The sequence below is a fragment of the Peromyscus maniculatus genome, chromosome 8, assembly GCF_049852395.1.
Source record: "Peromyscus maniculatus bairdii isolate BWxNUB_F1_BW_parent chromosome 8, HU_Pman_BW_mat_3.1, whole genome shotgun sequence".
Lineage (NCBI taxonomy): Eukaryota > Metazoa > Chordata > Mammalia > Rodentia > Cricetidae > Peromyscus > Peromyscus maniculatus.
Window position 1 is genome coordinate 5,000,660 of NC_134859.1, and position 142,367 is coordinate 5,143,026.

A 142,367-nucleotide genomic window follows, 5' to 3' on the forward strand; every position below is an offset into this window, starting at 1 on the left:
CCGGGGGGTCTCCAGAGCCCAGTGGCCACACAGCCTGCAGACCCTCCAGGGGCTGTTCAGCCTCCAAGGCTCGGCTACAGGACCAGGGAGAAGACTGAATCCTGGCGTTCTGCTCCCTGCCCCTGGTAGGCTAAGAGGAGCAGGGAGCATGGAAAAAAGGGGGAGCATTACCCACAAGTCTCTGCTCTAACATTCCCTGTATTCCAAATACTCCCAGCATTTCCCTTATGGAAAGTAGGTTTCCAAACCCCTCCCTGGAGATTCCAACGGCCTGGAACAGACTCCTCAAACCTACCTACTAACAGGTGACTCCTCACTAACTAAAAGCAGGGGAAAGCCTGGCATCTCTCCCTCCATTTTGGGTCTCTCCTAGTGTTTGCTTTGGACTCCTGTCTGATTCTGTGTGGACATGGGAATTACGAAGACCTGTCTGTCTACCTTCATTCCCCCTCAAGACTGAAGAGAGACAGGTCAGTATGCAGTACCTGCCATCGCCCAAGACTCCAGATCAGGTGGCTTCCCCGGCAGGCCAGCTGCGATGACGTCAGTTATCCCTGGTGGTGAAGCTGCATCCTGGAGCAGATCACCTTGGAAGAACCAGGTTAGTTCCCCGTTCATATCAGTGTGAAGAGATTAACAGTATTTAAGATCAACTGGCACAACTGAGCTGAACAGTGAGGGGCGGGACCATATCTCAGCTAGGACCACTTCATTGGGCAGAACACCTCTTGCCCTGTCTCAGTACTAAACTTAAAGCTCGTATCTGTGCCCTGAAGATGAGCTCAGGCCCCATCATCTGATTCTTCCCAGTGTGCTGACTGAGTCTCTTCTGTTTTCACTCTTCCTCACCTCTCCTGTTGGTGTATGGACAGGTAGCTGAGCCAGCTTCAAGGCAGATGATAAATTCCCTGCACAGTTCTTGGTCTTTGCCCTCCCGTCCTCTGCCCTGTGAGGACAGGCCAGGGCAGGTGGAGAGCAAAGTCACCTGGTGTTCATGGGGTGACCTTCGTGGCAGTAGCAGTGGTTGTTCCTGAGGCTCCCCACCCCGAGAGTGTCAGTTAGCCCTAATGGGGCTTCCAAAGGGGTTTTCCCAACTGTCCCCAACTCAACAAACACCAGCAGCTACTGGTGCTCAGGGTCAGAGGAAAAGCCCCTAAATGCACTACAACGGCCTCTCACCTCCACCTGGCCCCCACTGCGGACACTTTCCCCAGTCCACTCCTGGTGGCTTCTCCATGTCACATCTGTGCCTGGAGCCAGCTGTGGTTGGGGAAGAGCCAACAGCACTTTCCAGAAAGCCCAGCCTCGGTGATGTAGATCCTGATGCCTGGAAGGCAATCCCGACCTTGGTCTCACATGGGAGTCATAAGAGACCTGGACTCTCTGCTGCCCAGATAGCACAGCCAGGCTCCATTCCAGGAGCGCCCCGGCCCTTCCACAGACACCACCAGGTGGAGGCCCAAGAGAAGGCACTGGATCTGACCCCTGCGAGCTTTGGCAGTTCTGTTGGACTGATTCCAGTGGACTATGGTGGCAGTTGGATGGTAGAGGTTTTAGAAGCTACTAGAACTGACGCTGGGCTTGGGAATACATATGTGACACTGGAGATTGAGGCAAGCGCCTCTTGTATGCAAGGCAAACAATCTAGAACTCTTTCAAAAGCACCGCTCCCACGTGCACTCCAATAAACGTTCTGAGACAGGGTCTTGCTAAGTTGCCCAGGCTGGCCTTGAACTTGTTCTGTATTTCAGGCTAGCCTAAAACTTGTGATCTTCCTGCCTCAGCCTTCCTAAGTACTTCGATTTCAGGCCAACTTTACCATGTCAGGCATGGTCTGAAAAATACTTGGAAAGGCTCAGCCCCCGAGGATGGCCTCCACCCTCCCTTCAGACAGCATCTCTGTGGCCTAAAAAATGGAGCACACAGCTGGCGGCCTCTGGCGCAGCCAGAGGATCAGACATGCGGCAGCTCCTCACTGCACCCCAACCAGGGCCGCAGGGTGGGAGCTGCCGCGGAGCTTGTGGCCCAGTGCCCCCCACGGGGTCACCAGGAGTCCTGCTAACATCTGCTTGGGGGCGGGGAGAAACTCGAACCAGCAAAGGAGAACCAACAGCCTTGGCTTCCTGGCACTGAGCTCTCTACCCCAGGGCAGTAGAGCAGGGATGTGGGGCTGAGGAAGATGGTGGAGGGGGTGGGGTAGGAACTGGGAAATGGGGGGGGGGCACAGAGGAGGTGGAGTGACTCTGTCCTGGGCCAGGGAAGGCCAGTAAGGCCTTCCCACGTCAATAGCTGCTCTCCTCAGTGTGCCCATTTCTATAACAATGCCACAGTCCCCGAGCCAAGCAACATGATCCTGATCACACCTGGTTTGTTTGTTTGCTTTTCTATGCAGTCAGGCAATCTTCTGCCTCAGATTTCCAGGTGTTGGGGTCACAGGTCTGTGCTACTATACCTGTCCCAGAAAAATCTGCTTTTCATAGAACTTGAAAACTTTCCTTCCAACCTGAGTGTGGCTTCTGGATACTGACGTACATTCATTCATTCATCCCTTCTGGAATCTCCACAACATTCTCTCTCTCTCTCTCTCTCTCTCTCTCTCTCACACACACACACACACACACACACACACACACACACACACACACACACACACACACCTGCCACCATCCCTCACTGTCCTCTCTTTGCCTCAGCTCCCTGCTCTCAGCTTCTGCTAGTTGCCACAGCTTCCCTGGGGATCCTCTCTGGTCCAGCCCCAGCCCGAGACTGCGCACTGCGCAGAGCCCCTCCCCCCACAGACAACCAAAGCAAAGCTGCGGAGCCTCAGCTCCTGGCGTCCCTCCCGGCTGCTTGCTGGGCATCCTAAACCTTGGGCGGTGAAGGGCGGAGCTGGAGCCTGCGCTGTAGGGTCCAGTGGTACCCAGGAGAATGAAGCAGGTAGGCCTGTGGGGATGCCCGGCCGTGAGGATGATGATGGCAAAGAGCCCGAGAGAGGAAGATAAATGCACTGGCCTTGGAGCCTAAGGCTGAACGAGGCCCAGTGTAAAGAGGGAGGGGAAAGCCTGGAGTGGTGAGGGAATAACGCTAGGAGAAGCAGAGGTGTGCCCAGAAAGAGAGGGCCCTTAGGAGTGGAGGCCGGGTGTGCGTCGGTGGGGCCTGCATTCTGTACCTGGTGTCCCCCAGGCCCTCGTGGATGATACCGAGGATGTGTCCCTGGACTTCGGCAATGAAGAGGAGCTGGCGTTTAGGAAGGCCAAGATCAGGTATGTTGAGACCAGACCTTGGACCAGTGGTCCCAAACTGCAAATTCATTCATTTAAAATACACAGAGCAACTACTGTGTGCAGTCATACAGACCCTGCCCCCTTGGAGCCTGCAGTTGGCCAGGGAGACTGCTAACTTATGAGGCAAATATGTTAACAGGGTTAGGAAGAAACCAGCATGGTGAGGCAAGAGACATTTCCAAGAGGTGCTCTCACGCTGTAGCACAACCAGGGGGTGTTTCTCTGACTTCTAAGCTGAGAATGAAGGATGAGAAGCAGGCGGCCATAGGGGACTCTGGAGGAAGAGTTCCCAGCTGAAGGAAGAGCACGTGCTGGGGTCCTGCAGCCTTGTTGGAAGGTCAGCGAAGGTGGCTGTGTGGCAGTGTAGGAGGGAGTCGGTGGGCAGCTGGGCAGATGAGAAAGTGCTTGCCACTCTAACCAGCCAGACTGATCCTTGGCGGGTCCCAGACATGCTTGGCACCTGAAGGTGCTGAAGCAGCCAGGAGGCAGCAGGACCAGGGTGAAGAAGTGACTTGGAAGCATGCTGGCCAGTGGCCAGAGAATCCGATCCTCTAGAAACATTCCCAGCTCAGCCACAGCCCCTTGTCCATTTTGCTCATCTCTTCTTCCAACTGGCATAGTTGGCAACCGGTCCCTGGTACCTTCCTTTATTTTTTCTGGTGCTGGGGATGGAACTGAGGGCCTTGTGCACCCTGTTAAGAGCGCTACCACTCTGATGAATCCTCAGCCAGTCCTCTTATCGCCCCCTCCCATCAGCTCTTCCTTAGAATGGAACACACTGCATTCTCTCCCTATGGTCTCTGTAACAAATTATCATAAACACGCTGGTCTCATGTAACTAACTCAGTTGGTGGAGTTCCTGCCTATCATGCACAGAGCTGTGGGTTCCTTCCTAAACATAGCATAAGTGAGGCATGGTGGTGCATGCGTGCATGCGTCTACACATGCACACTCGCACATGTGTGTGCATACTCCTTGTACTTTTCACTAACAAAGGTATTTGTGACAACATCTCAAGCCTGCTCAGCAATCTCAGGTAATTTTCACTTCAGGATCCTTTACTGTGTGAGGTCTGGGGATGTAGCTCAGTTGGCATAGAGTGCTTGCCTAGCATGCAGGAAGCCCTGGGTTCCAGTCCATACCTAGCACTAAATAAACTGGGCATAGTGGCACACACCCATAATCCCAGTGCAAGGGACGTAGAGGCATCTTGGTCATCCTCAGCTACATGGTGAGTTCAGGACCAGCTTGGGCTGCATGAGCCTTTCTGTTTCTGTTTGTCTCTCTTAGATCCTTTACTAAATGAAGATGCCAAGTCTAAAAAATGTGACATCCACAGGTACCAGAGACAGGTTCCAGATATTGAAGGCACATTATTTATCCTTCTGTACTGTGGGAACTGGAGTCCTAAGTGGAGGAGTTCATAGATCATGCAGACAATCATGTGTTCAGTACCTGATGAATATCACCTGTGGGCCTGACCCTGGGCTGGTACATCAGGTTATGCAGTGTGCAGGACCCAGCCCCTGCCTATGGAGTTGCCCAGGCTAGAGTATAAGGACACCTCTGCCATGTAAGGGTCAGGTCCTGCTTTGCTGGGCGCTGTCCTATGCAGCCCTTGCTTGCTTGCTAGCTCTCAGCTAGCTTTCTTCTCCCGTGTGCTGCTCAGCAGCCCCTGCCTAGGGAATGGTGCCACCCACAATGACTGGGTCTCTGACATTAACAATGAAGACAGTCCCCCACAAACATGCCCGCAGGCCACCCTGATCTGGATAATTCCACGTTGAGACTCTTCTCAAGTGATTCTAGGTTGTATCAAGTTGACAGTAAAACCAGCCAACCCAGATGTATTCACCAGCTATATTGTGGTGGTTACTAGCTACCTGTGGCTGTTGGGCATTGGAACTGTGGCTAGTGATATGGAATTTGATTCTGTTTTCGTATAAATCTAAACAGCTACATGTAGCTGCTGTCCTGGATGAATCAGATCTAGAGCTCTTTTTCCCTAGAAGTATTTTGTCGGGGGCAGTGTTGGGGTCAGAACTGCAGGATGAAGACTGCCTTAGCTTCTTTCCTGTTGCTGTGGTAACCCTGACAACTTAAAAAAGGAAGCAGTGTAAGGAAGGAAGGGTTTTGTGTGGCTCACAGTTCAAGAGCCAAGTACAGCATGGTGGGAGTCGCCATGGCAGGGGCTGGTGCAGCTGGTCAGAGTGCATCTCTAGTCAGGAAGTGGAGTGGAATGCTTGTGCTCAGGTCTGTTTCCCTTTTTATATGATGTAGGATCCAAGCCCGGGGGATGTTGCTGCCAATGGTGGGCAGGTCTTCCTACTTCCATCAGTTTACTCAAGATAATCCACCTGGGTGTGCTGAGAGGCCTGTGTCTCAGATAGTTCTAGATCTCCTCAAGTTGGCAATTGAGATTACACATCATAGACTGATTTAGGAGCAGAAGAAAGCAGAGTCTATGGAAGGTACAGTCTACCTTGACTGTGTGGTAGTTGAGATGTGAGTGATGGACAGGAAACTGGGGAGATGGATTAGTGGACAAAGCACTTGCTATGCAAACCTGGGAACCCGAGTCAGATTCCAGCACTCACATAAAATGGTGAATGGCTGTGTGTGTCTATAACCCCAGTGCTTCGGCATTGGAGACAAGATTAGGGTTTCTGTCCACTAGCTTAGCCAAAAAAAAAGGTGAGGTCCAGGCTCAGCAAGAGGCTGTGTCTCAAGGTTAATGCCCTTTTCTGGCAACACGCGCGCGCGCACACACACACACACACACACACACACAAACTACACAGGTAGTCAGGGATGATGTTCATGCTTGTGGTCTGGGGCCCAAAGTTAAAGGAACGCATGTAGAGCAAATATGTTTGAGTGGTCCTTGATGGACTGCCATGGAACATTTAGTTCAGTGGGCAGCAGGGACAGGTACCTCGGAGCTGGAGGAATTACACTCACTGTAGATCTGGAGGCAGCTACTCACCAATCTCAGAGCTGCCGATCCCAGAATCCTCTGATGTGCCGATGCTGATTTATCAGCCTGCCCAGGGATTAGTGGATTCACCAGGCATGTGATGTGTAGGCAATCTGGAGAATGAGCACCCTCAGCAGTGTGGAGAATTAGGTTCTTTATTTTGTTTTGGTTTTAGTGTGGTTTATTGAGACAGGATCTTACTATATAACCCAACTCTAGGATCCTCCTGCCTCCACCCAGGCTGGTCTCGCTATGAGCTTGAACTGGTTCTTCTGCCTTTTCCTCCCAAGTGCTGAGATTACAGGTGTGTGTCACCACACTTGTTCACGTGGTTCTAGAATGTCTTGATTACAGTTTCTATTGCTGTGATAAAGCACCGTGACCAAAGGCAACTTGGGGAGGAAAGGGTTTATTGGACTTAAAACTCTCAGGTCACAGCCCATCACTGAGGAGTTAGGGCAGACCTCAAGGCAGGAACCTGGAGGCAGAAACTGAAGCAGAGGCTGTAGAGGGGTGCTGTTTACTGGCTTTCTCTCCATGGTTTGCTCAGCCGACATTCTTATAACATCCAGGACCACCCGTCCAGGGGTGGTACCATCTCCATTGAGCTGGGCCCTTCCCTACAGATCATCAATCAACAAAATCCTGTATGAACTTGCCTATAGGCCAACCTTATGGAAGCATTTTCTCATTTGAGTGTCCTGCTTGCCAAGTGACTCTAGCTTGTGTCAGGTTGACATAAAACTAACCACACAGAGCTCAAACTCAGTACCTACTTAAGCATTCAAGGGGATTCTTAACTGGGGTGTCCGAGTGGGTTTTTGGGGGGTGCTCCAGGAACCTTTGAAAACTCTTATCTGAGTTTCACATAGGTCATTCTGAGTTATCAAAGAGGCCAAAGTTCTGAATCACTGGTATAGCATGAAGACCATTGTTGGGGAGTTTCTTGTTTACTTGGCATTTTGCAGTAGGGCATTCCTAATCCCGTGTTGATTGCCTGTTGATTGCACGTTGACTTTAAAGTCAGATGCTATCATAGAAGGAGGCTGTAGCCATCGTCCACTTCTTCCCTTATCATTCAGTGGTCTTGGGTCACCATGCCTTGCCTCCACTGACCTGTCTGTAACATGCACAGGTTTGACCAGCTTAGTCTTGACGTGTGGCTGCTAAGCAGCTACCGGGTGCCTGATGTGTGCCCTGTAGTTACTGTCCTACAGGTCGGGGAGGTACAGTGCTGAGGCTGGGTTCCTTAGGCACCATGGAGGGTGTCATTCCACAGCATAGCTGGAGAGGACATACCTGCCATCCTGTGTGTGTGTGTGTGTGTGTGTGTGTGTGTGTGTGTGTGTGTGCATGCGAGTGTGTGTGTGAGAGGGGGGGTGGGGGGGTGCATGCACACGCACATGCTAGTGTGTATGTTCCCTGGGTTGTTCTGCATTTTTCTTTTTGGTTAGTTTTTTGAGGCAGGGTCCCCATATGTAGCCCAGGCTGACATTACAGGGCTGTGCTACCACACCCAGTCTGCTTAATTTATTTTACTGTGATTTTTAAAAAAAAGACAACAATGTATCCGAGCTCTGTCTTTCCCTTTGTACAGGACAGTGGTGCTTGGGTAAGTTCACATCACTGCAAACTGGAACTTTTTAATCCCGCAGAAGTGAAACTCTGCGCCCATTACACCTTTCTGCATTCCCATTAACTACCTAACCACCATTCTGCTTCCTGTCTTCTCAAATCTGAATCACAGCGTTTGCCCTTTATGGCCACTTCTTTTACTGACTACAATGTTCTCAAGGTTTATCCCTGAATTTTCTCCTCCCTTAAAGCTGAATATTAACCCATGTTGTGAGTCTGCCACGCTCACAGACAGTTGTTGACTTCTACCTCTCGACCCTTGTGGCTAATACTGTCCTGCCAATGGGTTTGCACACCCCACCTTAGAGACCATACCCCCAGTTCTTTTACGTATAGTGACAGCAGCAGGTCTGTGGGCTGTGTGGAAGTTCTCTTTTTATGTTTTGAGGAACTTGTGAACTGTTTCCCAGAGCAGCCGCACCATTTTACAGTCAATGGACTCTCCACACCCTTGCTAACACAGCGTTTTCTGTAGGGCTTTTTGTTTGTTTGGGGTTGCTGTTCTGAGGCAGGGTGTCATGTAGCCCAGGCTGGCCTCAAGCTCCCTATGTAGTCAAGGAGGACATTGGGTTTCTAGGTTTCCTGCCTAGTGCTAGGACTTCAGGACCATGCCTCCATATCCAGTGTGTGCAGTGCTGGGAATCCAGGACCATGCCTCCATATCCAGTGTGTGCAGTGCTGGGAATCCAGAACCAAGCCTCCATATCCAGTGTGTGCAGTGCTGGGAATCCAGGACCATGCCTCCATATCCAGTGTGTGCAGTGCTGGGACTGAGCCTAAGGTTTCAGGCTAGGCCAGCACTCTCCCAACTGAGCTACATCCCCAGCCCAAGAGATGTTTTCTTGTCCTGAGACAGGTTCTCATTGTAGACCACACGGGTCTCATATATCACTCATGTGTCATGTCATGTGTATGTTCAATCAAAATGCAGCTGGCATGCCATCAACTCAGACAGTCTGAGGCTCAGTGTGGCTTTGGTCACCGTGACCTCATTCCATAATTATTTCACCATCCCAGATGGAAACCCTGTACTTATTAGACAGTCACTTCCCATTTCTCCTTCCCACAAGCTCCCAGCTGCCACCAATATACTTAGTAAATTGCTTATTCTGGATGTTTGTTATAAATGGCATGTGTCAGGATATTCTAGAAATACAGAAATAGTATGCATGTGTACATGTGTATTTGTGCATATGTAGGAATGTTATGGGTATTTGTGAGTGTATGTGTGTATATGTGTATGCGTGTGTAGGTGTGTTATGTGTGTGTGTTCATCTGTGTGTATATATAGAATGAAAAATTGTACATTATAGATATTTGGTTATATATATATATATATATATATATATATATATATATATATATATGTATATATAATGGTAGCTTGGTTCACATTATTTTGTGGCCTGAGAAATCCCAGGATCTATTAACAAACTGGAGCTCCCATGAAGTTGGTGAGGGCCCCAGTTCAGTCTTTGAAGAGCTGGGGCCAGTGACATGAGGCCCGGTCTGAATCCCAGGGCTCCACTCTGCACATTTCTGTCTGTGTTGAATGTCTAGGCTGGGTGCTCTGATGTCTGAGGGTGGAGGAGATTAGTGTCCCGCTCAGCCTGAGAGTGAACCCCTCTTCCTCTTCCCTGTTGCTCTGTGCTCAGGCCCTGGTAGAGGTCTGAGCCCCACTTGCGGGTGTGTGTGTGTGTGTGTGCTCCTTTTCATGGTCCTCCATTCAAATTCCAGCTCCTTCTGGAAACATTCTCAGAGACATACCCACAAATAGTGTCTTACCAGCCAGCTAGGCATCCCTTAGGCCAGTGAAATTCACGTATGAAATTATACACTGTCTGGGTCCCCCCCCCCTCGTGTGTGTGCAGGTATATGTGCATGTGTGGAGGCCAGAAATCAACCTTAGCTCTCATTCTTCGGGACCCACCCACCCACCCACTTGGTTTTTTGAGATAGGGTCTCTCACAGGGACCTGGGACCTGTGTCTTAGGCTAGGCTAGCTGGCCAGTGAACCGGGAGCTGCCTGTCTGTTTCTCACGCACTGCTGTTATGAACAGAGACTGCCACATGGTTGCATGGTTGCATGGTTGGTATGGTTGTATGGTTGCTGGGGTGAACTCGGGTCAGTAATGCTTGATCAGCAAGTACTTTCTGACTGAGCCCTCATGGATTCCAGGTTTGTCTCTGTCTGGGTGTTTAGCCACATTTAATTCCTCTTTATGACCAAATACCATTGTGTGAATGTACCACATTTTGTTTATCCATTCATAAGTTGATAGGTATTTGAGCTATTTTTGCTTTTCAGTTCTCATTAATAATGTTACTATGAGCATTTGTGTCTATGTTTGGGGGTAGGGCATATGTTTTGGTTCTCTTAGGTACTCACCTAGAAGGGAAACCCCAGAGCGCTGTGGAAGCTCCGCTATACTGCCAGTGGGGAGACTTTTAGCCACCTTGAAGAACGCATGGGGTCCTGGGCTTCTGGTCAGGGAGACCTAGATTTGGACCTCAATTCAGCATCCCCACGCCAAGCACCTGCACCCCAGAGTTTGAGTCTCAGATGCCTTTGGAGGCATGAATGGCTTTTGTGTAACGTTGCCTCCTGAGCTCCATGGAAGGACACAGGGCCATGCCCCTGCATCTCATCAGGAGACACAGCCCCGCTCCCCCTGGAGTACCTTTGCCTCTGCCATTCATCTGGGGTGTGTTTTGCTGCCAGGGGTGGTAGACTAACTTAAATCAGCAGATTGTCTTTTTTCCCACCAACATTTCCTCATGGTTCCATCCTCCTGGGCCCAAGGTCTTCCTGCCCTCTTCCCAGGGCAAGTAGTGGGTTCAATAATTTCAGGGATCCCTGGGACTTTGGGAGACCCAAATCCTTCCAAGACAGGCCTGTGTCAGCCCAGGTCTTTACTCACAGTGATCCTGAACTCAAACAGGGACCACAACACTTTTTAAGATCCTCAGTTTTCTAATCTGTAAGATGGGGTGGTGGCAACTTCATGGTACTGTCCTATGAGGACCACAAGAGGCAGCCATGAGTGTGTGATGTATGTAAAGAGGCATTGGGTTCCGAGGCACCACTCAAGACTGCATAAAGATGTTTATTACTTTATTGATCTTGTGGCTTCTGGGCCTAGCCTCTTTGTACAGGCCTGGGGTGCGCACAGTCCTGGGGTGCACACAGGCCCTTAGTGGGATGGGATGCTGCACTGAGGGTCTTCCTGAAGCCGGCTGCTGCCTCTCCATGGAAAGCTATGCTCACTCTTTCACATTTCCTTTCTTTTAAATGTTCTGTGTTTTCAGACATTTCTTTTTATTTTTTTAAGGTGTGCATGTGTGCTCAAGCGTGCACATGCGCATGTACCCAGCATGCTCATGCTTTCAAGGCACTGTCTGCATGAAGTCCCAGCGAATCCAAGTGCCGTGGGTCTCAAGTGTTGTCCCTCGGTGTAACAGTGTTCTCCTTCCCCACACTGATTTGGGGGGTTGATCTTTGTCTCAGATGTCAAAATTAGTTTGCTTGCAGGGTTTGATTAGAGCTTCTCAGTAAGGTCAGTCTGGGGAAGTGTGTGTAAAAATTTTTTAAAGATTTATTTATTTTATTTTATGTGTATGATTGTTTTACCTGCATGTATGTATGTATGTATGTATGTATGTATGTATGTATGTATGTATGTATGTGCACCATGTTTGTGCCTGGTACCCCTGAAGGTCAGAGGAGGGCATGAGACCCCCTGTAGCTGGAGTTACAGATGGTTCTGAGCAGCCATGTGGGTGCTGGGAACCGAACCCAGGTCCTCTGCAAGAGCAACAAGTACTTCAAGGCCTGAGCCAGCTCTCCAGTCCAAAGTGATTTTATTTTTTATGGATCCCAAGCTGGTCTTAACTCCTCATGCAGCCAACAGTACCCTTGAAATTTTGATCCTCTTGCCCTCCACCTCTTGAGAGCTGGTATTCCAGAAGTGTGCCACCACATCCAGTTTATGTTGTGCTAGGGATCAAACCCAAAGTTTTGTGCATGAGATGCAAGCAATCTGTAGACTGAGAGACATGCCCATCTCATGAATATGAAATTGAGAACTCTGTCCTCTGCTCTTAGACCCACAGCAAGCCACATGTTAGTGGGCTGCAGATATGCAGGCAAGCATCACATGAATGAAAACTATCCACAGTGGATTGAGCTCCCCATGTTGCATACAGAAACTGTTCTCACAGTGAGACTTGGATGATACTGGCTGCTTTCAGAATGAAGTCATGTGGAATGCCCAAGAACCAGGAACAGGTTATCCAGCACTTTCCACATGCAGACACCACTCTGTGGTCTGTGTATAAAGGTTCATTGCCTTTGCATGGTCAGCCTGTGGTATGGCTACTAATAATATGGTCAGATCAAGATTAGGGAAACTGAGGCAGAGAGGTGAGTGAGTTGCTCAACATCACAGTGGCATTAGGTCAAGGATCTTAACCTGACCAGCTCTGAAGCCCATGTTTTATGTTATATTGTATTTCATTAGTGGGGGTATGGGGATGAATTGACTTGTGGGGGGACACTGGGTTAGGAGCATCTGTCTTTGTTCCCTGGGGAAGACTTCTACGTTCTATGTCAATATAGATATTATGGAATCGCCTCTGCTAGCTATTCACAGTTTCTCCTTCTGGCCAGTCTTTTTTCTTTTCTTCTTCTCCTCCTCCTCTCCTCCTCCTTCTTTTTTTCTTTTGAACTGGCCTGGAACTCTCATTGTAGCCAATGACAACTTTGAACTCCTGATCCTCTGATTTCTACCTCTCTAGTGGGGTCACGAGTATTACCCCACCATTGCTGTGACCAGATCACCGTGTTTGGTGGGGTGACCTGTGCACAGCTGGTCATTAGCAGCATCTCTGTGCTCTGCCCTCTAGGCACCAGGAGCATCCAAACCATCACTTGGTGGCAACTGAAAACGTCTTCAGATACTGTACATGTCCCCTGTAGACAAAATCACCAGTTTGGGATTTAGAATATTCTCTGTTGGGAGCTGAGTTTGTTCCTCAGTTAGTTGGTCCGGCTTTTTGAGGCCTAGGCTGGTCTCACTTCTCTATTTAGCCAAAATGGCGTTGTCCTCCTGATTCCCTTGGACAGCTCCCGAGGGCTGAGATTACAGACGGGGTCCACTAAGCCCAGCTTCTCCCTAGAGTCTGGGTCTAGATAAGTTAAGACTTGTGTTTAAGGGAACTTGTAGCTGTTTCATTACTTCTGTGTGTGACATTGATACACAAGAAGCTGGAGATAGAGGAAAGGGAAGCAAAGGGGTGGGTGACAGCACTTGAGATGGCTTGGTAGCAGTCACTCTTGTAAAACCGTGTAAACACACTTGGTTTGCTACACACACACACACACACACACACACACACACACACACACACACGCAGCACACACAGCACACACACACGCAGCACACACAAGCACAAGCACTCATATACACATACAGGCACACACACACACACACACACACACACACACACACACACACACCATGCTCCAGAATACTAAGGAAACAATAATTTTCATTTTCTTATTAACCCAAAATGTCTGTCTATTCAGCTGATGAGGACCCTCACCAAGACTCCCACGTACCTTTGGAGAACAAGTTATATTGTCCCTAGCTCTCTAAAATAAATTTAGAAAAATATAGAAATAAGGCACATAAATAAAAAAATTTAAACGCTGGCATCACAGAGTGCACCTTTCATCCCAGCACTCAAGAGACAGAGGCAGAGGGCTCTCTTAAGTTTGAGGCAAACCTGGGCAGCAGAGCAAATTTGTAAATGTGAAGCCAGCCTCAGCTACAGACTCTATCTACCCCCTCAAACAGCAAACGAACAAACAAACAAACAAACAAAAACCCAGACACATAAGCCAGTTCCATCCAGAGTGGGTTGTTTAATTTTGAGGAAGGTTCCGGAACACCAAGGAAAATAACCCTCAAAATGGAGGAACTAGTGAGATTTCAGTTCTCTTTGATCAGGCACATCATTGCTTATTTTGAAATTAATTCCTCACATCTCTAACAGCTCCACTTCCCCTTACATGTGTATTTCTTGTTCACATGGACTTGCCTGTGTGAGCTGGGTCAGCAGGAAAGCCATTGAAGGATAACTGCACTGAACTTTAACCACCACGTCTGGAAAGTGTTTGGAGATGAGGGATGGGCATCAGTCGAGGTCCAAGGGGCTTCGTTTGGATTGGGAGGAGTAAATGTTGAAAAACTGGTACAAAGCTCATTCATGTGTGCTGGCGACATTGTCTTGGGAACTTGTGGTTGATACCCAGATTCCTTAGAGCCCCCTGTCTGATCCTGGCCCACTGGCCAGAAGCTGTGTCCACAGCTTGGGCCCCTACAGTTATTAAAATGTCACTGAGCATTGTCTGCCCTGGGACAGGCCTCTGTGACTAAAGGGGTCAGTGCTCTGAAGTCAGGGCTAGCTGGTGACGCTGTGCACCGTTGTCTGCTCTGATGGACGGTAGTGCTGCGATATTCTAACGGCTCTGTTGGCCCATCCACATTATGGAGAAGTCCCACATATGACTCCCTGTAGAAGGGTGTGGCACTCCATTTCATTCAGGGCACTCTGGCCCAGCCTATGCCTGGCAAACAGTAGGCACCCAGTCAATGGGCTATTGTTTGAAGCTCAGTTTATTTAGTTATATTTCTGGAATGGTGTTGAAGATAAATTGAAAAATATTTTGTTATAAAATTAATTCTATGTCTCTAAGCAATTTAAACAAGGTCAAATTAGGATCAGTGATTTTTTTTGCATTTCTTAAAAACAGATGTGTGTGTAGAGGTGGGTGCATGTGTGTCGTGGCAGTTGTGGAGGTCGGAGGACAACTTGGAGGAGTCTCTCTTTCCATCATGTAGGCCCCAGGGGCTGAACTCAGGTCATCAGGCTTGGCAGCAGGTGCCATTACCTGCCAGCGACATGCTGGCCTATCTGTGGTTACTTTGAATGCCAAATTCACCTGCAAACAAAAATACACATAGACCTCAAATACAAAGTGTACTATTTTCAGTATGGTGGGACATTTAAATGCTCAATGAAACTCCAAATAAAGGCCCTGTAAAATATAGCCACTAGATACGTTAACTTGAAAAATAATGCTTTGAGTTAATATCCATAAAAGAATTTTAAAATATCTTTTAAAAAAGATTTTCTTTCAGAGATGTAAATTTTGAATGTGTAAAAGTGTTTCGGCTTAAGCCGGGCGTGGTGGCGCACGCCTTTAATCCCAGCACTCGGGAGGCAGAGCCAGGCGGATCTTTGTGAGTTCGAGGCCAGCCTGGGCTACCAAGTGAGCTCCAGGAAAGGCGCAAAGCTACACAGAGAAACCCTGTCTCGAAAAAACCAAAAAAAAAAAAAAAAAAGTGTTTCGGCTGCGTGTGTGTGTGTGTGTGTGTGTGTGTGTGTGTGTGGTATATATATATATATATACCATGTGTGTGCCCGATACTCATGGAGTTTAGAAGAGGGCATCAGATCCCCTGGGACTGGGGTTACAGACCATTCGGAGCTGGGAAATGACCCCAGTCCCCTGGAGAGTCCTCTTGTGCACAAGCCTTCTCTCCAGCCCTGTAGAAGCATTTTGAAAGTGTTGTTTTTTAGAACAGCACGACGAAGCCAGGCATGAAGGTACACTCCTGCGATCCCAGCACGTGGGAGGCAGAGGCAGGTGGATCGGAGGTCCAGGGTCCTTCTCATCTATATAGGGAGTTCAAGGCTAGCCTGGGCTACATGAGACTCTATCTCAGAGTAAATCCATCAGGCAATCCATCAACAAAAGAGAGGCACAAATAGCTGACATATGCCCTTACTGTGCTCACTCATCCCAGAGTACTTCACTGTACGTTAAGAACAGGACATTCTTCCAGAAGCAGAGCACAGGACGAGAACCCTGGGCTTTATCTAAGTACACTTTGTTTCCTCAGGTCCTTTGCAGCTTGTGTGCCCTCGGGGGTCAGTCCTGGCAATGTCGCCTGGCAGAGACACCACTCAGTGTTATCTCTAAAAGTGTGTTCTATTCTTGAACCCGGTCACCACCACAGATGCCCTTTCTTCCCCTCTGATCCTGTTTACCTGTAATCCCAGTTTTGGTTTTGGTTTTGCAAAACTAAGTCTTGCTGTGTAGCCCAGGCTGGTCTGGAACTCACAATCCCCGTGCCTCAGCCTCCCAGATAGGAATTCTTAATTATCTCTATCACTCAAAGGACCCAGGATTCTTTCAAGAGAGGGAAGTAGATTCAAATCTTTGCTTTCCCCTCTGGACTGGTGCTTGCCCACCAGACCTTGTGTGTGCTGGATAAACTGTTCTCTATCCCCAGCTCTCTTTTTCTACTTTGTATTTTCAGACACAGACTTACCAAGTTGCCTGGATGGCCTTGAACTCAGTCAAGAAATGAAAGCAATGAACTTTTGATTTTCCTTAGACCTTTGGAGATTTCAGGCCTGCTTCCCGGTGGTGTGTCTAGGAGGACTTCAAAACTTGGGGCAGAAACCAGTCCGACTGGCTCGGAAATAGCCTTCAATGCCAGGAAGGAGGGACACTTTGAAAACCACATGTGGTTGTAGAACAATTAAAAAAGCCAGCCTGGCCGGGCGGTGGTGGCGCACGCCTTTAATCCTAGCACTCGGGAGGCAGAGCCAGTCGGATCTCTGTGAGTTCGAGGCCAGCCTGGGCTACCAAGTGAGTTCCAGGAGAGGCACAAAGCTACACAGAGAAACCCTGTCTTGAAAAACCAAAAAAAAAAAAAAAAAGCCAGCCTGTGGGCCTCCCACACCCGGTAGAGGTGAGGAGTCCATGCTGGCTGATTGGACAGGGTGTCACTCAATTCTCCCATCATGTAACCTCCTGCCCAGAGATGGCCTTTGTCTCTGGTCCCCACACAGGGAGCTGTGCCAATAATTTTGTTTTGGGGAGACAGAGCTGAGGACTGAACATGAGGCGGAAGACTTGTAGCATTCAGAGAAGTGTTCTGATTACAGAAACACTGAAGTGGCTGAAGTGGGCTGGAGAGACGGCTCCAGCAAACAGCGGCGACTCCTGCAGACACCCTGAGTTTGGCTCCCCAGTCTTTTCCTGGTCTGCCGTGAACAGTCTCCATTCACGTGCCCCGGCCATATGCCCTGTCCACAAAGATGGACTGAAACCCTCTAAAACCATGAGCCAGAATGTGCCTCTGTCTTTATGAGTTTATTCTCACGGTGTAGCAGTTTCGCTATTCTCTAGAATATCCCAAATGCCAGCCTCATCATATCCTTGTCTCCACCTCTTCCTGGAATTTGGAGACCATGTGTGATGCATTTACCTGTGCTGTTAGCTCCGGCCTGCAGGTTAAGCCTGATGCTCTGGGAACATGGAGGCAGACGCAATGCTCAGGGCTCTCAGGGTGGGCCACTGTTCCTACAGCTCAGGCAACTGCCAGCCTATGGCACCATCTGTCAACAAAGCAAAGGACAGCTCAGAAGACATGGAGGCCTACCCAGCGTGGAGTGGATTTGTCACCGCCCCCCCCCCCCAGCCCTCTGCAGTAGGTCGCCTGGGAACACAATTGCTCTTTCGCTTTGAGTCTAGGCAGTTCACCCCTCTGAGCATCAGGGGCCTTGTCTATGAAAAGACTCACTGTTCCCTCTTCACCTATTTTCTCTGGGTTCAAGATAAGTGTTGTGGGCTGAATGAAGTCTGTGCTGAAAGCAATGTTGGGAATCCCTCACCCCCAAGTCTGACTGAAGTGTCTTGCCAGCTGAGAACCAAGAATTACAGCACAGTTGACAGAATTTACTGTGCAGGTTGTCTACCCAAGACACAGTCTTCCTTCTCTATAATGTTACGAGGGTTGGGGCCGGCTCAGTGGGTGAAGGCTGCTGTGTAAACATGAGGATTTGAGTTCAATCCCCAGCACCACATAAAAGCCAGGCATAGTGGCCCACTTCTGTGACCCCATTGCCAGGCAGCAGAAGACAGGTATGGTGAGGCGGTGTAGGGAACGGGTGGGTGATAGAGGCAAGAAGATCCCAGCGGGCTCTCTTGATAGCTAGTCTATGTAAAATAGAACATTTCTGGTTTGGTGAGAGGCCTTGTCTCAAAAATAAGGTGCAGAAATAAGGAAGAACCAGATGTTGACCTCTGGCCTACACACACACACACACACACACACACACACACACACACACACACAGAGAGAGAGAGAGAGAGAGAGAGAGAGAGAGGGAGGGAGGGAGGGAGGGAGGGAGGGAGGGAGGGAGGGAGGGAGGGAGGGAGGGAGGGAGGGATGGATGTTAAAACAGCAATGCCATGTTTTAAAAATACATGTGTGGGGCCGGGCGGTGGTGGCGCACGCCTTTAATCCCAGCACTCGGGAGGCAGAGCCAGGCGGATTTCTGTGAGTTCGAGGCCACCCTGGGCTACCAAGTGAGTCCCAGGAAAGGCGCAAAGCTACACAGAGAAACCCTGTCTCGAAAAACAAAAAAAACAAAAAAAAAAAAAAAAAAAAAAAAAAAAAAAAAAAAAAACCATGTGTGGGAACACATTCCTTTACCAGACGCAAAAGGAGGAGGGAGGACGTTACAAACCCTTTAACAAGTTCTTTCAGAGGCCACCAAAATTGCATACCTGGCTTCTATGCTAAAACCTGAGGGTATGGCTTTCTCTTGGAGCCCACATGTACGATTGAGTATGGACCCTCTTTTCCCAGAGCCCCCTTCTTCCTAAGACCATCCATTCTTCAGTCTGTTTTTAAAATTTCTTCTTAATGAACATCAGCTCTGGTGCTGGGGTGGAGTGCAGTTGTACAGTGCTGGCTCAGCATGCCTGACGCCCTGGGCCCATCCCCAGCATGCCTGATGCTGCCCTGGGCCCATCCCCAGCATGCACTTGGGAGATGGAGGCAGCAGGGCCAGAAGTTCAGAGTTCCTCAGGCTGCTGAGGCAGTATTGTGGAACTGTGTCTCTGGCCCACACCCCTCAGCCACAATCACGACTCTGCTCCTTCCTACCTGGAGAAGCTCTGAGCTCAGCAAAGGGAGATGGCAGAGCAGTCTCTCTGTGCTGCCCAGTACCAATGTGTCGTTATCCCTGGTCACCGCCCACCGGGCCCTTTAGTGTGTCACATTTCCCATGTGATTGTCCCAGCAACTCCATGCAGTCGGTGCTGCTGTGGCTGCACTCACTCACCCTCCACGACTGCCAGTGTGCAGCTTCCACACTGTGGCTGAACAGTGCCCCCTGGAGATGTGCATCATGGCAGCTCTGATTCACCCCATTTCACAGATAGGACCCTGGTCCATTCTTCTGTCCAAGATCACACAAGTCCTCAGTGGAGGAGCTGGGACTTGAACCAGGGCAACCGCCAAGTTCAGAGTCTGAGCTTGTACTGAGGACCCTCTCATGGCTGCTCACTCTGCTGCCTTCTTTCTGAAGGAGAGTCAGTGACATCAGGGCCCTCCCTCCCTCCCTCCTTTTAGCAGCACTTAGTACATTCACAGTGCCATGCACCCTTCCCACTAATTCCAGAATGTTTTCATCACCCCAAGGGAAACCCCACCACAGACACCCTGAGTCCCCTTCTGGTAGCCTCTGGCAACCACTGACACACCCTTGTGTCATCTGCCCATTCTAGAAAGCCCATAGAAGTTAAATCATCACATGTGACCCTTTGTGTCTAGCTTCTTCCACTTAACATGGTGTTTTCAAGGCTCATCCACTTGGTTGGATAGTTGCCCTTCAGCACCCAAGGTGGCTGGCGTCAGGACTCTTCTCGGGTACCAAAATCTGAGGATGGTCACATCCCCATATAAAATAGACATAATTTGACATGCAGCTTATGAACATCTTCCCATATACCGTCAGCCACATCTAGAGGACTTGCAACATCTGATAGAATGACAGAGTCACCTACACAGGTATTTGACCATGTTGCTTAGAAGATGATGATTTTAAAGTCATGTTCAATAGAGTAGCAGAGGGTTTTTTTTTCCCCTCAAATATTTTGGCATGTAAGTTTGGGGTGGGACTGGGGATGTGAATTCATGTGGACAATCATCCTCCAACTTATTTTTTGAGATGGGGTCTTTCAGTGAACCTGGAGCTGATTGTGTTAGGCTGGCTGGCTAGCAAACCCCTGAGGAATGCCCCTGTCTCCACCTCAGTAGCTCTGGGATTCTAGGTGCAAACCACCATGCCCAGCTTTTTATTTGGACCCTGAGGGTCTGAACTTGGGCCCTCATGCTTGAATGTGCTTGGTTTGCAGTCGAGGTGGACACAGACACTTACACAAAGGTACTTCATTATTTTTCTTCATGTTTTAATTGGGATAAATTGACCATTTTAACCATTTTCTCTTTTTTACGATTTTTAAAATTATATTTATTGAGCTAGCAAGGTGGCTTAGTGGGTTATGGCCTCTGCTGCCCGGCCTGACCACCAGAGACCCTGGGACCCCTCATAGCGGAAGGCAAGGGCTCCTGAGAGTTGCCTTCCACTGTGTGGCACACACACACACACACACACACACACACACACACACACATACACTGAATAAATAATGTCAACAGTCGGTTCTTTCCTTCTATCACGTAGGTCCCAGGGATTGAACACGGGTTGTGAGGCGTGACAGGAGGCACCTTTACCTACTGAATGGTCTGGCTGATCATTTTAATTTTTTTCACGTGCATAGCTTTGTGGTAGTAACAACATTCATTTTGTGCGACACCACCACCACCCGTCTCCATGAATTCTCTCATCTTCCCAACTGTACTCAGAAAACAGTCCCCACTGTCCCTACTCCAACACTCAGGAACCCCTATCCTTTTCTTTTCTTAGTGTGCGTGCATGTGCGCGTGCGTGCGTGCGTGCGTGCGTGCGTGCGTGCGTGTGCCACGTGTGCTGGTGTTCTCAGATGCCAGAAGAGGGTGTCCACTCGCTGGTGCTGTGTTAGGCAATTGTGAGCCTCCTGTCATGGATGCTGGGAACCAAAGGTGGATCCCCTGTAAGAGCAGGAAGCACTCTTAACCATTGAGCTGCCCAGCCCCAGTCCTACTTTCCATCTCTGTCTCTGGCTGTTCCGGGCCCCACATACAGCGGAATTGTGGGACACCTCTCCTTTTGTGCTGGCTTCTTCACTGAGCATCAGGTTCTCAAGAGTGGTCCACCTAGAGCAAGTGCCACACGTTAGTGTAGCTGATGACACTCCACTGTGTGGTGACAGCACATTTTGCTTATCAAATGACCTATTGGTAGACATCTGGGTATTTCCTTATTGGTCCATTGTGATTAACACTGTTGTGGATAGCTGTATATAGTACATAGTTTTGTTTGAATCTCTGATATCCATTCTTTGGTGTCTATGTTTTTAGAAAACTCCAGAGCCTTGGCTAAAGGATGGGTCCAGGGCTCTAGCAGCATCAGAGAGTAGATCAGGCCTAACTCAGACTGGTTGGTGCCTGGTGACTCCCTGCAGCCTGGGCTGAGCAAACAGGGCCTGCTGAGTCATCCCCACGAGCTTCCCTCTATTTGATACTGAGCCAACTGGCTTCTAAAGTTGGTCTATGACTTTAAGAAAAAATAAAGAACAGAAACAAGAGGAGAAAACTGCGGTGGCCAGAGGGAAGTTGCTGTACTTCACTTCCGCACACAAACCTCGGCTGCGCAGACTTTTAGTGGGAACTGTGAGTGCTTGGCAACCAGCATCCACTCCAACATCCTGATGGCCCCAGAATCTGCCCGTCCAGGTTCTGATGGGTGCAGGAGGCCATGTTGTCATCCGTCATGATGGAGATGGCTTTGCACCTGAAGCATTCTACAGAAGAATGAGATACAGGAGCCTTGGTGGCAAGTCCTGAGTATGCACAGCCCCCGGGCTCCTGGGGTGAGATAAATTCCTGCTTCCTCAGTCTTGGGTGCCTTCTGTGTCCTGCCCCCCGTTTTATCTTGGCCCCAGTTGACATTGGAGACAATGTAGAAGAGGGCTGTTGATGACAAGCTGAGGTACTGCAGTCCAGCAGGCTCCCAGGAGACCAGGAGACCAGGTGGAAAGATGACTGAGCCCAGGACCAGAGAGAGTACTCCATCTACAAAGTGCTTGTCTTGCAAGTGTAACAGCTAAGTTCAACCCCGGAACCCATGGGAAAACCTGGGCATGGTGGTGCACACTTATAAGCCCTGCACTGGGAAGACAGATAGGTCCTTGGAGCTTGCTGGCCAGCCAGGCTCCTCAGTGGTCCCAGGTCCCAGCGAAAGACCTTGTCTCATACAAATGAGGTACTGGCTTCTGAAGAATGGCAGCTGAGGTTGTCCTCTGTCTCTGCTCACAGAAAAAGAAAGAAAGGAAGGAAGGAAGGAAGGAAGGAAGGAAGGAAGGAAGGAAGGAAGGAAGGAAGGAAGGAAGGACATAAAACTTTAAAGGAAATAGGGAGTTGGTTGGTTGACAGCTCGGTCAGAAAAGCCTTATGAGCAAGTCCGATCTCAGAACCCACAGGAAAAAGCCAGGCATGGCTGCACACATGTGGGTTCCCAATACTGGGAGGTGGAGATGGAGGATCCAGGGGCTCTGGTCAGCCTAGCCGGAGAACTCCAGGTTTAGTGAGTAGCTCTGTCTCTCAAAAACTAAGGTAGATGCTACTGAGCTTTTCCTCTGTACCCCCAACATCCTCAAGCTCATACACATGCCTGCTCACACGAGAGTGCATATGCACACATCACACACACACACACACACACACACACACACACACACACACACACACACACGAGTCTTGTGTTTCCTCCAGGGCAGGATTGAGCGTCTGAACTCTGGCTGTCACTGTGCCACTATCATTAGGAGGGTGACATTTGTGCCTCACCCCATCCCACTCCCCTCTTTTAAAGAGGAACTGATGAACACAGAAAAAAAGGACTTGTTTTCTGGAGTTTTCCTCAGGCATCCAGCTGCAATGACCAAGTATAGTTGGGGATTTTTAGGTGTGATTTTTTTAAACCACAGACAGGCCACCCAAGGCACCAGAACATCACCCTGTGAGTCGGTCTGCCCTGGAAGGCACTTGTGTCTCCGTGCAAAATCCAGACCAGCTTCCTGTGGTCTTTCTTGGTCTCCTGTTTCATTCAGATTTTACACAGGATGGAGAGGAGTGGAGCTTGCGCCCTCCTCACTGGGGTCCTTGTCCGTGTGGCGAGCTGTCTTGTCCCCCAGCCCCTGCTCCTGGGCTGATTTGAGACAGATTCCTGCATCCTCTCAAGGGTGCTTAGCAGGAAGGTGACTGAGAAAGGAAGATAACAATGTCTCAGCCAGCTGAGCTGGGCCACCTGTCCCCACACGCCAACTAAAAGAGATAAGAAAGAGAGATGTGTTCAGTGTGGCCACACTGGGAAAAGGACCAGATTGGTGGGTCCAGGGCCCCCAAGTCTGTCTTCAGGGTTTTAGCAGTTCGTTGGGTTTAACTGGAGAAAGGGTGGAGACAGAGCAGGCAAGAGTTTGACGTGGTTAAGCAGTTCTGATGAGGGTGTCGTCGTCTGAGAGCACTGTTTTATCTCCTTCTGGAAGGTGGGCCTGAAGAAGCCACTACCAGCATGGCCACGCAAGGAGCAGTCGGGGCTAAGTCTCTCTGCTCCAGCGTGTGGCCCCTCAAGGGCAGGTGGATGTGGACATGGCCTGTTGCACAGACTCACCTTAGCTGGGCGGAGTTTTGAGTCACTTGCCACCAAGGTCAGTCCCTGAAGTCCTAGGTGACTGGAGAAGAAAGGTAGAGGGAGACACAGGGCTGGGAAGGGACAAGGTGGACTTATGTCAGGAGCAGTGCCCTTCTTCATTCATGTCTGTGCTACACTGACGAGAACATTCCGGAATGCCTAAGGGCCAACAGAAACTGAAATAGGATGTGTGGTGTGGAATTCATGCCAGAGAGCCCACGTGCAGGTCTGGGGAGCGGTGAAAAAGCCCGGCCTTCCTGGTGAATGCTGTGCAGGCGGCTAGGCCAGCCAACCTAGCTCAGTGGCTTACCTCAGGCCAGTGAGAGACCTTTTCTCTGAAAACAAGGTGGACAGATTCTCAGGAACAACATCGGAAGTTGAGATCTGGCCTGCACACTCACGTGCACACGCATGTGCACACATATAGACACACTCACACTCCATAGTGCAGGTTGGGTATGGTGCTTCACAGCTGTAATCACAGAACTTGGAGATTGAGTCAGGAGGATTACAAGTTCTAAGCCAACTTGGGCTATTGGGGCAGAGGTGATGGCTCAGTGAATAAAGTGATTGCTGTGCAGGCAGGAGTAACTGAGCTCTGATCCCCAGCACCCATGGGAAAGACTGGCATGGTGGCCCATGCCTCTAATGTCAATGCTGGCTCACAGAGGCAGGCTCGCCAGCTGGCCAGCCTAGCCACAGCTGCCAGTTCCAGGGTCCGTGAGAGACCTTGTCTCCAAAGTAGGGGAGTGAGGCTGAGTGTGGCGGCGCATACCTTTCATCCTAGAATTTAGGAAGCAGGAGCAGACAGATCTCTGTTAATTCCAGGCCAGCCAAGGCTAGATAAGACCTTGTCTATAAATGAATAAACACGTTTTAAAAATCGTAAAAAGGGATAGAGAGTGATTGAAGAAGGAACTTGACACTGACCTCTCACCCAGGTGAATGCACCTGTGCACACATCTGCATATGCCCAGGTGAGTGCAGCTGCGCACACATCTCCATATGCACAAAGAAAACTAAGCATAAACCCTGAGCACAATTTTGGAAGTAAACAAATGAAGAATAGCCTTTTCTTTCTTTCTTTCCTTCCTTCCTTCCTTCCTTCCTTCCTTCCTTCCTTCCTTCCTTCTCTCTCTCTCTCTCTCTCTCTCTCTCTCTCTCTCTCTCTCTCTCTCCCTCCCTCCCTCCCTCCCTCCCTCCCTCCCTCCCTCCCTCTCTCCCTCCCTCCCTCCCTTCCTACCTTCTTTTATGTGTGCAAATAAGGGTGCAGACATGTGTGGAGGTTGGAAGACAACTTGGAAGAGATGGTTCTCTTTTTACAATGTGGGTCCTGGGAATTGAACTCAGATCATCACCTGAGCCATCTTGCCAGCCCAAGAACAGTTTGTAAAGACACATGTTGGATCCCTGTTACATTTAGGGCAGTGGCCCTTTCCTCCTGTTCAGAGCTGCTGTGAAAGGTGGTGCGAAGGGGTTGTGTGTGCCTAGCTGAAAATGGTCCAGTTGCCTTCTGCACCTTGGCTCATTTGAGTAGTGCTCGGGCCGCCGCTCGGCCCTGGTTACCGGCGGCTGCTTCCTGTGTGTACACACAGAGCCCACACCCAGGTGCCCATCCCCCTTATTACATAACCTGTGCTAAGGGGTTTTAGGTCTACAGAAAAACAGAGCAGAGGGCTGGGGGTGTGGCTCAGCTGGCTCAGTGCTTACCAAGCATGTGCAAAGCCCTGGGTTTGGTTCCAGCACTCCGTAAGCCGGAAATGACGGTGGGTTCCTGCAACCCCAAAACACAGGAGGATCGGGTTATCCTTGGCTACATAGTGAATGGAGGCCAGTCTGGGATACAAAACCCTGTCTCAAAAAAGAAAAACGGCGCAGAAGCTGCAGTGCCCACACTTCCCCCTGGATTCCCATCCCACAACTGTGGCACACTTGTTACAGCTACTGAACAACACCTTACTAACCACAGTCCAGCCTTCCCACAGGGCCCTCTCTCTTCTGGCCATACATTCCGTGGGGTCTGATAAATGTGTGTGGTGACTTGCACCCTCCACTATAGCACTGAGAGAACAGCTTCGCTGATCCAAAGCCCCCGTGCACCTGTACCCCTCCTCCGCTCTCAGAACCCCCGCAGAATGGCCTCTTCACCATCTCTCTGGTTCTGTGATTCGCTGACACAGCCTCTTCCCACAGCGGAATTCACGTGGTGTGCTTCTCATGCCTCCCGTCTCCTGGCGTTGGAGCAGTGCACTTCTGTGGTGGGACCGACCTCCCAGCCTGTGCGTTCCTCTACCAGGCACAGGTTAAGACCTCCAGTGAGACCCACACACACTTCAAGTTGTGAACCTACCTTGTGTTCCCCAGGAAATGGGTGTCCACTTCAAGATAGGGGCCAGCCACCCAGCCAGCCGCGGAGTAAGAAGGAAAGAAAGATATATAGAATAAAGACAGGTAAAAAGCCCAGAGACAAAATATAGTTTAAAGAGAAACAGGATATTTTAAGTTAGGAAAGCTGGCTAGAAACAAGCCAACCTAATGCCGGGCATTCATAAGTAAGAATAAGTCTCTGTGTATTTATTTGGGAGCTGGATGGTGGGCCCCCAAGGGTTAAAAAAACCAACAACAACCACACTTGCCCTTGAGATAGGAAGCTTCTAGGTGTCTCTTTGAGGGGAGGGTTGGATACTGAGTAGAAAATACTATCAGTTGAGCATGAAGAGGGACCTTTTGGGGGTTGTGGGGGGATTAGGAATCCTGGAAGATCCCTTGAAAATGCCCCCCCCCACAGCATGACAAAAAGATTGAGGTCAGGGGGGAATTTCCTTGTGGCTCCTTGGTGGTGGGGACCAGTCTGAGTGACATTGGGCTGAGGTAACAGCTGTTCTCAATCACAGAGCAGTGTGTGTTGCGGAACACTGTGATGCCACCACCACACCACTTCTTCAGAGTCCTAGAAAGGGACACTGTGCCTGTTTATAGAGGAGAAGTGAGGCCTTTCTGTGTGAATGGACGTGTTCCTGTGTCAGAGTGCTTGTGTGGTCGAGAACACATGGGGGCTGATCTTCAGTGCCCATCCTGTTTTGAGAGTCTCTCTGTTTTCCCTCTATACAGGCCAGCCTAAGCAGGCCTGAGAGCTTCTGGGAATCCCAGCGTCTCTGCCTCCCCTTATCCATAAGAATGCCTGGAGCTCAGACGTTCCTGGCTTGTGTCCTGCTCTACTTGGGCTCCGGGAAATCAAATTCAGGCCCTTACCTTTGCACAGCAAGTACTTTTACCCCTGAGCCGTCTCCCCAGCCTGAGGCCGTGGGAAGTTGCACAGCATTGGAAAGGCAATGGAGCTACTAAGAAAGGGACCTGGAAGGCTGACCCCCAGCCAGCCCAGAATCATCCTGCCACTTGCCTCTCAAGGGATGCATCGGGAAGCCTGCTGCCCTTAGTACCCTATATGTGTTCAGGGCTGGAGCCACAGCCTTCAAAGCTTAGAAGCTAGTCTCTGGCCACCTGAGTATTAGCCTGGCATTGACAAGCTGGGCCAACTCCACTTGTAGACTCAAGAGGCGCTGAAAGAGCAGAATAGGACTCGAGCCATGGTTTGACGTGCATCAGGCTCTGCTTGAATAATAGTAATCAAAACACCTCCTGATAAGAATAAAGGAAGCAGGTGGACAAGACTGTCCAGAGTAAAAGCGCAGGCCTGACCACCTGAGTTTTAACCCTAGAACCCCTGGTGGGAGGAGGGAGCTGATTCTGAAAAGTTGTCCTCAGACCTCCACTTGCGTGTGTTCCCAGTGATTAAAAAAAAAAAAAAAAAGAGTTCATAATCATCCAGAATAATTGTCATCCGAGAGGCTTCAGCCAGCAACTGATGGGATCAGATGCAGAGACTCACAGACAAATGTTAGTCCAAGTTCAGGAAATCCTTTGGAAGTGGGGGAGAAAGGATTGTAGGAGCCAGAGGACGAAAACCCACAGAATCAACTAAACAGGACTCATAGGGGCTTGCCGAGATTCAACGGACAATGAGCGTGGGTCTCTGCTAGGTCCTCTGCATATATGTTATGGTTGTGTAGCTTGGTGTTCTTGTGAGACTCCTAACAGTGGGAGCAGGGGCTGCCTCTGACTCTTTTGCCTGCTTTTGGGACTTTGGGACCCTTTTCCTCCTACTGGGTTGCCTCATCCAGGTTTGATATGAGGGTTTGTGCCTAGTCTTATTGTAACTTGTCATGCCATGTTTGGTTGATATCCCTGGGAGGCCTGCCCTTTTCTGAAGGGAAGACAGAGGAGGAGTGGATGGGATTGGGGGCAGAGGGGAGGTAGGGAGGAGGGGCTGGGAGGAGAGGAGGGAGAGGAAACTGCAGTCAGGATGTAATATATGATAGAAGAATAAAATAATAATAATAATAAATTAAAAAAAAGATTTCATCTATTTCACATGTATAGGTCTTTGCCTGCATGTATGTCTATACATCACATGCAGTTCCTGAAGAGGCCAGAAGAGGTCACTGAATTCCCGGAACAGGAGTTATAGGTGGTTGTGAGCCGCCATATGGGTGCTGAGAATCAAACCCAGGTCCTCTGAAGGAGCAGCCAGTGCTTTTGACCACTGAGTCATCTCTGCAGCCCTTCCCAGTGATCTCAATCGACTCAATCACAATATTTAACACAACAAATACATTAAATTTTAGGAATTATTTCAGGGACTAATAAAATATTTTTTGCATGTGTATGTGTGTGTACATTAAAGAACTGGCTAGCTGCCGGGTGGTTGTGGCGCATGCCTTTAATCCCAGCACTCAGGAGGCAGAGGCAGGCAGATCTCTGTGAGTTCAAGGCCACCCTGGTCTGCAGAGTGAGTTCTAGGACAGGCTCCAAAGCTACACAAAGAAATCCTGTCTCAGGGGAAAAAATAATAAAAAAAAAAAAAAAAAAAAAAAAAAAAAAGACTGGCTAGCCAGCTTGCCCAGGGATCTTGTCTCTGCCTTTCCAGAGCTGGGATTAGAAGCAGGCAACCACACCCACCCTTTTCTGTGGATTTATGGGATCTAAATTCCAGTACTCACACTTGCATGGCAAACATTTCTCCACTGAGACATCTTTCCAGATCTATTTAAAATGTCTTGGATGTGACCTTAGCCTGGAAGAATGTCCAGGGTGAGTCTGTCTCTAGCATTACCTGGGTGAAGAGGCAAACTGTGCTGCTACAGCTAGCTGAAAATCACTAACCAGGTTCAGGAGGGTAAAGGAGTGTGAGCCCCCACAAATGTTATCTTCTGGAATATTCTAGGAAGTTTTGAAGTGCCACATAATCATGTCCAATATGAAATGGCAGGGCCATCTCCCGGCACAGAACAAGCCCTCACCTTGTCAGAGGAGAGTGTTCTGGCACACAGCTGCTCCTCTGCACCGACCGGCCTCGCCTTGCAGAACACCAAGCATGGGTGATTCGATCCTGTTTCTGGATCTCATTGAACATCCCGCTGTGAGCCAGACACGACTCTATAGGCGCCTCCGGTTTGCTCCCTGACCGCCTTCCCAGTGGTCATCGGCCTCCCCTGCAGTTCTGCTGAGGTCTCTTTCACCACCCCCTTTACCTGCCATTTTAAAAAGACATTTTGTGTGTGTGTGCGTGTGAGTGTGAGCAAGTGCACATACATGAGGTCAGTGCCGTTGGAGGCAGAAAAAGTATCGGGTCCCCTGTAGCTGGAGCTGCGGAGGGTGGTGAGCCGCCAGACATGGGTACTGGGAATAGAGCGCTGGTCTTCTGGAGGAGCAGCAAGCGTTTTAACCTCCAAGACATCTCTCTAGCCCCTGCCTGCCATTTTTTTTTAAATCCATGTTTTATAACTAATCCAGAAGTGTCATGTGGACAGACCACAGGCTAGTTAGGAACATAGTCTGTGATATTTTATTTAAAGAATTAGCTTTTTTTTTTTTTTTTTTTTTTTTTTTTTTTTTTTTTTAAGACAAGGTCTCATATATCTCAGGCTAGCCTCCCATCTCCATGTGGCTGATGAACTCGAATCCTCCTGCTTTTACCTCCCAAGTGTGGGTATTCCAGGTGTGCTCCACCACACCTGGTCTGTGAAGTGCTGGGATCACACCCAGCGCCTTGTGCAGGCCAGGTGACCACTGTCACCCAAGCCACACTCCAGCCACTCAGAGTGCTGTCCTCATTGTCGTTGTCTCGTAGCTGCTGCTGCGGTCTTTGCTCCATCTCACGTATCTGCACTCTACCTGTGTGCTGTCTGGAACTGGGACACCACAGCAAGAATCTGAAAGCCACATCCTCTCAGTGTCACCCACTGCCATCAGTATGTCCTCGGTGGCCATTGCTGTCTGCTCCAGACGGGTTAGTGATCCTTTTGGCAGTCAGCCCAGCTCTAGTTCTCTGAGTTCTCTAAAAGCCGCTGCTGCAGGCGGAGGGCCTCACACGGCTCAGGCTCTTCTGAGGCAGGCTGGCATCTGACAGCATAGTGCTCAGGGACCAATGTCTGAGGAGACCCCAGCATCTAGTTACCACTCGTTGCCAAGCAACTGGCATGAGCTGGATACCCATTCGTTTCATCACTATTTCCACTCTCCAGGAAGATACTTTGCCCGGTGGCCTGTGAGCTCTGCCCTGTGAGCTCTGCCCTGTGAGCTCACCTCACATGTGCTGGTGCCCTGTGAGCTCTGCCCTGTGAGCTCACGTGTGCTGGTGGAATGACCCAAACTTTACTTTTAGGGAACTGTTGTCACCACTGGTGGGAAGACAGAAATCAATCTCACTTCACTTCAGAGGTGACCTTGTTTCCAAGAGGGCAAATGATGTTTGGAGTCACATTAGGGGAAAGTCCTGGGTTCTTCGAGGGAGAAAACAGAGTAGTGTCCTAACACGTTTCAGAGGCTGGGGTGTAGCTCAGGTGTACAGTGCTTGCATAACATGCACAAGGTCCCAAGTGTGATCCCCAGCACCACATAGACCAGGTGTGCACATCTGTAATCTAGCACACAGGCAGTGTAGGGAGGAGAATCTGAAATTCGGGGACATCACTGGTCATCATTGAGGCCAGCCTAGGATGCGTGAGACTTTGTCATTTTGGGGAATGCTGAAGTGTGTGAACAGTGCTGAGTTTTGAGCTGAACCACGCAGAGACAAATGCCCCTCTGGTGATGCCAAAGTGAATTTAATGACCTTGCTCCTGGCTTCTCCCCAGGCACCCCCTGGCCACCTTCTTCCACCTGTTCTTCCGCGTGAGCGCCATCGTCACCTATGTGTGCTGTGACTGGTTCAGCAGGAGCTTCGTGGGCTGCTTCGTCACGGTGCTCCTCCTTCTGGCCTTTGACTTCTGGTCTGTGAAGGTGAGGCTCCCTCTCCAGGGACCTGTGGGCTTTGCTCCCGGGTGGTGCTGTGGGATCCAGGGCTGCTTGGTTTAAACTGTTTAAACACCGAGGGGCCAGCAAGAGAGCACAGCAGGTGAAGGGTGCTTGTCAAGCGTGGACCTCAGTACGATTCTTGGAATCTACATGGTGCAAGGAGAGAACCAAACCCCACAACTTGTCCCTTGACCCCCACAAGTATGCTGTGGCACATGAGTGGCCTTCTCCTCCACACAAAATTAATGTTTAAAAACTTGAAGGATTACGGGGCCCAGGGCACTTATCATTAGAGAGCAAAACCGCTTCTGTAAGTGACTTCCAGGGTCAGTTGTCACAGGTGCACAGATGCGTCACGGGGGGACGACCCCACATGGCTTTGGACTTTGCACAATTTTCATGACGCACACACACACACACACACACACACACACACACACACACACACACACACATACTATGACCGTCTGTTTTATTTTGAGACAGCATCTCACTATGTAACCCTGGCTAACTCCAGCTCACAGAGATCTGCCTGAGGACTGGGGTTCAAGGTGTGCACTGCCCATGACACCTGGCCAGAATTCCACTTTTTAAAATGGTAAGGGCCAGTATAGTGGCACACCTCTTTAATATCAGCACTCAGGGGGTGGGAGGAAAGGGGGTAGGTGGACAGAGGCAGGTGGATCTCTGAATTTGAGGTCAGCCTGGTATATATAGTAAGTTCTGGGCCAACCAAGTGAGACCCTGACTTGAAAAAATACAACAAAACAAAAAAAGTAAGCTTGTTAACGACGAGAAGCCTGGAAAGCTCACTTGAGGAACAGTTACAACTCAACATCCTTTCCCCTTTTTCTTTTGTGTGTGAGCATGCGCACGTGTGCTGCGATGTACATGTGGTCAGAGGACAGGTTGCAGAGTCAGTTCTCCTTTCACCATATGGGTCCTGGGGAATTGAACTCGGGTCAGCAGGCTTGGCAGCAGCATCCCCACCCACCGTCACCTTACAGCCCACACCCTCTCTTGATGTCCTCTGCAGTTCACAGCAAACACTAGTCAGTGCATTGGCACACACCCAGTGCTCACCACTTAGGAAGCTGAGGCAGGAGGCTTGAGAACTCCAGGCTAGCCTGGGCTACATAGGAAGACCATTACAGAAACAATTAGCCATTTTGTTCCTTGTGTGCTCACAGCCCTTTTGCCCACTTTCCTCAGAATGTAACTGGAAGACTCATGGTGGGTCTTCGATGGTGGAACCAGATAGACGAAGACGGAAAAAGCCACTGGATATTTGAAGCCAGAAAGGTACTCTGTGAGACAAGACAAACTATTAAGAACCTGGACAAGGCTGTGTGCAGCTTACACAGGTTCCCTGAGCACTGTGTGTGCCAGACCAGACCCTGCCCTACACAAATCCTCTGTGAAACCCACACAGCAACAGTGCACACTAAACAAGCAAAAACAAGAGTAACTTGTGGTGATATTTTATTTGTGCACCCCAATAAATCTTGCCTGGGGAACAGAGGAAAAGCCAGCCACTATAGTAAACATAGAGATCAGGCAGTGGTAGCTCACGCCTTTAATCCTAGTATTCGGGAGGCAGAGATTCATCTGGATCTCTGTGAGTTCAAGGCCACACTGGGAACAGAGCCAGGTATGGTGGCACACGCCTTTAATTCCAGCACTAACCATAGAGGTCTGGAGGTCTGTACAGACAGACAGGAAGTGATGTAGCTGGACAGAGAGAAGTAAGATGGCCGGGCACAGAAAGGATACAGGCGTGAGTAAACAGGAAGTAACTGTCTCTGAAGGCTGAGGGTTGGTAAGGTGAGCTTGGCTGTGGCTTGTTCTATTCCTCTGATCTCTCAGTTTTCACCCCAATATCTGGCTCCCGGTTTTTTATTAATAAGATGGTTTAGCAATTCATCTTACAGTCACTGCTTGAAAAAGGACAGTGGCTGTTCCCCAACAGGTCTCTCCAAGCCACATGGCCGCCACTGAGGCAGAGGCGCGCATCTTCTGGCTTGGCCTCATCATCTGCCCAGTGATCTGGATCGTGTTCTTCTTCAGCACCTTGTTCTCCTTGAAGCTGAAGTGGCTGGTAAGATACCCTGATCCCCCTGCTGCTGTGACAGACAGGGGCTGGAAGTGTCCTGACCCGGTGGTCACCCTAACAGTTTGGTGGAGATGGCCACATAGTGGATACATTCACCATTTGGAGGGTATCTTCGGGGCTTCCGTCATTTTTGCAGTTATATAACTATCACAGCCAATCTTAGGGTTTTCAAAAGATTTTATTATAAGTGTGTGTGTGTGTGTGTGTGTGTGTGTGTGTACCTGCGTGTGGTGTGCGGCAAGTGTGGGTGCCCTCAGGGCCCCGAAGAGTGCATGGGTTCCCCTGGAATTGCAACTACAAGCCTTTTTGTAAGCTGCTGACAGGAGTGTTGGGCACCAAACTCAGGTCCTCTGAGAACAGCAAGCTCTCCAGCCCATCTTAGAATTATTTTCATCACCCCCACCCAAAGAAAATCTATACTTTGTAGACCTTGCCCTCTATGCCATTTTCCTGCCCCCTGGCACTCACCTTCCTAGATAGACTTGCCTGTGAAATAATATATTTGTTCTTCTCTAAGAGGCTTCTTTCACTTAGCACATGTTCAGGTCCAACCAAAATATAGCATGTATCAGCACACTGTTTCTTTGCATGGTTAGTATCCACAGTATGAGTATACCACATTCTGTTTCATTCATTAGTGGATAGGGAATAATGCTGATATGAAATTGTTGTTTCTGAGGTACCGGGGAAGGAACCCAGGGCTGTGTGAATGCTAGGCAAGTACTCCAATGAGCTACTTCCTCAGCCCCCAGGAAGGAGTTTCTATTAAAAAGTACAGTATCCATTAACAGACCACCTTTCTTGGGTGGGAAGGCTGACAGTACTCAGGTTTTATTTGGGAGGGCTGTCCATTCACTGGGGACACAGAACACAGGTCACAGTAGCAGCAGCACCATGATGGTAAGTGGGCTGCACGGTTTGGCTTCCACACTGCCCCCCCGCAACTCCCCACCTCCATGGCTTTGGGCAGCTTCTCTCAGCTTGTCTCCTCCGTTTGCTTAGGCTACCCCTTCCCATGCAGTCCGCATGCTCAGCAGGCTTCCCTTTGCTTTGCCCAATGCAGGCTCTTGTGATCGCTGGGATTTCCCTCCAAGCTGCCAACCTCTATGGCTACATCCTCTGTAAGATGGGGGGCGAGGGTGACATCGGTACAGTTGCGGCCAGCTTTCTGTCCCAGACGGTGTTCCAGATGGTGAGTGACAAAGTGAAGGGCATCTGTCTGTTGGCAACTGCCATTCCTAACAGTCTTCCTACCAGCTGGCTAACCATGGTTTTTACTGTGTATATGTAAAATCTACCATGTTGACTATTTCCAATGTATAGTTCGAGCTCGGCATGATGGTATACACTTTTAATCTTAGTACTCTGGAGCAGAGGCAGGTGGATTTATGAGTTTGAGACCAGCCTGGTCTAAATGAGTTCCAGCCCAGCCAGGGCTACATAGTAAGATCCTGTCTCAATAAATAAGCAAATAAATAAAAAGCATAATAGGTAACTTAGTTCTAGGGACAGCACTGCAGATGCCATGGTCTAGCTCCAAAACCTTCTCACCTCCAACCAGAGCCTTCAGACGCTAGCTCCCCATTGTCCTTAGCTGCTGGCACCCACCATCCTGTCTGTAAGGGACTGACAGCTCCTATCAGCACAGTCAGAATCTGACATTTGTGACTACTGTTTTGTTTTGTTAAAGATTTTTTTATTTTGTATATGAATGCTCTACCTGCATGTCCACCTTTATGTCAGAAGAGGACACCAGATCTCATTACAGATGGTTGTGAGCCACCATGTGGTTGCTGGGAATTGAACTCAGGACCTCTGGGGGAGCAGCCAGTGCTCTTAACCTCTGAACCATCTCTCCAGTCCTACTGTTTAGTTTTAAGTGATATTTAAAACTATAGAATTGGAGGCTGGAGAGATGGCTCAGCGGCTTAGAGAACAAAGCTTTTGCAGAGGAGCCAGATTGGGTTTCCAGCACCCACATGGTGGCTCAGTCATCTGTAACTCCAGTTCCAGTGGATCTGACACCCTCTTGTGATTTCCACAGGCACCAAGCACACACATTAATACATGCATACATTCACTCAGGCAAAACACTCACACCCATCAAATTAAATAAAACAAAAACCTACAGAATTGGCCAGGGAGATGGCTCAGTAGGTAAAAGTACTGGATGTGTAAGCCTGACTGCCCTGGCCAGCGGGGTCTTCAACAGGGACTTAAAGGGAGGGCTGGGGAATAAGAGGGACAAGAGACACAAAGAATGAGAGCAAGACAGGACGTCTGATCAAGCTCCAAAATTTTATTTTTCTCACAAGGCTTATATAGGTAGGCAAAGGGGTTTGCAAGCCGGAAGCAACTTAATTATGGGCTGTTCGGCCAGCAGGGAATATTGCTCTGGGGTTTATCTATCTACTCTTACCTAATTGCCTAATTGTCTAACTACAGCTTGGTCACCTGATTTCTGAGAAGAGGTTCTGGTATTTGTGAGAAGACGTTCTGGTGCTATGAAGATTTAAGCAAGGCCTAGCTAGATCTAAGAAAAGAGGAGAGAAACCCAAATATGGCAGCATGTGTGTCAAGGGTCGCTTAGGCTTATGGCTCCCATCACCTGACAACCTAAATTCAATCCCAAGAATCCACAAAAGCCAGATGTGGTGGCATACATCTATAATCATGGTAGTTCTGGGGTAAAATGAAAGGGAGATATAGAAGTTCATGGGCAACTAGCATGGAGTACACAGTACAGAGACAGGGTAGAGACCCTGCCTCAAAAACAGGGTGGAAAGAGAAAACTAATCCCCCAAAAGTTGTCCTGATTCCCATAGGTGCATGCACAAACCTGCACATACCTACATAAACACACACACACACACACACACACACACACACACACACACACACACACACACACAAAACCGCCCCGCAGAATTAAGGAAAGGAGTGACAAAGCCTTCTGTTTTGTTCTGAAGCCAGGAAACAGTTTTTAAATAATTTATTTTCATTTTATGTGCACTGGTGTTTCACCTGCATGCAGGTCTGTGTGTGTGGGGGGTGTCAGACAGTTGTGAGCTGCCATGTGGGTTCTGGGAACTGAACCCAGGTCTTCTGGAAGAGCAGCCAGTGCTCCTAACTGCTGAGCCATCTCTCCAGCCCCAGGAGTATTTCTGGAAGGGAGGGACGGAGGAGTTTTTGGTCTGACAAGTTCAGTGTGCAGTGGTCTCAATGCTGCTGCTTGTGGCAATGTCTCTGTCAGTCATGGCTCTTCACTGGGGCAGTCATGGCTCTTCACTGGGGCAGTCATGGCTCTTCACTGGGGCAGTCATGGCTCTTCTTGCCTTGCAGGCATCCCCAAGTGACGTTCAGAAGCCCAGGATTGAAGGACTGGACATCCACCAGCATTAGGTAAGCAATGGATGCAGACCTGAGGCCTGGGCACTCATGGGACATGCAGCCCTGGGCAGCTCTGCCCGAGGTCTAGGGGGACTCTCCTCAGTGCTCCAAGCTGACCTGGAGCAAGTCCAAGCTGGAGCCCCGAAGTTTAGGCCTGTCCAGAACCACTGACCTTCAGGAAGGTCACATCTTGCCCACAGAGACCCCAGCACATTCCAATAGTACGTGTGTGAAGGGGAAGAGGAGGACAGGGAGGGGCTGCCCACCTTCTCCTGCCACAGCACAGTGGTGTGGGGATCTGAAAGGACTTCCCTCAGCAGCTCAGCCCCTGTCTCACTCAGTCTCAGGTCAGGAGAGTTAACACCAGGAAAGAGTTTGCCTGGAACCCTGAGAATTACTGGATGTCCTGAGGGTACCTACTACCCTGTGGGCGCCTTCTGGGCCTTTCTGAGGGAGGGGGTTGATGGCCCTTCGCCAAAGCGTGATCCCAGAGCTGGAGAAGCGTGATCCCAGAGCTGGAGACCCAGTGTGGGCCGGGGCCGCTGTCACTTCCGTCCGAAGCCACAGTCCTCCTCTGTCCCTCCCTAGGTTTACACTTGAGGCAGAAAGAGCTCCTGGGAGTCTTTGGACTCCAGAAAGCAGCCCCTCAGGGACGGGTTCAAGGAGACAGTTTTATTTTACGATGAATGGCACCTGTATGCAGAGTACCTATACCTTTGATCTGGAGGAAGCAGGCAGATAGGTGATTAAAGTCTTAAGGAAGTGACTTCAAATCCTGTCCCGGCTGACCACCTGGGCCTACAGGTCCTGTCCCCTGATGAGGTCCGCATTATGTGACTGACGAGACCCACAAAACTCTCGGATTCCTAGAAAATAAGTGAGGGGTGAGCTCTCGCCTGTCCCTCCGCAGGACCCAGGCCCACAGCTGCCATGGCCCGCTCTGGCCCTCCACAGCTAGGATTTCCATCAGTGTCACTGGCCTTTACGGCTTGTATCTCCCACGCTTCAACTTCACCCTCCCTGTTTCTCAAACTAAGAATTAGGTCACAACACGGACACATGGGGAGAAGACTCCCGAGGAGCCAGGTGATCACCCTTCTGTTTCTGCCCACGCCACCCCTCCAGGGACTTCCTGCCAGTAGCCGTCTCAAGCACTCACTGTGAATTATACTTCGGTAGGCTGCTGTGGCTGGTGAATCTGGGGCTTCAACAAAGAACGACTGCCCTTTGTCACAGCTCTTACCTTAAAGAGACAGAACACGAGACCCTGTGAAAGCCCCACTTGGTGCTTGCTGGGGCACAGCTGCCTGGGGCTCCCCACTCAAGGGGAGCAAAGCTGGGGCACACAACAGAGGCCTCAGCTGCGTCCCCGCCCCTAGCAACTCTTGCTTTCCTTTGCCGCAAGCCAGCTGGGCGGCACATGGCAAATGCAGATTCCAGGGCCAAAGAACTGTGCTGCTTCGGGCGGGCCCAGAAATCTGCATTAGATCCACTAACCAGCAGCCCAAGAAAATGAGAATTCAGGGGAGGGAATCAACAGAGACTATGTGTGTGGCAAGACCTAAGGGCTAAGAAAGGAAATGCAGGCAGGGTGAACGGAGCATCTCCCCAGAAATGCACATGTCCATGCAGAACACACACAGCCTCTCGTGCTTAGAACAGGCCCCACGGTGCCCACACCCTACCCTCTGCTCTCTCCCCATATCAGTTCATCTTTATGGTCACCCACACTGGGGTGGATCTCTCTCTCTCTCTCTCTCTCTCTCTCTCTCTCTCTCTCTCACACACACACACACACACACACACACACACACACACACACACACACACACACGGACCATATGTGACCTGGGGAGACATAGCTCATTGGTTGTGAACCTCCCTTGTGCCCAGGTCCCCATGCTGCTGCCTGGCATACACCAGGCCCGGCTCAAACATCTCAGTCCCGGCGTCCCTGCCAGGAAAGGCCAGCTCCCACACTTGGGCGCACAGCCACCTGCAGCTGAGTCCACTCTGGTCAGGCTCGGCACTGCCCCACTCACAGGCCAGTCCTGTCACAGGCACTCACCACTCACACAAGCTCAGCTCTTATCTTGGGGAACTGAAATCTAGGGGAAGCCGAGCCCCTGCCTGTCTCCACTTCCCTCCGCAAGCTGATATCCTGGGTGAGCCTGGGGTGGAGATAGGTGTGTACTCCTTCTCCAGTTTTGAAGCCACTCAGAGTGCAAATGTCAGGATCCTATGATACCCAGCATGGTCCCCATAGCATATCAGTGCCCACCCAAGTGGCATGGAGTGGGCTGTCTCAGCGCTTGCTGTGACGAAGGGGTCCTGCAGGCCTAGGGGCATGTGGCTGGGGTTTCATGGAGTGGATCTGAGGTACCTGCCCCAGGCCTCACTGGCTGCAGCCTCTAAGGAACTCTGTGGGTCCAGCTCTGACCCACCACTGCTGTTCCGAGCCCTCGAGCTGCTATGATGGCTGTGTAAGCAGCATAAGCCCCTCAGACTCACCGATGAGTGGATCCAGTGGCACTCTGCCCAGAAGAGGGATCTTCAGGTCCTGGCACATGGCCTCTGCACCCCCAGTTGTGGGAGGGAAGATCTGGGACTCTTTCTGTGAAGCAGAAAGAGGAGGAAGTTTTACTCTGCTTCTGTATCTTAGGACACACTAGTTTCCAGATGTTTTAAAACAGTGGCTAATTTTTGGATGTGAAACTCCAAAGCATCTTCACTCAGGCAGAGGAGGGCTTGACAGAGACCCCTCCCTTCCTGACCCAGCAGGGAGCCTAGAGAAGCACCCCTGCTGTTTCCCCACTAAGACAGGGGGGTGCAGTGGCCCCACCCCGGGACCCTCACCTTGCACTTGGGGCAAATGAAGCCGCTCATGTTCTCCACCACACCAATAACGGGCAGCTTCACCTTGTGGCAGAAGCTTATCTCTTTCCGGACATCCTGGAGGGCCACCTCCTGGCAAAGTTCACAGAGCAGTTATCCCACAGCCACAGGGCACTGGAAGACACGTGTGGTCCAGGGGATGGCCGTGACACTGGGCACACCATCGAGTGCTGGGGAATGTGACCATGGCTTGGTGCTCACTCACCTGAGGGGTGGTGAGGATCACCGCCCCATCAATGTGCGCCGCAGCCAGGTACTGGACAACAGAGAGGTGCTCATCGGATGTGCCGGGTGGGGTGTCTACAATGAGGTAGTCGACATCTCCCCAGTCTACATCACGGAGGAACTGCTTGATCATGCCTGGAAGGGAGCAAGGCTGAGTGTGTGCCCTCCTTCTGTACATATCTCCAGAAGGATCTTTCAGTCTGCACGAGCATTCCTACACTCCATGGCAGGGGCCCTCAACAAGTGATTCTGTTGTCCCCAGGGAGCAGGAGGTGAGGTCTGCAGACATGTTGGGTGGCCATGAGGTCAGGAGTACTACTATCATCATGTATGGTATGGACATATTGCCCCAACAGACTCATGTGACCGAAGTGTCAGTAGTGAGAGAAGGTGGCTGCCCCAGGCCATGCTTTCTGCATGCCTTTGTTTCCCTACACTGACCCAGCAAGGGGTTTCACTTCACACCTCCTTCCTTGACACAAACCAGTCATGTGACACCACACTACAAATAACTTCAGGATTCTGAAAGTCTTAAGAGCAGAAGAGCTCGCAGCAGGTACTAAAATGTCTACACTGAAAACTGGCATTTCTCATTCCAGGTCAAGCACTAGTATGCAGGACCTGGGCTCCGTCCGTCCGCCCGTCCGTCCGTCCCCAGTACCAAAGCAATAGCACCAAATACCACTGAACCCATGCATGCAGTCTCCCTGACAGGCTAGTCTGGATGTAGGCAGATCCAGGAATTTGAGACAGAGGAGCAGAGTGACCAACCATTTTTCTTCGGTCCCCTCCAGATGACGGCATCATCAGGGCTGCTGAGCAGGAAACCCACAGACATCACCCCCAGGTTGTCCTCCACGTACTGCAGAGGGAATGGGGAGAAACACGTTTGCTGGTGGGAACGGGCACAGCACCTCACACAAACCACATGTGGGGACTTCCCAGGGGATTTGGTAAAGAAAAAATCTCAAGATGAAGGCATCATGTGCCCTCACACCTATGCTTGCCTTTGCAGCCTTAGGTGGCCACGGTGAGATCTACAAGAGGCCAAGTCTGGCCTGTGCCTCAACGACAGGTTAACGAAGCTAAAACAAACACCATCTCCTCAGGTGTCCTAACTGGATGAGCAGAGACCTCACAATCCGGTCTTGGAGGTGAGGTTTGACTGGGACACACTGTGGTCAGTTTCACACCACCACTTGGTAGCCATGGAACCAGAAAGCACAGGTCCATCAGCCCCACAGACAAGGCCCGCCAGTCCTTGATCTTACCTGCATGCTTGGAAAACAGCCTCAGTAAACGGTCAAGTTGAGCAATATTTTTGCCAACCCCACCTCCGATAGCCCATCAGATAGACTTAACTCACCCTGCCCCCCAGAAAGGCTAACTCACCACTGGAGACCAGCCGGAGCCACTCTGGTGAACCTGTGGGGACATGATAGTCATTCTTATCACTGTGCACTCTGGTCACATCATCACTGACAAAGTGTCCAAAGAAGATGGCTTCACACAGTGCGACTCACCGTCCTGTACTGCATCACTCAATAAAAAAGGTTTTTAAATTACATCTATTTAGTGCGTGCGTGCGTATGTGCGTCTTGACTGCACACGGAGGTCAGAGGACAACCTTCAGGACTCTCCGTCCATTGTGTGGATCCCAAGAACAGAATCAGTCCTCAGCACCTTGATCTGCTAGCTGCTGAGTTCCCAATGGAGGGTGGAGAAATGAAGACCTTATTTGACACAAACCCTCTATCCCGTCTCTTCTTGTCAAGGAACCAAAATCATTCAAGTTCAGGCACAACTTTAGGTATTTGAAAAGAATGAGAGGCTGGCCAGCTGCTGCTTCTTCAGGCACACGGAAGGCAGCCAGGTCACGATGCAGAGGAGCAGAAGGGATCTACGACCTGTGACCGTTAGTGCCACAGTTGATTCAAGGCCACCCCAAAGGGTGCAGAGACGGCTCTGCGGTTAAAAGCACTGGCTATGCTTTCAAAGGACCTGGGTTCAGTTTCCAGCATCTGAATGGTGGTGGCTCACATCTGTCTGTAATTCTAGTTTCTAGCAATCTGACACCCTCTTTCGTCTCTTTGGACATTGTAAGCATGTGGTGCACAGACATACGTGCAGGAAACCCCCCCCCCCCACACACACACAAAATGAAATGAAATACAATTTTAAAAGTTGCCCTTAGGCCAGGAATGGTGGCGCACACCTTTAATCCCAGCACTTAGGGGACAGTGGTAAGTGGATCTCTGTGAGTTCCAGGCCAGCCAGGGCTACCCAGTGAAAGCTTATCTAAAAAAAATAAAGAAAAACACCTGCCCCAGTAAGTGGCCTGAGCCCTGACTCCATGACACTATCCACAGGGGCAAGGGCCCAAAGTCACCAGGAAGTCCCATGGGGCTACTTCAGGACCTGGGCCCCCGGGGCTGGGCTCTGTTCTGTTTATTATGAAACTAGAACTTAAGCAACTTCCACCTACACATCAGATGGTGCTTCTCCTCTTTCTAGACAGGGTCCTGACACCCCCCCCGGCCCCCTAACCAAGTGATCCTCCCGACTTACCCTCACACGTGACTGGACTACAGCTTGTAGCACCATGCCTGGCCAAATGTCTACTTCATAAATCATGCTTGTACTATAAGCAGCTCACACCCAGGTTGGGGTGTATATTGTGCAAGGGCTCACTGACCAGGGAAGAATCCCGTTTTACTTCAACATGGGTGGCCCTGCACACACTCACATCCTCAGAGCACACCCAAGGCCTCAGCGGTACGACCAAGAGGAGCCTGGGTGACCTTCCGATGTACCGAGGCTGAAGGCTCCCGCTCTTGCTGCAGCTAGTGTTCTGGGCTAGGTCTCCGTACGGGGGCCCGTCCCTCCACTCTGCTGAAGCCAGCCCCTCTCCGGCCTTGGCCTCCCGTCCTCTGCCCTCCCACGTGAGGAGAACGTGGAGCTTCTGAGGCCCAGCTCTGCTTCTGCACACCACCAGGGGTCCTTCCTGCCCTGTCACTCTCCAGTCCCATAAGCAGGCTCTCAGCTCCCTAGGCGAGACCACAGCACCGAGAGTCCCTAGCTTCCACGCAGACCCACACACACTCGAGCCCCGAGTTAGCGCTCAGAGCTGAATTTCCACCTCTCACACCTGCATCCTGCTTGCTGTCTCCCTCCCCCACCCACGAAGGCACCAATGCTTCTCACAGACGTGGACGCACTTTATGCCTAATCCCAAACCCCCAAATCCACAGCCACTGAGGAAGGACGGGGCTCCTGCATGTGCTCGCCCACAGAGAACCAGTCAAGTCCTCTGACACTTCACCTGCTCTCCTTCCAAGCCCATGATCTTGGGAATCGACGGCCCACAGATATCGATGTCCAGAAGGGCGACCTGGGAATGAGAAGAGGAAGGTCACTGACTGCTGGACCCTCGAGATGTGCACATCGGGACAGGACACAGCCACAGACACATTAAAACAGACGACTGAGCTTCCACTTTCTCAGGGGAAAGGTGTAATTCCAGGCCACTGATACAGTACAACAACTAGGGCACGTCGTCGTCGTCGTCCACACAGGCCCCAGTGTGGATCAGGGTGATCTCACAGCAGGTCACTCAGCCAAGGAGTGTCCTGTGATTTCTGTATCACAGAAGACATCGCTGAGATTCAGAGTCTGGGGACTTGTTCAGTGAGTAAGAAACAGAGACAGGACAAAGTCAAAGTTTCCAGTGCCAGTGCTCTTCCCATAACACACTCAGGCCTACTGGGGAGGGGAGGTCTGAATAGAAATTCTGGCTGACCTCTAGGCAAGCACCACTTTCCTGTGACCAAGTTGACAACAGACTTCCCACAGAGCCTCACAGTGAGACAGGAGATCTGGAGGGAGGGCTCAGACGCTGAGAGATCACGCTGCTCTTCAACAGAGCACAGTTCAAAGCACCCATGTCCAGTAGCTCAAGACCATCGGAACTACAGTTTCAGGGGATCTGGTGCCCCCTTCTGGCCTCCACAGACACCGCACTCATGCACACTCCCCCCAACCTGGCCCATGGAGGCCATAAGAGGGCATCAGATCCCCTGGAACTGGAGTTGTAGACAGTTGTGAGTTGCCATGTGGGTGCTGGGAATTGAACCTGGTCCTCTAAAAAGGCAGTCAGTTCCCAATACCCACGTTGGGCAGCTCAAAAATGCCTGTAACTCCAGCTCCAGGGTATCCAACACCCTTTCCTGGCCTCTCTAGGCACTTGCACACACATGGCAGTTACACAGATACACACACATGCAAATAAGGATAATCTTTAAAAATAGGAAAGGGATCTGGGGAGTTCTTGTGGGGGACTTAGGCAGTCTCAGAAGAGACTGTACCTAAGTCTGTCCCCACCCTTGCTGACAACTGGCCCGTGGCAGCACGTGCTGGCCTTGTGCAGGGCAGCCATTCATCTTGAGAACTGGTGGTCTGGAAAGTAGAGTGCACCCCCTGGGGAACTCTGGGACTTGCCTCACACTCTCTTCTCTCCTCCCTCTCCATCCTACTTCCTCTGCATGCCGGCTGACTGTGGTACCGGGGTGTACCGGGACAGAGAACTTCATCACCGCGATCCCCCTGTGCCTCCTGTCCTCCTGTCCTCTGCTGGCCTGGCGCCTAGGGCAGCACAGGGACTTCTGCCACCTGAGGACGGGACCTGGGTCTGTGACCTGGGAAAGCAGAGGACCTCTGCTGCGCTGGCAGCTCTCCAGTCACCTGCAGTCACCTGCAGGTCTCAGCAGCTCCTTCTGAGGAAAGGCTTTCCCCACAAGCCACAGAAGGAACTGAGCCAAGTGACACCAGGATGCAATACCCACATTGACAGTCACCTCACTGTCCAGGAAGGCGGTGAGAGCTGTGCTCAGGACCTCCCTGGGCTGCTCCCTGTGGCAGATGACACCTGAGTCACCATCACTCACTTCTTCCCTCTTCAGCCTAGGCCAGGCTAGTGAGTGCCTGCTGAAAACCTGGCCTGTCTGTCCATCCGCAGGACCTCCTCCCAGCTGACTGAGGGTGAGGAGTCTCTCACAGTAAGTGGGGTGGACGTGCTGTGGGTATCAACTCTGCCCCCCTTAAAATGTGAACTTTCTTCCCTAACAGGGTCCTGGCTCAAACGCTGAGCCTTCCAAGCCACTTCACATGAAGGCTTCTCCCTCGGTCTTGCCTATCCGAGCTGCTGGCCTTTGAAATGAGTTTGAGGGTTTAAGGCTCCTCCAGCTGGGGTGTCTACAAACCCAGGGAAGGGCCTCAGGTGCTTCCTCACACGCCCTGAACTGACAGTACAGATGCTGCTCACCTTTCATCCATGGTGCCCAAGATCACCCAGGGTACTTTGCAGAAGTTGGACATGTGCAATGGAAGCTGGTATGGGATCCTCCTAGGCCCTTGGCCTGGACTACAAAATCTCCTTCATTTACATACATCTTCCTTCCTCTGCCTGATGTCGGGACTCAACTCCATTTCTACTGTCTTTACCCTAGGTCTTTTCCAAACAAGATGACAAACAGCAGCTTGAAACAGTCGAGTGCCAGGCCTCTACTGGGTCACAGAAGGCAGCCTGAGGGCTGGAGAAACTGCGTTCCTGATGCTCATCACCAAGCTCCATCCAGGGTGACCACATGCGTCTACACTGTGCACGGCAGATGGCCCTGCAGTCACTGCCAGGACGCCGCCCCGAGAATGCAGGCTTCCCTACAGCCTGCTTCCAGTTCTGAGTCGGGGCTCACTCTGTAGCACAGGCTGACCTGGAACTCTTGGCAGTCCGCTCAAATGCCAAGGCTACAGGTGTGAGTCAGCACACCCAGCTCACCTGTTTTGTTTTGTTTTTTTAAATAACTCTAACTGCATAAAGAAATACAGCCTGCCAGGTCCTGTCTCCACACTGAACTGCATACTGGAAGGTCTTGACAGGTGTGTAGCAAGACACACTTGTATGGAGGACAGGCACGTGAACTTAGCTCCCCATGCCTGGCTGGGGCAGAGGCTGTGGTAGACACTCTAAGAATATTCCCAACAGTTCTAGAGCCAAAACTTATTCTGGCCAATACAGGTCAACTTTTGTTGTTAGAATTTTTTTTTTTTTTTTGTGGGAGGCAGGGACTGATTCTCAAACATATGCTCCACCACTGTACTGCAGTCCCCACCCCCTGTGGAAAATGCAATGTGATCAAAAAGACTGCACTGTACTAGGCAATGTAAATTTGACCCTCTGGTGGCAAGAGACTGTCCCCTAACAGAACATTTAACCTGCTCTGGCCTGTGGGTTGGGTAGGTTGCTCTCAAAGCAATCACCCTCTGAATTTCAGTTAGCAAAGTGCAGCCATGATGAGGATGGTTGTGGGGGACATTTCCAGGACACTGTGCGGGAGGAGCAGGACTTGCACTTTAACTGCTCCCTCTCACCCAGGCCTCTGAGCCCCATCTCACAGACGAGAAAATGGAGGCGGAGTCTGGCAACCAGCCTGGGCATCAGCAGTGATGTGGGTAGAGCTGGGATATGAAGTTGTGCTGCCCTTGGCTGGCACCACCCTTTATTAAAGCTGGTACTGATGCAGAGTGCTGGGGATCTGAGTTAGTTTTGTCTGTTCTGAGACAGGGTCTCACTCTGTAGACATGGCTGGCCTTGAATTCAGACATCCTCCTGCCCCCAGGCTCCAACATACTGGGATTTACAAGCATGTGTCACATGGGCCTGGTGAGGTGATTCCAATTTCATGTCTGTACACTTGAGATGAATGACCTAGCACAAGGGTCATTTCTATAAGAGGCAACAGAAAATGTTTCCTGCTTTATGGACAAAAACAAGAATAATATATAGGTGCTTGTGTGACTTGGGAAGTAACCATTTAAATATGTAATTACCATTCTTCACTCACAGGAGATGGACCAAACTGTACTTCAGGATCTGGACTTCAAGAAGACAGAAAGAGCTTTATGAGGGGCAGGTAGAAGAGGCCCCAGTGAAACGTGACAATCAGCTGCCCTCTTGGTTAGAGAACCCAGTGAAACACCTTAGCCAGTGGCCAGGCAGCTCCTCATTCTCTCTGCAGGGTCAAGACAGTCAGAGAGGTTGGTTCCCTGGAGACTCAGAATCACCCCCTAAAGCCATCAGGGGCTCTGACACAAGCACCTCCCAGGACAGCCCAGAGTCGCACCTGCGTGTCTCCATCTTCTGCCAGGCCGTGGGCGAGGTGGGCACTGAACGTGCTCTTCCCAACGCCACCTTTCCCGGACAGCACCAAGATCCTGTGTTTCACCGTCTTCATCTTCTCCTTGATTTCCTCCACAGCTGCAAAGAAGCAGTCGAGGCGATGACCTCCCTGCCTTGGCTCTGAGTGTCCTTCTTCCCAGAGGGCTGGAAGGGTCACCTCTAAGCTGTTTCTAACTCTCCTTGTGCGATATCACTTCAGCAAAATAATAATAAATGCTAGGAAGAAAATGTGGCCACTGCCACCCCTGAAAGTGTCTTGTGTGATTTATTCATTGCCTCATCTACTAGAACATGGGCTCCCAGGAGGGTACGGTGTTCAAACTCCTGATCAGAACCTTGCAGACAGCAAGGCTTTACAACCCAGGGGACATCGGTCAACACCTGCAGACATTCTTTGGCTGTCACAAGGAGGGACCACTAGTAGCGTGTAGGATGATGCTAGGTGTTTAAGCACAGGCAGCCCTAATAACCAGGAATGATCAGCTTCAAACGTCACTAGTGCTGAGGACGAGAAATCCTGACAGACAGGCTCACAGCTGAGTACCCATCCCGATAACTAACATCTCATCCTCTTGAAATCTTTAAAAACGACACAGTGGGGTAACTTTTTCATGATGAAGGCAATCAGAAACTTTGCTCAAGGCCACAGTTTGCAGGTAACCCAACAATCAGTACCAGAGCCTTCCTTCTCCCAGCTTCCTGTTTTCCAAGCCCCTTCTGGGTGGGACCTCAGCCCTCCTCACCTGGAGCCGGTCCTGAAGGGTTTAATCTGGTTGCTCCTGCTTCTCTCCCCCACTTTGGTCTCATCCTCACAGCTGTCTCCCCACTGAGATAAAGAACACTCATTTCTGCCAAGTGATGGACTCACTCCACAAAAGGGTTCTTCTCCCTACCAGAGCCCAGTGATCTGTGACAGACCTCAACATCTGTCCTCTGAGCTTGGCCTTGTGTACAGTGAGGTCAGTGGCTGTCACTCAAGCACTTGCCCTGTCCTACAACACTTTTTCCTATTCTAGCCTTCTTTAAAGTCCTATTCAGTTATTGATTTTTTTTTTTTTTGAGACAGGGTCTCATCTAAGCCCAGGCTGGCCTCTAATCCGCTATATAATCAAGGATGACTTTGAACTCCTGATTCTTTTCTAAAAGTGAAAACGTCTTAAGTGCTGAGATTACAAGCATGTGCCAACACACTCGGCCCAATGTTCATTTATTTATACAGGGTCTCATCATGTAGCCCAGGCTGGATTCTAATTTGTGGTCATCCTCCTGCTTCTACCTCCCACCCCCAGAGTGCCGGGGGAACAGGCCTGAGCCACCATGCTGACTTTAATTCCCACTTTGGTTTCCTGGCTGTCATAGGTCAGACTCAGCCTCCACTTCCACCTCTTTCCTCTGCTGTTGACCTTTAAAGCCGCCCCTCGCTCCTCAAGCTCCGCCTACTACGCCAAACCCCCCTCAACCACAGACAAGTCGGCCTGCTAGCCGCTGTCATTCATCCTCCAAGCCCCGCCCCTTCCACTTCCTGGTCCGCCGGCCGCTTCCTCACCCGGGTCCGGTGCGGCGCCGGCGCCCGACGCGCACAGCCTCTGGTTGGGGCATCCCTGGCACGAGGCTCCTCGGCCCGCCTGGGCGCTGTCGGCCCCGGGGCAGCCTGCGCGGAGACAAGGGCACAGTCAGAGCGTTCCGGTCCCAGCGGCCCGCCGCCCACGCGGCCCGCGCCAGCTCACCGTGGGGCGCCTCCTCCATGCTGCCACTCTTGCCGGGGCTGCGCTAGCCGGAACTGCGGGGGCGGGTTTCCGCCTCGCGGGCCCAATCTGACCCTCCGGCCGGCCGTGTGAACTGTCTCGCCAGACTAGGACTGCGCACGCGCAGAACTCTGTGCGCAGTGGGTGGGGCTCCGATTCCGGTTCCCTCCAAAACTGAGCTGAGACAGTCGTAAAGATAGTACGGCGTCTGAGCAGGTGAGGTGGCTTTACGGTTAAAGACGCTTGTTGAGCAAGGCTGACGGCCTGCGTTCTTTTCCCAGAACTCTGGGAAGAGGATGGACGCTGAAAGCCGTCCTCTGACGCATACACATGTGCATAGTAATAGGGTTTTTTTTAAAGTATGACTTCTGTCAATGTTATTCTCCATGACCTCAGTGTTGATGCAATTACTACTAGTAAACGTACAGTCTGTAAATCGTTTTTCTTTTAAAGGGTGGTGGTGGAGGAGGAGAGTTGACTCAGGTTAAGAGCACTGGCTGCTCTTCCAGAGGTCCTGAGTTCAATTCCCAGCAACCACATAGTGGCTCACAACCACCTGTAATGAGATCTGGTGCCCTCTTCTGGCCTGCAAGCAGAACACTGTATACATAATCTTTTTAAAAAGTACATTCTGCTCTTCCCTGGATTCTGTTACCGGCTAGGACTGTGGCTCAATTAGTAGAGTGCTTAATCTATTATGTTTGAGATTCTGTAGTCAGTCTCCTGCACAGCAAAACAAAACAACAAAACACTTCCTCCTCCCCTTTCTCTTTTGTAGCCTAGGCTGACCTTAATTTGCCATGCTTGGCCAAGAGGTGAGGCTGTACCAAGGGGTGTAGCTCAGTGGTAGAGTACCTGTCTTAACAAGTTGAGAAATAAATTCATATTATTCATAAATTGAATTCATAAATTCAATCCCCAGCAGGACAAGGTCTCATTGATCCTCCTGCCTCCATCTTCCAGCTGCTGGGATTACAGATGTGCACCACCACTCCTGACTCCTGGGCTAGAAAAATAAATAGACGTTCTTAAAATCTCTATACTATTAATAATAATAATAATAATTTGTTCTGTTTTATTATGTTCCCTTTAAATTTGTCCAGTGAGACCTCTTCAGACCCACTCCTGTGTCCTCTGGATGCCCACCCCAGCTTCTGGGGGCTTTTCCCAGCTTTCTCTCACTTGCCGAAGCTCCCACTGTCCTTGCTGTGACCATCTCCCCAGGAGCCTGGCTGCTTCAGGGCAGCAGCGTTTTTGACACCATGCAGACATCCTGTGTACACTCACAGTCATGGGAACACTGCTACGTGCAACTCCGGCACAACGTGGTGGTTGTTTTAATTGAAGGATTCTAAACATTTTTCATTTATTTTTGAGATTATAATTTCATCATTTCTCCCTTCCTTTTCCTACCTCCAAACCTTGCCATTTACTTCTCCTTGCTGTCTATTAAATTCATGGCATTTTTTTTATTGTTATTACATATATATTACATACATATATGTTATACACACACTCAAAACCTGTTCCATCTGTGTGGTGGTTTGAAAGAAAATGGCCCCAAAGGGATGGCACTATGAGGAGGTGTGGCCCTGTTGGAGCAAGTGTGTCACTGTGAGGGTGACAAAAGAGTCTTTGAGGACTCTTTTGCTCAAGCCTCCCTCAGTTTCCCTCAGTGTGACTTTCAGTCAACTTCCTGTTGCCTGAAAGATGTAGGACTCGCAGCTCCAGCACCATATCTGCCTGCATGCGGCCATGCTCCCAACCATGATGATAATGGACTGAACCTCTAAAACTGTAAGCAAGCCACCCTAACTAAGTGTTTTCCTTATAAGAGTTGCCGTGGTCATGGAGTCTCTTCACAGCAATAAAATCCCAAACTAAGACAGTCTGTATCGTGTTACTTGTATGTCCGTTTTCAAGGCTGACCATTTGGTATTGGATAATCAGTTAGTGTGCTCCTCCCTGGGAAGACGATTGCTCCCACTCTCAGCTTTCCTGTAGAGTGCTATCGTTCTCTGTGCAGAGTTGAGGCCTTGTGGACGTCACCCTGTCCACTTTGGCATGTCGCTTGGTGTCATCCTTGTTCTTCAAGTTTAGGCAGCCATGTTGGTGAGACTGTGAGTGTGGCTTCTGACATCAGTAGGAGACACTGTAGGGTAACAGGCCTGAAAGGGTTTTGTGGCAAAGGGTATCTGGTGATTGGGGTCACATAACACAACAGAGCTCATGCAAGAGATTTATTGGGGTGGTGCAAAAGGCCATGTCTGAGTGAGGATGGAGAGAAAGAGGGAGGAGAGAAGAGAGAGCGGAGAGGAGGAGAGAGCAGGCTGTAATTGTAGTTTAACAGTGGCAGGAACGAACCATGACAACAAACCCCACCCCACCCCTCCACCACCCCTCACCCCCCCCCCCCCCGTTTTAAGTTTATTGTTGAAGGCTTGCCTTGGGAAGAGAAGTGACAGAGACCGAGGAGCGGGTGGCGCTAGCTTTTAAAGAGGGGCTTAGCGCATGTGTACAGAGGCTTAAGTAGCCACACAGTGATTGTGCTGATTACTTGGTGATGTACAGCCATAAGACCCTGGGCTGACTAAGTACTGAGTACTGGCAGTGCATAGCGCAGCAGGGGCTGGCCAGATGATGCCGGAAATGCTAACATTAATAGCATGGGCTTTATTGAGGTTATGGAACATGAGCATAGGGAAAATATGGCACAGTGGTGATGGTGGAAACACGGAATTGGCCTTTAGTGATGACAACAAGTGAGATTGCTAAGATACACTTGCACCGGAAAACCCTTCCAGACACAGTCTCACAGCAAACTCCCTGATCCTCCCGCCCTTAACATCTTTCTGCCACCTCTTCTGCAATACTTCCTGAGCCTTAGGTACAGAGGTGTCTTGTAAATGCATCCACTGGGACCAGGCTCCATAACTCAGCATTTTGGTTGGTTGTGGGTTTCTGAAATGGTCTCCATCTGTTGAAAAGAGAAGTTTCCTTGATTAAGGGTAAGAACTACACTATCTGTGGGTATAGGACAGATATTAGACTGTTCTCAGTGATTGTGCTGCTTTAGTAAAACAGTGCTTGTGGGCTCTCCTCTAAGACCCATGACATCACTATCCCTGGGTAGTTGGTTAGGTTTCCAGCATCAGGCGTGGTCTCCCTCTTCTTGAGTGAGCCTTAACTCCAATTAGAGAGCCATTGATTACTGCCAGCGCGTGCGCTGACACAGTTTGAATGGAAGTACAAAGTCTACCTGCCCAGACACTAAGGATGTAGAAACCCATTTCATCAATAACCTGTCCCTACCACCCAGGCCCAGAACCAGGCCTATGAGTTGGCCCATCCCAATATCCACCCCATCTATGATCTGCTGGAGCACATGAAGGGGCCGAACCTGCAGATCCAAAGCTTTAGGGTCTCCATGACAGGACAGCAACAGGAAATCCAATAGGAGTCTCAGTGAGGGCCCAGTGTCCACAGTGTAGCAGAAGCCAGAGGCCTCGAACCAGACCAATGACTCATTCAGTGAACACTTGCTAGTAAAGATGTGTGGACTAAAGGGTACACTGTGTGACTCACTGTGTCACACTACAGCTTCCATGATGAGATTTTTCTTTTTTTTCTTTTAAATATTATTTTGTTTTGGTGAGGAGGTTACAAGGGCAGAGGGTGGATATGAAGGGATGGGGAGATGAATGGGATCATGATGCATGACGTGAAATCCATAAAGAATTAATAAAAAGTTAAATTAGGGGGGAAAAAGGTGTGTGCCACCATACTGGCAAGTTTAATCATCTTAAACACCAGTTTCCTCATCCAAAAGTGGGGGCAGCGGGAGCCAGAACAAAGGCTTGCTAAGAAGCACAGATTAGGAAACTCACATAAAAACATACCTACAACAGCCAGCAAATCTATGAGCAACAAAACGCTGGTAATGGTGGGGAGAGGCCATCGGTAAAGTGGATTTCTATGATCCTTAGTGCCTGAGTAGGCTGAAGGTAGCCTAGACTCCATTGCCAGTCCAGCTGGCCAGGGCGCAGCAAGACCGTCTCAAAACAAAACAAAGAGCTGGAGAGACTCAGCGGTCACGAGCACTTGTTCCTCTGTCAGAGGACCTGGGTTCCCTTCCCAGCACCCTTGTCAGGCAGCTGTGAGCTGCCTGTAATTCCAGCTCCAGGGGATCCAATCCCCATGACCTCTGTGGGGACACACACACACACACACACACACACACACACACACACACACACACGCAAGCACACTTATGTCAAACATATATACAAATAAATATAAAATACTGTCAGGCCCCACAGAAACCCAGGACCAGTCTCACTGGGTACCTGTGGCTCCTCCCAGCACTTCTCACCCCGCCCCTACCCTAACCCCCTTCAGCCGGAGGCTGGTCTTCCCTTCCTCCACCTTCGGATTGCTATATAACTCAGCCATTTTGGCTACACGCTCTTGGTTCCTCTTGGCTCCATCTCTCTTCCCTCTTCTCATGGTCAGGCTCAGTCTGGACTCTTCCTGATGCCTCTGGCTGTTCTCTCCCTCATCTCTACAGTAAAACCTTCCCCTCAACTGTACCTAAGAGCGTCATGTCCTCATTTTCATACAAATACAACAAAGCAAACTTCCTCCCTTAGGTCACAAGACTAATAGGATCAGTACTTTTCAAACTGAGCAAAGAGCTGGGTGCAGTCACCATGACAGTTGTGTGATCGCAGTGTGATAAATGCTATGACGGAAAAGGACAGGGTGATGGGGGCAGGGAGGGATTCCTAGAGGAGTCACAGTGTCAGGGTGCACAATACACATTGCATTAGTATACTGTTGCAGGCTGTTTGAGCTGCAGAAGCTGGCTTTGCAGGTGGCTCTGCCTCTCCTGCACTTCAGACCCAAGCATGTGTATCTTAGAGTGTCTGCCCGACCGCTAGTGTGGAGATGGGCTGCCTCCCACCCCACCCCCAGCACTGAGAGCAGTGGGAATGAGAATGGTAAAACAGCCCATGTCCTTGAACCCAGCTGGGAGACAGATCATTCCCAGTGTGACATAAAACAATGCCTGTGGGGGACAGTGCTGATTGGAAGTCTCCCTCAGGGACCCTCCTCGTCAACCAGAACTGTCAATTCCAGCCGGCTGCTCGGTTCCCAGGGCTTCTCCAGTGGCTTTCTGCTGCCTGATCCCATGCTTTCTTGTCTTGAACTCCTCAAAGCCAAAAGCACAGCTGTCTCCGATCATTCTCTGCGTGGGACAGGTGAATGACGGGGGCTTCTCAAAATGAACAAACAGCATCAGCAGATATGGAGGCCAGAGAGGGACTCATCTGTCATCAAGGGAAGTGACAAGACCCCAGGATTCCGACCAAGTCTGACATAGGGTGTCTGCTCTTAACACTGCTTTTATTGCAGGGCAAGTCCAAGCTGTTCTCCTTTTACTACAGGACTCAGAAGGACTAGTGGCTTGTCACACAGATAGCAGGCTCTTCTGGAACTATCCAGACCATGGGATGATTTCACTCCCCCACACTACAGAGCCCAGAGACAGGACCGCTTGGGTTGTTTCTCACTCATGTCCCTGGGCACAGAACCAGGCTTGCCTAACTGTCCGTTTTCAGTGGAGCCAAAGGACACATCATGTTCCATCCCGTTCAGCAGCAATCAGCGAATCTCTCCTCTCTCTTCCCTCCTTCCTCGAAGGCTGGAAAAGTGAGCAAGTGTGATGCACTAGAAAGTAGCAGAAAATGAAATATTCGTCTTAGTCTTGCCCCAAGTGTCCTCTTCCCACCAAATGCCTGTGCCATCTGGAATGGAATTTTCCACCTTTCTTATTCAAGCAGAAGGGCAAACAGAACCTAGGGTTCAAAGCAGATGCCTAGCTGTGTAAGTCAGAGAAGGCGGAGTCTTTTTTCTGTGTAAGTCTGCATCTTACTCTCTCAGGCAGGGCAGAGCAGTGGTGGGTGGGGGGAGGTTGACATTAGGTGTTGTCTCTCACATTCCATCTTGTTTTATTTCAGGGTTTTGCGTTTATTTGGTGTGTCGAGTGTGCAGGTCCGAGGACAGCTCTCAGAAACGAATCCTCTTCTTCCACCATGACTCCCAGGATTGAATTCGGGTTGTCAGGCTTGGTGGCAGGCACCCTTGCCTTCTGAGCCACCTCACTAGCTTGTCACCTTAGTTTTTAAGGCAGAGTCTCTCACTGAGCTGGCTGGATTGGCTGGCTAGTGAGCCCAGAGATCCTCTGGTTTCCACCCACCCTAAGGCTGGGATTACAGGCAAGCGTGGTTATTCTAAACTCAGTTCCCTCTGCTCAGGTAGCAATCACTTTGCCAACTGAACCATCTTCCAAGATCGTCAGGGCTGTCTGAAGGCCTGTGCCCACGAGAGGCTCTGTTCTTGGGTCACTTCTAGGCACTTGTCATGTCCTGTCTGGGTGAGCCTGTCTATCCTTGAATGAATGGATCTTGGCCTCCAGCTCCAGCTCCATTTTATCTCCCTGTAGTGCCATTGGATCTTTTGTCGTTTGTGACCCTCAAGCATAACCAGCGCTCATGAACTCTCAAGCTGCTTCCTGCTTCTGGATTTCTTATTCCTGAAAACAGCACTCCGGTACTAATATGTCAAGCCATCAGCCTCTCTTAGATTTCTCTTTCTCCTCTGTAGCTGTCACCGAGTGCTGTGTAACAAATTAACCTGATATGTAGTGGGTTTTGTTTTGAGATAGGATCTCACATGTCTTTGAACTCACTATGTAGCCAAGGATGGTCTTGAAGCCCTGATCCTCCTGCCTCCACCATCCAAATGCTGGGATTACAGACATCAGGTTCTGTGGTGCTAGGGATTGGACCCAGGGCTTCACACATGCTAGGCAAGCACTTTACCAACTGAGCTACGCCCCTAGACTTATATTGAAATTATTAAAGCTTTTGATTGTATTCAGAGTTTTAGAAGACCTGGATCTACCTGCTGTAGGCAGGGCTTCCCTACCCAGACAGACACTAGAGTCACTTGGGTAGTTTTGCAAGTCCTACCCTAGGCCTTGGGTCTTCCTCCTGCATGACCTCTCAACCAGAATCTTGGAGTAGAGTCTGGGCATAACCACAAAACTCTTGAGGGTATGGGGCAGTGACATTGAAGACTTCTGGGTGAAGATAGGGTAAAGAGGATAAGGGAAGAATATTCAGGGTTTGCAGGCTCATGTCTAGTGTCAGACATGTATGCAAGACTGACCCCCAGCTCTCTGAAGCTGAATAATATAAACCACTTCCCATCTCTAAGCCTCAGTCTTCTCAAATGTGTTTGTTCTGGAAGTCAGCTGGGGACCATCAAACACAGGGGGTTGGCAAGATAGTTTCATGGATAAAGGTGCTGGCCACCTAGTGTGATGACCTGAGTTCTATCCCTGGGACACTCATGGTGGAGGGAGAGAGTCACAGGTTGTCTCTGATCACCATATACCCACCGTGGCACATGTGTGCCCCCAGACATTAAGTAAATATCATTTAAAATACTTTTTTGTATTTTTATTATTTAAAAATTTTAAAAAGACATCAAGCCAGTGTAGCTAGAGTTTTCCTGCCTTGCCTACAGTCAGGACAAATTTTTGTCACCCACCAGTCCCACAGCCGCTCAGACCCAACCAAGTAAACACAGAGACTTATATTGCTTACAAACTGTATGGCCGTGGTGTGGAGAGATCACGTCCTGAACCTCTATTTACAGAGGGGAAACCAACCGGAGCCAATATCAGGAGGCTCACAGGTCACATTGTCAATGAGTGGATGTAACAAAGGCTAGAAGATGGGGCAGAAAGGATCAAGATTCAGCTTCTGGGACAGCAGAACAGAGGTGGTTAAGAAGTGCTGATCCTGGGCTGGAGAGATGGCTCAGCAGCCAAGAGTACTGGCTGCTCTTCCAGAGGTCCCAGGTTCGATCCCCAGCACCCACGTGGCAACTCACAACCATCTGTAACCCCAGTTGCAGGGGACCCGACACCCTTCAAGGGCACCGGACATGCATGTGGTGCACAGACAGACATATATGCAAGTAAAACAGCCAGACACATAAAATAAGAATATATAAATCTTTTAAAAAGAAGAAAAAAAGTAAGAGAAAGATGATATGTAAGGGGAAGGAGGAGAAGATCTGGTATGTGGTGCTTGGTGCATGTAATTTGAGGCACTAGTTCAAGGCTATAGAGTGAAACCCTGTCTTAAAAAAGAAAGAGAGAGAGAGAGAGAGAGAGAGAGAGAGAGAGAGAGAGAGAGAGAGAGAGAGAGAGAAACTGAGGAAGGAAAGGCTACTGCTGAGACACCTCAGCAGGTAAAGGCCCTGACAACTTGAATTCAGTCTCCATGACCCACAGATTGGGAGGCAAGAACGGACTCCAGCAAATTGTTCTTTGATCTCCATGTGTGCCCTATGGTGCCTGATACGCTGTCCTCCTCACCACCATCCGTGTGTGTGTGTGTGTGTGTGTGTGTGTGTGTGTGTGTATGTGTGTGTGTGTATAAATTTATTTATTTAAAAATGTTTTTCATTTTACATACCAACCTCAGTTCCCCCTCCCTCCCCTTCTCCTGCTCCCCCCCACCTCCCTCCATCCACTCCTCTCCCTTGGGGAGTCAACAAAGTCTGGTGTACCAAGCTGAGGCAGGATCAAGTGTTGTTCCCCCCACCCCCCCACATCAAGGCTGAGCAAAGTGTCCCTCCATAGCGAATGGGCTCCAGAAAGCCAGTTCATGCATCCGGAATAAGTCCTGGTATAATTTTTTTAAAGGATTCGAATCCTAGATAGAATCCTGGAATCAGCCACTAGGTGGAGGTGTTCCCCGACATCATCAAAGTAATCAGAAAAAGAAATCAAATTGAGCTGAGTGGTTGGAGAAATAACTTTGGGGGGAAAGTGTCTGTTCTCAGGGTGTTAACATTTCCAGCTTCTGAGCACATGGGATACAGCAGTGGCAGCCTTTCTCATGTCCTGGTCTGCTAGTGTGGCCATCCTGGCCACTCTGCTTTGAATTCGTTCTATCCACTCAGGTGCTTCTGGGACAGGTTTAATGAGGCCGAACTGCAGTCCTCATACGGTCATTTCCCACTCTGTGCAGGGCCCTGGAAGTGCCCCTCCCTGCAACACTAAGCAGGGTGACAGACAACCCCCCCATGGGTCATCAGCTCTGGGAATCTGCCGCAGTGTGTCTCTTTGTGTCCCCAGCGTCCTCCAAGGCCTGGGCTCACACTCACACTCAGAATCTTCTCAGTGTATTTGCTGGGCCCCTGGTCCTTGTGAGGCACTTATCATAAGTGACAGTTCACGTTAGAGCAGTGGCTCTCAACCTCCCTAATGCTGTGACCCTTTGATACAGCTCCTCATGTTGTGTGACCCCAACCATAACGTTATTTTGTTGCTACTTCATAACTGTAATTGTGCTACTGTTATGAATCATAATGTAAATGTCTTTGTTTTCTGATGGTCTTAGGAGACCCCTGGGAAAGGGTCCTTAAACATCACCAAAGGGGTCACGACCCATAGGTTGAACACCACTGCCTTAGAGGATCCCACGCTGCAAATGCAGCAGACCAGAGCCCGCTGCCCCATCCCACTGAGCGGTCCTTGTGGTTCACCATGCAAAGGCTGGACTGGCAAATGTAAAACACCACACTCCGCTGCCACAAGTGCCTAATAACTGCCATTTCCCTGCATCCTCGGCTGCTCATGTACACTCCTCACCAGGAACTGGGGGAGACCATCGAGCTTCAAACTCGCTTGCTGTATTTCAGATATTGACTGCTCCCTAAAGCCTATGGTGAAGGCTTGGTCCCCAGGGCATCACTGTTAGAGACGGTGAGAGCTTCAGGAGGTGAAGCCTAATGAAAGGTGCTTAGGGCCGGGCCGGTACTTGAAGAGGTTCCATGCTCCTGCCCCTTCTCCTCTCTTTGATTCCCTGCTCATGGGATAAGCAGTATTCCTCCACCACTCACTGTAGCCGTGATGTGTGGCCTTCTCCAGGTACCACTTGTCAGGGGCCCAAAGCAATGGGATACTTAATCATCTACTGGAAGCTACAGAAGTATGAGCCCAAATAAACCTTCTATTCTGTTCCATCCACAGCCTCGGGCATTTATTTGAGGTAGTCCCTGGAAGCTGACTGATACACCCATTAACCAGAACCACCGAGGTTCAGGTTCCTCTTCTATGTTCCCAAAGAGGGTAAGGCCCAAGCGATCAGTATTCTTTCCATTCTAGGTTCAGTACTATGTTGTTGTTCTACTCAATAGTTAAGAGTGAAGGAGGTTTCTTGATGGAACACAATTGTCATAGAATTAAACAGAGAAGTGAGGGTCTCACTTTAGATGTTTGATAGTGTGCAGGATGCCAGGAGTTTAATTATAAAGAAAACAAGCATAGCGTTAGCATCTTAAGGCTCAAAGTCCTCCCTCCACATTTTAAAATTCAAGTGCACTGAAGTATAATTTATGTACAATTCACTTAAAAATTTAAAGTGTGTGTGTGGGGGGGGGGTATATACACATGCCACAAAACTTGTGCAGGGGTCACAGGACAACTTGCAGAAGCTGCTTGCCTCTTTCCCTCATGTGGATCTTGGGAACTGAAATTGGGTCGTCAGGCTTGGTGGCAAGTGTCTTTATCCAGAGCCATTCTCTCTGGCCCTGATTCAGTTTTACTGGAGTGTTCCATGGGTTTGGCAATATGAATAGCTGTATATTCTCCTCCACAATCAAAGACACAGAGCACTCGATCACCCCATTCCATCTCCACTTTCTCACCATCTCCCCAATTTTTAACCCACCTTCTCCCGTTCACTGTACTGGGAAAGGACCTTTTTTTTTTTTTTGCATTCTCAAAACGGGGTTGTGAAACTTCCTAACTTGCTTGTCTTTCTTGATCTGTTTTACCTGCTTGAATGTCATGCAAAAGCCGTCACTTCGAGTTAGGTTTTACAGTCTGAATGCTCGCTCAAGCTTAGTCCAGCACCTCCAAGACGATTCCTGCTGGTGTGAACACGCCTGCTGAGAACCACTCTGTGCTCTGCATGGGCCATTTTAAAGTATATGAACCAAGGGCTTGGGATGTGGCTTGGAGAATGCTTGCCTAGCATGCAGGAAGCCCTGGGCTCAAACCCTGTGGTGTCATAGGCCCATAATCTCAACATTTTGGACAGCCACAGGGCAGAATCAGAAGTTCGAGGTCGGGGCTGGAGAGATGGCTCAGAGGTTAAGAGCACTGGCTCTTAACTCCAGAGGTCCTGAGTTCAATTCCCAGCAACCACATGGTGGCTCACAACCATCAATAATGAGATCTGGTGCCCTCTTCTGGCTTGCAGGCAGAACACTGTATACATAATAAATAAATTTAAAAAAAAAAAAAGAAGAAGTTCGAGGTCGTCCTTAGCCACACAGCTAGTTTGAGGCAAGCCTGTGTGGCTCAAAACAAAACAAAAACACAACACAACAAAACAAAAACACATATAACTGAGGATGGCCCTGTGTTCATCTCCTTCCTGCTTCCACCTCCCAAGTGTCGGGACTGCAGGCATAGCTGGGCCATTTTCATGTTACCTTGGGAACAAGGAAAGAAAGACAGTTAATGTTGGCTCAGCTGGTGGGGCACTACCCCCTCCCCCACCCGCTCCTCCCACCCGCACTGATCCAGCTCTAGAAAGGCAGACTTTGTTGTTGCAGAATGACAGACACCATTTCTGGAATGCCGTTTCTTTTAACCCCAAACCTGTGGGTTGTCAAACTAAAAAAAAAAAAAGGGGGGGGGGCTTGTTTTTATTTTCTTTTTGGTTGTGTGCATTTGTGTTTGTGTGCGTGGGTTCCCGTGAAGGCCAGAGGAATCAGCTCTCCTTGAGCTAGAATTACAGGCAGCTGTGACGTGGGTACTGGGAACTCGAGTCCTTTGCTTTTAACCGCCAACCAGTCTCTCCAGTCCCTAAACGCACTTCTCTTTGTTGATTGCTTTTTATTTGGATCATAGGGCCTCCAACTACCTGGAGAACGTGGACCTGGCACAAAGACCCTCTCCCGCGCTTTATGACACCAGCACTGAGTCACAGAGGCCCCGTGGCTTCTAGCTCCTGGGATGCCCTGGCCCCTTGGGCGGAGTTTTGCCCGCGTGGGGCTGATGGGGAAAGATGGAATTTCTTGGAACCACTCAGACAGCCAGTTACTGTGGACCCAAGAAAGACTGTGGCTTGCAGGGGCCGCCCCCTGGTGGGCAGGCCCCTGTGGTACAGGAGTGCTACCAACCCTTTCATCTGCCTGGGTACCGCTACCTGAATGCGTGGAAACCCAGCGTCTTCTACAAGATCGCCACCACCCAGACATGCCCAGAAGAATGCCAAGGCTCCCGGCGTCCCCCCACCATCCTGCCCTCGCTCCGCTCCGCACTCTTCTGTCGCTACACCCCACGCGACTGGGACCGCTCCAACGAGCTGCAGCTCCGGGGCGCAGAGGCCTCGCGGCTTTGGGCCAGCCGACTGACCAGCGACTCCCTGCGGATTATGCAGGATAAGGACCAGCTGACACGTCAGATGCAGGAAGGGACCTCCCGGAACCTGGGCCAGAGGCTGTCGGACATCGGCTTCTGGAAGTCCGAGCTGTGCTATGAGCTGGACAGGCTTCTGACAGAGAACAACAGCATGGACACTATCAAGAGGCGCTTGGAGTGCGCAGCCCAGGAGGTGAACTGTCCCCTGCAGGTGAGTAGGGGAAGGAGACACTCCTGTCCCTCCTGTCACTGAGTCAGGGTGACAGGCACCTTGCAGGTGGGTTGAATTGCATTCTCTTTTATGATCAGATTTTTAAGGTGAAAATGATAGGAGCCTGGAAAGATACATGGCTCAGGAGTAAGAGCATTGGTTAGTCTTGCAGAGGACCTGTGGGTTCGGTTCCTAGCACCCACATGGCAGCAACTCACAGCGGCCTGTAACTCCAGTTTCAGGGGATCACACGCCCTCTTCTGGCCTCCTAGAGCACTGCATGCATGTGGCATACAGACATGGAAGCAAGCAAAATACTCATACACATACAATAAAAATAAATCTTAAAAAATAATAACCCCAGGCAACTCAGAATAGCCTCAATCAGATGGGAGTTTCCCATATTGGATTAATTTCTCCTCTCCTTAGGTGTGTTAGTCAGGGTTCTCTAGTGGAGCAAAGCAAGCAGAATGAATATAGATCACAAAGGGGTTTATTGGAGTGGTTGATATGATTCATGCTGGGGACTGAAGCAATGGCCGTCTGAAGGTGCTGAGAACCCTGTAGCTGCTGAAAGCAATAGGTTGGATACCTTAGTCTTCCCGGTCTGGTGATGGATGCCTGGAGGGGTCTTAGAGAGTTGCAGGCCTCCAGGCCACGTAGGAGGGCTGAAGGAGCTGAGTTCTGATGTCGGCAAAGGACATCAGCAACAGCATCTTCAATGACACAGACGGACCCACCAGCAAGGAATGAAGGAAGGCAGGCAGAGCTGCTCTCTTCCCAATGCTCTTCATATGTGGGTCTTCAGCAGCCAGGGCTGCCCACTCCGGGGGAAGGTTCCCTTCTTCGGTTAATCAGTGTTCTCACACACCTTCCCAGAGCCTCTCAGCTGATGCTAGAGCCAGCTGACAACCAGCATCAATCAACACATTAGGGTCCCATCAAAACATCGTGTGCCTGATTGTGCTTACATGTGAACACACACTGTGGTCATTAGGACATTTAAGATAACATCTTTTTTTTATTATATTAAATGTAGTATTTTATTATGGCTGGCTTTGGTATACTATATAGACAATTTTTAGTCATTTACAGTTACACAGGACCATTTTTCTTCTTTTTTTATATAAAGCCACTTGTTGTTTATTAAGCTTTTCTTTTTTTTTTTCTTTTTTTTCTTTTTTTTTGGTTTTTCGAGACAGGGTTTCTCTGTGTAGCTTTGCGCCTTTCCTGGAACTCACTTGGTAGCCCAGGCTGGCCTCGAACTCACAGAGATCCGCCTGGCTCTGCCTCCCGAGTGCTGGGATTAAAGGCGTGCGCCACCACCGCCCGGCTGATGTTTATTAAGCTTTTAACACTTGTATTTTCATAAAAGCTCATCAGTCAACAAATCTATGTTCAGAAGTATTTGGTATCTTAATGGCAGACCTGGCTCCAAGAAGACAATGTTACCATATCTGCCTTGCTTATATGGTATGGGCTCTTAACATGTGATCTCATGAATACTGAAGACTTAAACAGCAACTGGTCTGCCCACATGAAACTTACATTCTTATATCAAACCAAAACATCAATAGGTCAGAAAAAGACATGTACAATTACAACTGTAGCCCATGAAATGAAGTAGAGCATAGTACCTGAAAGCCTATAATATTTAAAAAAAATTAACCCTTCGAAATGGGTTGAATGATTATTTTATGGGAGAAAAGTTAAGTGTGCCAGTAAGTCAGGCCTGGTAGTGCTCACCTGGAGATGGTTGAAAGTTCAGGGTCAGCCTACATTAGGGAGCTCTCATCTCAGAAAAGAGGGAAGTCAATAACTAGCTCAAGAGCACAGACTAAATTGAAGATCCTGAATGATTCCAAATCCATTAGATAACATCTTCTAACCGACACTATAATTGTCTTTTTATGCTGTGCGTATGTGTGTACATGTGTATATTTGGTTGTGTGTACAACACATGGAGATCAGAGGTCTCCGTCAGAAGCCAGACATCAGGTTCCTTCTTCTTCAATTGCTCTCCAGTTTATTTTCTGAGACACTGGCCTCTGGGGATGCTGTTTCTGCCTCCCCAGCATTGAGATTACAGCATGTGCTGCTGTGTCTGGCTGAGTTCTGATCAGACCGTGTGTCCTCTGGCTTGCACGGTAATCTCAAGACTAAGCTGTCTCCACAGCCTCTATTGCTTGGTTTTCTGTGTCCACTAGGATTAGGCTCCACCAGAGCAGAGAACCTGCCTGCTGCCTGCCCTGGCGTCTGCTTGTGTCCTTAGCAACCTGTGTCTGTACTGATTGACTGCTGTGCAGCCAATGCTTTGGATAAACTCCCAGGCTAAGATTGAGTGTGTGTGTGTGTGTGTGTGTGTGTGTGTGTGTGTGTGTGTGTGTGTAAGAGAGAGAGAGAGAGAGTGTGTGTGTGTGTGTGTGTGTGTGAAAGAGAGAGTGTGTGTGTGTGTGTGTGTGTGAGAGAGAGAGAGAGAGAGAGAGAGAGAGAGGAGAGAGAGAGTTGTGTGAGGGAGAGAGAGAGAGAGAGAGAGAGAGAGAGAGAGAGAGAGAGAGAGAGAGAGAGAGAGAGAGAGAGTTGCTATTGGTGATTGAACCCAGGACTTCATATGTACTGGTCAAGTGTAGCTACCACTGATCTGTGGTCCCTAGTTGTCTTTGTTACTTACTGCTCTATTGATGTGAAGAAATACCATGACTATGGCAACTCTTATAAAAGAAAGAAGTTCTCTGGGGCTTGCTTACAATTGGAGGGTTAGTCCATGATCATCGTGGCAGGAAGCAGACAGGCATGGCACTGGGACAGGAGCTGGGAGCTTTACATCCTGATCCACAGGCAGCAGGCAGGGAAAGTGGCTGGTGTGGGCTTCTGAAACCTCAAAGCCCACCCCCAGTGACACATCCTCCAACAAGGACACACTGCCTAGCCCTAAACCACCGCAGCAGCCCTCTTGTAAACCCCCGTCCCTCCTGCCCCCTCCCCCTCCATCAGGTCCCCTTCTTTTTCTGATACTCCCCTTCAGTTTTCCTATCAAACATAGCTATTGCCCTGTTTCCCACCTCCTCAAGACCTCCTCTTTACCTCTCATGATCCTCTTTCACATCTTAGCTCATCTCAGCACACAGTAGAAATACCGAACACACACACACACACACACACACACACACACACACACACACACACACACCGCATGTAATTGCAAATCTAGCATATAGCAGAACATCTATTTGTCTGAGCCTGGCTTATTTCACTTAGCATGATTTCTAGTCCCATCTCCCTACAAATGCTATAATTTTATTTTTCTTTAGGCTGCATAAAATTCCACCATGGAATATACTACATTTTCTTTATCTAGGCTAGTTCCATTTCTTAGCTGTTGTGAATAATGCAGCTATAAACGTGGAGATGTAGGTATCTCTGTGGGATGCTAAGTTAAAGTCCTTCAAGTGTATACTAAGTGTAGTATAACTGGATCACATGTTAGTTCCATTTCCAGGTTTCATTTTGTTGTTGTTGTTGTTGTGTGTGTGTGTGTGTGTGTGTGTGTGTGTGTGTGTACTTCCATACTGCTTTCCATGGTGGCTGCAGGAATCAATGAATGCCTTTGAATAAGTGAATATACATCTTCATGTGGACATTCCTGACCCTTCCTTGGCCTCTGAGACTCCTAGCTCTGAGTCTGATAGGATGTCTTTGGTAATAGATACTCAGCAGCTGTGGCTTAGCCACATGGTTTGTGTTTCTGTCATGATGAGAACTCCAGAGACAAATGCAGACCCAGCACTCGGCCAGGGACAAGGCTCTTGTTCTAATGCTAATGCTAAAAGGAGGGATCATATTTGAGTGACAAACTCCTGCATGCAGGGAGCATTTGATAGTCTCATGTGAGGCAAGAAATGAGGTAGGACTAAGGATAAACCATCAACTCTGTCTCACACTGGCAAGGAACGGCCACATTTCCAGAGTCCCATGTCTTCCTTTTTAGCCTATTGGCCAGAACTCACAGGGGCCTCCTGGCTGTGGAGGAATCTGGGTAAGAGAAAGTTTTTCTCTACACCCTGGAGAAAGTTTGGAGGGGACTAAGTGGTTATTGGGTACGGAAGCTGGGTATAGGGTAGGGACAATATCTGCCTCCAGTTGTGGGAATTAGTCCTGGGGTTCACTGGAGCATACAGGGGTGTTGCCTGGAAACCTATTACACCTGACAGCTGTATCTGCACCCATGTTGGGACATTGGCAGGAAAGGTCATGGCATAGGTTTTATCACTCTGGAACCCCCAAATCCATATGGGGAGTGCTCCACTGTTTCCCTCCCTCCCCTGGGTCGCTCATTACCAAGGAGTTGGGCTGAGACACTCAAGATAAGGAGAGTCTATTGTTCTCTAGCTTTTTCTCTTCTTGATTCTCTGTTTATCTGGACGCCAGCTCTGCCTGTGCATGGGTGAGTCAGGAATCAGACACACCTGAATTCTATCTGCTTCTCCTTGTCTCCTGGACTACCATGGTCCAGGCTGCTTCTTAGGGGCAGAAATGATCATCTTCTCCTAGGCTCTACCCACAGCAGCCAAACATCAAACTGGATTGCACCCCTCTCCTGCTGGCTCTTCAATGACATCCTTAAATTTAATGTCTTTTGGGGGGAGTGTTTTGTGGGGTGGTATCTTAGTTAGGATTTCTATTGCTGTGAAGAGAAAACATGACCACAGAAACTTTCTTTTTCTTTAGATTTATTTATTTATTATATATTCAGTGTTCTGCCTGCATATATTCCTGCATGCCAGAAGAGGGCACCAGATCTCATTATAGATGGTTGTGAGCCACTATGTGATTTGCTGGGAATTGAACTCAGGACCTTTGGAAGAAACAGCCAGTGTTCTTAACCTCTGAGCCATCTCTCAAACCCCTGCAACTCTTTCATAAAAAGAAAAATATAATGGGGCTGGCTTACAATTCAGAGGTTTAGTCCATTACCATCATGATGGGAAGCATCATGGGAAGCATGCAGGCAGACAAGGTGCTGGAGAAGGAGCTGAGAGTTCTACATCTTGATCTGTAGGCAGCAGGAAGAGAACTGTCAGTCACTGAGCATCTGAGACCTCAAAGTCCACCCCCCCCCCCAGTGACACACTTCCTCCAACAAGGCCACACCTCCTAAGAGTGTGTGAGTGTATGGGGGCCATTCCTATTCAAACCACATTCCACTCCCTGGCCCCCAAAGGCTTGTAGCCATATCATAATGCAAAAATGCATTCAATCCAACTTCAGTAGTTCACATAGTCTATCACATTATCAACCCTGTTGCAAAGTCCAAGGTACAGGATATACATTACAGTTCCAAACAGGAGGAAAGGGAGCGTGGAGAGGAAATACTGGACCAAAGCAAGACCAAAAGGCAGCTGGGCAAGCTCCAAACTCTGCATCTCCATGTCTGATGTTAAAGTGCTCTTCAGATCTCCAACTCCTTTCAGCTTTGTTGACTGCAGCACACTTCTTTCTCTAAGGCTGGTTCCACGCCCTGTTAGCAGCTCTCCTCGGCAGGTATCCCATGGCTCTGGCATCTCCAATATTTTGGGGTCTTCAAGGTAAAAGCTTTCCTAGGCCTCCATGCAGGGACATATTTCTGGCCTCAGTAGCTTTCCTTAGTCGAGGAGGAATGTTCTATAACACCTTTCTTCTGTCCTTGACTCTAAAGCCAGACCACATGGCCAAAGCTGCTAAGTTCTGCTGCCTGCTGGGGCTGGAACATGGCCCCCTTGTTCATTTACATCTTCACCAACTTTCTGTTTTCCATCACTACCTAGGCTTGGCTGTCCTGGAACTCACTCTGTAGACCAGGCTGGCCTTGAACTCCAAGATCTGCCTGCCTCTGCCTCCTGAGTAGTGGGGTTAAAGGTGTGTGCCACCATGCTTGGACCTAAACTGTTCTTTAATTCCTTTTCACAAGCTGAAAGCTGAGCTGGGTGGCGTCTGGCCCTGAGGTCCACCACTCCCTTTATTGCATTTAACGTCAGGATTTTCTTTAATCCGTTTATCTCCTTGAACCCAGGATTTAGCTCCATTCTACCTCCTGGTGCCCCTTTCTCCTCAGTTGGTGCATTTTGTGTTTTTACTTCCTCAGCTTACTCCTTTTCATTGTAGATCTGCATAAGAGTGAGCCCTAATAACCATGTGACAGAGTCTATACGAGGCTGTCTTGAGATTTCTTCTGCCAAAGCAATTTATCCAAAACTCTTCAATTTAGCCTCAGGCAGACTTTTTGTACAAGGGCAGAAAGTAGCCACATTCTTCACCAAAATAGCAAAAGAACAAGTCTCTAGCCTACATACTAATATTCTTCTCCTCTGAAACCTCTTAAGCCAGCCCCCCACAGTTCAAATCACCCTCAGCACCACTGTCTTCTATGATTCTACTACGATGGCCCACTAAGCAGGACTTAAAGCATTCAACTACTTTTCTAATTCAGTCCCAAGGTCCATATTCCTTTAAAAAAAAAAATGTCCAAGCCTATCACAGCAATACCCCATTCCCTGGTACCAACTTCTGTCTTAGTTAGGGTTTCTATTGCTGTGAAAAGACACCAATGATCAGGGTAACTCTTATAAAGGAAAACATTTAATTGGGTTAGTAATGGAATTTTCCCAAGTCCCTGCCCTGAGAAAATCCCTCCCAGAGTCCTGGGGAAGACGCTACGTCTGGAGTGGGGTATCTGAGGGAAAGGAATCTGTGTACACCACGCTCTTTTGTCCATTTACTTTATTCCTTTATGACAAAATTCTGTCTATACAGCTTCAGTTCCATCCTGAGTCTCAGTTCCTCTTTGTACCCACCTTTTCTGTCCCCTCATAGCCCTGGTAATAGCTAAGCCTTATGCCTTTGGCCTCATCTTCATCCTCTGTTCCTTCGTCCTCCATTTGTCCTTCCTGGCTCCTTACCCCTGGCCCTGATAAACTCTACAAGAGATCTGCCTTACCCTCTACAGAACCTCTATCTTCCTCTCTTTTCTCTGGCTGGCCACGTGGGTCTGCCTCTGGAATTCCGCTCCGGTCCTTATTGCACCTGGTTATATAAAATGGCCTAGTGTCCTCAGTCAATCTCTGTCATACCCCTAGCCTGAGGGAAGGGGATGGTCTGAGCTTCATTTGCACACGAAACAAAGCTATGCATCTAGGAGCCAGGTTGCCCCAAAGGACCTTAGTTCAGGGGCTTCAGGCCCAAGGCAGATACCCAATTCACATGCTGAAAAGGGAGCAGGGAGCTCTGAGGCAGAAGGCCCTGCCTACAGACCTTATCCAAGTACTGGCCCAAGCAGGATGCTCACACATACACGTTCTATGGGAATTATGAGCACAAGAAACTCATAATGAGGAGCAGCTGAATATTAAAGCTGTATAACACCAAATATTCCAAGATAAATGGCTTCCCATTTGACGGACCCTTGGTCGGTCAAAGTATGGTTTATTATATACAGCTGGACTCTCTATTTCATATTCTTGTGGTTTGCCACAGGCCAGATTACAGTTCAGAGGTTTAGTCCGTTATCATCATGGTGGGAAACATGGCGGCATGCAGGCAGACATGGTGCTGGAGAAGGAGCTGAGAGTTCTACATCTTGATCTGTAGGCAGCAGGAAGAGAATTGTCAGCCACTGAGCCTGACCTTGAGCATCTGAAACCTCAAAGTCCATCCCCCTTCCCCAGTGACACACTTCCTCCAACAAGGCCATACCTCCTAATAGTGCCACTACCTATGGGCCAAGCATTCAAACACATGAGCCCATGGGGGTCGTTCCTATTCAAACCACCGCAGGTGCTGTTTCATGTAGCCTAGGCTGACCTCAAAATCACTGTATAGCCCAGGATGACCTTGAACTCTTGATTCTCCTGCCTTCACTTCTCAAGCACTGGGATTAGACATTCACCACCGTACTAGGTTTATGCTGTATTTGGGAACTGTGAAGAAAGCATTCTACCAAGGGAGCGATATCCCCAGACTCACCACATCTTAACTCCTGAACCCTTCCTCTATAACCTGTACTAAAGCTCTGGCCTTCCTCTCTCCATTCCTTTGCATCTGCAGCAGCCTCTTCATCATTTCTATTCACCTTTGCCTCTCCTTCTCATGGTCCATGTCCCTACCTGTCTTTCCCTACCTGATCACTGGGTACCCCCACCCACCAAGGCCACCTTACTTCATTGCACCCCTTATGAAAATCTTATATTTTATATTTGTGTGTGTGTGTGTGTGTGTGTGTGTGTGTGTGTGTGTATTCATGAGTGTGCACCATGATATACATGTGGAGGTCAAAGGATAGCTTGCAAGGGTTGTCTCTCTTCTTCCGAGATGTGGTTCCTGGGGATTAAATCTGGTCATTAGACTTAGCAGTAAGTGCCTTTACCTGCTAAGCCGTCTCAGATTTCTTTAGGTGTGTTCTCCGCTCTATGGAGTGCAAGCTTGGCTGTGGCAGGGCTGTCTGTGCAATTGCTGTACTCTACTCCAGCACCTCAATCAAGCAGAGTCCAGAGGAGGGCCTCCAAACTCCTGAGCAGAAAGTCACTGGACCCCCTCTGTTCTGCGTTCCTTGGTGCCTTTACTCCCAGAACCCTCTGCTCCCTTGGCTTTTGTGATGTCCCAGGCAGACTGGCGGCTGATCACCATTGTCCCTCAGCTCCATAAGAACACCCATAAGCAAACAGCTCATTCTCTTCCTTCTGTTGTGCTCAGGTCCCCGAGACGGTTGGAAAAAAGGCCGGGAACAGTGGCTATACTATCTCGGTCTCACAAGGCCCCACCCACTTCCTGTAGCTTGCCTCCTACTTGAATAGCAACAAAGAAAAATGTTCACAGATAGTCGTAGGGACTGTCTTAGTTACTGTTTTGCTGTTATATAGAGACACCATGACCAAGGCAAATCTTATAAAAGAAAGACTTTAATCGGGAGCTTGCTCACAGTTTTACAGGAGTGGTCCATGATCATCATGGTGGGAAGCAGATAGGCATGGCACCAGAGCATTAGCTTAGACCTTTACATCTTGACCCACAGGCAGGAGGAAAAGAGAATGTTGGCCTGTTCTGGGCTTTTGAAACCCACCCCCAGTGGTTCTCCACCAAAGCCACACTTCTAATCTTTCCTAATAGTTCACCAGCTGGGAACTAAGTTGCATATATGCACATATATGAGCCTATGGATGTGGGAGATATTCTCATTCCGAGCTCCATTGACAAATTACTTTTTTCATGCTATGACAAAATGCCTTGCAAAAGCAGCTGAGGAAAGAGTTTGTTTTGTCTCACAGTTTGAAGGAATAGTCCCCATCATGGTGGGGAGGGAATGGTGGAGGAGTGTGAGGCAACGGGTCACACAGTGACTGCAGCCAGGAAGCAGAGAGAGATGAATGCTGGTGCTCAGCTCTCTTCTTTCATTCAGTCTGAGACTCCAGCTTAGGAGCTGACACCCACACTCAGAGCTGACAGTGAAGACAATCCATCACAGATAGGGCTCTACATGAGGTCTTCACACTTGCTGGTGAACATAATCTGCTAACAAACCTGATTGGTGAGATAATACATCAACCCTGAGCCCATGTATAGATGAAGACACAGAGGATCTGAGAGGTGACCCAGCATGTCCAAGTGCACACAGTAACAAGTGGCTAAGCCTGAATTTGAACCCAATAAATTGACTATGAAGAAACAGGAGGACAGTAGCTGACACATCATGTCACAATGATAGCTTGGCTTTGCTTATTAACATAGCTTGGGAAAGCTTAGGGACAACTTACAGAGATCTTAGGAAGGGGTGTTGCCCCTGTGTTCAAATACCCATCAATAACAGCTCATAGTGTTATTGATTGGCCCCATGTACCTGGTCCAAATACTATGGCAGTGGGAATGTGTGGCAGAGGCTGTGCACTTCCTGGCAGACAGGAAGCAAAGAAAAAACACAGGAAGAGACCAGGACTTGTGAGATATACTCCTTGGGGTGATTTGAAAGAAAACAGCCCCCAAAGGGAGTGGCACTATTAGGAAGTGTGACCTTGTTGGAGGAAGTGTCACTGTGGAGGTGGGCTTCGAGGTCTCATATATGCTCAAGATTCCACCCAATGTCTGAGTTCCTGGTGCCTGTGAAAGATAAACTATCAGCTACCTCTCCAATACCATGTCTGCCTGCATGCCACCATTCTCTCAGCCAACATGCTCCCCTCCATGATGATGATGGACTAAACCTCTAAAACTGTAAGCTGCTAACTCAAATGTTTTCCTTATGAGAGTTGCCATGGTGATGGTGTCTCTTCACAGCAATAGAAACCCTAACTAAGACAGAAGTTGGTACTAGGTACTGGAATATTGCTAGGATAGGCCTGACCATGTTTTGTTTGGAGGAATTTGGACTTTGGGAGTCTGGGCTTGGAAAGCAGTGGAATGCTTTAAGTGCTACTTAATGGGCCATGCTAGTGGGAGCATGGAAGACAGTGGTGCTGAGGGTGATCTGATGATCTGTGGAGGGCTGGCTTAAGAAATTTTAGAGGAGAATTTTAGTATGTTGCCTAGAGATGGATCTTGTGATATCTTGGTAAAGAAAATGGCTGCTTTTTGCCCTTGTTCAAAGAGTCTGCCTGAGGTAAAAGTGAAGAGATTTGGATTAATTGCTTTGGCAGAGGAAATCTCAAAACAGCCTAGTATAGACTCTGTCATATGGTTATTACTGGTCATTCTTATACAGATTTATAATGAAAAGGAACGGAAATGTAAAATTTGAGGAGAAAAGGAGTACCAGGAAGTGGAATAGAGCTAAATCCTATGATCGAGGAGATAAACAGATTAAGAAATGGAATAAAGGGAGTGGTAACCTCAGGGCAAGATCCCACCCTGCTAAGTTTCCAACTTGTGGAAAGGAATCAAAAGTTTAGAGTGAGTGTCATAGGGTACACCTTTAATCCCAGCACTGGGGAGGCAAAGGCTGATGGATCTCTGAGTTTGAGACTAGCCTAGTCTACAGAGCAAGTTTCAGAACAGCACACCTTAGTCAGTGAAGGCAACCATCAAAAGTAGAAAGTTGGTGAAGATGTAATGGAACAAGTGGGCCATCCATCCATCCATCCATCCATCCATCCATCCATCCATCCATCCACCTTTCTTTGCTTCTTTATCTTTTCTTTTGAGACAAGGTCTCACTATGTAGCTCTGACTGTTCTGGAATACACTATGTATGGCTGGTCTGGAATTCAAAGAAATCCACCTGCTTCTGCCTCCCAAGTATTGGGATCAAAGGTATGTGACACCACACTTGATTTTTAGGTGTCTCTTAGCCCTATCAAGGTGAGTTCAAGGTGAACCATCACAGGCTCCCTCCCAATTATACTGCTTCCTGGGACACATCCTTGTCCTGATTTGAATGCATGGGCTTGTAGTGGCCCTGGCACAAAAGCACAGTAATGAGGCCCCATGGGACACCAAGGTATCGAACAGAACAGAGCAGATGAGGCACAGGTTCTCACTTGCCTACACTCAGGTTCTGCCCAGGCCTCCACAGGACACAGTCTTTCCCATTGTTCCAATAGGTGGCCCTGGAGTGTCTGTACAATCGGGAGAAAAGGATCGGGATTGACCTGGTCCATGACAGCGTGGAGAAAAACCTTATCCGGGTAAAGTACCCTCTGGGAGTGGGTGAGAAGACAGCTGGCTGGTCAGAAGGTTGAGTGGTCTGTCTGGAGCAGAAGTCACATATGATGCCCCATAGAGTTAGAGCTCAGGGAACACTGTGGGCCGCTGATGTCCTCATGTAGGAGTGGGGAGAAGAGGAAATGGATTGGGATTATTTGATCTCAATCTTTTTATTTTCAAAATGACTATATGGATGGCACCATGATAATAAAAGTAAAGGCCCATGTATATTTATTTTTGCTCATTTTTGCAGAGTCTCATGTATCCCAGGCTATCCTCAGTTTACTATGTAGCTGAGGAGAACCTTGAACCCCTGATTCTCCTGCTTCTACCCTTCTGATTGCTGGGATTACAGACACGCACCACCACATCCAGTTTATACAGTGCTGGGGATCCAACCGAAGGCTTCATATGTGCTAGGCAAACCATACTCCTGATAGTACATTAAGCATATACTATACACACTGTATATGTATACCACTTCCAGTGCATGGTTTAATTTAATGAAAAAATTATCTGTGAGCACTCTACACATAGTTGGGTGCTAAATTTTATTTTAATTTTAAGTACATAAAAAGAAAAGAAGCCAGATAAGAGTGTCAGATGCCTGTAATACCAGCTACTCGGGGTTGAGGCTGGAGGATCACCAAGCCAAGGCCTGCATGGGCTATAAAATGAGTTCAAGGCTAGTCTGGGCAAATCAGTGAGCTCCTGTTTCAAAATAAGAAGAGGGGATGAGATAACTCAGTGGTAGAATTGCCTGCCTAGCTCATGAGAGAGGGGAGTGGGAGGGAGAGAGAAAAGAGAGAGAGTGGAGGGGGAGGAAGGAAAGAAGGAAAGAAAGAAACAAAGGAAGGAAGAAAGAAAGAAAGGAAGGAAGGAAGAAAGAAAAAGAAAGAAAGAAAGAAAGAAAGAAAGAAAGAAAGAAAGAAAGAAAAAGAAAGAAAGAAGAAAGGGAATGGGGGTAGAAGGGAGGAGAAGGGAAGAGAAGAAAAATAAGAAGGCATTAGTGAGGCCGAAGCAGGAGGATCTTGAGTTCAAGGCCTCTATCATCCACTCTTCACCCCAGTGGTCCTGGGATCCCCACTTGGGTATTTCCTGGCATGGGGCTCCTGCATGAGGGGTCTGACCAGTGAATTTCCAACCATGTCAGCTCTTTCTGACATTTTTTTCCATTTCAGGAAGTGGATTTACTAAAATGTTGCCAAGATCAGATGAGAAAATTAGCTAAACGAGTCGATTTCCAGATGCGGTAAGGGAGCCTTTCTCCTTCAGGATTGTTTGTGGGTTCACCAGGTTTCTGGGGAACAGCCAGATGGATCCACTTGTCTCTGAGCAGCTCTTGAGGTTCCTGGTGTGCTGTTAGATGTTTAACACCAGCTCTGTGGGGTGGGAAGGGTGGGGGTGCATCCCCATTTGCCAGTGCTTCTGTCAGTGGACCAGTGCATTGAGGGATGCTCGTCTGCTCTCCGGAGCTAGTTCATCCCCAGCTGCTGCTGGCCCCGACAGAAGGCACCAGCTTTTATGGCTTCCCCAGGCGAGGTCTGAAATTGGGAGGAGCAGCACATGGTGACATTAGGCAATAAGGCAAGGGACTGGGACATCTCCGGAAAGGTGCTGGTGGACGCTTGAGCAGGGAGTCTTCAAAAGGCACCGGCTTTTGTTCCTAGACCATGATGTAAACTGGTATCATGCCAAGCCGGGGCCCCTCATGTAATTAAAGGGAGGTCTGTGCTTTGCTGGGCTTGGGCCCCCTAGCTAAGCCCCTGGGCCCCTCGGCTCCCATGAGACGGCTTCTCCCCTTGGCGCTGGAGCTTAGCATTTACCCTTCCTTGTCCTGGGCACGCCGTTCTGCTGGTTTTTCTTCTTTGTCGCAGAGGGCACAGCGGGGCTGCCCTTCTTGATGTGGCCAGCAGGGTGGCCTGCAGTGTGGAAATGCTCAGACCTGGCTTGCTGGAGGCTCTAAGGCTGACCCGCTCAGGTGGCCACAGATGAGGGCTTGTGATTTTCTGGGCCAGGACTGAGATTTGCTTCCAGGAAGAAGGGTGTTCTCATGGTATAGGCACCCCAAAAGAATAGAAAAGTTTCCTCTTGACTGGGGACCCAAGCTTGGGTCCTTCCTGGTGGGTTGACAGCAGGATGAGGGGATGACAAGGGGAAACAGAGGCCTCCCCCTCCCCCTCCAGGCCTCATCAGTACCAAGCAGTACTGCCAGCTGCTCTCCGAGCTTCCACTGACCCCAGTGCACCAGCTGAGACAGAGCTGCCAGCTGCTCTCCGAGCTTCCACTGACCCCAGTGCACCAGCTGAGACAGAGCCCTGCTTCACTACCCTGCTCAATGTTGAAGGCCTCAGGGTGGTCCTGGTGGGGTGTCCTCACTGTTGGGACTTCCATTTTCTTCCTTCTGAGTCATTAGAGCCCCACCCCCACCCCAACAGCAACCATACCCACAAGGGAGGGGGAGAGGAGGAAGAGAAGGAGAGAAACTGAGTGGAGAGACCCATGGGGAGAGGGAAGGAAGGGAGGGAGGAGATGGAGAGGCTAAGGGGGGCCCTCCATCGTAGCTGGTCTCTGGCTGAAGACTTAAGTGAAGTCATTGCCGTACCAGTCTGACCCTGCCTGCGAGCAATCAGCAAGAATTCACCTTCGCCCAACAGAGAACACAGGGAGAGTTTCAGGCTTAGAGGCTTCTTAGAGGCAAGCTAGGAATTAGTGTCTACTTGGTATATTTAGGTCTGAAACAACCTATTAATAGCCAAGAGTTACTCTTTTCCTTTAAAGACCAAAACCTGAATTCCCCTTTCAAAATGCATTCACTCTTACTTTAGACATCATTTGAAACTATGGAATATAGCGGGTACTTGGTATTTGGTGAGAACTGTGAAAGCTATTGCCATTGCCAGTGGTTTGGAGCCTGGAAACTGTGGCTTTGGCCAAGCTTCTTAGCTCTGATTCCAACAGTCCAGGCTCAAGTCCCTCCCCACCCCTTGTCTCCTCTTCACCTGACCCTGTCTCAGACCTGCCCAGCACCTCCCTCCACCCAGACCCCCCTCCACCCAGACCCCTCCCTCCACCCAGACCCTCCTCCACCCAGACCCCTCTCCACCCAGACCCCTCCCTCCACCCAGACCCCTCCCTCCACCCAGACCCCTCCCTCCACCCAGACCCCTCCCTCCACCCAGACCCCTCCCTCCACCCAGACCCCTCCCTCCACCCAGCACCTCCCTCCACCCAGACCCCTCCCTCCACCCAGCACCTCCCTCCACCCAGACCCCTCCCTCCACCCAGACCCCTCCCTCCACCCAGACCCCTCCCTCCACCCAGACCCCTCCCTCCACCCAGCACCTCCCTCCACCCAGACCCCTCCCTCCACCCAGACCCCTCCCTCCACCCAGCACCTCCCTCCACCCAGACCCCTCCCAACACCCAGCACCTCCCTCTACCCAGACCCTCCTCCACCCAGACCCTCCTCCACTCAGACCCCTCCCTCCACCCAGACCCCTCCCTCCACCCAGACCCTCCTCCACCCAGACCCCTCCCTCCACCCAGCACCTCCCTCCACCCAGACCCCTCCCTCCACCCAGACCCCTCCCTCCACCCAGACCCCTCCCAACACCCAGAGCCCCTCCCTTCACCCAGAGCCCCTCCACCCAGACCCCTCCCTCCACCCAGACCCCTCCCTCCACCCAGACCCCTCCCTCCACCCAGACCCCTCCCTCCACCCAGACCCCTCCCTCCACCCAGACCCCTCCCTCCACCCAGACCCTCCTCCACCCAGACCCCTCTCCACCCAGACCCCTCCCTCCACCCAGACCCTCCCTCCACCCAGACCCTCCCTCCACCCAGACCCTCCCTCCACCCAGCACCTCCCTCCACCCAGACCCTCCTCCACCTAGACCCCTCCCTCCACCCAGACCCCTCCCTCCACCCAGACCCCTCCCAACACCCAGACCCCTCCCTCCACCCAGACTCTCCTCCACCCAGATCCCCCCTCCACCCAGACCCCTCCCTCCCTCCAGACCCCCTCCACCCAGACCCCTCCCTCCACCCAGGCCCCCCTCCACCCAGACCCCTCCCTCCACCCAGGCCTCCCTCCACCCAGATCCCCCCTCCACCTAGCCCCTGACTCTGAGCTGGTCCCTGACCCCCAAACCTGGTTATTTCTAGCTTCTCTGCTTTTGTGTTAGTTTGAAATTCTAAATCTCCTCTGTAGCTTTGTCCATAGTGCCTTTTCCTACTTGATAGGAGCACCTAGCTCAGACAGGACTCGGACACGGAAGGTGGCCTCCGTATTTACTCTCTGCCTGCTTTGATGGTTCCCTCCACTGAGTTACTTGCTGTCTTTTTAAAGCCCCCACAGTTCCCCTTACCATGTTCATCATATTTATTTTTGCTGTATTTAGTTATATAAATTGAAGGCAGTGAGGATCTTTCTCTACATTTTAACTCTGTGTTCAGAACCACCTTCTGCTGGACAGCGATGCCTTTGTGATAGAAGTGACCTCATACAGACTTTGTCTAAAGATGGTTTGGTATCTTCTAATCTGTTCTTAGAAATACAGAGATTTTTAAAGACTTATTTTTATTGTGTACACTCATATTGTGTATATGAGTGTTTGCCTGCATGCACATATGTGTACCAGGTGTGTGCCTGGTGTCTGCAGAGGCCAGAAGATGGTATCAGATCCAGTGGAACTGGAGCTACAGATGCTTGTGAGCTGCCATGTGCGTGCTGGGAACTGAACTCAGCCTCTGGTCAGTGTTCTTTATTGCCAAAACAAAGTCATGCCAGGAACCTACAGATTCTCTGTGACTGGTTGAGTGGATGCTACTGAGATGCCCCATCCCTCAGAGCCTGAGGTATTGACCACTTAGCCTTTTTTTTTTTAATTTGTATTTTATTCGTGTGTGCGTGCATGCGTGCGTGCGTGCGTGCGTGCCTACACTTGCATGCCATCTGGACGTCAGAGGACAACTTTCAGGAGTCAATTCTCTACTTCCATTGTGACTTCAGGGATCAACTCGGGCCATCATGCTTGAGTGGCAGCTCTTTACCTCCCAAGCCATCTTGTCGGCCTGGCTCACATCTGTTTACAGATGACAGGTGTGTTTGTCCTGAGCCCTAGTGGCTGGGTGGGAGGTGTTGACACCCAGTGGAAACAGAGCTGGGCAACCCCTCCGTGTGCACAGAGCACTTTCCTGGGAGTCTGGCTTGCAGCCTGGGCTTGGCCTCCACCTGATGCATGGCGATGGCTGTGGGTGGAGGATGCCGTGACCACACATTGCTTCTCCTGCAGGGATAACCGAGATGCTCAACACGCCCTAGAGCGGGACATTGAGGACAAGAGCTCAGCCCAGTGTATCGACGAGAGGTGCTTCAATCTCAGAAACACATCTGACAGCATCAGCTTCTACCACGGCATGGAGAAGTTTGATGGAACGTAAGTGCCCAGCTCTCTCTCCTTGTCTCGGCCAGGTCCAATGGGTGTAAAGGGTAAGGTGTAGAAAGGGTGTTGTGTGCTGGTCAAGCAGTGTTTGAATGGGATCCTCTGTCGCAAGGGGCTTTGGTTTGGCCAGCAGGTGGAGAGAGGAGTTTACTGGAAGTCTGTAGGGAAGCACCAGAGTCAGGCGGAAGGCTGCGGGAGAAGGCTCTGGCTGTCAGAGAGAGCCAGGGAGTGGGAACTGCTGGTCTGTGTCCTGGGGGTCTGCACGCTTGCCCTGCAGCTCCGGCTCTGCACCCACCTGCTGTGTGGCCTGGGGTGGGAGGCACTGGCTACATGTCCACATTGCCATCTTTCCATCCATGTTCCACCTTTCTCAAGATCCAAATCATGTGATTGGCTTAGCTGAGAGTCCCAGGGCCACTGCCACAGTGGTGGGGCATGCTGGGAAACTTCCAATGGCAGTTGTAGCAATAGGAGCAGGAACTCCATTCAGTAGTGCTCAGCCTGGGTTCAGGTCCTGAAACAGGGAAGGGGTGTCAGAGCAGAGAAATGAAGTGTCCAACCACCAGATGAGTTTCACACAAGCGGCCAGCCCCGAATAGCAAAAACAAGCATGTTCTTCCATACTAACAAGTTTTTTTTTCCCCCATCCTCTGGCAAAAACAAATATGTCAAATATGTTTTTTCCCAACAAAACATCTTTAAACTCAAAACAACATTTATTTTGCTAGCTTGGCCAGGTACATCCTTTCTTTACAAAACTAAAGATGATTGACATGGGCACACACTTTCAAGAACAACAATCCCGTTCAGAACATATTTACAGAAATAGTGGTGATCTGCCTCCTGTCAGCTCCGAATCAGAACAGCTCCCGGGGTCTGAAGTGACAGCTGACATCCTCAGACAGGAAACCTGAGGAGCATCAGCTCCCAAGGAATTTCAGGGGAAAATATTAGAGAAAAAAATGGGGTTTCCAGGAATGATCACGTCTGTCCCATGCATGACTGACAAGATGACACTAATACCGCCAAGAGAATAATCAACATTACAAGAGAAAAGAGAGCATGCAGACCGCGCAGTCCCAGCAGTATTCTGCACTGTCCCGAAGTCCTTGGTCCTTGCCAAGTCAGACTGTCCCTGTGGACTTTGCCTCATCTGGAGACCCATTAGACAAGCAATCATATACTGGCCTGAAACTAGGCCGCCCGGCTCCCAACACAGTAGTGTCCACCAGCGTGGGATTTTTGGGAGAGAATGGGTTCTTGGGGGCTGGGATAAGTCTCAGAATTTGCCTAGCAGGTATGAAGCCCAACTTTGTTCTCAGCACTAACACACACACACACACACACACACACACACACACACACACACACACACACTGCTTTTACAGCCAGGCTGGGCTTGCTGTGTTCCAGCCTCCATGTGCACACTATGGGTAAGTTAAGGCAGGTTAAACTCTTTGGGCCACGTTTCTGTATCAACATCATGGGGAAAAATAGTGTCTACTTCCCTGGGTTTCTGTGAGGAAGAAAAGATGGACACAGGATGTGGGGAACACAGACAAGATGCTGATTGGATGCAGCTGGGTAGCATCATTTCTTTCACCCTGGCAGCTGTGAGTAGCACAGGTGCCTCTTGTGTGTGTAGCACTCTGGAGGGCTTGTCCATGTCATGGAGGGTCAGATAGAATAATGCGTGCTTTCCTTATCCACAGGCTGGGGTCTGAGACGAGGGTGGGGAGAGAAGCTCTGGGTACAGGGTGGGGTCTCCCTTGGGCCTGCTCCACACTATCTACCTTTTATCTCTAGCAGACAGAATTGTACTGGGCACTATGTACACAATAGGTATTTCTGGAATGAAAGAACAAAGGAGAGGAGGAGAGGAGGGGAGAAGCCCCTGGGTAGGCTCTGTGGACCACACCTGGAGTGATCTTCTGGATTTAGCCACAGGGTAAATCCCACCTTTTTGGGATTTCTGGTCATGTCATTTCCTGGGACTTGCTCCTCTTTCCACAGGGTTGAGGCCTTGGAATAGCGAGGCAGGAAGTCTGCTGTAACCACAGCTGCCCGTCTGCACAGGGAGACCAAGGGGTTCCCTCCACCTGTGCAAACGCCTCCCCCTAAGCCTGGCTGCCAAGCTGCTCATTGCTGGGCGAGGCTGCTTTTCTTCATCGACTGGACTCGCAGAGCTGCTCTTTGTGGCCAATAAGCGCTTCCCAGATGTTCAAACTCAGGACGCTGTCTTCCAGGTGTGAGGCAGAGTAAAGAGAGGATGTTCAGTGACTGACTGGATTTTAGTGTCTCTGTTCAGTGCAGTTCTCGGCAGCTTGGGTTAACAGAGATGATGATGATGATGGTGATGATGATGATGGTTATGATGACGACAGTGATGGTGTTGATAATCACAGTGCTGGTGGTGATGGTGGTGATGATGGTGATGATGGTGATGATAGTGTTGATGGTGGTGGTGGTGATGATGGTGGTGGTGGTGGTGGTGGTGATGGTGGTGGTGTTGATGGTGGTGGTGTTGATGGTGGTGGTGGTGGTGGTGATGGTGGTGGTGATGGTGGTGGTGATGGTGGTGGTGATGATGGTGGTCGTGATGGTGGTGGTGATGATGGTGGTGGTGGTGGTGGTGGTGATGGTGGTGATGGTGACATTTGCTATGTTAGACTTTGTCCAGAGCTTGGCATGCAACATTTTATGAATAATAATCACTTGACAAGTGCTTTCTGAGTGTCTGGTTGTGTGATAGGGATTTCACCCTGGGCATAGGCACCATAATTATCCCCATTTGATGAAACCAGTGCTCAGAGAGATGAGCAGTTGACCTCAACTCAACACAGCGGCTGGCAGAACTGAGCTTTGAGTCCACACTGGACATGGAGTCTAGGTGTTGTCCTGTGGTGATATTATGTTCCCCAATATATTGTGTACCTTAATAAACTTATCTGGGGTCAGAGAATAGAACAGCCACTAGATAGACATAGAGGTCAGAAAATGGTGGCACACACGCCTTTAATCCTATCACTTGGGAGGCAGAGATCCATTTGGATCTGTGAGTTCAAAGCCACACTGGAAACAGCCAGGCGTGGTGACTCACGCCTTTAATCCCAGGAAGTGATGGCAAGAAGCAGAAAGGTATATAAGGCGTGAGGACCAGGAACTTGGCTGTTTAAGTTTTTAGGCTTTTAGCAGCAGTTCAGCTGAGATCCATTAGAATGAGGTCTCAGAGGCTTCCAGTCTGAGGAAAAAGGATCAGCTGAGGAATTGGCAAGGTGAGGTGGCTGTGGCCTGTTCTGTTTCTCTGACCTTTCAATGTTCACCCCAATATCTGGCTCCTGGGTTTTTATATTAATAAGATTTTTTAAGATTCATGTTACGGGCCGAGCGGTGGTGGCACACTCCTTTAAGCCCAGCACTGAGGAGGCAGAGGCAGGCGGATCTCTGTGAGTTCGAGGCCAGCCTGGTCTACAAAGCGAGTTCCAGCAAAAGGCGCAAAGCCACACAGAGAAACCCTGTCTCGAAAAACCAAAAAAAAAAAAAAAAAAAAAAAAAAAAATTCATGTTACATTGTCAGTGACGATCCTGCCTCTGCACTGAAGCCTGCCCCACCTTCTGCCTTTAGAGGACTTGGGCTCTAGGGAAGTACACCCTGACACTGAGGTGCACCACCTATGAGGAGACAAGCCACCTGTGGTGACTTCCTCCAAGGAGAGGGAGGTGAGGCTGCTGATTTCCCTGGGGAATCTCTCGGCTGCCTGCTCCAGGGGAAGGCAGGGGCATGGTGTCTATGCTGGTGACAGTGATTGCTTCTCATTTAGCAGGAGTACATTCTCTTAATATATGCTCACGGGGACTTTTGTTGTTTGGTTGGTTTGTGGAGACGGGGTCTCCCAGTCCAGCCCTTGAAGATTCATGGGTTATGTTCTCACACACACCTCCTCATGCCTGGGAATGTGGGGAGACCAAGGGCTATACATAATAGGTCCTTGTTTGGTTTTTGATTTTGGTCACAATTCTCCCTCCTCAGCCTCCCAGGATTCCAGGGCGTTTTGAGACAGGGTTTCTCTGTGCAGCTCTGGTTGTCCTAGAACTTGCTTTGTAGACCAGGCTGGCCTTGAACTCACAGAGACCTGCCTGACTCTGCCTCAGTAGTACTGAGATTAAAGTTGTGGGCCACCACACCTGGCTAGACAACTGTTTTCAATGCATTCATACATACTTAGAATAGGGATTGGCCTGTGAGGCAAAGGTTAACAATAACCACTAACATAATAGAATAATCACAACAGTATGTTATAGTGAAAGTCATTTAAAACTGATGAATCGGGGCCATTGAGGTGGCTCAGGGGTGAGACTCCTGCCAGCAAGCCTAATGACCCTAGTTTGATCTCCAGAACCCACACTGTGGAAGGAGAGTATCAGTTTCTCCAGACTGTCCTCTGGCTCCACACGCCCACACTAAATAAATAAATGTAATTGTAGCTGGAGTTTTCCTGCCTTGCCCACAGTCAGGACAAATCTTTGTCACCCACCAGTCCCACAGCTGCTCAGACCCAACCAAGTAAACACAGAGACTTATATTGCTTACAAACTGTATGGCCGTGGCAGGCTTCTTGCTAACTGTTCTTATAGCTTAAATTAATCCATTTCCATAAATCTATACCTTGCCACGTGGCTTGTGGCTTACTGGCATCTTCACATGCTGCTTGTCCTGGGGGCGGCTGGCAGTGACTCCTTCTGCCTTCCTGTTCTCTCAATTCTCCTCTCTGTTAGTCCCGCCTATACTTCCTGCCTAGCCATTGGCCAATCAGAGCAACACATTTGCCATACAGAACATCCCACAACACTTCCCCCCCCTTTTTTTCCAAAAGGAAGGTTTTAACCTTAAAAAAGTAATTATTATATGTAATTTAAAAATAAAATTTTTATTTTTATTTAAAAATAAAAAAATAAAATATTATATGTAATTTAAAAATAAAAAGTAATTAATTATATGTAATTTGGGAATTTGTGCGTAGCTTCTCTTACTACTTCCTGCTGGAGGGGGGTGCTGTATCTTATGGGGACACAAAGAAAATTTTAGGATTATGGAATAGTCCATGAGGCTATATTGTCTGAGCCAGTTGCCTTCAAACCATTCTGGATGTTGGATCATCTGGGCCATGGTGTCATCGGAGACCTTTCAGGGGTCTTGGCTGGTCAAACCTGATGTATCTTAATCTGGAACAAATCCATAGCCTCTGGCTTTCTGTGGGACCAAAAGCAGAGTCTCCTTTCCAAAGCAACACATCCTTACATCCAAATTTTGAAGTCAAGGTACCTTTAAAATATACATATTGGTTTAACTCAACATCTTTTACGATCAAATGTTTTTCTACAGTTAAAAATCCCAAAGACAACACAATCCAGATTCTCTGTGTAATATTCACCTTTATGTGGTTTATTTTTATATTAATTTTACTGTCTCTTTAAAGACTTTGTTTTTTAAAACTATGTATTTGTCTATATAACTGTATATATCACCTTTTTTGTCTCTTTCAAGCTTACGTATATTTTACACACATTGTAAACTATTACATCTGAATCTGTCTTATTGTGAATCTATTGCTTTAAACTTCAGCATTTGTAAGACTGAAACAGTGCTATGGCTGCTGGCTCTGCCCACCTCAGCTTCCCAACATGGCGGTGGTACATTTACCGCCAGCTCTGGGAGCTATCATGGGTCTATGCTTTTATCCAAGCAGCGTGTAGCCCAGAAACCTCTTTTTTTTTGTTTGTTTGTTTTGTTTTGTTTTGTACTAGCAAAGGCTAAATCCACTAGGCAGCTTATTGTGCCACTTGCAGAGGCCTCATTCCCGCCATACTGCAGGTTGAGAGAGACAATTAGGAAGCTGTTTTTAGCTCCGTTTTAGAATCTTTTCTCAGGTTTTAGGTGGAAACTCTTGCCAACTCATTGGGCGCCATTTGTAGCTAGAGTTTTCCTGCCTTGCCCACAGTCAGGACAAATCTTTGTCACCCACCAGTCCCACAGCCGCTCAGACCAAGTAAACACAGAGACTTATATTGCTTACAAACAGTATGGCCATGGCAGGCTTCTTGCTAACTGTTAAATTAATCCATTTCCATAAATCTATAGCTAGCCACGTGGCTCGTGGCTTACCGGCATCTTCACATGCTGCTTGTCCTGGAGGCAGCTGGCAGTGACTCCTTCTGCCTTCCTGTTCTTTCTTTTCTCCCCTCTGTTAGTCCCGCCTATACTTCCTGCCTAGCCACTGGCCAATCATTGTTTTATTTATTGACCAATCAGAGCAACACATTTGCCATACAGAACATCCCACATCATGTAATGTAATTAAAAGGTGTTGATAAATAAAGTAAAACTTATAAATTGTTTGTTTCTGGAAGTTTCCATGTGATGTTTCCATATCTCTGCTGAATTCAGTGACTGAAATGTAGACCTGTCTCCCTGTTACCTGCTTCTAAAGTCCTTGCAGGCCCACACCTGAGTGTGTGAGTATCCGCTTAGTTTACCATCCTTTTCCTCCTCTGGACCCAGGGCCTGAATGCTGTCACTCTTACTCACAGCTCCATTGCTGGTGCTTAGACTAAGGCTTGGCCCATGGTGGACTTTGAAAACATAATGCTTAGGACGGGGGTGTGGCTCAGCAGCAGAATGCTTGCCTAGCATGTGTGATGCTCCTGGCTCTGTCCTGGTCCTGAAAAGCAAACCCAGAAAGCAACACAAATAAAACCAAACAACAAACCCACCAACTAAACCCTACATGTGTTGAGTGAATGGATTAGTCAGTGGCTTAGCCACATGCTTGTCGTTGGGCTGGGGGCACTTGGGCCACTCTGGGCCCTCCTGCCTGCTTCTTGGCCTGGTTATGTCCTTGGTAGAGGTGAGAGGGCAAAGCTCCTTGAAGGACCACCCATCCTTCCACTCTTGAGTGCCTTATTGAAAGTGTTGGAGCCCTGTGAAACAAGAGATGGATTGGGGCAGTTGTCCTCAACAGGGAATAGACATGTTCCTCTGGCCTCAGGGATATTTATGGTCATTGAGGCTGTGTGTGGGAGCTCCTGGAAGGGTAAGAGTGAAGGTCAGGTTTACCCTCAGGTGCACAGGAACATCAGAGAACCAAACACCAAGGTTGAGGATCCCCTGAATGCAGAGGTCTCTAAGACCTGTCGGCAGCTCCCCAGTTCCCCACCTGACTTCAGCTTGCCTTTGCACTTTTGCAGGGTCTCTGTTCCTGAAACTTGGGCCAAGTTCAGCAATGATAACATCAGACACTCTCAGAACATGCGGGCCAACTCCATCCGGCTGCGAGAGGAGGCAGAACACCTGTTTGAGACCTTGTCGGACCAGATGTGGAGGCAATTCACCAACACCAACCTGGCCTTCAATGCGCGTATCGCTGAGGAGACAGATGTGAAGAACAAGCTGCAGACACAGCTGGCTAAGGTAAGCAGGTGCTGCATCCAGATGCATTGTCCATCCAAGGTGCTGAAATGGTCCGTGCCTCTTGTGGGCTGCAGCCGTCTAATCCAAGAGAGGGCTGTGAGCTTCCCAGGTGATTGTAGCATCCCTGGTACCTGATGATGGAAATTGGAGTGTGGCCTAGCTGTTGACACAGCACCTGGGACACTGCTGTGGCTCCTGGCATCCTACCTTCTCTGACCAGGACAGCATTGTCCCTGAGGGTCCCAGCACATTCTGTTGGCCACAGCACACCTTTGAAAAAAACAACTTTTGGCTTTCTGCAGCATGATGTCCCCCTGTAGAGGTGTGGGGTGCTTTCTGAGTTAGAGGATTGCCCAATTTGCCCACTACCTCCTCTTCTTCCAAGACAACACACCCTCTATTTACTCTGTAATTGGGTCACAGCATGTCAGTTCACACCTCTGGGGTATACTTCCTGCATGGACTAGATATCCCCTGCTCTACACAAATGCATTCTGCACCCTAGCTGCTGGAGGCCACACTGGACCTTAGGAACAAAGCAGGCAGGGGGATGGGCTTCCAAACACACTGCCTGTCTGCAGGTGGCTTATGTCAATTTGGGGAGCAGTGGTGGGTATGGAATTTACACAGAGTGACTTGGGTGTCAATCTCGTTGCAGGGTGTAGGGGAGTGGGAGGGACTAGCACTAAATTTCTGTTTGCAAAGCAGCCCTTTGCTCTGTACCTCTCTGCCGGCTGTAGTGGGCTGCAGACAGCTGGATGGGGGTTACTGGGGCAATTTACGCCCACATCTGAATGCATTTGGCCCAGGTGTGCAGACAAAACTAATTTCTAGAAAATAATTGCAAGCTGTAATTGAAGCAGCAGGAAATGAGTCAGAAGTGGGGGTCCTCCAAGGTTTACAGCAAAACAGACTGAGAGGCCAGGGGGGTGGCTCAGTCAGCAAAGCTTTGCTGTACGAGTGAAGGTCTGAGTTCAGTCTCCAGCACCACATAAAAGACAGGCTCAACAGTGAGTGCCTGCAGCCCCAACACTGGCAGAGCAGAGGCCAGCCAGTGTGGCCAGACGCCCGAGCTCTGGGTTCAGTGAGAGACCCTGCCTCAAAAGCTAAGGTGGGGAGTGATTGGAGACAACACCCAACATCCACTTCTGGCTCTAGAATGTGGCTAATCAACGTGATGCTGCAAAAGGGAAGCTATCGGTGTAGGGTTTTGCACTCACTGGGGTGATCTAAGCCCTTCACTGCTCTGACACTGAATTGGCTCCCTGTGTCCCTCTGAGGAAAATGTGGATGACAGCACACAGGCCTGCCACAGTCTGGCTCTCATCCTCTCTCTGGCCTCATTCCCTGCTGTTGGCTACTGCAGCCCCTCCCAGGTCCCCAGTGTCCCCAGACACATCTGCTCCTGCCTGCCTCAGGACCTTGCTCTCTCCTCTGCCTGGAGCACTCTTCCCCAGGTATCCTCTTGGCCAACCTCTTAAAATGACCTTTAACTCCTGCTTCAAATATCATTTATCATCAAAGCCTACCCCGAACATCCCAAGTCATACAAATCCCTCCCTGCTGTAACCCCATGCCGAGGGACCAGAGACAGGAGGATCTGAGGGACATTCTGGCTGTCATCCCAGTGCGGGGCTCAGTGAGAGACTGTCTCAGGGGAATAAGTTGGAGAGCGATAGAGCAGGGCACCCAGTTTCCTCCCCTGGCCTTTCTGTGCCTGCCTGCACAGATGTGCGAACACACACACACACACACACACACACACACACACACACACGCACACGCACACGCACATGCACACGCACACGCGCGCACACACACACACACACACACACACGCACGCGCACACACACACACCACACACGCACACGCACACACGCATGCACGCACGCACGTGCACACACACACACAAATGGATAAGGAGTCAAGCAGGCCAAAGATGGATAGGGAGAAGAAAGAATTTCAGAAGATACATGGGATGACGTTAGAGGAAAACAGGCTTAGAGCACTCAAGTCCTAGAAGCACCTGAGTAAGGCTGTGGCTTCTTCTGAGCCGGGGGAGCCTGCAGAGAGCATTGAGAGGAAGATGCTGGGTCCAGACTCACTCTGGTAGAAGAAGACTTCAGAGGTCAAGAACAGACATAGGAAGAGAATTGGGGAGGCACTGGTGAGGGAGAATGGCCGCCCACACAAGGGGTGACATGGGAGACCACCGGGGAAGGTGAGGCTTAGATGCTTGAGAAGGCAGAGCTGGCACAGCCCCACCCCCAATCTCAGAACATCTCCCCATGAATCTTCAGTTTTCCTGTAGAGCCAGACAATGAACAGCTTCAGGTCTGTGGACCATACGGTTGCTGTCACAGCTACTGCATCCTGAGGATGTGTAAGAAGGCAACTATGGATAACACATACACAAAGGAACATGGCTGTTTTTTAAAAAAATGTATTTACACAGTGGTACTGTGGACCAAGTTTGGCTAACAGGCTGCACTTCCATCCATACCCTGGAACTTATCTCAAGAGGCACTTCCTCCTTCCTTCCTGACTTCTTAGGTTGCTACTGAATTTGGGACTTCTTTTCTTTTTAATTTGGTATCAGAGTTTAGGATTTTTATTTTACCCTGAAGTCACTGAAACAAAAATTATGATAAAATGTTATTTAACAAAGCGAGATGCAGTAGAGACTGTCATCCATTGCTCTCACCTCCCTATGCTATTTGTAGGGTGTGGACTTCCAGCCTGAGTGCTTGCGCATTTTTTATTTCCTTTATCATCTCCCTTTCTTTTTCTTTCTCACATATATATACTGTGTGCTTAAGTGTGTACACCAGGCTTTTTGCACCAATGTCTGCACTGGCTAAGCCATCTTGATGCCCCATCTTGTGACCTGCCCTGGGATCTGCTCCTTATAGGAGGACATTGAGGTTTTAGGCCATCTTCTGGGCCATTGCTAGGAGAGGGATTAGAGACCATTCTGGACGAAAGCAGTGGCTGGCCCTAGAGCTGGAAAGGGTACTGGCCTCAGTGGGCTGAGTTCTCTGTTGGCCAAGGCCCTGGGAGCCTACATGTAAATAGCTCCCTCTCCAACATCCAGTTATCCACTTGAATGTGTTAGGGTGAATCTCAATGCAGGGGAAGGGGAAACACGTCCATAGCTGTGCTAGGAGGGGGGTGTTTGGGGCAGGGACCCTGCTATAGAAAGCGCCTGTTTGGAACCAGGCACTATGGCACACTGTTCCATTGTTTGATGTGTGAGGACCCCAGCAGTCAGGAAGTAGAGTCAAAAAGATCAAAGATCCAAGGTCATCCTTGGGTAACATAGGGAGTTGGAGGCTAGCTAGCCTGGGCTAATGAGGCTCTGTCTTCACAAGAAAAACAAAAAGTGCTTATTCTAAAGGTGTGGGAGGCAGATTCTGGTAGGCAGGATGACGTCTGATGTGTTCTGCCAGGGTACCATTAGTATCAGTGCGCTTAATAGTAGGAACGTGGCCCCTTCCATCCTTTAGCAGCCCTCTCAAGGTGCAGGTAGACCACAGTACCCAGCCAGAGTTCCAGCAGCACACAGCCTCTGTCTCATTTTAGGCACTGTTAATGTTCTTTCGACATGTAGCAATGCTATTTGATTTATGCCAATGGTAAGAAAGTTTCGGTTTAAAATAGAGACTTTCTTTTCTTTCTAAAGTGAATTGAGTTGGGTGTGGAGACTCAGCCCTGAAACCCCAGTGCATGGGAAGCTGAAGCAGGTGGATTGATGTGAGTTCAAGCCCAGCCTGGGATACAGAGACCCTTTTTTTAAAACAACAAAACCACAAAAACAAAATACTTGGGCTGAGGAGATGGCCAGCGAGTCAAGGCTGTCTAACCTGTTGACCCAATTCCATCTCCAGGCCCCACATGGTGGAAGGAAGAACTGGTCCTTGATGCTGCCTTCTGACATCCACAGGAGCTGGCTGTGGCACATGTCTTGTATCCCCTCCCCCCAACACACATACACAAATATATGTTATTAAAAAATAATAAAGACCAAAAACAAAAAATCCTAACAATAATGACATATAAAATAAAATGAATGGATTTGGAGAAAGACTAAGCCAACCCTCACCCTCATTTGTATACAGTAAGGCAAAAATGGAGGTGCAAGTGTGGCAGAGGTACAAACAGGCGGCACAGACTTGTGCACTGTGCATTCCCTGTGTGTGGTTCCAACTGAGCCAGTGGGAGGGGCCTGGGAATCTGCATTCTGAACGAGTTCTTGAACTGCTGGCTGCCACCTCCACTGCTCGATCTGCCTGGGAAGATCAAGAGCAGTATGTGTTGACCTGGATGGACTCAAAGCAACTGTTTTCTCCTCTCCCTTCACCTTCTCTCACCTGGTCTCTCTGGAGGGGTCAGGTCAGACCAGGCCATCTTGTCACGCAGACCTAGCCTAATTTGTGCAGACATGCAAAATGCCCCTGTGGGTTCTGCTGCCCGGATCATGTTGCAGCCTTTGGATCTAAACATCACTTCCCTCTTGCCATGGTCAGAGGTGTGGCATCGGGAGGTGGGCACAAAGGTGTGCCAGGAGTGCCGGCAGCCCAGCCTCCATCAACTGTCAGAGGTCAGGCTGTTTCTCTGCTGGCTCCCTCCCAGCAGACAATGCTGCAGCTTGCCTATAGTCAGTGGACACAGAGGAGACACAGACAGATGGGTGTGACCATCACTGAGGGGAGCATGTGATGACCAGGGAAAAGAGAAACAATCTTTTCTCTTTGAGATACATTGTACAGCCTCGGCTGCCTAGAATTTGCTATGTATTCCGGGCTGGCCTTAAACTATGATCTTCCTGCCTCAGATTCCCAGATTCTAGAATCCTGGGCATGCATCACAGATAGGCTTGCATGAGTCTTTCCTTTTTTCCTTTATTTTTTGAGAATTTTAGTATAAGCACTATATTTACATTCTTCTCCCCGCTCCCTAAGGAGATTATTTTCCATAGCCCGTTACAGCCCTGGCTGCTGAGTCACATCTTCTCCGGCCAGACCTTGCTTTGCAAAGTCCCACACCCAGCTGCATGTCTACACCTGCACTTGCTGTCTTTTTTCTACGTGTATGTCTGTGTGGTGTGTGTGGTGTGTGTATGTGTATTGTGTGGTGTGTGGTATATGTGTGTGGTGTGTAGTGTGTGTATAATGTGTGCATTCATGTGTGTAGTGTGTTGTGTGTGTGCATGTATGTGTGTGTGTGCGTGTGTGCAGATGGACAGACATACGTGCATGTGTAAGCTGGAGGTCATTATCAGGTATCTTCCTGGATCACTCTCCACCTTACCTTTTGAAGCAGGACTCCCATCAAGCCTGGAGCCCCCCTATTCAGCTAGTAAGCCCTAGGGGTCCTCCCCTCTCTGTTTCCCTAGCGCTGGGATTATGGTCATTCCTATCTTTCTGCTTGGGTGCTGGGGGTCCAAACTCAGGTCCCATGCTTGTGGACCAACACTCTGCCCATTGAACCACCCCACACCTGCACTTGGATGTCTAAGAGGCCTTTTCTACTTAACAGGCTCCAAACCCATCTCCAGGACCCACTTGCTCGCTCCCCGGAGAGCCTTCCCCATCTCTATGTAGTAGTGAAAACTTCCAGATGGTTCCAGGAGTTTCCTGAGGCCTCAACTTCCAGGGCTTGGGTGCAAAGTTTAGAGTCCCTGGTTGCCTCTTTCTCTCACCCTGCATGCCCTCATTACCAAACCCCATCTGGCTCTGGCTCACACAGTCCTCTACCCTACTCTGAAAGAAGGGGCCACCGTCCTGTTTCGCCTGGGTTATTGCTGCGGTCTCCTGCCTCCTCCGTGTACTTCTGAGATCACCCCCTTTGTATTTCAATCCTTAGCGTCCACTGATCAATTGGCCATTAGTTTGGAGGGTCTTGAAGCCTTGAGTCGATGGCTATGTAGCAGAGAGAAAATGTTCATTTCTGCTAGATTCTGACGGAGGCCTGGGGGTGTGCTTCTGTTGGTACAATGCCTGCCTAGCATGTATGAAGTTCTGGGTTCAGTCACCAGCACTGTATAAACTGGGCACAGTGGTACAACTCCAGCACTCCCAGCACTTGGGAGGTGGAAGGGAGGGAGGGAAAGAGGGAGGAAGCAATGGAGAAAGAAAGTTACTCAGCATGGAAAGAGTTTAACCAGACCACAGAGGGTTGTGAGTTTAAACCCTAAAAGGCTTTCTTTTCTGCTGAAGTCCTTGGTATTTTGACTTTTAAATGGCTATTAGCATCAGCAAAACTACCTCTTTGCAGGGGACCTGGGCGGGAAAGTGGGGAGTCTGAGGGCTGCCAGTCAGTGGGGAGCCGAGGCCCCAGATCTAGCTGCTGGCCTCTGTTTGACAGTGAGATTTCTGGGGATGGGAAATGCTTTCCAGCACTGGGGTGAAGGGCCAAGCTACTGACGGCTGCTTTCTAAATCTGGCCAAGTCCTGGGAAGCAGAGCTGCTGGCCTGGCCCTGCCTGGCCTCTAAACACCATACTCGGTATGAGATGAAAGAGTCTTGGCTCTAAACACTGTGGAAAGGGGCTGGAGAGGTGGCTTAATGGTTCAGAGCACTGGCTGCTCTTCCAGAGAACATGGGTTCGAGTTCCAGCACCCACATTGGTGGTTCACAAACATCTGTAACTCTAAACTTAACGAATCTTGACACTCTTTTCTGGCCTCTTCAGGCACTGCATACATGTGGTGCACAGACATCTATTCAAGCAAAACACCCATGCACACAAAGGTTAAAAAAATAAATGAAAAGGCAGAAAGGCAAATCTGTGTGGTAGCAAGCAGAGCGATGAAAACATGTGGCAGGAGACCCCACCCGAATGAATGAAGTGGCAGGAGACCCCACCAGAATGAATGAAGTGGCAGGAGACCCCACCCGAATGAATGAATGAAGTAGAGAACAATCGAGGAAGGCACCTAGCAGGACCTTCAGGCCACCACACAAACCCACACACCCACACATATGTGAATGAGCGTTCACATGTAAGCACACACTGCATGCACGTATATATGCCCAAATGGAGGAGGAGAACATGGTGGACAAGCAGGAAAGAATAATCTTATTAGCTGTGCAGAATAGAAATCCAAGAGAAGATTCTGGAGGCAGGTGACAAGCAGGCAAGCGGTGTGTGTCCTCCTCACGATGTGTTGGAGGAATAAAGATGGCCAGCCCTACCTCCTCCGGGAGTCTTACTGAGTCGGTGTCCCAGTTACTTTTCTATTCTGTGAAGAGACACCATAACCAAGGCAACTTACAAAAGAAGGCATTTAATTGGGTGGAGAGTATGGCGGCAGGCAGGAGGCAGGCGGGCTCTGGAACATGTGAGAGCATACATCCTGATCTGCAAGTTGGAGGCAGAGAGAGAGAGAGAGAGAGAGAGAGAGAGAGAGAGAGAGAGAGAGAGAGAGAGAGAGGAGAGAGAGAGAGAGAGAAAGAGAGAGAGAAAGAGAGAGAGAGAGAGGAGAGAGAGAGAGGAGAGAGAGAGAGAGAGAAGGAAGAAGAAGAAGAAGAAGAAGAAGAAGAAGAAGAAGAAGAAGAAGAAGAAGAAGAAGAAGAAAGGAGAGAAGAGGAGAGGAGAGGAGAGGAGAGGAGAGGAGACAGAGACAGAGACAGAGAGACAGAGAGGAGACAGAGAGACAGAGACAGAGAAAAGAGGGGAGGGGAGGGAAGGGGAGGGGAGGAGAGGGGAGGGGAGGAGAGGGGAGGGGAGGAGAAACTGAGCCTGGTGTGGGCTTTTGAAACCTCAAAGCCCACCCCTCAGTGACACATCCTCCTCCAACAAGGCTACACTTAATCCTTCCTAAGCAGGGCACAGTCTGGGAACCAGACATTCAGATGTGGGCCTCTGGAGGCCATTCTCCTTCAACCACACAGCTGCTCAGGTGTGGCCTGCTGGAGTCCTTTCATAAATCCCCAGGGATCTGGCTCAGTTGGTGGAGTGCTTGCCTAGTGTCCGCAAAAGCCTGCGTTTGATCCACAGTGCTACAAAAAACTTAGGCAAAGTGTGTGTGTGTGGGGGGGCGTTTTCATACCTGTAATCCCAGCACTTGGGAGGATCAGAAGTTCAAGATCATTCTGTTTTGTATAAGTTTGAAACAATCTTAGGCTATGTGAGATCCTGGAGAGATAGAAAGAGATAGATAGATAGATAGATAGATAGATAGATAGATAGATAGATAGATGGTGGATGGGTGGGTGGGTGGGTAGGTGGATGGATGGATGGAAGGATGGATGGAAGGAAGGAAGGAAGGAAGGAAGGAAGGAAGGATGGATGGAAGGAAGGATGGATGGATAGAAGGATGGATGGATGGAAGGATGGATGGATGGATGGATGGAAGGAAGGAAGGATGGATAGATGGATGGATGGATGGATGGATGGATGGATGGATGGATGGATGGATGGATGGATGAGACAGAGAGACAGAGAGGAGGGAGGGAGATGAGAGAGAAGGAAAAGGTTTGTTAAGGAGATTCTCTTGAAGGCTTGAGATAGTGGGCTTCCATGAATTTTCTCCAGAGCAGTAGAAAGCACCCTCACCCCATTTCTTTTTGGTTTTATATTTATTTATTGGAGGGGCACAAGAGGTCAAAGAAAAACTGTGGGAATAAGTCCTCAGCCTTGGGTGCAAGCACCTTTACCTGCTAAACCTTACTGTAGGGCCCCACCCCAATTCATTTCCAAAGTCTACCAGGGATCTGGGGACCCCTACCGGAGACTGTATTAACAGCTGACATTTGTGCTTTGCTGGTATTGCTGTGCTCAGGGCTTTCCCGATATGCCCATTTGAGCAGTCATTTACAGCTCAAATCTACTCCTCACCGTGCCTGTCAAAGTGTGGACACATTTTGTCCTGTCACAACTGCTGAGGGCGTCCGGCTCTATCACTGTCCACTGTATTCCCCCGAGACAGTCTCTGACTGACGTGATGCTGGGATGATAGCCAGCAAGTCCCACAGAGTCTCCTGTCTCTGCCCACCTCAGCATGGGGTTACAGGAGGCATAGGTATTGAGGATTTGGACTCAGGTCCTTAGGCTTATACAGCAAGTGCCACTGAGTCACCTCCCCCTTACCCCTGAATGCCCACATTTAAGAACTTAAGTTGGAGGACCCTGGTACAGGACCATCCATGTCCTGAGTTCCTGGCAGTGTTCCTGAACCCTTCTCTCTCACTTTTTGCTCCCAGGCTTGGGTGAAATTGAAAATGTCCCACTATTTGACACCCCTCAATTATTCCAGGTTTCTTTTCCCTTTCTGAAGCTGGAGAGTTGGTTTGGATCAAGCCTGGCATCTCCTTGGAAACCCCTGGCTTCATGCAAATTGGAAAACAATAAATTTGCAAGGTTGCACAAAGCTGGTGGAGGCCAAAAGCCAGCTGGAGCTAGATCCGCCCCTCTCTCCACTTTAAAACTCAGTTCTGACCTTGGAGGCTTGCTCTGCTGTCACAAGACAAGATGCAGACAGGGAGCTTTACGAGGCTGGCAGTTCTGCCACACGCATCCCACCCCCTTCAAAGCCAGTGCCGCAGTTTAGATTCCAGCTGGGAAGAGCAGCGCACTTTTCTATCCAGCAAGGTCTGCTTCATCTAAGGCTGCCAGGATTTCTGCCTTGCACACTGTACAGGGCCGGACAGTGTCCCCAGTGCCAAGATGGAACCCGGGCTTTGTGCGTGCACTGCAAGCACTCTACAGCCTTTGACTCCACCTTTCCCACTCACGGGGAGCTTGCCGACAGCTGATCTCCTACAGCATGCTGGTGGGTCTTCCTGCTGGGGACAGGGAGAAAACAAAGACCCCTTAGCCTTGTCACTGTTGCCCAGGTGCAGACGGAGAAACTGAGGCTGAGAGAAGTTCAGGTTTTGCCAAGACCACACATAGCAGAAGTGGTGCCCATTTAGGCATAGTTTATTGGCTCCAAGGCCTCTCTTCTAGAAGGTTCCTTTGGATTTTGGTAGGTAGGCAAGCTGCAATCATTCTGATCCCAGCCCCGCCTCACTCTGCAGTCTGTGCCTTTCAGACGCTCTCTTACTCTTCCTGACTCTCCTGACCACGCTGGTGTGAGTCCTCCTGTCCCTGACTTGTCCCTCTGTCTGGCAAATGTAACCAGAGATTGGCCTCAAACCACACACCAGACCCGGTCCTTTTCCTTGGACCTGCAGGTGAGTCACCTAAGGGCCTTGTTAGCATGCAGATCCTGACGCAGGTCTAGGCTGGGGTCAGACAGTCTGCCCTCTCCAGCAAGCTTTCAGAGCTCAATGGTCTCTGGCTCACACTTTGAGTTGCAAGGCTCTAGAGCAGCAGTTCTCAACCTGTGGGGTGTGACCCCTTTGGCAAACCTCTAGCTCCAAAAATATTTACATTACGATTCATAGCAGTAGCAAACTCATAGTTATGAAGTAGCAATGGAAATAATCACGTTTGAGGGGTCACCGCAACATGAGGAACTGTGTTAAAGGGTCGAAGCATCAGGAAGGTGAGAACCACTGTTCTAGAAAAACTATTCTCTGAATTTCAGAAGCCTGAGGAGCAGCAGCCTTGTGGCATAGGGGGGTCATGACCCGCTTTGTGATGGTTTGTAGTAAGAGAGTTACAAACTAATAGGCTAAGGGCTAAATTCTGTCCCCTAGCTGGTTGTATAAGTAAAGTTTTATTAGAACACAGCCACACCCATCTCCAAGTAGTCTGGCAGCCCTTATACCACACAGGCCAAGTGGAGCCATCTGGAGGGGGCCGCCTTGAAGACTTGAAAAGAAAATACAGCCAGATATGGTGATGCATACTTGTGGCCTCAGTACTTGGGAGACTGAGGCAGGAGGATCACCACGAGTTCTAGGCCAGCCCACACTACGGAATTGAGCTGTTGTCTCAAAATAGAAAGGCCAGAGAGATGGTTCAGTGGGCAAAACACTTGCTGGACAAACCCAACAGCCTGAGTTCAAGTCCAAGATCTCATGGTGGAAAGAGAGAACTGATTCCCAGAAGTTGTCTTCTGACCTCCCCGTTTATTTGTGCTGTGGTTCACACCAGTGCCACCCCCAGACCCTGTAAACAAAGTGTAAAAGAAAATAGAGAGAGAGAAAAGAGAACTGCCCAGGAACACTGTGATGAGCTTACCCCGGGTGAGGATGACAGGAAATGGGGTTCCCAGAGCACAGCCACCCGTGGTGGATTGATTGGAGTTCTGTGACTGTGGAGAGCTGGAAGTTGCAGGTCTAGAGCTCAACAAGCTTGGACTATCTTTAATCTCCTCAGCAGGCCTCTGGTCTGACCTAACATCCTTGTAACGATCAGGTGAAGCCTTTGGAATGCACCAGCTTAGCAAACCTCGAGCTTCTCCCAGGCCAGCAGCTAAGGTGACCCTCAGGCAGCATCTGCAAACTGACAGGGGAGGCTTCCCTCTGTGCCGGGACCTGCCAACCTGGTGTACCCAGCAATGGATTTGACAAATCAACAACATTCATGACTATTTTGTCGTGTGACCATGGAAAGACACTTCTTCCACTGTGCAACTTGAATTCATGGTCCCCGGTCCGTGGTCACTTGATATTTAGCTCAGAGTAAACCATCTTTTATTCCCCTACAAGTAAGAAATGGGTTTGTGTCACCAGTGAAAATCCCACTTGAGTCTCAAAGCAAGGATCTGTGGTGCAGGCAGGCACAGGCCTCGGAGCTCAAGAGGAGGAGGAACGCTCCCTTTCTCTGTACTTTTATGCAGTTTGGGTTTTGATGGATGAGATGAGGCCCACTCACACCGGGCATGCCCACTGGGGCCCACAGATCCCGAGAACTGTCTTCTAGACCCACTCACAGACACATCCTGCGATGTTTTTATCAGCTCTCTGAACATCCTCAGTCCAGACCCATCAGCCTTAGAATTAACCACCCCACATATTATCTCATTTAGCCCACTAACCTGAGTGGGTTGTAATGAGTCTGACAAAACCCTGAAGGATCTGGCAATTGGAAGGGCTCTGCAGATGTTGAGTGCAGATCGAATTGGGCTCAGAGAGGTTGAGAACTCCACAGGGTCACACACAGCAAGTAAGAACAGCAGCTGGGCTATGAAGCTGTGTGTGACTGTAACACCTCACAGTTTCAGGGACATGGAGTGGTCCACCCTCTGATGAGGCTTAGGACACTCCCTTCTGGGCTCCTTGTTTTAAGTTGCCGGCGCCCTGCCTTTGGGGATGCGGAGGAGTGAAGCAGGGCCCTCTTTCTCTCACACCGCCCTTTCCCAACTGAATTCCCGCTCCCAGCCAGAGCCAGAAAGGCCTGGCAGCTGCCTGACCCAGTGTGCCAAGACTCCTCCCATGGGGTGACCCCCTGAGCCCAATCCCCAGAGGCCCCGCCCAGCCTCTGGGATGAGCCAAACTGGGCCCTGGAGGCTCTTTCCCCAGCTTTGGGAACGGAAAGATGAACGTTCCAGGGAAGCCCCTCAGAGCCTGGGGCCAAGATGCCAGCCAACCAGCCGTGTGTGTGTGTGTGTGTGTGTGTGTGTGTGTGTGTGTGTGTGTGTGTTTATGTGTGTGAGAGCATGTGTGTGTGTGTGTGAGAGAGAGAGAGAGTGGGTGTGGGTGTGTGCGCACACACGTGTATGTAGTAAAACCGGGCCGGGGGTGGGAACAGCTGGGCATCCACCTCTGCTCTGAGTATGGCTGTAAATCCAAGTGGACCTTGCCACGTCTGTGTCTGAAAGAAAGGGACGCACACATTTGTTAAAATTCTGATGCTTTGTTTAAGGGGTGCATAAGAGGCCCCCTGGGCATATTAGGCACAGCTTCAAGAAGATGGATGAAGAGAGCCTGTGTGTGTCTGAGAAGGAATCCCTCAGGCGAAGGGAAGTTCCTGCAAAGGCCCGGTGATAAAGACCTGCTTAAGTTTTTCTTTGTTCTTGTTGTGATCAGCTTTCAGAACAGCTCAGGTGGGACCTAGACTTGCGATCCTCTGGAGTGCTGGGACTGCAGAAGTGCCCTGCTACCTGCTGCATTTGATATGAATGTGGGGATGTCACAGCTCTGGGGACAGGTGGGTGGGTGGCTTCAGAGGAGGTAGTGCTTGAGACGCCCACTTTGCGTGTACGTGTGCATATATTACATATGTTTAGTGAGTGCCTGGAATTTGAGGCTCTGCACTCGGGCATGTGCTTACTTGCCCAGGCTCTCCTCTCTAGATGCCTCCTGGGTTCCCAGGGGTGCCGGGGGTGTCTGCAGAGTCTGAGCCACTGGAGAAAGAGCACAACTCTGGGCGTTCATTTTCAAAGTTGTCTGTACATTTCTCCAGAAACCTGCAAGCCCTGGGTAGGGCCAGCTCCCTTGCAGGACCTCCTGGGTCCCTATTCACAAATCTTTAAAAAAAAAAAAAAAAAAAAAAAGAAAATCATGACTCACTCTACCTGCTTGGGACTCCTTGCTGGGACAAACAGCCTAGGCTAACTACTACATCCCCACCTGCAGTGAGGCAGTTAACACAGCCCCTTCCTGCTGAGGCCTCTGACTGCTCACCTCCGTCCCTGTCACCTCCTCACCTCTGTGGTTCTGCACCTTCTAAGTCACTCGGGTTTCTGTGAAGTCCCACACCCACAAGGTCAGAACCTCAGAGCTGAACACCGGTTCTGAGGACTCTCGAGAACATTCCAATGTTCAGCCAGGGAAGCCAGGACTGACTTTTACCGTTTAGATAGTATTTTTTTCCCCTTGAACTGTAGGCTCTTTGTAAAAGGAAACTTTTATTTACATTCATTTTATTTTGTGTGTATGTGTGTACATGCCATGGTGCATGTGTAGAAATCAGAGGGCTTGGAGAACGAGTTCCCTTTGGACATTGTGAGGGTCTCAGGGCTAGAACCTCTGTGTGTGTGTGTGTGTGTGTGTGTGTGTGTGTGTGTGTGTGTGTGTGTGTGTGTTTAGCCCAGGTTGGCCTCACTGAGGATCACCCTGAACTCCTGATTCTCCCACCTCCACCTCCCCAATGCTGCGATGGCAGGAATGCGCCACAACACCCAGCTGAAAGAAACTCTTGGGACCGTGGAGGTTTTTTCCTTTTGGCCCTGTGTGTTTATTATTGTGCGTGCTCTTGGCACACATTGCTCATGGGAAGCACCTGAGCAGCTCACGTCTTTCTCACTGTGTTGTAGTACTAGCTTCTCTCTCTATGCTCCAGGATGTCCATTTTGATTATTGATATGCGAGTCTTCATTTGATATGTCATTACAAATACACATGACATTTACATGCTTGGATTGGTGATGATCTCAAAGCGGAATGGCACTGTAGTCGTTACCTTTGACAGACCATCTGATAAAGTAGCTGGCTCACTAGGAAGGAAGGCGGCGTCAGGACCCTCTCCTGCTCTGGGTAACGGCCCTGATAGCTTCCTCTTCAGCAGAAAGCCCTGCCACTGGCCATCCCACACTGCTGCTTACCTTCCAGCCTTTGGGGATCACAGTCCACGGATTTTGAAGGTTCTATCACCCTCTGGGGATTCTGGAGACCCACAGGCTTCCAGGGCTTGGGAAGGGGTTGTACCTCAGTGGAACTTGTGGGGATTTTATTCTCCCTTTGGATGAAGACAACCTAGATAAGAGGCTGTGGGGAACAATTTTTGGCAGCAGGCACACCCACCTGGGCCTGGGCAGATGTGCCCTGGGTGTGAATCATCAGTGGGCCGTAGCAGAAGGTTCTGGGAAACCCCAGTGTTCTGGAAAACCCACAGACAGGTCTGATCAAGACATGTAGCCAGGAGGGGAAAGGTATGTGAAGAAATGAGCAACCGTGGGCTCTAGGCTCGATCCTGAGGAAGGACAGAAGGGGGCAGGAGGGGACGGGAGGGGACGGGAGGGGACGGGAGGGGACGGGAGGGGACGGGAGGGGACGGGAGGAAAGCGATCCACACACCCTCCTATCCCTCACACCCTTGTCCCCGGCGGCGTCACCGCTGATGGACTCTGTCCCTGCCTCATTTATGTGCCCATGAAAAGGGGTCCCAGATCCAGCCACCCCAGCCACTCCACCTGTTTTGTCATACCATCTGTGTTGTTAACTACTGTGCACCTCAGTTTAAATAGTGTAAACAAACCTCAACCTTTAAACTAATAGTTTACTTAGAAGTGCCAGTTTACAGGCCAGGTGCACTAGCACATGCTTGTGATCCTAGCTCTCTGAAGGCTGAGGCAGGAGGGTTGTCTTGAGTTTGAGGGAAGCCTGGGCTACATAGTGAGGTTGTCTTTAAAAGAGGATGGGTCAGGAAGACCCCACACAGTGTCATGAATATGCCTGTAATCCAGCCCTCCAGAGGTTGATGCAGGAGGATCATGAATCAGAGGCCCACCCTGGCTGTATGCTAAGACCTTGCTAAAGGTAAAAACAGAAGAGGGAATCATTGGCAACAAGTCTAGACTTCCAGACCTACAGTCATTCCTTTAGTCTGCATACTGAGTGGACTTCTCTAATTTAGCAAATGAAAGCATAGGACACCCTGTTACACCTGAACGTTACAATGTGTCATTTTAAGTGTCTGAGTGTCAGAGCGTCCCAGGCCATCACTGGGGCATGTCTTGTACTGGGCTGTTGTTATAAAGTAGCATAGACTGGGTCCTTTACAAATAGTGGATTTTACTCAGGAGCGGTGCCACATGCTTGTTTGTATTCCCAGCCTTTGGGAGGCTAAAACGGGAGGCTTGTGAGCTCCAGGCTAGCCAGTGTACATAGTAAGACCCCATGGCAAAACAAAACAAATAAACAAAAAAGTCACAGTTTGGGAGGCCTGTATCAGAAAGTCAGCCTGGCCAGGGTCCGGTGGATTAGAAAACTGTTGATTTCTTGTTTCTTGCATGACGGAAAGGTGACCTATTCGGTCTCCAAATGTGCCCCTTCAACAGCCAGCACACCATGAAAGGGTTTCCATACACATGCAGTGGTGACAGTCACGCTGCTGCAGGACACATGCCATTGTGTATCTAGAATTCAGATGTAACCAGGTGTCCTGTGGTTTAGCTGGCCGCTCTTCTGAAGTCAGCCCCCAGCATTGATTCTGTCTGTGTCTTCCTAGACCCCACAGTTTGGATGATATGACTTTCCCAGCCTGGTTTATTAATGGTTTCTCTGGCTTTTATGCTCCTCACGCATTAGACTGGCAGAGTAAGAACAGTAAACAGCCCTTTACTAGTTGGTCTGATTTCAAGATGGCCCCACATAAAGCCAACGTCTATTTACAGTAAAGCTGGATCAAGCAGGGTCAGATAATGCCCTGATTGAGACTAGTGCCAGAGATGCTGCGTTTGTTTTTCTTTAAGCATTATTGAATCTCTGGCCATATGAAACTGAACTCTTTGTGGTGATGAGCAATTACAGAACATTCTGGCAATAAAGCCATCATGGAGAGCATTGCTTTTAGGCTTGGCAGGAATAGAATGAGTGCATCCTTGGCACTGGGTAATTCCAGGGCTGGAGTGGGTGTCAGTACAAATCGTCCCCAGAGAGCCTTCTCATAGGAGAGGGCCCATGGGAAACAGCTGTGCTTTGATCTAGGACTGTGGGTGACTGAGGGGGGAGGTGGTTGTTTCCATCAGTGAGGAGGAGACTGCAGGTACTACCATCCGCTCAGTCCAAGCCAGGTTAAGGATGGCCAGGGCAAGGTCAAGTTCCTTCAGTAATATACCAGCCTGGTATGCCCATTCTTTATTGACACACTCATTAGCTTGTATTATTTTTATTTGTGTATTAATTTTTTAGGCCAGGCTAGTCTCAAATTTACTTTGTAGCTAAGGATGTCCTTGAACTTCTGAACTTCTTGCCTCCGTCTCCTGAGTCCTGGGGTTACAGGAGTATGCCGGCACCCATTTAATGTGGTACTGGGGATGGAAGCCAGGGCTTTGCACATACATTTTCAGTTCCTGTTCTTGTATTGTTTCATTGTGGAAAATGTCAAACACATAGAAGTATAGAAAGACACAGAATGACTTCCACGAACCCACCATCAATGTCAGCTCTTCACCAATCTTTTCCTGTGTGGCCTTTTCTGATTTTCTCATGCATGCTGGGGAAGCCCTATAGTACAGAGCTCACCCCAGCCTCTCTACTGAGGTGTAACAGTCTGATAAAAGAAAGCTCACTGATAAAACAGCCAGTGAGCTTTAATGAGACTCCCAGTTTCACACCGCTGAAACCTCTACGCACATCAAGACATGAAACGTTTCTCATCCCAACAGGCTCCCTCCTGCCTCTGCTGGGATCCACCTTTCCACAGAGTGGGACAAGGGCAGCATTATATGGGGGACCTGTGTCCATGAGTAGATTTCAGAACCGTCCCCCCACAGCACACGTCTTTTCTTCTTCCTTCATTTCCTTTCCCTTCTCTTCCTCTCTCCCTTCTCACCTCCCTCCGTCCCCCCTTCTTCCCTTCCTCATCCCTCCCTCCCTCTCTTCCCTCTGAACAATGATCGGCTCACTCCAATAGTTTCAAAACCCAAATTCCTCTTGGTACTGGGCCAGCACCAGCGCTCAGTGTCATGGTGACAGGTAATAAGGGCGGCCACAGCTTCTCAAGGTCATCCCAATCACAGTCCCTGCCCCAAAGGTGTTCAGAGTTGGGGAAGGAAGAATTTAAAGGCTAGGTTAGAGGTCCCTGAGGTGACTTTAGCTCCCTGCCTTGCCCAAGAGGAGGAAGTGAGAGAATTCTTGGAGGTGTGACAGTCTTCTGGTCCCCACAGATACTGCAGGAGATCTTCCAGGCAGAGAACACCATCATGTTGTTGGAGAGGGCTATCATGGCCAAGGAGTGTCCACTGAAGGTGGCCCAGACCAGACTGGCATGCAGGACCCGACGGCCCAACGTGGAACTCTGCAGGGACATACCACAGTTCAGGTGAGTGGGGGTGGTGGCCCTGCTGGGACATACCACAGTTCAGGTGAGTGGAGGGGGCGGCCCTGCAGGGACATGCCACAGTTCAGGTGAGTGGAGGTGGTGGCCCTGCTGGAGTTCAGGGAGAGAAGAGTGGGGTCTCAGAAGCCTCACTGTTGCTGGAGTTGCTGGCAGAGCCTGGGCTCGCCCTGGAGGTTCTAACAAGCTGGGTTTGTCTACTCATCTAACAGGCCAATTAGACGGGAGACGTATAAAGTGTGCCCATTTCCAGTCCTGTCATGAGGTTTAGATTTAAACAGAGGACAAGAGGACTGCATAGCAGCCCTGGTCACGGTGTGGTCTCACCCATCACTGAGCTCTTGTCTCTCCTGCAAGGTGGTCTGATAAGATTATTAGAACTGTGGGAAATGTCCTGTGCTCCTCCTCTGTCTTCAGCCTTTTCCTTCCCTCATCATGAACTCCTAGGGTGGGGGACTTCAGTTTTTGGGGAACTATAGCTTCAATTGTGTGGTAGCCAAAGTGAAGGATGCAGCATCTCTTTAGAATATCTTCAATCCTGCCCGGATGGTTGCAGTAGGAACCCTGGGTCTGAGAACCAGATCCTGCATGAGTTAGGACACCCAGTCCCAGATCTCAGCTGTGAGCTGGATGGAGGTCTAAGTTCTGAGTTCCATCCTGACCATCTCTCTCTGAAGCTCCTCCACCCCCTCCCCCAGCACTGCATGTCTGCTCAGGAACCTCCTGCCTCCTCTGAAAGGCCAAGAAGACATTACCAGCAGAGACAGACACAGCTCTGGCCTCTCATTCCTTCAGCATCTTACTCCAGGATCTGATGGAGAGGTGCCTGCTTACATCCCTGTTCCTCTCGGACTTCTCTCCTTGCAAAGAGCCCAAGTCCTTCCTGGCTGGCTAGATCCCATCTACTGTGCTAACTAAGTGGACTTGCTTCTGTGGACAACAGGAGAGGGGATGCAAAGCTTATGGGAGTCTTCAGGAAGGGGGCTCAGGAGCATAGGGCAGGGGGTCATGCCTCTCTCTGGCTGCCACAGTCCTGGAGCCCATGGCATCAGAGATTAGCATTCTGTCCTGGGCCTCTTCCTTCGTTTCCTGCTTGCTTGGTTGCTTACTCTTCTTTTTATGTGGAACAGAGGCTTGAACTCAGGGCCTTACACATGCTAGGCAAGCACTCGACCAACTGAACCACGTCCCCTTAAATTTAACTTATTCTAAACTAAATTAAATGGGCTGAAGATGTAGTTCAATCGGTAGAGTGATTGCCTAGTGAGTTTGGGCCCCGACACCAAAATGCACAGAATGCTCAGGAGGTAGGAGCAGGAGGACCAGAAGTTCAGGGTCATCCTTAGCTACATAGAGCTCGAGGCCAACCTAGGCTACACGAGAACTTGTCTTGAAAAGTTTTTAAAAGTTTAATTGAAAATGCGGACTATGAATAGAGTGACTAAAGGGTTTTATTTTGTTTTGTCAGTTTCTGAATCAAGAGGTCACATTTCAGGTGTTCTTCAGCCCCATGTGGCTCCTGGGCTTGTCATACACAGACAGCATGGTTAATTCAGAGTCCCTCTTGGAGGACTGCCCTGGAACTTTTCCTCCTTGGTCCCCACAGGGCCCATTCATCCTCATCTTTTTTCTGTACTCCAAACTCCCCCCTCGGAGCCCCTTCCAATACTTTTGGCAAGTCCTGCAGAGGCAGATCCTGGGCTATAGGGTAAGGCATGGGACAATGTGGGGGCTGGCCTCAGATCCACCCCCTCACGTCTCTGAGGCACACAGCCCACTCCAGGGGTCTTTTGTGCTGTAGTGAAAGTCTTCAGTGTCTGAGTCAGATGGCCAATGGCTGTGGGTGGCTGGGAGGGGCTCTCTTCCAGGACAAGTGGCTTCCACGGGTTCGGAGCCCTAATTCTCTGAGATGTGAACCTGTGAGCCAAGAAGAGCTAACACAGCGTGGATGTGTGCTCCAGCTGGAAAAGAGACCTGAGCAAAAGCCACCATATACCCCATCTCATATGTAAATGAGGCTAGCCCTTGAGTGTTGTTACCAGCTGAGACCATGTTTTCAAAGTAGCCAACACTCATTTAAAATATACCTGACATGACCAGGTGGTGGTGGCACTTGGGGGTGAAGGAAGGAGGGTGAGGTGTTCAAGGTGTGTAGAGGATTTGAGGTCAGCCTGGACCATGTGGGCCTAGGACAGGAAAGGGGTGGCCAAGGCAAGGCAAAACAAGTCACATAATAGGCCAGGTACGCATGAGTGCCTGAGACAGGAGGACAGCCTGAGCACTGGAGTTGGAAATAATGTACTAGGGCCAGCATAACGACAGATCTTAGCGACAAAACTACACAGAACGAACCGTTCCTTGTATTATAGTAGTTTCTCAGTGTGACTGTGCCAGAGTTTGTCTTTCCCTCTTCTGGGCCATGGTGGACAGCGCTGCTGTGGGCACTTGGTGTGAACGACACTTGGTGTGAACACCTGTCTTCAGTTCAGGTCGGAGAAGCAGGGGCGGGACGGGCGGGACTGCCGGTCCTGGGGGCAAACTCAGGGTTACATTATTGTCAAATTCCGCCCTTCGTTCCATCTGTTGCCTCCTTCATGCTTTGTCAGCCTGGGTGACCCTCTCAGAGGTGCTGGTCCACCTGTCCTCCCCTCCAGGACTGAGGACTGCACTTCTGTGGCCACCCAGGGCTACCTTCCTCGCCGCGCAGGGGGGTGACTATGCTGAAAGGTGTGTCACGGAGGCTTCTCTCTGCCCCACCGCAGGCTCGTGAACGAGGTCTTCACCATAGACGACACCCTACAGACTCTCAAGCTGAGGCTTCGGGAGACGCAAGACACGCTACAGCTGCTGGTGATGACCAAGTCCCGGCTGGAGCACGAGCTAGCCATCAAGGCCAACACCTTATGCATCGACAAGGAGAAATGCATGCGCATGCGCAAGACCTTCCCCAGCACGCCCCGCCTGGTGGGCTACACCTGCACTGGCCCTTGCGCCAGCCTCGCCCCTTCTGGCAGCCCCGCCCCCTGCGGCGGATCCTCCTCCTGCGGAGGCGCAGCACACTGTGGAGGCCCCGCCTCTTGCGGTGGCCCCGCCCCATGTGGAGGCACGTCCGGCTGTGGCGGTTCTGCTGCACCTTGCTCCCGCCCAGGCTCCTGCTCTGCGCAGGTGTGTTAAATGGCATAACGTTGGGAAAAAGCTGAAAAAGAAAATAAAAGAGTGGTTTTCTCTCTTTCCTGCTTTCATGAAAATGTGAAGATACAGAACCGAAGTAAATCAAAGCTCTTTGAGCTAGTTCCCGGGGGTTAAGGCTTGGTGGGAGGTCCTGGGAGATAGGATGGGATTCCTCAAGGACCGAACCTGGAATCTTGGGGCATCCCCAGGAATGCAGGAGATGTCCTTCCTCCTCCCTCTTCTCTCCTTTGTTCCCTTCTGTGTTCTTCCTCTCCTCACTATTAAGAATTCAGAATATGCGCTGGGTCCTTAAAACCAGACTTCTCTGACTAGCATGCTTAAGATGCCGGGTTCATTCCCAGTAGTTTCAGATTATATAGACACGTGCAACCGTAACAGAGTTGGGCAGAGGAGATGGAAGGCTCAGCTGAACCCTTGCTGCATAAGCCTGATGCCCTGAGCTAGATGAGGTGGTGCCACAGAGTCTCGCTGTGTAGCCTGGAATGGTCTTGAACTCACAGATTCTCCTGCCCGTGCCTCCCAGTGCTGAGGTTAAAGGCTGGACCACCACACTCAGCTCTCTGATTACTGGCATCTTAGATGTTACAGAGAATTTGCCAAACTTAGAAGTTAATATCCACGCATTTCAATCTACTAGATTCTGGAGTTTATTAGATCACACCGATTTTTTTCATCCACTTTCTCTTTCTGGTCCAGAATCCAATCCGCATTCCACTGGGTTAGAATGGATCTACCTTATTTATTTATTTATTTATTTATTTATTTATTTATTTATTTATTTATTTACTTACTTACTTACTTATTTTGGCAAATTTTTGTTTTGTTCTTTGAGTAGGGGTCTTGATATGCAGCCCTTGCTAGACTCAAATTTTGTTGATCCAGTCTCTGCCACCTGAGTGCTAGTGTGTGTGTGTGTGTGTGTGTGTGTGTGTGTGTGTGTGTGTGTTTGCAGAATCCCCTTTGGCTACCCTAATGAATCCATTCCTCAATTTAGCACTAGCAGCATGGACAGACCATGTTTTTACAATACATCTTGAGTTCTAATCTGATACTGTGTCTTATAGATTGGGAGTCAGGAGTCCTTAGTGCACCAGTTCTCAACCTGTGGGTTTCGACCCCTTTGTCATACCTCTGTTTCCAAAAATATTACATTATGATTCATAGCAGTTGTAAAATTACAGTTATGAAGTAGCAATAAAATAATTTTATGCTTGGGGTCAGCACAACATGAAGAACTGAATTAAAGGGTCGCAGGGTGACCACTGATTTAGTAGATGATGGAGTAGAAACCATATGTGGGGCTTGTGCATAAGGGTTTTGAGAAACAGGTGCTTAGGAGGTTTTGGATGAACTTGGGAAAAGACCAAGCAGAGGGAGCCAGGGTGCCTGAGACCTCTGTCATCTTTGGACCTCAGTCCCTGCACACAGCAGTGTGTCAGAAATACTTCACTGAACAACAAGTGGCCAGTCAGTGTATGCAAATACATAGGACTCCATCCTGCATTGGTAGACAATACCTGAGAAGAAGTGTGGTTGTACTGAGGGTGGGCAAAGTGAGCCCCAGACCCACCTGCCGAATACAGTGAAGGCTCAGATAATGGTGGACCCCACCCCATGCACACACACTGTGGCTCTCAGAAGCTAGTATGCTGCTAACCAGTTATACAGGGTGGTGCCCCTGCTGCTGACAGGGCCTATGGCAGGAATCTCAGCAACAACCCCAAAGCTGGCCCCATGCCAGGCCCAAGAACAGGCTGACTGGCTATAGAGGAATTCCCAGCTGACCCACTTTCCTAGTTGGCTCAGGAGGGGTGCTGTCCAGCTGACTCCAAGAAACACCAGTTTCTAGGGAGTGTGTGTGTGTGTGTGTGTGTGTGTGTGCGTGTGTGTGTGTGTCTGAACCCAGCATTTTAGCATGTCTAGAAGACTAGAACTGGTGCTATAACTCAAGGGGATTTTGGTGAGAGAGAAAAGTGAAAGACCATGAGGAAAGAGACGAAGTCCATGGTATGGGGACTGAAGAGCTGATGGGTTGGGCCCAGGCCCTATTTCTAGAGGCTTAAGAACCCATCGCATCCCTTTCTGGCACTTGAATAATGAAGTCTGCATGTATGTGCATGTGTACGCACATCGAGTTTCTTGTTTTTTAAAAGAGCTGGTTGTGGTGACCCACACTTTCCATCTCAGTACTTGGGAGGCAAAGGCAAGCAGATAGGATTCTGTGAGTTTGAACAAATTCCAGGCTATCTAGGGCTCTGCATCAGGGGAAAGAAGGGTTTATCTGTCTACCTTCCAGCCACATTCTCTGGTGTGGCTGATAGAGTTGGCGGCATTGCTTCTGCCGGGGGCCTCCCCGCTGCTTACACTTCCTGGTTGTCCTGCTCCAGGGGCCTCTGTCGCTGACATGCACAAGCCTTTCTTGCTGTGGTTTTATAAGAACTCGGAACCCTGAGTCTGGATGTGGCTCTCAGTAGAGTGCTTGCCTAGCATGCATGAAGCCCGGGGTTCCATCCTCCAGCACTGCATTAAACTGGGGTATGCTAGGTCTGCAGAGATGGCTCAGCAGTTAAGAGAGCGTCCTGCTTTTGCAGAGCACAGGGGCTCGGTTCCCCAGACCGATGTCGAGGCTCAGGGTCTGTAACTCCAGTCCCAAGGGAGTTGATGTCCTCTCTGCCTGAGGGCATGTGGTGTTCATGAACTCATGCAAGCGTGCCATCAGAAGTTCAAAATCATCAGCTACACGTGGAGTCTGACACCAGCCTGAGCGGGCAGAGAGTAGTTCAAATGCCTGGTCCCTCTGGAAAATTGAAGTCCCGAGAGTTGAGACAAGACATTTTAAGGGTCTGGAGGGACTGTTAAGAGCGCTTGTTTTCCCAGAGGTCCTAGGTTTAGTTCCCAGCACTCACATGGTGGTTCACAACCGTTTATAACTCCAGTTTGAGGGGAAGTGATGCCCTGTTCTGAACTTCATGGGCACCAGGCTAACATGTGGTGCACATACATGCATGCAGGCAAAACCTTTTTTTTTTTTTTTTTAAAGAAGGGACTTGAATGTAGTACCCTCAGGATTTGGGTGAACAGACTTGGCTGGCTTTCCTGTGGTACCACACTTTCCTGTGTGAACTGCTCACAATGTACTTCTGTTTCAGACTCCAAATGTGATGGCTGTATTTTCATAGGCCTTCCCTTCCTGAGCACCCCAGGAAAGCCGCTTTGTTTAGCTGGGGCATCCAGTGGCTTTTTTACATAAGCATGTGTGTGTTTGTGTATGTGTGTCGGGGGGTGCATGCCACAGCATATCGGTCCTCTCCTTCTACCATGCATGTCCTGGGGATCGAACTCAGTAGTCAGACTAGGCAGAAAGCGCCTTCACTTGCTGAGCCATCTCTCCAGCCCTGGGGCTCTCCTTGCAGATGGGTGTCACATCTCCTGATGATGTGAATTTTCTTCTACCAATGGCTGAGTCAGAGGAAAGGCATCAGGTCTGAACTCCACGATGTGTTTCAGCCTGCTCTGCTCCAGGGAAGCCTCACCAGACCCCATGTGAAGCCAGGCCTCAGCCTTCACATCTAATCACCGACCCAAAGTCCCCTCCTGTGTACTGTGCATCAGTCACTTTTACACAATTGTGACGAAAACATCTGAGAAGGCTGACTCATGGAAGGGAAGGCCCGTCATGGCAGGGAAGAGATGGTAGAATGGCTCTGACTGGGAGCCTGTGGAGCAGCTTTTCACATCATGGTGGACCTGGGAATGGGGAGCCAGCCAAACTGGAATATGTACATCATTCCAACCAGGTGTCACCTCCCACAGTTCTAGAGCCTCCCAAGATATTGTCACCAACTGGGGAGCCAGACATTCCAAACATGAGCCTGGAGGGGACACTTCACAAACTATCACAGCAGTGATGAATAACCCACTGCAGCCTAGTCACCCCGTCCAGTGTTGGAGTGCTCTGTGGCTCTCTCACACCCTAAATGGAATCAGTCTGTCAAGTCCCACTGGCGTCACCCTCTTGTCTCTCCTGACCTTGGCCACTATTCACTCTCTCCTCCGTTGCCCATCTAGACAAGCACCTTTTCTCTCACTGGGTTGATGGGAATGAAGGGGAAAGGTGAGCCAACCCCAACGGTGACTTCCAGCATGCTTACAAGGTGTGCCTCTACGAAACCGTGTGCATGCAGGTGTCCTCGTTTGAGCTGCCACGTGCAGGACTTGTGAAGACAGTGGTCAAGGACAGATTAAGGGGGCAGAAGTCCAATGTTTCACAAAGCCATCTGCAGAGCCTGAAGTCTAAAAACAAAACAAGTTCCTGTAACTCTCAAGCCACGAGAAAGCGAGCAGTGGGAGGAGCCTTTGCAGACAGAAGGAGCCTGTGCTCTTCTTGAGCCCGCAGGAAGAAGCCAAGCTCTCAGCAGTGCCACGGAAAAGAGCCAGTGAACACTGGTAAAACTTGGTGGTAAATCAGAAGAAAAAAAATGAGGGTTGGCAAGGTGGCTGAGCTGGCAGAGGTGCTCGCTGCCAAGCCTGGTGACCCGAGTTCAATCCCTGGACCCACGTGGGTGCAGGTGTCCTCTGGCCACCACACACGCGCACACAGGCACACACACACACGCACATAGACAACTGTAATTAAGAAACAAAACTACAGAAATTAAAGTACAGAGATAGCAAGGAACTCACCTACAGTCACAGTAAATAAATGAGGGAGATAAGAGTTCAACCTAGATACACGAGTCCACAATCTGAACCGCTGATCTCAGCTTCCCAAATAAAAGCCAGTGATCATCATCTGCAAGGCTGCTGGCAAAGACTGTAGTCACACAGTCTGTTACACAGTTACAACCTGTACTTACACAGGCTCTGTACAGGAGCAGGGCACCATGGCCCTACCCAGCCGCTGACCTCAGAAACTGTTTCTCCAGCCTCCAGAGGCCTTAGTCACTAGCAGTGATAACAGCCAGGCTGTGAGGAGGATGCCAAGGGCTGCACTCAGCCAGGTAACCCCACACGCACCCCATGAAATGGGCACTGTCCGCCCCATTTTACAGTTCAGAAAACTGAGGCACAGGGAGGTGAGACCACTTGCCCACTGCAACAATGAAGATGAGTGGCCCTGGCTTCACTTGGGTACTTCAAATACCCACCCAACTTCTAGCTATTTGGGGTATAGGCTTTGAGAGTAAAGTGCCCTCGTTGTTTAGCCTGGCCCAGAAATGCCAGTGCGTCACCGTCACACAAAGTCTCAGCTGTTCGCTCCTGTGGGTCCGAAAGTGCTCTAGACAAGTGCCCCCCTCATGCAGGCTGGGTGGAGGGTTCAGAACACAATTGAAATTCCTAAGGGCTGCTGCAGATTCCTTCTGTTCCTCCCCTGAAGACATACAGAACATTCCTGGTCTGATATGGGAGGGGGCCTGGGCTTCCAGTCTCTGGTTGCACCTTCTTGGTATCATGTGATCTCAGACGTGCCCATGGATGGAATTCTCTGTGTCCCCGAGATATGGCCAACTCTCCCTCCTCCCCACCCAGCAGTACTACTTGGCATTCCTGGCACTCCTCTGAGGGCAAGCTTGGGGTGTGGGCACTCACGGAGAGAGAACCCAGGACAGCTGAGATGGGCGTGTAAGGAGCTGCTGGCTCCATCCCTGCAGCGCCATACAGCTGGTGAGGTTGCAGCTGGTGGCACACGTGTGTCCTGATAGGCGGTCACACATGCCCATGCGGGGCTCGGGTTTGGTGGCGTCTGATGAAGGAGACCCATTAGCTGAGAATACATGAATGAGAGAAAATTATTTTCTCGGGTGGTGGCCGCTTCTTTTCCACGTTTGGGGTTGTCCTCACCTACCATGGAGGGACAGACCTGGCACAACCAGGCAGGGAGCTTAGAAACCTCGTTCACACAATGAACTCTGTTGTCCCTTGGGGTCAGGTTCACCCGGCTCATTTTTAAATGTTTGTTTTATTTATTTACTCGTGGGGGGGGCACATACCCGTGGCTTATTTGTGGAGGTCAGAGGACAGTTCTGTAGAGTGGCTCTCTCTTCCACCTTCACACAGGTTCTGGGAACTGAACTCAGATCATTAGATGTGTGTAGCAAACACTTCAACTTGCTGGCCCAAACCTCATTTGGTTCTTAAAGTTCTGCAGGGAGGTAGAGGACAGCTGTCCACCAGGCACAGGTACAGGTATTTGGGCGACGAGTGGGGTTTGCTGCTGGCTGGAAGTGACTCACATGACCTTGTAGGTAGGGCTCAATGACATACTTTTAAATGGTTCATTTGGGGCCGTGGATTGGCTCAGCAGGTAAAGGCGCTTGTTGAACAGGCCTGGTGGCCTGAGTTCAATCCCTGGATCGAGGACCTATTTCATAATCCTCTGGTTCATTCTCTCTCTCTCTCTCTCTCTCTCTCTCTCTCTCTCTCTCTCTCTCTCTCTCTCTCTCTCACACACACACACACACACACACACACCACCTTAAGAAAAAAAGAATGGCATCAGTAGGCCCCGGCCTTCCTCACTGTACACAAATGAAGTACACCTTGTACCCTCTTCTTCTGGCCCCTGCACCACACCCTGACAGGTCCTGGAGTAAAAGTTGAGAACTTTCCAGCACCGTGGGCCCTGGGCATGGATCCTGCACTGCCTCTTACTGCCCAGCAGCCTCAGGGGTAGGGGAGCTTCAGGCCTGTGAGGCTGTGTGGATGGGGATCCTGGCTGAGCTATGTGCTTGGATGGCTGGAGGGCCGCGGCTCGTCTGCTCTCAGGTCCCTCCCTGTGCTTTCTCTGTCAGCATCTAGGCAGACAACACCTGCCTGCCCAAGCAGGAGAGGTGGGTGGAGGGCATGTGAGGTTCTGATCCTGCCTTCTAGCGGCAAGAAGGCACTGACATCTTGGCCATGGCATCTGATGACAGGTTTCCAGTGACCACTGGGAGTGAAGGGAAGCTAAGATACTCAGCAGACAGGAGCCACAGGCATGATGGAGCTTCCCAGCCGATGAAGCTGGGCAGACTCAAGCCTGTCTCAGAATTCCCCTCCCAACTGTCTGGGCCCAGAGCTGGGGCGGGGAGTTGGGAGAGAGGCTTGAGTCTGCCCAAACCTGGCAAGGAGCCTGAGGCCCAAAGCTGGTCTCTGTTCAGTATAAAACCTTCGTACACAGCAATCATCACAGCTTCTTGTGCAGGACTCTCAGGCTTTAATTCTGACCTGCCCCAGTTCCTCTGGGCTCCGCTTTGCCACCACACCAGCTGCCGATGCTCTGCTCTCCCCCGGTAACACTGGTCCTGCCACAGCCGCCTGCTTAGCTCCCGGTCAGTTACTCTAGTACAATATTACCCGTTATATATATATATATATATATATATATATATATATATATATATATATATATATATATATATATATATATATATATATATGGTGAGCTTGAGGCCAGCCTGGCCTACACAAGACCCAGGCTCAAACACCAAACCAACCAAACGCATGCAAAGTTCTTGGCCCTTTCCCATCTGTAGAGTCAGAAACGCCAGGACAAAGGCCAGATTTGGTTTACCTGAGTGCCATGAGACTGGGGCCATATTTTTCTTTCACTTTGTTACTACGGCTCCTGTACAACTTCTGGAGATCTGGAGAGGGAAAGTGAGACAGATCTCACCCTATAGACCAAACTGGCCTTGAAATCACGATGTAGCCTAGGCTGTCCTGGACTCACTTTGTAGTTCAGGCAAAACTTGAACTCACTATATAGCACAGTTTAGCCCTGGATTTGGAGTAATCCTCCTGCCTCAAGTCCTGCATGCTGGCATTACAGCCATGCACTCCAGCCAGGCAGCCAGGACATTCTTGTTAGATGAATGGATGTCCAGGGTGAGCAGCATCACGTACTAGGTAATTGTACAGTCGTCCCGGGTACATTTATTACCTTGCCCACAAGAGACAAGCATCCCACAAGAACGCAGGATGGAGAGAGGGAGTCCCTTGGTATTGGAGCTAGGAGAGGGACCAGGACATTAATAAAACCCAACCTGAGGCTCGAGGCACAGGGGAGGCTAGGAACTCTCCCTAGGTGTTGGGCACTGTATTGAAGCCAAATGGGCCTCCTCCTCTGGAAAGGCAGATGTCCCCCAACTCTTTGGAGATTGGGAAACTACTTACACTCAGGGAAACCAAGCCCACAGAGAGTAGCATGAGAACCCCCCATCTCCACGGTCATCACAGTGGACACTTCCAGCACCCAGCCACACTAGGCGCTGCTGGAAGCCCTGTACACTCCGTGCAGCCAACAGTAGTCCTGAGTACTCCCCCCTGCACAGCCTTCCACCTGCACCCTCCCCTCCCCCAGCTGCTCCAGATGTGCTGCAGGGTGCTCCTGCTCTGTCCGGGCTGGGATGGTTTTCTAACAGCTCACCTCTCCACAGAGGCACCTCCCCAGCCTAGACTTCTGCAGACCTTTCGAATGCCCTGGAGGACTGGAGTGGAGTGGCAGAGACTCCTCTGCTCTAGAGGGCTCGAGCAAGGGCAGGGACAACAGAGGGAACAGTGACTCCAGCCCAGCTCTCCTCCTCCTTCTCGGCACCCTTCCCCCAGGCTGGGCACCCACAAGGGTGCTGCTGCCTCTTTGGATCTTGAACTTGGCTGCAAGCCTGCCTGCTTGGCCTGCTTGCCTGCCTGGAGTTTACTATGCAGGGGTCAGGAATGGACAGAGGGAGGGAAAGACCAAGGGTTTCCCGGTGCCCTGCCTGACTGAATGGATGCTGTCTTTACCATCAAAAGCCAGCCAGCCAGCACTCAGACACTTGGACCCACCAGGGTTCCTCATCCTAGGGTGTGCGAGGGTAGGTTTATGAAAGAGGGCTAGGGTGGGAGGAGGGGGTGATGGCCATGTGGCCCTTGCCCCCTATTACCACAAGGTTGCTGTCAGGCTCCACCCCCAGGGGACAGAAGGGACTGTTTTCGGCTGGGTGGGCTGCACTGGACACTGATGGTTTGTTTGTCTGACACCCACGGGCCTGGGCTGCTGAGCACCCTGAGGCTACTCCCTTACGCAAATGCCTATGCCAGGCACCTCCCCGCACATCCCTGTGGCCACTGTGCGCATGCCCCCAAGGGCATGGATCCCTGGGTAGTGACCTTTAGGGAAGAGTGGGGAGGGACCAGAATGAGCTAGAACCCCTGGACTTTGCCAGGTCTGGTAAACAGAGTGCCTTCGAGGTAAGGAAGGCTGAGGCTCTGCCAGCCCCACCCCCTGGAAGCAGGGTGCTGGCCAAGGGTGACTTGAGGTGACAAGGGGGTGAGGGCATGGGCAGGCCCAAACATATCCTCCCAGAGTACAGCAACTCTCAGTCCAGTCTGCTCCTGAGAGGTTCTGGAAAGCCCATTCTAAGACCAAGAGAAAGCAGGTGGTGGGCAGCTCTTAGCAGGTGTGGCTCTTCCGCTGCCTTGTTTGCTGTCAGCCTGGCTGTGCCAACACACCACGCTGGTGCTGATTCTGTTTGCTCATTGCAGCCATTCCTTTTCCCAGTTCTTAAGGTTCTGTGAGTTGGGAATGCCCTCAGCCACATTGTCCAAACATGCTGGATTACAAGTGTGTACCACCATGCTGGATTACAGGTGTGTACCACTATGCTGGATTACAGGTGTGTACCACCATGTTGGATTACAGGTGTGTACCACCATGCTGGATTACAGGTGTGCATCACCATGCTGGATTACAGGTGTGTACCACCATGTTGGATTACAGGTGTGTACCACCATGCTGGATTACAGGTGTGCATCACCATGCTGGATTACAGGTGTGTACCACCATCTGGATTACAGGTGTGTACCACCATGCTGAATTACAGGTGTGTACCATCATGTTGGATTACAGGTGTGTACCACCATGCTGGATTACAGGTGTGTACCACCATCTGGATTACAGGTGTGTACCACCATCTGGATTACAGGTGTGTACCACCATGCTGGATTACAGGTGTGTACCACCATCTGGATTACAGGTGTGTACCACCATGCTGGATTACAGGTGTGTACCACCATCTGGATTACAGGTGTGTACCACCATGCTGGATTACAGGTGTGTACCACCATGATGGTTTACGGTGTTCTGGGGATGAGACAGAGCTTTGTTGTACATAATAGGCAAGCACTCTACCAACTGTGTTACATTCACGGGGTCTCACTGTAGAGCCCAGTCTGGCTTTGCATTTATGATAATCCTCTTGCCTCAGACTCCTGAGCACTGGGATTACAGGTATGAGCCTCCACGCCTGGCTTAGTCCCACTTTATATGGTGCTTTTATTTACTATGTGTGTGTGTGTGTGTGGGGGGGTGCTTCCTGGAGGCCAATGAAGATGAGGTGCTCTACAAAATGGTTTGGAGTTCTGACCTTGTCCACTGGCTCCTCCTTAGTTCATTCCCTACTTCCCAGGAGGAAGGACCCAGAGAGCAGGAGGGCTCACAGTGCCCACCTTGTGGTGTGGAATGCCAAGAGCAGGGCATCCCATGTCTGCTTTCCAGGCCATTCTGGGGAACGCAGTTGGCCTGTGCTTTCCCACGCTCTGCACTGTCAGGATGTTCCATGCTGGCCCAGGGCTTGGTTGGGTCTTTGACAGGAGTCCAGAACAGGGTCTGGAAACCCGGGCACGAGCTCCACTCTTCGGGAGACACTTTCTGCTTATAAACCATGTCCCCTCACGGTTAGCATGCTTCCTTCTTCCCACCCTCTTAGATTCTGCGTCCTTCGGCAGAACAAAGCAACCTGGGCAAGGGTCCCTGGACCCCAGAAGCAGGGCAGTGCTCCCCGGTCTGCAGGGCAGCGTTCAGACAGATGCAACCCTAGTCTCTGAGGATGCGCTACAGCACAGGGCAGGGCAGGGAGCCAACATAAGTCCTCACAGTGGGCAAGCACTTTGACAGCGGGGCCATCACCGCAGCCCAGGGCGGGCAGGGGCTCTATGCAGGGTGAGTAGCAGGTGCGGGGTAGATGGCTGCAGAGGAGAACGTTTCTCTCTCGAAGGCAGCTCCAGGCACTGTCAGCTTAGGAAGGGGCAGTTTGGGCAGAGGCACCCAGGGGGGTCGGGAGTGACTCCTTCCACCCAATGGAGTGAGAGAATAGTGACCAACAAGAGCCCTAAGATTGTACTGTGAGGAGAGTTGACCTATGGGAGGGTGGGCCACTGGAAGGCTAGCGTCCAGTCGGCTGGCTCTCACTCTCTGCCATACCTCCAACTCACCCGCAGCCCATTCTTCCCCTTCCTCTGGGAAGCCCGTCCCTCCCCGATCCATTGTTCAACAGAGACCCTGAACCCTTTGGCCTCCGGACTCTTAGCTTTGAACAATTGCTCCGGCAAATGTAGGTCTGGAGCACATTTTCAGGAAGGCTGTGTCCCGACCACACCAAGAGCAGGACGCCATGCCCTGTGTGAGGGCTGTGAACCCGGCTGGGCAGCGCAGGATCAGGACCAGCGGAACCCATTTGCTGGAGCTGGAGGGCTGAGCCTGCACAGGGAGGAGGGACCTGGGGATAGAGAAAGGGGGACATGGGACTCAAAAGGGCCTGCACTGAAGATATCTTATGCTATGGAATGTTCCACTTCAAGCTGCCTGGGCAAAACAAAACAAAACAAAACAAACAAACAAACAAACAAACAAACAAAAAAAAAACCTGGCAACTAAGAATTTACCCATCACTCTGTGAACTTCTCCATATTAATTCACTGAGTCTTTTAAATTTGTATAAAGCGTTTCCATGTTTGTGTATGTGCATGCATACTCATGTAGAGGTCAGAGGTCAATGTTAGGTATCTTCTTTAATCACTCTTTACCTTGTCTTTTTGAAACAGGGTCTCTCTCTGGGTCGACAAGGCTGGCTATCTAGTGAACCCCAGGAATCCCCGTCTCCACCTACCAGTGCCAGGATTATAGGTGTGTATAGTCAAGTGTGTTTTTTAAAGAAGGTGCTGGGAGACAGCAAGCCACAAGTTTCCACTCCCCTAAACAATTTCTTTGGCCCATCTACACCAGGTGTCCTTGATCACATTGTAGGCAGAAAATATGTCAGGATGTATGCTTGTCCCTGATTGGCCCTGATTGGAAATACAGTGGCCTTGTGGGTTTGCCTTTTTAAGCCCCTGCAAAATGTGTCTAATGACCATTTTCTGGGAGCCCCAAAATGGACCTGGCTGGAGTCTATCATCCTGGCCAGTATTTAATTAAAGCTTGCTTCAAATTTGGCTCAAAAAAATAAAATAAAATAAAATAAAATAAAATAAAATAAAATAAAATAAAATAAAATAAAATAAAATAAAATAAAGAAGGTGCTGGGAATCTGAACACAGGCCCCACGCTTGTGTGTCAAACACCTCGCCAGCTAAACTGTCTCTTCATCTCTCAGTTTACTCAGTCTTCACGGCAGCCCTTCGAGGCAGGAATTACTGCCATTTCTATATCACAGATGAGGAAATGGGGTTCCAGATGTCTGAGTCACTTACCCGACTCATGGTTCAACTCCTTAAAAACCAAGGTGAGTGTGTCACAGAGCAGAGCAAAGGGAACCTCCCTGTGGCTTGGAGCTGATCATTCCATCAGCTATGAGACAATCACGTTGTAAGAATGTGAGGGCTGAGGCTGGAGAGTTGGTTAGAGCGCATGTTGCTCCGCAGAGGACCTGACTTTCGTTTCCGCCACTTATACTCTAGTTCCAGGGATCCGATGCCTTCTTCTGGCTTCTGTGATCATCTGAACTCACATGCACAGACACATGCATGCAAATTAATATATTATATATTACATAAATATATATATTTATATAGAGAGATAAAGAACGAGGATAGCAGCATCTCGAGACTCTTTATACAAAGCTTAAAATTAAAGATTTTTTGTCTTAGTTGAGGTTTCTATTGCTGTGAAGAGACCCCATGACCATAGCAACTCTTATAAAGGAAAACATTTAATTGGGGTGGCTTACAGTTTCAGAGGCTTAGTTCATCATCATCATGATGCGACATGGTGGCATGCAGGCAGAGTGCTGGAGAAGGAGCTGAGAGTCCTACATCTTGATCCTCAGGCAACAGGAAGTGGTCTAAGACCCTGGGCATGGCTTGAGCATATATGAGACCTCAAAGCCCAACCCCCACAGTGACATACCTCCACCAAAAAGGCCACTCCCTTTGGGGGCCATTTTCTTTCAAACCACCACAGATGCTAATGTATAACTTAAGAGATTTGGCATATAAACCTGGCTCTGTGGCTCCCTCCTGCGAATCCAGAAGTACTAATGCTTGGGTCCACATCCGTAGGTCCCAGTAAGGCATCACTCATCCAGGGAAAGAACAGATGTCTCATTAATGGCTATTGTCTCCATTTCCTGCTGGCTACATATCACTTTGGTCTCATACTCCTGGAGGATACTTGCTCTGCATATACAAACATAGAAAACAGGATTAGCTAGGCCTCTGAGATGGCTGGCTGGATAGAGGCCTGCTCACAAGCCTGATGACCTGAGTTCTGTCTTTGTGGGCCACATGGTGGGAGGACAGGAGCAATCAATCCCACAGGCTGTCCTCTGACCTCCACAGTGTGACATAGCATACGCGCACACACTGAATAAACAAATAGACAAACAAATAAATAAATGTTAAAGGAAAAAAGAAAGGGAGAATATGATTAGAAAGCCATTTAGAAATTGATTCTAACAGATTGCTTTAACCCTACATGGACTTTGAGCCTCAGGAAGGAGCCAGCAAAGGTCACATGATAAATTGCATGCTGAAAATCTATACATTTTCCTGTGTGGATTGTCACTGTGTCTGACTATCATTTGGGGAACTAGTTAATGTGCAGCTTCTTAGACCTCTCTTCAGGGGGTCCAAAGCAGGGTCTTCCCTGAGGGCCAGGAATCTGTGTCCTTCCCAGGAGTCTTGCCCTGGAATCAAATGCACTGTGCCATACTGTATAGTCTCCTCCTGAACCACACTTTGGGAATGTGACCTTTGTCCCTGGACACTCAGAATAACTGTGGTGCCCTAACAGGCAGTGCCTGACTGAAAGTTCAAGGCCCAGGTCTTACCTATGATTCCTATTGACCACGGACAAATCTGTCCAAAATGCACCCAATTTAACAATCTGGGCCTGATGGTTCATACCTGTAATCCTAGCATTCAGGAGGCTGAGGCAGGGTTGCCCGTGAGCTGCAGGCTAGCCTGAACTGCACAATGAGATCCTGTGTCTTTCTGGAGGGTTCAGCCAAGGCTCACACATCTGGGTTTCTGTCCCAACAGACTTAAGGACAACTGCTCAGTCTCTCCCTGTAGCTGACAGTGCCAGGCCTGAGTGAAACCTGTTTCCCTGCTTATCACACAGGTTTGAGTGAAATGACTTGGGCTGGGCTTGGTGTCAGAGGAGGGAAATTATCATTCACTTTTCCCAGGAGCCCTGCTGGCCACAGCTCACCCCAGCACTCCATTGCTCCCACACAACACAAAGGGTTGGTTTGTGTGCTGCACAGAACCACACGCAGTCTTGCTGTGGCTGAGGGAATTCATGGGCCCAGAGGAGAGGAACTGGCTTGTTACCACTGGATAAGACACACTGAGTTTGTGAAGAGGAGTCACACTGGGTATGAGTAGGAGATTCAATCTCAAACTCTGAGCGTGGTGGAGCAGGACGCCCACGGCACACACCCTGGTATTGTATTATGTTACTCTCCTGTGATGACTATAGGTCATCAGATAAAGCCACCAAATGAAGAGCTGGCATCTGGGTACACGATTAGGCCCCTAACTGCAGAAGAGAACTGAAAAGCTCACTGTTTGTAAGACAGTATCTTGCTGCATAGCCCAGGCTAGCCTCAGACTTGAAATCCTCCTGAGTGCCAAGACTGCATCTGTGTGCCACGGTGCTTAAGTAGATGGAAGACTTCCCGGCTGCCTCCCCTAAGCGCTCTCTGATATCAGCTGCCCTTGGGCCCACCATAAAGTGGACTGAGTTTCTTCACTTTCTTAATATTTCTATATTTTATTTTATTTTTAATTGTGTGTGTGTGTGTGTGTGTATGCATAAGCATGTCCACATGTGTTCACGTGTGCGCATGAGTACAGTTGCCCTTGGAGTCCAGAAGAGGATGTTGGCTCCCCTGGAGGTGGAGTTATGACAGTAGAGAGTCACTGAGGTGGGTTCTGGGAACTACTCAAGTCCTCAGCAAGAACAGTAAGCACTTATAACCTCTGAGCCATCTCTCCAGGCCTGATTTTTCTCATTAAGATCAGGGACCTGTCACTATGAGCCCAGGTGTGGCAGTCTCTGCAGCCTGTCCTTAGAACAACAAAGGACAGGCACATGCTAGAATATTTAGGCTCCAGGGAAATGCAAGCCCAGTTCTTTTCTCTTGCAGCTGCATACTCTATAGTCCTACCTAGTACCTGCCTCTGTGCCCGTTGGCACATGAGCTAAGCCGGGCTGAGTCACATGGTGTGGAACTTTTCACCATCTCCTGAGAACATGTCAGAAAAGGGACTTGAAGGCTTCCCTTCATCCTGCTCCATCCCCATCTATCCATGGCAGCCATCTCTCTTTGGGTTTTGAAGGGAAGACTCATTCTCCTTTCCAATCCTGTTATGCCACCTTGGATATGATACTAATGTCCCCCACCACGGTGAGGATCTCTCTCCTAATGATAATCATTTTCATCATTTTGAAGGGCATTTTGTGTGTGTGTGTGTGTGTGTGTGTGTGTGTGTGTGTGTGTGTGTGCGATCCTTCATTTATTGCTCCTAACATCTAGGGTTCACATGCTCAAATCACAGTATATCTTCACAAAGCCCTGAGGGCGGGCTGGGGATGTGGCTCAGTTGGCAGAGCACTTGCCCGGAATGTAGAGGCCTTGGGTTTGGGACTCATCACTAAATAAAAGTGGGTGTGGTGGTGCATGGCCTGTGATCCCAGCACTAAGAAAGTGGAGAGAGGAGAGTAAGGTCATCCTCAGCTATCTAGTAAGGCTAGCCTAGGCTACACAAGACCCTATCTCAAAACAAACAAACAAAAATACCTGAGGTGGGATACTGAAATGGACCTATCTCATGGATGAGGAAACAGTGCATAAGGGGTCCCTCAGGGTTTTTAATTTAGACTCTTTTATGTCCTAGTGAGTTTTATTTCAGATGATCCTGGTCTTCTGGACACCCAACCTTGGTCAAACAACTGAGTGTGCCCCAGTCAGTTTGGGGAGTTTTTGGCCCTTGGGAAGAAGGCCTGGCCTGGCTGTCCAATATGGGACACTCAGCACACACCGCTATTGAGCACCATTTGGAGTTGACACGGACTCTGAGTGTTAAACTAACTCTAGGTTTTCAAGTGTTATTGTCAGATAAAAAAGAATATATTTCTGTATTTTTTATATACTATAATTATAACATTCAGGATATAATGAGCTAAAGAAAACACACTGAAATTAATTTCACATCTTAATATATAGTCCAGGCTGGCCCTGAACCCTTGATCCTCCTGCCTCAGGCTCCCAAAAGCAGGAATTGAAGTCACCTTACCCATTTGCCTATTTACCGTGACTATTAGAAAATATAAAATGACATTCATGACGGGCACTTTCTTCCTATTGACATCAATTGCCCCATGGACCTCTGTGTGGAAAATTTCCTAACTGCAATCCTGGTTGCCTTGAAGTTACACACAGCACGGGATGAAGGGACAGGCGACTCGTCTTCCTTTGCACAGAGTCCGGGTTAGAAAGACAACACCTGCACCGTCCTTGGCCATCACTTAAGAAGGGAATGGGTTGGGGCTGCAAGCCAGTGGTAAGTGCTTGCCTAGTGTGTGTGAGGCAAGAACGAAACACAGACAAGAGAAGACAGGCTCCAACCGCTGTGACAGGTTTCGACAATCGAAGTGACATTTAGTGTTGCTGTTCAACCCAGTACTGGCGCTGTAGGAGATTCCCTGTTCCTGTTTCTTCACAAGGAAGAACTCAGTCGAGAGACGCAGACAGTCTAAGGAGCTTCTTTAGCAAAGCACTTCAGAGAGACGGGGGTGGGCTGCTCCACCGTGGGGCAGCACAGTGGGATCTGTGTTGTGAGTCTGAGGCGTAGAAAGATTTTTATGAATATGTATTAGGTGGGTGGCATATTCATGAAGTAAAGTGACTCTTTTTCCCTCCCCAGTCGTGGTGGACAGGATCACCTTTTAGAGTATTTCCTCCCATGATCCTCTAGGATAGCTCACAAGGAGGGTCACAACCACAATGTAAATGATACTGTAAAGAAGCCGGGTCTTTGAGGATGCGGGCTGTTCACTAGAGCACAAGTGTGCGCGAATGTCCTGGCACCTTAGTTTCTGACGTGGGGGAACAGCTGGTCTGCAGCCTCAAGGGTGTTCAACCACAGAGGGGCATCTGACCGCTGGCAGACACGACTACCAAGGTGCAGCCACGGTTTTCTTGGTTCACTTGTACCTCGAGCCTCTTTGAGATGTTTTCATTTGGTTGGTTCTGTTTGTTTGTTTGAGACAGGGTTTCTCTGTGTAGATCTGGCTCTCCTAGAACTCACTCTGTGGACCAGGCTGGTCTTGAACTCAGATATCCACCAGCCTCTACCTCCTGAGTCCTGGAATAAAAGGTGTGCACCACCATGCCTGGCCTACTTGAGACTTCTTACCCATGACTGATCTCATTGCTGTCTGATATATTCATAAATATACACAGAGAGATGTATATAAGTGTATTTATATATTGTGGATGTGTGTGTGTGGTGTATGCATGGGTGTGCACATTAATATATGGATGTTTGCTTACATGTGCCTCTGTGAAGGCTGGATGTGAACACTGCATGTCACCTTTAAAAAGAAATTCACGTTGAGTGTCTGAGTGTATGCATGTTGTCTTAGTCATTTTTCTATTGCTGTGAAGAGAAGCCACCACCAAGGCAACTTATAGAAGAGAACATTTCGTTGGGGCTGCTCTCAGCTTCACAGAGTTAGTCCATTATCATCATGGCGGGGAGCACAGTGGTAGGCAGGCAGGCAGGGTGTTGGAGAAGTAGCTGAGAGCCACATCTTGATCTGTGGACAGGAGAGAGAGAGAGAGAGAGAGAGAGAGAGAGAGAGAGAGAGAGAGAGAGAGAGAGAGAGAGAGAGAGACTGGTGTGGACTTTTGACTTTTGAAACCTCAAAATCTGCCCCCAGTGGCACACCTCCTCCAACAAGGCCACACCTCCTAATCCTTCCCAAATAGTTCCACTAACTGGGGACCAAACACATGAGCCTATGGGGGCCATTCTCATTCAAACCATCACATATGTGGACCATGTGCATGCCTGGTATCCAGGGAGGCCAGATGAAGATGTTGGATCACCTAAAACTGGAGTTACAGATGGCTGTGAGCCACTGTGTGGGTGTTGGGAACTGAATTCAGGTTCTCTGTAAGGACAGCATGTGATTTCAACCACTGAGCCATCTGTCCAACCATATTTTATTTTATTTTATTTTATTTTATTTAAACAGGTCTCTCACTGAACCTGGAGCTCACTGATCAGCTTAAAGCCTGAGGCTCCTGTCTCCACCTCCCAGTGCTGAGATTACAGTTGTGTACCACCATACACAACTTTTTACACACGTGCTGGGGGGCCAGACTCAGGTCCTCACGCTTGTGCAGAGAACACTAACCACTGAGCTATCTTCCCAGATTGCTGTTGTTTTTTACATTGAAGCAAGCATGTAGGTATACTCCCCCCCATCCCGCCAACACACACACTACACTGAATTCAGGGTTCGAGGACAAGGACACACATCGGAGACGGCTAGAGGCAACACTGTGGCTATTCTCTGGGAGTGCTTAGTAAGCATACTACTGGCCCTGCAGATCCAGCTGCCTCTGCTGCCATGTTCACTGAAGGACAAGCTGGTGTGGAGCAGTGGGGCTGAGAAGTTGAGTTCCGAATTCTTTCTTCTACATCAGCAATTACAAAGTCACATGAAATCTTCAGAGGCAGAACGATGCTTCCAAGATGGAGATATGGGACATGTTCCTGACTTTCCAATCTACACACGAGGAAACAAAGGCACAGAGAGGCTGAGGGACCCCACCAAAGGCAGCACAGCCTAAGACAGAGGAAAGATTCAAACTCATCATCTCACACAAAGCTGAGATGTCGGGCAGATGTCTGCTGAAGTGGAGACAGGAATCAGGGGAGGGCCCTTGGAGGGTGAGGCACCGTGTGGAGGACAGGGCTGGGAAGCCAGGCAGGGAGGTTGCAGGCTCCAGCACCTCTGCTTCTGCAGGCCAACCTCCACCTAATCATGGGGTTCCAGGGTTCAGAGTACAACAGGCCTGGATTGGGGTTCTCTCACGGCACCCACTGAAGGGGTCTGGGAGGACCACATGTGATCTGTTCCTCTCTGGATGAGCCTTGTGTCCTCTACAAGGCCCGAGCAGCGCTCTGGATCTGGGTGTCCTCAGAACCAGCTGACACTGACTGTGAGCAGGGACATTCCAAACCTGGAGGAATGTAACAACGCCAGCCTGAGATGAGGCTGGGGAGTGGGCGGTGTCAGGAGTCTGGCCAAGGAAATATTTTCAGTGCCTACTGTGTGGGGGACACCCTACTGTGTGCAGGACTTGGGGCTGAGGCGGTCCTGAACTCTGGCCCTGAAGCTCTGTGGCACTAGCCCAGGGAGCATGGGTGGGCCCACTCTGCGAGGAATGGAGGCGCTTCTACGCCCCCTCTTCCTCCTTGGGACCTGGGAGGGGCAGGGCCAGGCAATCTGAGCTGCTCTCTCTTGAATGCTGGGCTGGGACAGTATCACCACCCCACCCTGTCATCACTTCATGCCTGGCCTTCTGAGGCCAGCTGTCCCTGGCTGGGTCCACACACTTGGGGCCCTTGACGCTGACCCCTGCTTTTGGAGTGCATTCCTTCCCTGCTGGAATCTGCACCAGGAACAAGATAAACATCTCGAGAGAAGTGTGGTCCAAAGTGGCATGGTGGTGACAGGTGTGGCCTTGAGTCAAACAAATCTTCCCCTCCCCCAGTGAGGTGATCCTGAAGGAGAGAAGGTCCAAGGCCCAGCGCCCAGGTCCTTCACCAGCTCCCTCAATGGCTTTGTGGTCCAAGGACCCTCCCATTCCTGGTGCCCAGGCTTGGCACTTTATGTCAGGGGGCACAGCTGTACAGTAGGCATTTGCCCTGGTGCCCCCCACACCCTCTGCTCCAGCACTTTGTCTGGGGGCAGACAGCTGGGCCTTGCAGCAGTCAACACTCACGCACCCATTTGTGACTCTGTCTATCTCTGTTCTTCATGGAGAGCCAAGTTGACCCAGAGAACAAATGCTTAGGAACCTTCATGGCAGCTGGGTATGGAGGCTCATGACTGCTGTCCTAGCACTTAGGAGACCGAGGCAGAGGGATTATGAGTTCCAGACCAGCCTAGGCTATGTAGTCAAAGTCTGTCTCAAAAGAAAAAAAAAAAAAAGGAAGAAAGAAATTTTCATTGTGATTGGCTGTTGTCGTGGGGCACCTTCATGGCATTGGCTGTTGTTGTGGGGCACCTTCATGGCATTGGCTGTTGTCGTGGGGCACCTTCATGGCATTGGCTGTTGTTGTGAGGCACCTTCATGGCATTGGCTGTTGTTGTGAGGCACCTTCATGGCATTGGCTGTTGTCGTGGGGCACCTTCATGGCATTGGCTGTTGTTGTGAGGCACCTTCATGGCATTGGCTGTTGTCGTGGGGCACCTTCATGGCATTGGCTGTTGTCGTGGGGCACCTTCATGGCATTGGCTGTTGTCGTGGGGCACCTTCATGGCATTGGCTGTTGTCGTGGGGCACCTTCATGGCATTGGCTGTTGTCGTGGGGCACCTTCATGGCATTGGCTGTTGTCGTGGGGCACCTTCATGGCATTGGCTGTTGTCGTGGGGCACCTTCATGGCATTGGCTGTTGTCGTGGGGCACCTTCATGGCATTGGCTGTTGTTGTGAGGCACCTTCATGGCATTGGCTGTTGTCGTGAGGCACCTTCATGGCATTGGCTGTTGTCCTGGGGCACCTTCATGGCACTGGCTGTTGCACTGGTGGTACAGGCACCATGGTGGCTCTTGCCTAGTAAGGAGGAACTGAAATTAAACACAGACAGCTGGGTCTCTATCCCTTCCTTACAAATGGTCTAAAAAACTCTGAGCTAGGAACTCCCCCAAGGGAGTGGCACTATTAGGAGGTGTGGCCTTGTTGGAGGAAGTGTGTCACTGTGGGGGCAGACTTTGAGGTCTCTTTTCTCAAGCTTCACTCAGTGTGACAGTCAGTTGACTTCCTGTTGCCTCTGAGTCAAGATGTAGCCCTCTCACCTCCAGCGCGATGCTTGCCTGCATGACACCACGCTCCCCATCCAGTTGATAACAACCTGAACCTCTGAAACTGTAAGCGAGCCACCTAATGAAATGTTCTTATGTTTTTTTTTTTTTTTTTTTTTTTTGGTTTTTCGAGACAGGGTTTCTCTGTGTAGCTTTGCGCCTTTCCTGGAGCTCACTTGGTAGCCCAGGCTGGCCTCGAACTCACAGAGATCCGCCTGGCTCTGCCTCCCGAGTGCTGGGATTAAAGGCGTGCGCCACCAACGCCCGGCATGAAATGTTCTTATGTAAGAGTTGACTCAGTCATCGTGTCTCATCTCAGTAATAAAAAACCCTAACTAAGACACTACCAATCAACTTTGTCCTCGTTTTGCTTTTGGAATGGACTCTCAATTTGTGCCTGTTATGTAGCAGTTTCCCATGTGAGAAAAATCTTCATCTTGAAGGAAGACTCCTTGAGGCAAAAAATGATCTAAAGCAGTGTTTCTCAACCTGTGGGTTGAGATTGTTTGGAGGTTGAATAACACTTTCACAGGAGTTGTGTAAGACCACCAGACAACACAGGTATTTACATTAAAATTCGTAACAGCAACAACATACAGTTATGAAGTAGTAACAAAAATAATTTTAATTTTATGTTTCGGGGTCACCACAACATGAGGATCTATATTAGAGGGTTGCAGAATTAGGAAGGTTGAGGGCCACTGTTCTGAAGGGAAATGAAATATCCCATGCCAAAGGGAAGTTTTTTGCACTCAGGAAGTAAACAACTCAAAGGCTTCAGGAAGTCCCTGAAATTGACCAAATTCACTAGGTCCCTCCCTCTTCAAGTGTGTATAAGTGGTAAGGACTGCTGAAAGACACTCTTAGACCAGCTGAAATAAACAGTTCAAGATGTTGTCTTAGTTAGGGTTTCTATTATGTGACAAGACACCATGACCATAGCAACTCTTATAAAAGAAAACATTTAATGGGGGCTGGCTTACAGTTTAGAGGTTTAGTTCACTATCATCATGGCAGGAAGCATGGCAGCATGCAGGCAGACATGGTGCTGGAGAAGGAGTTGAGAGTTCTACATCTTGATCCACAGGCAACAGGAAAAGAACTGTTAGTCACTGAGCCTGAGCTTGAGCATCTGAGACCTCAAAGTCCACCCCCCCAGTGACACACTTCCTCCAACAAGGCCACACCTCCTAATAGTGCCACTCCCTCTGAGCCTATGGAGGCCGTTTTCATTCAGACCACCAGAGACGATCTTCGGTCTGTCGAGCTGCCTGCAGGTGGTGTAGTGTGCTCCAGGTTTGTAGCGTTTGTGGCGTCTGATGATGCCCTGTCTTTGTGTCATTTCTGCTCGGATAAATAACCCCAATAAAACTCATTGGTTCATGATGTTGGGCTTTGGCAATCAGTTTCCTATCTGCGGTGAGTAGACATTTTTTCATGTCTCCTCAGGAGTAGGGTCATACAACAGTGCCTTGTGGGAGGTGCATACAGGAGGTGATGTCTGTGTGCACAAACAAGATGCAGAATTATCTTGCCACAAATCAAATGCTGCTTTGGAAACTAGAGTCACCCTTGGCAAGACACGTCTTGAAAGCCACCATTGGTCGCAGCTTACTCTGCACACCTTGCACAATGGGACCCTTTATCCCCAGGGGAATGCTGGGTCTTGCCCTCCACTGGTACACAGTGGTCTGTGGTGAGAATCCCAAATCTCTTCTTCACCCCTCATCCCCTGCCTGCAAAACCCTGTGTGCACGCGATGAGCCAAGAGGGCTCTCAGGTGCACCAGGCAAGGTGGGCACGCCGGCAGTGGCAGGAGGGAGGATGTGTGGCACCACTCAGTTTAGGGCCCTGCTGGACTCTCTGACCCCATCTGCACCTTCTCCTTGGCAGGTCTGTCAGCCTCGCCTCACAGGTAACCAGGCTTCAGCTTTTTGGGGGGCATTTCCAACCTCTCTGAGTAGATGGGGTACTCTGCATTTGACCCAGCAGCCCTCTTCAGCTATTACAAGTGTATAGGTGTCTGTCCCTCATGTTAGCTCACAGCTCTGTAAGCCTCTGGTCCGAGCGCTGTGCCTTGGGGTGCGGCTCTTCCCTCGCAAGGCTCCTCAGGTGTCACTGGGCTTCCTATCCCTTGGATCTGCGGGCAGAATCTGCTTCTAAAGACAGCCATTAGAGCCTAGACTGACGGCACAACTCATCAGCCCTGCCTCCGGAAGCAGGAGGATGGCAAGTTCGAGGCCAGAGCTGATAACTTACTGAGACTCTGTCTCAGAAGAAAGAGAAACCGAGGGCTACTTGCAGCTAGTGGCAGAGAGCACTGCCTAGCACTGCAAGGCCTGGGCCAGCTCCTACTGTTAAGAGTAAATAAAAGCTGGGAGCGGTGGCGCACGCCTCTAATCCCAGCACTCGGGAGGCAGAGGCAGGAGGATCTCTGTGAGCTAGAGGACAGCCTGGTCTACAAAGTGAGCTCCAGGACAGCCAGGGTTACACAGAGAAACCCTGTCTTGGGGGGGGGGGCAACCATCAGAGTGTTGGCAGATCCCCATTCACTACAGTTATTGGTTGAAGACCTCACTTCCGCACTCCCTTTCAGTGGGAGCCACTCTCTGTTCCTGGAACCTTCTAGAATGCCTTCTCATGTGGACCTATCACCTTCAAAGAGCCCATAGAACTTCAAAGAGTCCTTCTCCGGTCTCATATTTCCCTCCCTCTCTTACCCTTTCTTCCTCCTTCCCCCCCTCTCCCCTCCTCTTCTTCCTCCCCAGGTGCATGTGCTCTGGCTCACACAGCCACCACGCCTAACCCTCTGCTGAGCCTGCCCCTCAGTTCTCCTGCCACCAGCCAGAGGAGGCATTACCTCACCCCTCCCAAATTTACTTACTTAACTGATACATAAAACAGTTCACATTTTATCCTACATTTTGAAGTGCTTATATATATATATATATATATATATATATATATATATATATATATATATATTAGAATGGTAAAATCCTTCTATTAATTTCTCAGAGGCATTGATTTTGTGGTAGAAACAATGAACACTTGCTCTCTCAGCACACTGCAGGAATGCACTGTGCTGAAGCAGGCCTTGCTGAAGCAGACCTTGCTGACCTGGGCTACAGAATGAAGTCAAGGCCAGCCCAAGCATCTTAGAGAGACCTCCTCCCAAAGTTAAAAAGGAGAGTGGGGGAGAAGGCTGAGAGCATGTTAGAGCCCTGGGACATGCAAGGCCCTGGGCTCACTCTCCACACTAAGGAAGAGATCCAAGCAAAGAGAGAGAAAGAGAGAGGGGGAGGGGAGAGGTAGCATTAACTAGTTGCCCTTCTGTACTACAAATCTCCTTTGTTTGTTTTTAAGACAGGGGCTGATGTAGTCCAGACTACCCTGAGCTTTTGCTATGTAACCAGGGATGGCCTTGAACTTCTGATTCTCTTGCCTCTAGAGTGCTGGGTTCACAAGTGTGTGTCCCCACGCCTAGTTTCTGCAGTGCTGGGGGTGGAATGCAGGGCTTTGTGCATGCTAGGCAAGCACTCTAGGCCCATTCCCAGGCCTGGTAGCACAGATCTCTTGACTGTATTCTTCCTGTCTGTCATGACCCTGTGATCGACAGCTCCCCAATCATCCTCCTTCCCGTCCTCCAATCTCCGGTCTCTACTCTCTACCAAAACATTCTGCCCCAGAGCCCCAAGCTCCACCCACTCCAGGAATTATACAAGGTGTCAGTGGGGGTGGGGAGGGTCTTCACACTGCTCCAGACTGGCAGCTCTGCCCCCACGTTCACACCACTCTTGTCTGACACCTCCCCATCAGGGCTGAGCTAGCCTGGGAATCTGAAGTCTTGGCTTTGAACTCTGCATGTCCAGTAGCTGGCCACAAGACACTAGACAGATGACCACTTTTCCCCCCTGGGTCTCAGTTTCCCTATTAACACACCTGGGAGATTGGACTATAGGAGCTTTTCCACTGTGGTCACCCTTGGGGATCACCTGGGATACTTTAGGGTCACAGCCCAGGCTCCATTACTCTAGGGTGGGGCCTGAGCAGGATTTATCACAGAGCTATCCAGGAGTCTGTCAGCTGTGAGACTGGAAACTCCCTATAGTGGCCAGCCAAGAACATGGGTACCATGAGGATTATTGAGGAGATCATTTATTTCTAAGACCCTGACCCAGCTCCCCTCCCCAGGGCCTGATGGAAGGGGCCAGAGGTGACACTCTGGCAGCTTTATCTTTCAACATCCCCCAAGTGCTATCAGTGTGCAGCCAGGGAGTTAAAATCCTCAACTCCTGTAGACTGTGGATAAGAAAATGCCAGGAGGAAGCCAGGCACGGTGATACATGCTTATAATTCCAGCACATGGGAGGCTGAGGCAGGAGGATGGCTGGGAATTTTAAGCTGGCCAGAACTACCATACCTAGTGACAAAGAAGAAAAAGAAAAAGAGAGAGGAGAAAGGGGAGGGAGGAGGGGGAGGAAGGGAAGGAGGGAGGGAGGGAGGCAGGAAGAGAGGGAGGGAGAGAGGGAGGGAGAGAGGGAGGGAGAGAGGGAGGGAGAGACATAGGCAGTAGTAGGTAGGCACACACCTGTAATCCGACCACTTGAGAGAAGGACACAGGAAGATTCAAACTTCAAGGTTATCCTCAATTACAGAGTGAGTTCAAGGCCAGCCTGTGTTCATGAGTGTGTGTGTGTGTGTGTGTGTGTGTGTGTGTGTGTGTGTGTGTGTGTGTGCTCGTGCACGCTCGGGTGCCCTTACCTGTGTGGGTGAGCATTGACATTAGGATGCTTTCTCCGTTAGTTTTTCACCTTCTTTATTTGAGATCTGGACAGTTTGGCTAGACTGGCTGACTCTCGAGCTCCGGGGACGAGCCTGTTGTCTGTGGGTCTCACCTCCACCTCCACCACCACCACCCTGCCAGTGCTGAGGCTAAAGGTGTGCACGGGCCGCTGGCCATTTTCTCCTTTATAAGGGATTTTGAAGGACCATGGTCTGGTTGCGGTCTGGTGCTCTGAGGGCTTGTGCCCACACCCACCCCGAAGCCCCACTGAACTCGGGGGGGGGGGGGGGGAAGCATCCCGTGCCCGAGTGTCTATGTGGCAGGAGTCAGGCTCCGCAGCTCTCAGGCCAGGACCGCACTGTGACCCCAGCACAGCCCATCTGATGCTCGGCTGCGCTCATTCTGCACCGTTTCCTTCCAAACAACCGGCTTCCCCTTCACAGGGGTTATCAGGTCACAGGCAGGTGGGCAGGGCCGGATTTCTGTCCTGGGCCCTCCCCGGAGGTGGGAAGGGGGCCAGCCCATGGGGTTGAGGCTGGGCTCTGGCAGGGCTGGTGGAGCCCGGATGGTCTTGGCCTGGAGTTCCGGGTGGGGCAACTTGGGCTTCAGTTATCTGCCCAGAACCGTAGGCTTATGCAGAGCCTTGCTGATGCTGGCCGATGAGCAGGGCTCTGCCACTGAGGATATTGGTGTGTCTTGCCTACATCCTTCCTGTGTACCTGAGGTCTTTCCTCATCTGGGCTTGGCTGAGCTCAGTTAGTGTTTGTTGAATGAATAAATGAATTAATAAATGAATGAATGAACAAAAGAAGTGGATAGATCATTTTAACAACGGAAATGCATGGCCCTGCAGGGGTCCAGAAATGATACGTCACTATTCCCAACATGATATGTGGCAAAGGTCATTCTAAATGCCTCATGGATGTGGGCCTAATTGTGAGCTAGTCAGGAGTATTCCCATTTTACAGGTGAGAAAGTGAAGGCACAGCGGGGTTCAAGGTCACACAGCCCATCCAATCTGGGCACAGGCAGCTTCCCTGTGTGGGGAAATGCAGTCTTAGGTTCACTACTTAGTTGAGTTGGAAGAGAAGAAAAAGGGTATTACATCATGGCCACACCCACTCGAAGGCGATAAGGCTGGAGACAGGACTAAGTGTCCCTCGGGAATTCTGGGTTCACAGTGTGCCTCAGTTTCCCCATCTACCAGTGTAACAGGATGGGCTGGGAGTCTACTGAGTGACAAACGGGTGACACCAAAATGTCACAAAAGTTTGTGGGGTGGAGGAGGGGCGCTGGCTGAGGGTGGGGCTCCGATGCGGAGACAGGAGTCAGAACGGGGTGGGCCCAGGAGCACCGCAGTGCATCGGTCCATCCTGCCCATCTGTGGGTCTGTCTTCCTGCCCAGCCCGCCACCTGTCCAGTGGGTCTGCTGTCTCCAGACTACTCTCCAAACAGGCCCAGGAGACCAGCAGAGACGGGGACATAACCGGGCATACGTCCCTCCCAGGACAGCCAGGCGCTGCAGCTGGCAGGGCTGGGAGCCCACTCTGTCTGTGGAGGCCTTTTCTACTTCCTCTGCTGACCTCACGTCCTCTGCTGACCTCACTTCCTCTGCTGACCTCACTTCCTCTGCTGACCTCACTTCCTCCCACGGACCCCATTACTGGCTCCCTTTGGGCCACCCTCTGTTTCTGTTCTGTATTAGGCAGGGCATTTCTTACCCCAGGACATTTGCACATGCTGCTCTCGCCAGTTGTGGCAGCTTCCTGACGTTGTAGGTTGCACGTGACCTTCAGCTGGATTTCATTCAACAGCTTAGCTTATTTTGTTGACTGATTTAAAAATTTGTTTATTGGCTGCGTGTGCTGGCACACACCTTCAATCTCAGCACTCAGGAGATAGAGGCAGGAGGATCAATCTCTCTAAGTTCTAGGCCAGCCTGGTCTACAGATTGAAATCCTGTCTCAAAAAAACAAAAACAAAAACAAAATCTTTTGTGTGTGTAGGCATGAGCACATGGCCTGTATGTGAAGGTCAGAGAACAATTCCCAGGAGTCAGTTCTTTCCACTATGTGGGTCAAACTCAGAGCGCCAGGCTTGGCAGCAAGGCCGTCTACCCACCGAGCCCTCTCACTGGCTATGGTGACCGACCCCTCTTGTTCCAGACTGTCCTAGTCAGGGTTCCTACTGCTGGGATGAAACACCATGACCAAACAACTTGGGGAGGAAAGGGTGGATTTGGCTTACACTTCCACAGTATTGAAGAAGTCAGGACAGAACTCAAGCAGGGCAGGGGCCTGGGGGCAGGGGCTGATGCAGAGGCCGTGGAGGGTGCTGCTTACTGGCTTGTTCCTCATGGCTGCTCAGCCTGCTTTCCTACAGAACCCAGGACCACAAGCCCAGGGGTGGCCCCGCCCACAACCACTAGTTAAGAAAATGCCCCACAGGCTTGTCTACAGCCTGATTTTATGGTGGCATCTTCTCAGTTGAGGTTCCCTCCTCTCATGGCTTTACCTTGTGTCAGGTTGGTGTAAAATTATCCAGCATAGACATGCACTCCGTGAAAGTCCCTCTCTGAGAGCTTTGCTTCTGCTCTGTTGCCTCCCTGGGCTGGGCAGAGTTCCTGGCATTTGGCTGATATGGGGCAGGAGGTAAAAAATGACTATGGAGTGCTCAGAGAATCTTCCTGCTGGGTATGTCAGAGTGACAGCGAGGGAGTTCGCTGTCCTGTTCTGCAGTGGCGAAGCAGACCTACTGGTCTGCCTTCCTGTGGGACAGTTCTTTAACGCCCCCGCCGTCGCTACAAGAGTGCTTGGGCTCTGGGGTGACTTTCCATGTTGTGAGCCAAGGCAACCCAGGGGTCCGGGAAGGCCTGAGAAGCCACACTTTGTCCTGCACAGTGCTTTCCGAATGGAGCCTGTGCTTCTGTCTTTCTGAGGTGCCCAGAGCACCCCCATGAGTGGATGAGTGTGCCCTCGCAGACCTGAACCTGGAGGCCTGGGAGGAGGAGGGCAGGGAGTGGCAACTGGCCCTGGTGTCAGACAAGCTGGGTCATGCCTTGTGCCCATCCAAACGGATCAGGCTGGCATGTGGGTGGTTCGGCCTGACTGGTCGGGTGAGGAGAGGGTGTGGCCTGGTGAGAGTAGAAACCAGTGATCTGTGGAGACAGAGGGCCCTCAATATAGACACCTGCCTCATGCCCTGCCCCCAGCCCTTGTCAGTACTGATTCTGGGTTTGGGGTCACCCACTCCAGAGCCCCCACAGAACCCTGGCATCCTTCCAAGCCCAGGGAGGTGCCCAGAGCAAGATCAAGGACTTCCCAGCAGCACTGTTCTTTTGGTGGAGGATAAGGTCAGACATTCAGGGCTAGACAGGCAGAAGCTGGGTCAAGAGAAGTGGACCTGGTGGCCAATTAGAAGAAGATCCCCAAAGGGGGTTGGTGAGAGAGCTGGGTGTGGTCATTAGGAATGTAGGGCCACAGTCTTCAAGGCCTGGTTTTCACTCTCCTGGTTCTGTCCGATCATAGGATCTCCTTCCTAGGGCTATTGTGCAGATTTAAGAACCTGGGCATGAAAAGTACTTAGTGCCTAACAGGGGTTCACATATTTTTTCATAAAAAGGAGGAGCTAAGGGGCAATATGAGGACTGCATTGCTCCCACATGTCCTTGCTAAGGTTCACTTTTCCAGAAAATGCACAGATGGTTGACCAGGAAGATGCTTCAGTGGACAAAGACACTTACCACCAAGCCTAAGGACCTGAGTTCAATCCCCAGGACCCACGTGGCAGAAGGAAAAGCCTATTTCTGCAGGTTGCCCTCTGACCTCCTCATAGATAAATTTAGCAAAATAAAAGAAAAAGAGAAAGAAGAAATGCAGAGATGAGTCAGTACCTTCTAGACCCATCTGTTTCGTCTACTTAAAAGCTGATTGAGAATTGCATCAGCCAGGTGTGGTGGCGCATGCCTCTAATCCCAGCACTTGGGAAGCAGAGGTAGGTGGATCTCTGTGAGTTCAAGACTAGCCTGGTCTATACAGTGAGTTCTAAGCCAGCCAGGGCTACACAGTGAGATCCTGTTTCAAAAAAAAAAAAAAAAAATAAGCCAAGCTGTGAGAATATTTAAGGTATTAATGGCTGCCTTGCAACCAACAAAACAGTGAATAAAGGCTTGAGAAGCCAAAGGAACATTTTTTTTTTTTTTGGTAGAAGCTAAAAGTGAGGAGGGGACCACAGTGTAAGAAGAAAGTCTGAGTTAAAGGGGGCGTCCTGAGCCCCCATCTCTCCCGATGGCCCTTTCATTCAGCCTTGGTTATATTAGACAGAGCACTGTTGGACACCCTGGAAAAGGAATGATGGGAATTAAAGCCTTAATACCCCCTTGGGAATCATATGACTCACTCATCAGCCTCTACAGAGGGACAAGATCCCCAGGGCTCTGTATGGGAAGAGGCCCCAAAGCTCCTGCCTCCTTCTGTGGTTTTGGCCTGATTCTCATAATGTATCCAGAAGGGGTCCTGGAATGTGCTCACCTCAGTACCGTCTTCATGGCGCTGTCTGTGTTTGTGTGTGGACGGCTGTATATGCATGTGTATGAGCCCATGTGTATATGTTTTAGATGCATGTGCAAGTATGCATACATTCATGTGGAGGCCAGAAGTTCACGTCAGGTGTCTTCCTGATCACTTTTCACCCTATCTATTGAGATATGGTCTTGCTGAAGCCAGATCTGTGGTTTGGCTTGATTAGCCAGCTACTCTGGGGTCTCCTGTTTTGGTCTCTGGAGTGTCAGGATCACAGGCAAGGCCATGCATGGGTGCTGGGGATCCAAACTCCCGTCTCCCCCTCGAGCTGTCTCTGGCCCTGTATCTGCGCTTTTGTCATGGAGCTGTTTTCTCGGGTCTGAAACATCCCTTCTGGCTCACGAAACTCACAGGACTCACCAGCCCTCTCCCTGAGGACGCAAGAGCAGGAAAGGGTCTCTTGGGTGGTGCAGCTGCATGCAGGTTCTGCACTGTTACCCATGCTGGAGAGCGCTGTCTGGTGGTGCTCAAGTCACCCCAGCATGCTCACTAGTTCCCCATGCTGGGCTTGGAGAGAATGGCTTCTTTGGTCTGACATTGCTGTCACTATCTGAAGTGAATGGAAACAGATGCTACGGGAAGCGTCATCCAAGGACCGTCTGCCTCCGTGATGATTTCAGGGGCTGCAAAACTGACCTCCAGGCTGCAGCTGATCCCATGTCTGCTTTTGTGAAGAAAGCTTCAGGTTTTTTATTTTTTACCTATTTATTTTTGAGACACAGTTTCATGTAGCCCAGGCTAGCGTCACTACATAGCCAAGGATAACCTTGAACTCCTGATTCTATTTCCACTTTCCCTAGTGTTAGGATGTGGTGGTTTGAATGAGAATGGCCCTCATAGGTTGGTATGTTTGTATGTGTGTTCCTCGGTTGGCAGAACTGTTTGGGAAGGATTAGGAGGTGTGGCCTTGTTGAAGGAGGTGTGTGTGTCCCAGGAGGCAGGCAGGCTTTGAGGTTTCAGAAGACTTGGGCCATTCCCACTGTACTCCTGCCTCCTGCTTGTAGATCAAGATGTGAGCTGTCAGCTGCCCCTGCTGCCATGATTTTGCTCCACCATCATGGACTCTGACCCCCTGGAATGGTAAGTCCAATTAAATGCTTTCTTTCAGAAGTTGCCTTGTGATGGTGTCACAGCAATAAAAAAATAACGAAGACCTGGAACTATGTGTGTACCACGATGATTTTATGTGGTGCTGGGGATTGAACTCATGACTTCCTGTATGCTAAGCAAGCACTCTACCAAATGAACTACATCCTCAAGCCCTACAAAGAGTTTTATTAGACTGTAACCTCCCCCACTCCTTGTCTGTGGCTAAGGCTATGTTTTTGCCCTTTACAGAAAAAATGAGCTGATGCTTAGTTCTACTTTATGAAAGAAACAAAAGCCCCTCTGTAGTTCCCATACTCAGGAGACTGAGAGTTCAAAGCCAGCCTGGGCTACATATCAAGACTTTGTCTCAAAACAAAACAAAACAACAACAACACACAAGGTAGTTGCGTGTGGTAACACATAACTAAAATCCCAGCACATGGAAGGTAGAGGCAGGATAGTCAGAGTTCAAGGCCATCCTTAGATCCAACTTCAAGGCCATCCTGGTTCACATGAGATGCTGTCTCAAAAAAACCACCCTGAACCAAGGAAAACCAAAACAAAGCAGCCCCCGGACATGGGATTTGTATGATTTTTGAACTATTTTATTTTGTTTTTAGGTATGTGTACCTGCATCATATGCAGGTGCCTGCAGAGGCCGGAACGAGGTGGAGTTACAGGTGGTTGTGAGGCACCCGAGGGTTCTGGGAACACAAGGGCAGTAGGGCTGTTAACCACAGAGCCCTCTCTCCAGCCCCAGCGTATGCTTTGAATGTAAAAAACTCTCCTTTAAAATGGGCCATTTTCTTTTTTTTATGGAAGGTGCTGAAGATGGAACCCAGGGCCTTGCCCATGCTCTGCCACTGAGCTGCATTGCCAACCCTGACATGAAACTTTTCGTCAGGTTCCACATAGAAATCCAGCCTGAATGGGAGGAAATCAGAAAAGTAAATACAACCAGAGCAAAACAATGAGCCTCAATTCCATCTGGAGGCTGCAGGCCAGCCAGCCGCTGAGCTGAGGCTGGCAGGTCCTTCCTCCAGAGCACAGCTCTCCAAGCTGCCAGAGCACCTCGGGAGCACGGAGGCACTTGGCTCTCACCCTGGGCCTGCCCTGCAACTGTGAGCAAGTGAAGCCGTCTCTGGGCTTGTTCCTTCCATGTTAATGTTGATCCAGTTCATCTGGTCATAGGGCTACCTGGGGCTCCATGAACTAGTGTAAAAATGGTAACTGCTGGAGCCTGCCTTTGGCAGTCCTGGGATGTGGAAGGTGAGCTGCTGGCCACTCCAACCTCTCAGCCTTACCAGATGGTCACCCTTCACTATGGTCTCTAGAATCTCACCGGTCACCCCTCCAGCCTCACTGTTTTCCCTTAGCGATGAGTGCCGCTTCCTGCCCAATGCCTTATCACTCTGGGCAGAGGGACCAGATCCCATCTCAGCGCAGAGAAGAGACGGCAGGTGCCCTGGTCCCTGCCATGCCCTCTGTTATTGTTTGAGGATGGAGTGTCCCCACAGGCTCCTGTTTACAGTACTTGTTTTCCAGGCTGTGGAACCTCTAAGAAGTGGAGCCTGCTGGGAGTAGATCACGAGGTGGGCCTCCTCGGAGGGTTAGAACTGCGCTATTCCAGCCACTCTTGGCTTCTCTGCTCACGAGGATTCGCTGTCACACACTCTCTCTGCCATGAACTCCACCATGTCCTCTCCATCCATGATGGACTGAAACTCCTCTCAGACTCTGAGCTCAAATGAATCTTTGCTCCCTTGAGCTGTTCCTGCCCAGTGCTGGAGCATGGGGATCAAAAAGCAAACAGTGCAGGCCTGGGAAGATGACTCCACCTGTAAAGCACATATAAAGAGGCGGGTGTGGTAGTGTGTGCCAGTACCCCAGCTCTGAGGAGACTGACAGGTGGCTCCATGGGGTTTGTTGTCCAGCCATGCTAACCTACTCGGTGTCAGAGATGGTCTCTCAAAACCAAAACAAGAAAACAAACAAGCAACAACAACAGCAAATCCACAACAGCAGCTTGGCAGGATGGCTCAGCAAATACAGGTACTCACTGCCAAGCCTGATGACCCGAGTTCTAGTCCTGGGAATAGACCCATGTGGTGGAATGCAAGAAATGACTCCAAGTTATCCTCTGACTTCTGCACATGTGTAAATACACCAGCATATACACGTGCCCTTGAACACACAGGAAGAGACACATACAAAGTAGTTACTTCTGGCAGGTGCTTCAAGAAGTGACCAGGAACCTTGGGAATGAGAGTGTTTAGAAGTCATCTCGGGAAACCAAGCAATATTCTGTTTCTTTTATCTTTAACTCAAAGCTTGCTTGACAGTTTCCTGGGGTCATTGTTTCCTTGTGTCACATCCTTGAGAACCCTTGAGCCAAGAGTGGGTGGCTTGGGGAGCCTGAGCAGATGTCAACTATGATGACAGGGGCAGTGGGTACGACGCAGGATTGCTCCGTACAGATGGAAGGTATGGACCACCACTGCTGAATAGCCCATGTAGTCTCTCCAGGGATCTCTACCCAAGTCCCGCGCCTGTCATTTCAGGTTTTAGTTCAACATGGACAAGACTAAGGCATCCATTCTAGAATCCTCTGACCACTCCATCAAGGGCAATCCACCTTCCAAGCTGAAAAGACTTCCCTAAATATCATGAACCGTTTCCTTCCCGTTGACCTTGCAGCTACTCTGTCTACTACAAATCTCTCCCACATCTATTGTTTATCATGAAGTGTTTATCATATAACCTTTATCATAAATTATTCTTGCCAGTGTATGTATGTTTATCTCGTTACTTATTTTGCCCAAGTTCCCTTGCCCGACTGTACCTTCCACTGGGTCAGAGATGAACTTGTTTTCATTCATCATTGCACTCCTAGCACTAAAACAAAGCTGAGTCTTTGGAGGGGTCCTCAATAAACAGCTGCTTTTAAGTAGGGTATGTTGTACATACCTGTGATCCCAGCATGCAAAAGGTGGAGGCAAGGAGGATCATAAATTTGATGTCAATCTGGGCTATAGCGGGAGCTCCAGGTCAGCCTGAGAAACAGAGACCTCACCTCAAAACTAACCAGTTAGGGATGTGAGTGAGTTGGTAGAATCCTCACCTGGTAGAAGCGCTGGGTTCAATTCCTAGTGATACAAAAACTGCATGTGGTAACTCACAGCAATAATATCAGCCCCTGAGCAATGGAAGCAGGAGAATCAGAAATGTGAGGCTATCCTCACCTGCACTGTGTGTCTTCTACCCCAGTCTGGAGGAAGGGGTGTAGATCCACCAAGATCCTGTCTCAGAACAAAAGTGGCATTGGTGGGCTGGAGAAATGACAGCCGTTAAGAGTGCTTTCTGCCCCTCCAGAGGATCTGGGTTCGGTTCCCATCACCCACATCAGTTAGCTTACAACAGCCTGTCACCCCCACTCCAGAGTGTCGGTCGCTCTTCTGGCTTCTGTGGGCACCCATACACACTCACACAGACCATTGAACCCTAACTGGATGTTGGATAAAGGAATACTCACTTGCAGCACCTCTAAAACTTTTGTGTGCACACTAGTCATCTGAAAATTTTATTAAAAAGCAAATTC

General features: G+C 49.9%; 3 protein-coding genes across 9 annotated transcripts; 2 read left to right on the top strand and 1 right to left on the bottom strand.

The window, feature by feature from the left end:
• The first annotated feature begins 2,647 nt into the window (after window positions 1-2,647).
• Tvp23a (trans-golgi network vesicle protein 23 homolog A) lies at window positions 2,648-41,162 on the top strand. 5 transcript variants are annotated; one of them, XM_076577878.1, is made up of 9 exons: window positions 2,664-2,937; window positions 3,184-3,263; window positions 29,807-29,965; window positions 30,813-30,957; window positions 32,185-32,274; window positions 32,942-33,070; window positions 34,149-34,277; window positions 36,428-36,487; window positions 40,195-40,295. In XM_076577878.1, exons 1-8 carry the CDS (start codon window positions 2,929-2,931, stop codon window positions 36,485-36,487), a joined length of 801 nt encoding a protein of 266 aa, XP_076433993.1. In that variant the 5' UTR covers window positions 2,664-2,928; the 3' UTR covers window positions 40,195-40,295. The 5 variants fall into 5 exon arrangements, with proteins under 5 accessions (XP_076433992.1, XP_076433994.1, XP_076433993.1 ...); XM_042283544.2 differs by lacking the exon at window positions 40,195-40,295 and adding an exon at window positions 40,611-41,162 and having other exon boundaries at window positions 2,668-2,937; XM_076577880.1 differs by lacking the exons at window positions 29,807-29,965; window positions 40,195-40,295 and adding an exon at window positions 40,611-41,162 and having other exon boundaries at window positions 2,691-2,937.
• On the bottom strand, window positions 36,061-48,686 carry Nubp1 (NUBP iron-sulfur cluster assembly factor 1, cytosolic). 3 transcript variants are annotated; one of them, XR_013053161.1, is made up of 12 exons: window positions 48,557-48,686; window positions 48,376-48,480; window positions 46,774-46,907; window positions 42,918-42,986; window positions 40,988-41,020; window positions 40,367-40,457; window positions 39,576-39,730; window positions 39,332-39,442; window positions 38,987-39,089; window positions 37,635-37,718; window positions 36,397-37,341; window positions 36,061-36,351 (listed from the first exon to the last, which is right to left on the bottom strand). XR_013053161.1 is itself a non-coding variant. In XM_006983913.4 (11 exons), exons 1-11 carry the CDS (start codon window positions 48,573-48,575, stop codon window positions 37,274-37,276), a joined length of 972 nt encoding a protein of 323 aa, XP_006983975.2. In that variant the 5' UTR covers window positions 48,576-48,686; the 3' UTR covers window positions 36,061-37,273. The 3 variants fall into 3 exon arrangements, 2 of the variants coding, with proteins under 2 accessions (XP_006983975.2, XP_076433991.1); XM_006983913.4 differs by having other exon boundaries at window positions 36,061-37,341; XM_076577876.1 differs by lacking the exon at window positions 42,918-42,986 and having other exon boundaries at window positions 36,061-37,341.
• On the top strand, window positions 48,659-107,005 carry Tekt5 (tektin 5). The gene is made up of 8 exons (XM_076577875.1): window positions 48,659-48,790; window positions 60,579-61,302; window positions 72,864-72,947; window positions 74,148-74,218; window positions 78,264-78,407; window positions 85,659-85,881; window positions 103,607-103,761; window positions 106,539-107,005. The coding sequence occupies exons 2-8, from the start codon at window positions 60,736-60,738 to the stop codon at window positions 106,948-106,950; spliced, it is 1,656 nt and encodes a 551-aa protein (XP_076433990.1). The 5' UTR covers window positions 48,659-48,790; window positions 60,579-60,735; the 3' UTR covers window positions 106,951-107,005.
• The last annotated feature ends 35,362 nt before the right edge of the window (window positions 107,006-142,367 follow it).

Excerpts from the sequence above, each read along its gene's own strand:
- Tvp23a (XM_076577877.1), top strand. Across the intron at positions 3,264-29,806 it reads TTTAGGAAGGCCAAGATCAG|CTGCTGCTGCGGTCTTTGCT; the intron begins GTATGTTGAGAC and ends GTTGTCTCGTAG. Across the intron at positions 30,958-32,184 it reads TTGACTTCTGGTCTGTGAAG|AATGTAACTGGAAGACTCAT; the intron begins GTGAGGCTCCCT and ends CACTTTCCTCAG.
- Nubp1 (XM_006983913.4), bottom strand. Across the intron at positions 40,458-40,987 it reads GCTCCGGCTGGTCTCCAGTG|TACGTGGAGGACAACCTGGG; the intron begins GTGAGTTAGCCT and ends TTCCCTCTGCAG. Across the intron at positions 37,719-38,986 it reads GCCACTGGATCCACTCATCG|GTAAGAGCTGTGACAAAGGG; the intron begins GTGAGTCTGAGG and ends TGTCTCTTTAAG.
- Tekt5 (XM_076577875.1), top strand. The coding sequence starts at position 60,736 with ATGGAATTTCTTGGAACCACTCAGACAGCCAGTTACTGTGGACCCAAG. Across the intron at positions 61,303-72,863 it reads AGGTGAACTGTCCCCTGCAG|GTGGCCCTGGAGTGTCTGTA; the intron begins GTGAGTAGGGGA and ends TTGTTCCAATAG. Across the intron at positions 74,219-78,263 it reads CGAGTCGATTTCCAGATGCG|GGATAACCGAGATGCTCAAC; the intron begins GTAAGGGAGCCT and ends CTTCTCCTGCAG.